A 100,930-nucleotide genomic window follows, 5' to 3' on the forward strand; every position below is an offset into this window, starting at 1 on the left:
ACAGCTAAGAGACTTGTCTTAAAGCCACTCCTGCATTGTCGTGACTGTCTCGCTGAAAGATGCTGCATCTTCCCACAGCACGACAACGTTGTGTTTGGATGTCTGCCCAAACAGGTCAAATTCTGAGAATGTTTTTTTTCCCTCAGAGTCAATTAAATGTAGTTTTTGAACTACAAGCTGGCTGTTGTTGTACTCTGGTTTGCCAGGAACAGCTAATTGAAGTGCTTCTGAGGATACCTGCGAACTTCTGAAGCTGCTGCTAGGCTGGATTCCCTCATGACAATGAAGGTTCCTTCTGTTAGTTTTTGAAAACATACTGAAAATGTGTGAATTGGTGGAAAAAAAGTTGTATTGATTGAAAATTACATTTACAACACTAAGGAGTCTAAATATAATCAAAGGTGATCAAAGTTTTAGTGCAATTGTTAGAAAAATGTTCCTGCTTTAAGAGCGTATGAATTTCTGTTAAAAACAGAAACAAAGAAAGTAGAAGTAGTCAACAAAAGTGATGAAAGAAAGGAAAGTGCCTGCTAAAGTACAAACACAGACATATTGACGTAATTAAAAGGCAGTTGGATGTCTCTGCTGTCGCTGCCAGCGATCCTCTGCAAGGCCACATTAGACATATCGAGCTCCATCCTTCTCTTTCAATACTGAAATACAGACTAAACACTGCAGTTTATGACACACACATATGTGATACAATAGTACACATACCGCCCACACTGTGTGTGTGTGTGTGTGTGTGTGTGTGTGTGTGTGTGTGTGTGTGTGTGTGTGTGTGTGTGTGTGTGTGTGTGTAAATCGACGATTAGTTATGACTTATGAATACTAATGCAAAAATGCTTCTCTGGGTAATTTATAAAAATTACTGCGGCAGAACGATGTTGAAGTTCAGCAAGGTGAAACCAGTCTAAATTAGCATCAGCAAAGCAAACCTGTCAACCTTTTAAATTTCTATCAGCTTTATATTAATAACTTAATATTGCCTTTGAAACAGCAGCAGAGAAAGATTGACTTATTGGGGGCTAATCATGTTTTTAGTTGTCAGTCAGGTCAGGCTGTGAAGTGGAAACTGTCAACATCAAAGGCTGCAATGCTGCTGCAAAACATCAGACGAACAGATAAGATGGATGGTCTCAGTTGACACTGTAATAAAATTGTCTTTGTATTGTGTCATCACACGACACAAACAGATTTGTACAGTATTGTTAGTATCATATGGGCAAATGCTGTTGGGGTGATGATACATGTACTATGAATGTCTGTTTTTCTTGGTAGCTTGTTTGTGCTCACTATCATTTAGAGTGTGTATAATTATTAGAGAATCTAGATCCTTAGCTTATTTCCTGATATTTTTAGGGGTCTGTTCATCCTTCTTTGTATTTGTAGGCATTTATTATGCCTTCATGCTGGCAACAACACTTATTGGCCATATTTAGGTTGCTAAAGGTCTGCAGGAGGCTGGTTGTAATTTAGCTCCAGACTCTTACCCAGGCTGTGGACTTGTTTTATTGTGTGCCTCATGAACAGCTGCAAACGTTACGTCACTGTACTCTGAGTTATAGCTAGGCATTATTACTTTGTAAGTTTTGGAAAAGGTGTGTTTTTTTTGGTGAAAACAGATCTTATATTGAACTTATTTCAGGAGAAGAAATGAATTCATCACTGTTGCATCACTGTTGCGACCTGCAATGGTGATAATTCCTGTACCAAACAGCACATTTGAGCACACCTGTGTGCACTTGGAAATATCAACGTCTGGTATTTCCAGGCTATTGTGCTTAAATATAGTGAATTACATCACATTGAGAGTTTTTAATTTCTGTGGCTCTTTAATGTTATAAACAGTAATTAGCATACAGATGGGGAGTGGGATTGTATAGTTTTTGTTGTGTTGTTTAGAAGCATTATGTCTTCCTGGGAGTTTTAATTAAAAGTTCTACCTACACATAGTAAACTATTGTTTTGCTTGCTGCATTAGTTTTATGAATTTAAAGAATTGTGCCTGTGTTTAACTTTTCACCTTCTGCTTGCTGGCTTACTGTCGTACAAAACATCTTTGTTATTTTTCAGTAATAAGGGATTAATGAATAATATAATATATAATATTCAACCCGATATTGTCTCTGCTGTAGCATCTTCCTGGGCTAGCAGTGCAAGACTTGGAGAGCTGCAAGCGACATATTATTGCATCTTTTAGTCTGCAATCACAGAAAGCTATGAGTTGCAGAAAAAGAAGCCCTGACAGTTCATTTGTGTGTGTGTTACAACGTTTGTCTGGGGACAGGAGACAGATGTCAATTTAGCATTTGTGTTCATTGTGAAGCATTTAAAAACTTTTAAGCATGCAGCTGGGCAAAAAAAACAACTTCTATTTGATAAAGATGCCCTGAAGAGGAAAAATGCTCTCTTCTTGGTAGGAAAGCATGTTGGGATTCATATAAAAGACCAATAAACCTCTCCGCAGAGGGAGAATGGGACAGTGGAGCAGACAGAATGCATAATGAGCAGCAGATGAAGCCACAAGGCTCCCAAACAGCAGCAAAACAGTAAAAAGAGATCAGCAGCATAAACATAATCAGGAAAAAAAACAGCGCCTGAAACAGCAGAGGAACATGACCACAAACAGAAATAACTTGAGAGGCCACTTGCACCTGAGGGGAAACATGTTTGTTTATGACAGATGGAGAGCAGCAGGAGCAAACACAACCAGGACACGATGAGAGAAACACAAAAGCGATGAAGCATTAATCACTAATTACACCTGTTCATTTGTAACAGTCCACAATAAATTAGCAGGATCTTGCAGGGTGTGCAGATGCTGTCTGGATAATGTGAATGTTTTTTGAACAGTGACAAATATATTTATTCCACCCACGAATCATATCTTTTTATTCCGCATATAACCACAAAAATGACTTTCCTCACTTCCACTGTTCAACTGTTTTCCATTGCTGCCCCTCATATGTCTCCCTCAACATGTTTTTGACAGAATGAAGGCAGATATGACACTCAAACACAACCTGTATTGGTTAATTGTACAGTAATGTGGGAATGTAAACGCTGCAGGTTAAAAAGAAGACAGAGGACTCCAGACCCCTTTCAAGATCTGGCTTATTGTTAAAATCAGAGCTGAGCGGAGATAGCGCAGCTGATAATTTATCTTTCTAATAGGGAACTACTGAAAAGTTTGGTAGACTCCCTGAGATAAACTACATATGTGGCCATTTCCTGAGGAGAAAATCTACATTATGAGGCATTGTGACTTTAATGATCCAGCCATTACATAAACATTCACTTGGAGTCAAGGAATATCTACGGTTTTGTTTGTCAAAGTTCTCAGATTATATGGGATTTGGCTAACAATGGGTTGCTTATGTGGCTAAAAGTTTATTAATGCTAAAAACATTTCTTTTTTATGTTTGCCGTTGCTGCATTAGGTCATTTTTGACCACACAACTTCAGTTGTAGATGTTAAGATTGTTTACGAATTCCAAACTTCAGTTTAACCATTCAGCATTGAGTCCTGTGAGACCTCATATGTTCTCATAATTAGTAGGTGTTTCTCCTCTGAAAACACTCCTTAAAGACATCCTAGAGAGGAAGTTTCAGTAAAGGGAATATGGTCAAAGCTCCCATTTATACATTTGACCAACTAATGTGCATTTACTTCTAGCTAATCAAGAATATACAATTATTCTGCCCAAGATTTCCCTTCGGGAAGCTTCGTTTCGACAAGTCCAGTTTCCTGATTCGAGCTCTTAAATCGACTCTCTTCCATTTGTGAGGCCACAGCATACTTACATAACAAAAGCTGCCATCTTAACGAAGTAAAGCAGATAGCAACCCCCTGTTGTCTTTGCATTAATTAATTGTACTAAATGTCAGTAGCTGCTGGCGAGGGTGCAGGCGATTAAAGGCAGTCATCATTTAACAGGTCATGATTTTGATAAGGGCAATTAGGCTGCAAGCTGCTGCAGAAAATCAATGGGCAAAGGAAGAGGCTGCCTCTCAGAAATTAGCAGGACTGAGTCTGCCAACGTTTGGAGAGGAGAAGGAGGCAGAGGAGGAGAAAGCATCACAACATCTGAACAGAACTGAGATAGATACAGGTGAAGCCCGAGGCATCATCATTTCCCAGCAGGCTTTGAAAAGATGGACAAAAAAGTGAATATTTATGCAAATGAGGCAACTGAGTTATGAAAAAACTCTGATGTATGATGAAGCTGAGATGTGAAAGCAGTAACTTTGCAGGTTTAATTCAGAGGAACTTACAATCCAACTTTTTATTTAATGAAAGCTCCAATTTTATTCAACTCTCCATTCAAAAATGTGCTTTTATTTGTTCCAAATCATCCAGCAGTGTCAGAGGCCATTATTCAAACACAATACAACCCTGCAAAAGCTCGATTTTGAAGCTCTCATTTCTTTCTTTAAATAAAAGTCGTTACTAGAAAACACTTGATGTGTCAATAAAAGGCTTTCCTCTCTCCTGTTCTTTGGACATTCATCTCTATTCCTCTGATTATGAGCCCTCTGGCAAGTTTGGTTCACATGCATATGAGTGATGCCAAGGGCAGGTAAACCATCCTGTGGTAATGAAATAGTCAGCTGACAAATAGCAGTCTTCACAGCTCTGGTTCTATTAGATTTAGCCCTCTTTAAATGTCTCCTCTGTGGCTTGAAGGAAATTTTACTTGGAGCTGTGAGGCACACACAGCACAGACAATGTTCTGGGGCATTAACTCTACTCATTCCTGGGGTATGACGGGCTGTTGGCTGTTTTCTCACAAGCAGAGGAAACAGGCTGTGTGTTCGTATTGAAAATGTTCTGTGACATTTACAGTCTACTATCCAGGGGCTGTCATATCGACAAGCCGCTTCTGACATGAGAATCTGTCAACTGTGACATACAGTGTTAAAACGATGATGGAAACGATTGTTTTTTTGTCAGCTACTGTATGTCAGCAGCCCTCCGGTCATGATTGGTCCCTTAAGACATAAGTGAACAGAAAAATGCTTGCTTGCAGACCCTGGCTGCTTAGTCCTAGTCCTCTATCAGAGGCCTGGGATGGAGGCTTGAGGGTCCAGTGTAGCATCTTAGCTGTGCCTAGTACTGCACCTTTTCTAAACTGAGATGTCAGTTGTTCCTGGGATTTGCTGGAGCCACTCTTACCATTTGGGGGTCGTTGCCCCTAGGTCGGTTTACAATGGGGACCATTTTTACCTTCAACTTCCACTTCTTCTTTTAGCTTTCAGTATTTATTGAGCTTTTCATGATCCTTCTTTTTTTTTATCCCGTTATCACTTTCGCTCAATCTACCACTACAACCTCTTTGTTCTTTACCCCGTTCATTGTCTTGGTGCTTTATTTGCCCACCTCCACCTAAGATAAGATATTTCTGGCCAAAGTCTAATGGATGTGTGGTCAGCGACAAGCCATAAAAGCAAATCTGGAGTGTCTGAACCAACCGTTGTCATGACCATAAGCAAACAACTACTGTCCTCAGTTAATTTCCATCATTAACCTGCGGACATTTGATGTTTAATACAGCTGATGACAGAAAGGACGATTTATGAAAAAAGAAAAAGACAATGTGGTTTATAAATGATATTTGATCTATTTATGAATCTACAATGATATTTTAATGCAAATTTTTAAGAAGATTTCTGGAATGTCTAGTCAGTGTGATGACTTTAGCGTAAGTTTAATTCATTCATCTGTCAGTCAGTAGATCATTACCTTAGCTGCCAATCAATCTGACAGGTTCATTCATTTAACATGCATAGAGGGCATACAGGAATATGCATCTCATTTGAGTTCTTTACAGCTTTGACAACATATGACCTCCCAACAGTTTGGAACTCTGAAATAGCCTGTCTATTTCATGCCTGTCTATATTTTCATCAGCCATGTAAACCACTACATGTAAACAACATAATTGTTTTTTAATAACAACAAAATGGCTTCATACCATTACAGATGTAGACACATTTTATAGCATATTAGAACATACTGTACCCCTTTTTTAAGTTACTAAGAAATATTGTAGGAGTGTAAGTCTGGCTGTTATGATCACCTCTCAGGGTATGAATGCACCTTGGGCTGCTGCTTGACATAACCAGGTGTTCTCTGCCTGTTTCGACAAAGGCTGAAAAGTACTGCAGTACAAATACAGTGGAACAATGTCTGAAAATGCTTGACTGAAAGAAAATACCTTGACAACACAAAACAGAATGTGAGGCTTTGGAGAATGTGTGGAGTAGAACCGGTTTTTACAGAAAAACAAATATTATTGGTGACTCACATTTTTCATATTTCTGTACATTTGTAGTTTAATAGATGGCTTGTTTAAGTAAAATGCTGCGCTGCTCGTCTTTGTTTATCTCTGCCATAAATTGATGGAGAGGTTAACACAGCCGTCTGTGTAAAGCCGTGGGAGGAGGATTGGGTCCCTGTGTTCTGTCATCGCCTGTTTGTCATGGCAACTTTTCCATTTAGGAACCTGTGATTGATTCATATTGTTGTTGTTGTTTTTTTCTTTTTATTTTACATAACAGTCATTTTATTATAATCACCTTTGTACACTTTGGGGAGACTAAGTGGAGTGGGGAGGGGGGTGTTTATGCGAGGCGAGGGGCAAACACTAACAAGGAATAATCACCCATTCGAAGGGATGAATGAAACGCAATGCATCAAGTGGCAAGCGGATATTGCAGAGGCCAAAGTGTCATATGATGAAGCCATTTCTGCAAATTAGATATTTACTCATCTTTGGGAGAAAAACAGAACAGAGCAGACAGGCAGGGGTTTGCTGTAACGTGGATTCACAAAGCACAGGAGACGGTGTTTATGTCTAAATACAGAACAGACCCCAGGGGTTTGGGTTGCACCAAAGAACTGTGTGTTTGTAGCATAAAACCCTATAATCATAACCAACAGATTACTGCCATTAATAAAAATAAACACTCAATTTTCTCAGTGTGTCGATTGGCACAACATGCAACTCCTGACTATGATCAAATCAGAACACAAAGCCCTGACTCCTCTATCTCTATCTTATTGCAGACATAAGTCACGGAGCGAATGATAGTGTTGTCACAAACCTAGAGTTTTAGATGCTTCAACGGCATATTACAGCCATCTAAATAAAATAAAAACAATGCGTTCACTTTATAGAGGACATTTGTGGAGCAGGTTTTATGTCGCTCTGGTGCAGCTGAATTAGCCCCGTGTACCTCTTTTGTTATAGTCTGACAGTGAGTTCACCCTGCAGACTCCTGTAAGCTTGTATTTGAAACCTTTGCTGAGTTTAAAGATTTGTGGAGGTAGATGTGGGAAAACCAGCTGTACACAAACAACTAAAAAAACTGTGCAAAATAAACTGAGCAACTCCAAGCAGGTGACCTACAGTTCAATACTGTGTAGGAGAGAAGTCTGAAATGGCTTTGTGCACCAACACTTTCCATAGAATATAATGTGGCTGTGTCACAGACATTTGCCCAAAAAGCTGCTTTGGATTCAGCAGTTAAATTCAGGTATTTTATTTTTAAATAACAGATTGTATTGTTTCCTGTCCCATTGATATGTAAATTCTTTATAGTTTTTCAGGACTGAAGTCTTAACTGTCCAAAGTTATAGTCGAGAACATTGTGTTAAGTCTTTCATTCGTCCCTCTACAATAACAAGAATTTCTCACACTCCTCTGTCAATGTGGTCACAGTGTGTTACAGCATTTATTAAAACATGTGTATGTCATATTTCACCCACACATTATGCCAAGAGTCACGTCTGGTTCACCTTCTGTGTCTGTGAGAGGAAGGTACTGTACATGTGTGCTGGAGAAGAGAAATTGCCGTCTTTTATGTGGCTGTCAAGTCAGTGTTTATGATAATTATAGTTAAAGTTCTGCTCACACAGCCCATTAATGCAGTGACATAGGATGCATTATGTGTGACCACCTCATCCTTAGTTCTCATTATTTTTAGTTTTATTATTTGCAAAATCTATCTATGTCTGAAATTGTGCACAAAAAGCAAAGATTACATTCTTTTTGATTCGCTCACCAAAAAAAAAAATTAATAAACAACATACTTCTGACTGCGTAATTTATCTAGGTAAGAGGCAGCCTTGCGAAAATCCAAACAGCTTGAAACTCCAAACAATGTCACATAACAAAATTAGATTTTCTCGCTTAGTCCTCCCTGTCCTGCTGATATACATGGGCTCACACAAAGATTTGGAAACAGCTTCCAAGAAAAACAAGCCATGCTAAATTTCCTTGTATCTGTTAGCATCAGAAAACAATCACAACAAAGGCACAACCAGTCACTGTTTGTTCTCAGGTTCTGGATGGTCCTGGATGGTCCCCATTGGTCATATCCTCCTGCAAAGCTAATTCAGCTATAGCCTCAGCCTCCCTACACTGCATTTTTTTCATAGCTGCATGCTTCAGATCAATATCCAATCTTACAGCCAATACACTATAAATAGTATCCTGGTCTATAACATTGTCTGCTCAAAAGTTGAAAACATTTGCAAGACTCAGAGGCAGTGCCATGTTCCCAGTAAAACAAGCTTCCGAGAACTGTTAATGTCACAACGTCTTTAAAAATTCTGCTATATTTGTCAATGATTCCCTTGAAAGCACACCTCTTAATGGCTTTCAGCTTCAGTGCAGGAACATTTTGTTTGAATTCAGTGCTTTGGCATTAGTGTTTAGTTTTTCTAACTTCACAGACTCATGGAAGGGCTAATAAAATTAGGCAAAAAGCTCACAGCTGAATAAAATAAGATACGAAAAAACCTTTTGAAGTAAAGCAATTAAGGTTAAAGGCACAGACACAAATGAGTGAAATAAGACAATTATATTATCTGTAAAAGCATGTTTTATAGAGGACTTCAGACTCTGGTTGACTTTGTAATATGATTGAGGTAAAAATAGAGGAAGAACAATATGGCAGAAAAAAACCTCACATGACTACACACATTCAATCAAATACATATCCACACAGGCATACTTTATACCACCAGTAATTGGGCTTGGTTTCTGTCCTTCACCCACTCACTCACTCAATTACCTTTGTTTTATGACGGACAGTCCTTCCTTGGAGTAAACACTGTAATCTCTTTCCAATCAAATATCACCGCAGGCTGTGTCCGAAGGAGATGCCTCCACACGCTTCCCAAAACTCCCTTGTCCAGCCAATATTATTTGTTTTCATTTATCCAGGTATTTCTAGTTATGTCGTCTTCACACAGCAAGACAAAACATTCATTTTCTGCTCACGCCTTGCCATTTGTAGCCACTCTTTAACGCCTGGGTCCACATAGCTATGATTGTTTTTTTCACTTGTGCAGATTTAGTTGGGTGAAATTCTGCAGTATTAATTATACGGTTTGCAAGTGTTCATGTTTGTATTGAGACTCCCTGATGTCGCATCAGAATGATAACTTCATCATCCCCTAGCAAAATAACAGTGTAATGGGAGGATGGATGGCTGAGCCTTTGGGAGGTCCCTGAAATTACGCCAAAGTTCTGCCATTGAATCCCCCCTCCCCCCCACTCCCTGGTATCATTCCTGTCCACCAAAACAGAGCCTGCAATTACTTGCCACACAGACTTAACACAGTGTTTGTGTGTGTGATGAGGTGAGACTCCAAAAAGTTAGTCAGGCAGTTTGTCTCTTATCTCCCGGCGGCAGTTACATCCTCTTGCCTTGTGTCTGGCTTGTTGTTTTCATATTTCTGCTACAAGTTCCCACTTAGTCAAATAGTCGCTGGGGAGGAGAGGTCACCAGATACAAGAGGAGGAAGAAGAGGAGGAGGAGGAGGAGGGAGAATGAGTAATGACAGGGAAGGAAAGGAGAGGAGATGAGGAAAGGAAAGGAAGACACGAGAAGAAAAAAGCAATGAAAAAGATTGAAGAGAGGATAAAAATTATGAGAAAATGGAGGAAAGAAAAATGAGAGGGAAGAGGAATGAAAGACAAGAAAGGAAATAAAGCAGTGACAAATAAGAGGAGAGGAGGGAAAGCGGGGGTGTGTAGTTCCAGAATAAGCTTGGCTGTTTATCGTTAAATCCCCTCAGGAAAGTTGAAATCTTGTGAGAACTGACTACTGTGGAACCCTGGACAGGCTCCATGTGGAGAGGGCAGAAGGCGCTACACACACACACACACACACACACACACACACACACACACACAGGGTGTTGAGGACTATTACACAGTATCTTGCCACCTGCTCAAAATCCATTTTGGCAGCTGAGATATTGATTGGATTTAATGTGTTTGGCAAGAAATAGATTTTCGTCGCTGTTGGGATGTTAATGATGAAGAACAGTAAATGATGCCAGAATGTAAACATCCGCTCAACAGGGCTTGATTAGCATCTAAAGACTTGAACAAAGGTGGTGAACTGGAGACATGCATGTTCAGTGCCACGCTCTCAAACATCTCAAAAACTCTTGACTGATACTGAACAACGTGTTGAGAGCACCGCTTTGATGTGTTTCTATTTCTCCTGCATGTTATGGGAGATTGATGTCTGTATTTCCCTCAGACAACTCCCCCATGGCCCGAGTAATTCCCTCAGAAACAAACAAGATTCCCTTAACAAAAATGTGACAAGGGAAGGATTGTGAGAGCACGCCAGATGTTGTTGGCCCTCATTTTCTTTTCCTCCTCCTCTCTGGGACTAACGCTGACTAGCTTTTTCATCCACAATCAAAATACAAATGATTACCCCATCAGTATTCACAGCCAGGCCCTCTCAATGTGGCTGTCTACTTACTCTGCTGCTCATGTGTAGCCATTTTTTTCCATCTCATTTTTTCCATCTGTATCTTTTTTTTTCCAGACCTCTTCCTCCCATGATAAAAAACCTTGATAAATTTTAAAAATAAACATAGTTCACCTAGGATGTTGTAAAGGGAAGAAAAGAGGCAGATGGATGAATGGTTAATGGGGAAACACAGTGAGGAGCATCTGGATAGCATAACTTTGCGACACTGAAATGTCGTGTGGTCTTGTTGCTGGCCATGTAGAGACGGACAAACACACACGCACCAGGATATGGCACTGTATTGATTAACACTGCCCTGTGAAACTGAGAGCTAATAATGTGGCTCCCTGCAGACCTGCGCTGAGAGCAATTTTAAGGCTGACCTTTGTTGGGGAGAGATACTATGAATTCATTGGCATAGTTTAAAAACCTGAGCTGAGATCAGTGAGCCAAGTCTTCACAGGGGACGATCACTTAGATATGCTTGTATCAACTGTTTGGAGGTAAGAAAACTGCTGTGTAATAAAAGCGCTGTGTGATTTTGCTTGGAATTGGTGTTGGGTAACTGGAACATTACATTATGGTGTCTTTCTCTGTTATTGATACAGTATAATGTAATCTAATGTGCCGCAACAAGCCTGTGTTATCGCCCCATTTGAAGGAACAATGTCGATACGGTAGCAAAGTCCAGCTGGAGCCTCCACTTTCCCCCGTCCGTCCGTCCAACAAAGGCATATTTATCTGCAAACTGATTTTTCTTGAGCAATTATGCTTCGTGTTTCACAGCTCAAATATTTACAAAGGGGCACTCTCAGGGGGGTATTAAACTCAATTTGTGGCTAAGCGCTCTTTAGGAGCCAGCGTGCTGCAGGAAAGAACAAAAGAATATTTCTATTTATTTTGTAGGAACACAACCTGAAGTGCTTTTATGGGAAAGAAGGGGAGTGAAGGCAGTCAGTCAAAAGTGAGAAAGCATGGATTTGTTTGGTGCTTGTTTTGACATATTAAAATATATGCAGAGGGGTATTTTTTCTTTTTTATAAAGACTTTTAGTCCATGGGCCAGATGAGATGTCGGTACCACTCGAGGTGGCAAAGGTTGCTTGTACTTTTTGAAAAACCAACATGTCTGTCGTAAACATTTTGGTATGATAACCCCATTGAAGTCACAGCTAAATTATTGTTATCAACTGTTAAAGTTACCCTCCCCCAATGAAAAAAACGCATTTTTGACACTGGTGCATATCTTATTTTAGGAAAGCAGACAATCACACTCTTGTTTTTATATATCTGATAGTAGTAGTCTATTTAGTCTGTATTAAGTACCGTACATTAATTGCACTGGCAATATTCTTGCAATACCACCCATTTGCACTAAAGCAGAGTGGACTTTTCCTGTTACAACAGGCTCATTAACAACTAAACAATACAAATATCCTGTTTTGAGCATTTTAAATCTATTTCAGGTAGTTGAACGTCTACTTCTATAATGTGAGCTATTGGTTTAGGGTTAAAATCAGGGTTAGGGTTAGGGTCAAAACACATTTTATTTTCTTTAGGAGAGGGTAACTAACAGCTCATAACAATAATTTAGCTGTGACTTTAATAAGGTTGTCATACCAAAATGTTACTACAGGCTTTTTAAAAAGTGTAAGCAACCTTTGCCACCTTGGGTGGTACCAACATCTGGTCTAGCCCATGGACTATTTTTCAATTTTGACCAACAGGTTTCACAGGTCCCACAGGTTTCAGACCCAGCTGCTCTAATCTTTAAAGTACACATCACTCCTCTGCTGCCTTCTGATTTGATGGGAATGTTCCAGAGAATACCAGTGGTTTTCGTCCATTTGTGTTTGCCAGCCACATAACCCAATTCACCCATAAATATGGGCTATCATGTCCATTTTCCATGCCTGGGCCTCAGACTAATTTACCACTGGCATTGATATGAAAGATGAGCCTTTTGTCTCAGGGAAATAGGATTATTCTCATTGATGGAGAGAGACAGAATCACATCTGCTTTGACAAAAAGAGGGTTGCGACATGAGAAGATGACAGTCAGAATACGGTTTGTGCAGCATGTAATATATACAGGGATCAGCAGGGGCAGAGCTTGTACTGTAGTGGTTTCAAGATCTTCTCATGCAAATTGGGCAGAAGGTTTTAGCATATAGATGAGACAGAATTTGTGCCTTTGTGCTCACTTCTCTCTCTTTCTTTCTGAAGTCTCTGTCAGTCTCTCCCCTTAACACAAGAGTGATTGAAGTTAGAAGGTCTTAATTTTAGAAAATATATAGCACATGTATTTTTCAACATAGTTCCCTCCCACATTTTTAAAACTTAATCCAGTGATCATCTCTTTGTTTCATGTCTGTGTCTTGCAACTCACGAGAGGGTCCACAGACCGGATGGTGTCATGACTGCCAAAATGGTGACTGCTGAGCTCCCTCGTCTTCTTGAAAAAGAAATAGTAGTTTGAGGATGCCAAATCAGGTCAAAAGTGTGGGTGCATGCGAGTTAAAATCCACAGTCCTGGAAGGCAGCCACTGTGGATTTGTGGGTTGGATCATTGCCCTGGTGAAATGCACTTGTTACTAACAGCATGCCCTTTCTGTCCTAGCCAGCAGAGACCTTTACCATTTCTGTGGACCTCATTGATTTGTCTTTTGTGCAAGCCTTAGACTGAGGTTTTCACTGCTCCAGTCATCATCTCTAGTAGGAAGTAGGGGATCCAAATATTATCCATGTTTACATATTGCTAGAGAAATCTCTCGGGATTTTACATGTGTGCCAGATCTGCTTCCCATAAGCCTCAAGAAGTTTCAGGACCCAATGAGTCGACACCTGGGTCATTCAACTGCAATGCACACAAGATGTGTCAAGATCATGGCATGGGTCTTGTCAGTGTTTTCCTGTGGTGACAGTGACCGGCCTTCCAGGAGCAGGGTCATCTTTCTGGGGCTCTATGCCATATATGAATTCAACAGCCCACTGCTGTGAGAAAGGACTGATGAACCCTTGAGGCTGTGGTAGCAGATCACTGTAAAAAGGCCAAAGTCCATATTCTCGGACACTGATAACTTGCAAGTTTTAAGTAGTTGAAGCACGAATACCACAAAATATTTACTTTTAGGTTTTTGCATAATGACTTAAAGAAACAAATTATGCATGCATATACGCATGCATATAATTTTACCTGAGGGCAACTCTGTATCAGCTGATGTTTGGTCAGCAAACACCCCAAAAACGCATTAGAGAAGCAGCACTGTTAAAATTACACAATATATCCAAAATCACCAATAAAGTAAATGAATGGCTTATTGAGAGTAGTCCTGCAGAGAACTGCTGAAAAAGTGCCAGTGTGATTTCTTAACTTTGTGTTCAGTGTTTCTGTGTGTAACCTAGTTTCTGTGGTTTGTTCCACTCCTACGTTTTCGTTCTTTCTTTCATCTACCTGACAACAGCCGCACTGTTTTCTGATCTGCTCTCCTGCTCCCATATCTGAGCTGAAATCTTAATTTGAGTGGCAGACTCCTGTAAAACTCCAAATTCTAACACTGTAATTATACACGCTCAGGAAAACAATTCAGCATGATGGTTTATGTCATGTACAGGTTAATTCCCCTTGTTCTTGTTCCATGATTCACCCACTGAGTGCTCAAGCAGTGTTCCTGCATAGGTGCCCATTATAAACATACAGTACAGGCAGTAGTAGTCCTATAAGTGCCTGGTGCATATGAATAATTCAGAAGCATTGTAGTTTGTGTGCAATTTAAACATTTCAGTGGAACTAAAAGCAGTACTGGAAGCCTGAAAATACCCATATTATAGGTAATTATGAGCATCGTTGTAGAAAATTGGCAGGGGTGTGCCAGTGAACATGAACCCAAATGGTGCAGATTATCTATTATGTGGGTGTTATCATACCTAGATTCTTTTTGTTTTATGGGAGAGGGGTAGATGGAGATGGCAGAAGAAATGTAATAAAGGAAGCAGACAGAAAAAAAAAGTGGCAAAGAAACTCCCAGGATGATCTGATAAACATTTCCTGAGAACAGAGCTTGTCTGTTATATTGATATGTTTCTGGCCTAAGGTGGAAGGAAGTGAGTTATTCAGCTCATCTAAGAAGGTCTCCGTTAGTACAGCAGGGAGAAAAGGTGGGCTGCTGAATTAAAACATGAGAGAGAGAGAGTCTGAAAGATAACCTTTGTCCTGGACCATCATAACAAGAACATTGACAGCATCAGTTATGGATGTGTATCTCTTCCTAACGATCATGTGATTTTACAAAACAGACCCAAAATCTGACTTAATCATGTCACAGTCACGCTTCTGCAAAAAACCATGTTACACTTCTCTCCCTGTGTCTTTAAAGCACACAAACACTTTTATGCCACACATGTCCAGCTGCTATTCACCAACCAGCTGCTTTCATTAAGTCATCGTCATTAAGGCAGCAGCGATAAAGCAGCAGCGGAGTGCTCAGGTATAATCTCCTTCAAACGCCCACCGGCCTGTCCATCAGTACATACTAGACAGTCATTACAGACACTACAGCTGCCCACTTCAGCTGCCCTCTCTGCCTCGCGCTCACTTTGCTGTTCCCATGTCACCGCACAGATATTCTTCTCTGCTGTCCGTCACTCGTGGAGAGACGAGGATTTCCAGCACAACGAGTTTAAATAATGGCAAGAGAGAGAGAGCTTAACTATTTGTAGCTTTTATCTGTGATAATTACCGTGTCACAGTGTTCTCGGGGCTAGAATGTGTTGTTGTTTTTTTAATCTTCCACCTCTGTTAAACACTTTTTTCATAATGCCTTTTGAACCGTCATACTTCTGCCATTGTGATTCATGAGCTGGCACACGTGTGATTGACGTGTGACAGGTGTGTGTGTGTGTTTGTGTGTGGGGGTGTGGTGTCTAATCAAGATAATTGGCTCTAGAGCAGGATGCTCTGGCTGGACAGATGGTATAAATTCATGCTGAGATGAATGTATTTACGAATTAAAAAAGATGTCCAATTAGAAGACAGAATATAAAGCAGTAGCTAATTTTCAAGTTTATTCTGATGTTTATTTTAATGTGAAGGTCCAGTATGCTTGTTGTTACTAGGCAGAAGAAGACTTTCTCATCTAACATGGGCATTCTATAACCAGCAGTGGTTTGGCTAACAAGGTCTAACATTGTGCGATGCCTACGACATCTTTGGTCATGCACTTGGAGGAGGTGTTCCATACATGTTAAATAGATTTTGTACCTATCTATCCATTCCAGCCATTTATATTTAATAGCTAGGTGGTCTCCAGTCCATTACAGATTACAGATTAAACACTGACAACTTTTCACATACAGATATTTTAAAGTCACCAACCTGTGTGCCTCTGGTATATAGGAGGAAGCTGGAGTAACACACACACTCTTCGATTTGTGTTTGTTTTACAAGGCGTCTACAGTTGATGCCCTCGTTGCTCGTTCCTCGTTGGCATCGGAAACACAACAGATTGGTGAGCATGTGGACATTTGACTTGTGTATGCCCTCTGATGGCAAAATTCACATTACAAAGTGAAACTGGTGTGGAATGTATAAAACAGTTAAATTTTCATCATTTCATCATTTAAAACCCAGTTAGATAAAATAATAATTATACAGATCTGCATACGATATACAGCATACGTTTCCGTATTAATTATTGTGCATCATGATGTATGTACTTTATTGTAACACCTTAGCTACATTACTGTTGATGGTTGAATATTACATTTTGTGATATGCAAATTTTATAACTAAACCATTGTAAAACATTGATCCTTTTTTTATAGTTGCTATTTAAAAAAAACATTTAAGGGGCTTGGTTAAAATACAACATAAAAAAAAATATTTTTCAAACAATTATTGGCCAAAAGTAGTGCTGAATCTAAGTAGGTTCCGCTTAGTTGGCTTATAAATGATTCAACATGCACACACATGCTGTTAAAACACGTGTAGAATCTTTTTTTCTTTTGCTTGTGTTTTTTTTTTAATCACTCTAAATCACACTTTTTTCCACCTTATCTGCATCTCCAAATTGCAGAAGAACATATTTATAAACAAATACAGAAATCTAGCTTCTGCTACTTAAACCCATAAATATATTTTTTTTTATGCAGGTCACTACAACATTGAACCCCTGCAGCTTTTCCTTTTTACAGCCAGAGCCGAATTACCCCACAGGTCTAATAATCACGTCGTATAATGCTGTGTGGTCCCTGGGACTATGGGAGCTGATTGCTCTCGATCATAATGAGCTCCTGAAAGATAGATTTGTCTAGACAAATTATTTCCCAGGGAAATATCCACTGCCCATCGTTGTTTTGTCTCTCCAGTCAGACCTAGAGGACTGGCAGCTAATCAGCCTGCCGTTAATGAGACTGGGACTCACACTTTAAAATGACAACACTCCCTCACTACAAATAAGGGCTGACAGCTAAGCAGGAGAGCAGACTGTTAAAAAATATGATCCAACTTCAGTAATATGTTCTTGGATAGTGTGAAGTATAACTTAGACGACAAGCACAGAGCTCCTGTGAAATCGCATTGATGGCAGGCAAATAAAAGTGGGAGAAAACAACAGTGTGAGTCATCGGCAGCACAGTGAATAATCATGTAAACTGCAGGCACCTCGAATAGGCGGATGTCACTCTGGGGAAAAAAAAATTTCACAGGTTGTACTATGTGGGAGCCTGTGCAAACATATATCGTCACTGTGACCTTTTCACCTCGGCCACCTACAGTACACACCCATCCTCCCACAGCCACTCATAAACACACCAACACACACACCACATGCTGTGAAATGGACTGTCATCTCAAATCCATGAGTCCAACTTTATCCTTAAAACGAAAAAAAATTGTACTTTATGATTTTTTTTTTGTGGCTGCTGACATTTTGTCCCTGTCTTTTTGAATAGTAGCTCCACTTAGCCACAATGCTTAGCCTTTTGGAGACGGATGTGCACTATAACCTGATGATCCATGCCCTGATTCCCAGGGGCTAAAGTGTGTGTGTGTGTGTGTGTGTGTGTGTGTAGCAAGAGAGAGCGTGAGGAGGGGGGGTGGTTGTTCTGGTGACTTCAACAGCTGGCTTCTTCCAATAGGCTGTCAGCAAGCACATCCGCCTAATGATATCACTGTTGATGTGAAAGGTGCAGAGAGGCAGACGGAGAGGAATAGGAGGACATGACACACATATATGCATCTTCTGACAACATCGTGGTTCCTTTTCGATGATTCAAAAACCCCTAACAAAGGAAAATATTAGAATACTGTAAATAGCTATAATAAGACAGACAGATGCAGTGGATAGAGGAGATATTTCCCTCAGGAGACGCAAGAGACAAAAACAGAGCAAGTGAATACTGCGCTTATGTTCACCATCTGTCCAGAAGAATGACTCCAAATGAATAATAATGCTGATCTGTAACTGCTGGATTTGTAAATCAGAAAACCCCTTAAATTAAACTATGCTTCAATTATTTTTGTACTGCAGATGGTGTGAGGCAGTCTGTGGTAGCAAGGGAACCTCATTCATGGGAGAGAGAAAAGTTTGCAAAGATTTATTTTATTAAGCAGCATTTATAGAACAGAAACACCTACAAACATCTGACTTTTGGAACTGGTACAGTTGACACTGGTTGCAGTTGATAAACAAGCTAATTTCTCAGTCAGTTAATTCTGTGGCTTTTCCCGCTGCTTTTGTCTCACAGTACAGACAACCTTGAATCAGAGTGGCTAACGTATAATTGCCTGCCATACCTTCTGCCATGTTCCAGCATGAGGTTGGAATGTCTCAGTTGAAATGAAGGACTTCAGACCTCTGCTGAGATGAAACCAAATTCGCCTTCACTGTTGAGGCTTCAGGATGATGGTCCGATTCATGTATACTGGTAGTCAAGGGTCAAGATCTTTCTTCATCCATTCATCTGAATGCAACTCTGAATTTGACACTACTAACACATACATTTCAGAAAACACATTACCGTTGATGTTGCCCTTTAGTTGATTGTTTTACAGTATTTTTGTGAAATACATTCCTCTACCTGGCCGACTGTGAGCAGAAAGGTTCTCCCTTATGAGCCTGGTCCTGCTCAAGGTTTCTTCCTGTTAAAAGGGAGTTTTTCATTGCCACTGTTGCTCCTAAGGGGGTTCAGGCTCTGGGTTTCTGTGAGGTGCCTTGAGACAATTCTGGTTGTAAAAAGTGCTATATAAATAAAACTGAACTGAACTTTATAAAACTTGGGGGTAAAAACAAACTAAAAAACAAACTACTGTCAAGTTCTTAAATTGGTAAAAGGATATTAAAGTAAACTCTTCAATAAAGTTTGAGGAGCAGCAGTATAATGTCTTTACATGGAAATACAGGGTCTGCTTGGGAGGTGCCTCATAAAGCATCGACCATGTGGTCAGCACTGCAGGAACTGGATGTATTCACAATATCAACAAAACAGTGACAAACAACCTGTAGACAAAAAGGAGGTGAACATAGCAGCTACACAAAATCAGCAATATAAAGTCTATGTAATGTCTGGTTCAACTGAATTTTATATACAGTGAGTCAAAATGTGTCAAAAACTGTCCCTAAAACACTGCATATAAGTGATTTGTTCATAAGCTGCTGGGTATAACAGACCAACACTTGCTGCTTTTTATATCTGTAATATTTTCAGTCTTTCTTATAAATATTTACACAATTTCACTTTTTATTTATTTGTTTCCATAGAACAAGTCCTGCTGCTTTTATCCCTCATCAATTACAGTGTTATGGATTAAATATGGAGAGGAGCGGCTGCACCGGCTGCACTGTAAATATGGGCATGTAAGTACTGTGTTAGAACATACTTGTTGCTGTGCAATCCTCAAATAATCCTCATTACTTTTAAGTTGTGGTTTAAACCACAACTGTCTGTGGTAAGATAGAAAATGCCTTCCCCTTACTGTTTTTACACTGTGGAGGGACCAGGATATAATGTTTATTCTCCCAAAAAGAGTTTCTGCTCAGGAAGAGTTCGGGAGACTCAGGATCTCTTTGGCATAGTTTATGAAAAGTGCACTAATTCTGCATTTTTAAAAACCTGTAGTACATAGTTTGTAGCTGGAAATAATCAGGACAAAGCAGCCCAAGAGATCCTTACAACAGCTGGACCAACCACTGCCTATATCAGGGTTGAGGCCCTGCAGTGGAAATGCATTTCACATTGTGATGGAGGAACTTGGGAAACTTTATTGAGCCACTATTCTCTCTTTAGTGGTGTTTTTTGTTTTTGTTTTAGTTCGACAGCATCCCCTCTGCGCCCCTCCGCTAATTCAAATTGAACGTGGAGCATCGGCACGACTACAAACTCGTCTGTCCAGTGGGAGCTCACCCCCTTGTTTATGTGTGCTGCAAATACACATGCACATTCTCACACATGTTCCCTTGCTCGCTCTGCGTCTCTCACAGGCCGCACCACGCTTACAGAGTTTGTAAACGTGCAGAGAAACACTCCACCAGCTGAATATGAGTATACATCAGGCTGTGCAGGATGAGGTGCTGGATTTTCTGTGAGAAAGGAAAAAAAATCCCACAAGAACTATTTAACTTTCTGAAGATGATGCTATTCATGTGCTTTCCTGACTGTCAAAAAGGATCTATTCAATACCTCCTCTCCGCTGGGGGACAGCCATATTCTCTGTATTCAATGCACAGATGACAGTTGTTCTTTTATTATATTCACCCATTCTTTTAGATTTAATAGTGGGACAGTGGAGAGAGAGGAGTCCAGTCAGTCAAGGACTGGTTTGACAGGCTTCGTGTCTTTACTCAATGACGCATACAGCGATAACACAAGACGCCAAATGAACTGTTACTTCTCCACTTCCCGTGCCTTGCATTACAACTGTATTTATCATGCAAAGCTGATTCATGAAATGACTCTGAAATCTGAAACACTAAGAAGAGGGAAAGATCAAAACTGTTAATTGATTTTTAAGGGGATTTGGCATCTCAGATGAAAGAGGCCCTCATCTTATCACAAACATGATTAATCCAGGGACCAAAAGAACATTTGCACATGTTTTGTTCAGGCTCATTAAGAGCTAAGCTCCTGGTTAATCTCCTGCAAAGGTCAAATTCAATAGTCCAGTGAATTTGCACTTTTCTGCTGGAGCTCTGTTGCGTAGTAGCCAGCAGGTAAAATATCTTTTGTATCACCATTCCCTCATCTTTATAGCCTAGTGTGTGTGTGTGTGTGTGTGTGTGTGTGTGTGTGTGTGTGTGTCCAAACAGGCTGATGATATGTCGTTAACCATCTCACGCCTGGAGACCATGTCAGGAAATGAGCTTTATTCATTCTTTTTGCCCACAAGTCATCATCTCCACCATCATCGTCATCATATCATACAAAACGGCACAATACTGTATTCATAACATCGAAAAATAGAGACAAATATTCAGACATGTTTTTACAACATAAGATACAGCAAATACATATCATGGACTTCACCGTGTGTGTATAAAAATAAAAATAGCAGGTACGATAAAATCACATTCTCACTGTGGTGTTCTGGACTTTAAACCTCAGTGGTGTTTTGATGCTGTGGGTGGAAGAGAAGATACTGCATGTAAAGCCTCACAAACCGATGGTCCATGCACGACAAGCGTGTTTCACATTTTATATACAATATAGATTTTGTTTTTTAAAAAAAGTATGTACATAAGGATGGAGTCCATCATACATATCTTCTGGTGTCCCTCCTGCACAATATCTTTTTGAACGACCTCCTGAAGTCATTGTTGAAGATGGTGTAAATGATGGGGTTCAGAGCACTGTTGCAGTAACCGAACCAGAAGAAGAACTTGAACAGGGTGTCGGGCACATTACAGTTCTCGCACAGTGTCTTCAGCATGTATGTGAAGAAAAAGGGAAACCAGCAGATGACAAACACTCCAATGACCACGGCCAGGACGAAGGTGAAGCGTTTCTCGCGGTTCTGACGGCCCTTCCAGCGGCTGCCCTTTGTGCTTGGCGCTCGCTTTGGGATGTCGTTGTCCCCTGGTTTGATTTGGCTCAGTTTGGTTTTCCCTTTGGTTGCTTTCTTTTTAATCGAGCATGGGTTGTTCACTTTATGGTCAGAGGAAGAAGACTCCTCCATGTCCACTCCGTTGACCTCACCTTTCTCCTCATCCCTCTCTCCTTTCAGACCCTCCTGTAGTTCGATGTCCCGTTCGCCATTCAGCTTCTCATGGCAGAGGTGACCCTCCGCGTCACGTACGCCATTCTCCTTCTGGTTGGCAGTAGTGATGGTGGCCATTTTTGGCTTCCGGGCTCCTGGTGGCGCCCGCGTCCTCTTTTTGGCAATTTGATAGATCCGCACATACACCAGCACCATGATGACGCAGGGCAGGAAGAAGGACCCAATGCACGATGAAATGACGTACCATTTGTCGTCGTTAATTTTACACACAGTGCCCTTCTCTGTGTTTTGTTTCTCCATGCTGATCAGAGGCGGGAAGGAGATAACTGCCGCAATGACCCAAACGATAAAGATGATACACTTGATGCGGCGCGGCGTCCTCTTAAGATTGTACTCGATGGCCTGCGTGATTGACCAGTAGCGATCTAAGCTGATAGCACAGAGGTGGGCAATGGAGGCCGTGCAGAAAAGAACATCAAGTGCAAGATAAATCTCACACCACACCTCCCCAAAGTACCAGTATCCCATGAGCTCATTGGCCAAAGAGAAGGGCATCACAAGGGTAGCCACCAAAATATCTGCTGATGCCAGAGACACCAAAAACAAGTTTTGCGGTGCCCGCAAGGCCCGGCTTGTAAACACAGCTATGACTACCAGCACATTACCAAACACTATGAGCAGGATCATGATCCCCACCAGCACAGTGAGCGGCAAGGAGATCTGGAGGCTGTAAGGAGCCATGTTAGAAGAAGTCTGATTGGTGTTGTTGTCAAACTCCATTGGAGCAGATTGGCCCGCTTCCTTTGTGTGTTCACCTGAGGTTAACAAATATCATCCACCAGGAAGGACGGAGCTTGTAGCTCACACAACGGCTGGGAGAGGAAGAGACTGATCACTCCTCTGAGGCTTTCTGGGATTTTTCTTTTTCATTGTGTGCTGCCTCCTCAAGGAGAAGCCCTCATTTCTCAGTCAGTTCATCTGAAAATGTGGGATAGAAAAAAAAATCAGATCCTTCACTTTTCAGTCATATATCTTTACACAATGATTCACCTAATTAGCTCCGACTTTGATTCAGCAGTTTAAAATGGGGAAAAGAGCAATAAAAGAGCAGTAATCTTACCTGACGCGCAAGCGGTGACACAACCTCTCCAGTGCCAGAGACGCGCGGGCATTAAAAAGCAGTCAGTGGGTAACTTCTTTACGCAGATCAATAGGAGGCAGAGAAGATCCATGTGGCGGATGAAGCGCTTCCTCCTCTGTGTCTCCTCTCTCTCCGCGCACAATGATCTCTGCACTGCATCTAGTATTGGACCCTAATAGAGCGCTAATCACGTTATCCCGGGCGCTGCCGTGCTCCTGTCTGCGTGTGGAGTTTCTCTCCTCAGTGTACACCAGTACGCGCCACTCCCTCTCTTTATAGCCCGCACGCTGCAAGAAGTGTCCCTCTCGTCGGGTCACTGTGCGCCCACAGAGTGCCAACACTGGCGCTCCGCCATGCAGTGTTTGTCTGGCAACATGTGACACAGCAGACACAAGCATCAGTTTGAAGGAAGGAAAGACGAGCCGGAGTAAAATGATATTAAAATGAAGTTAAAGTAGAGACATACATGAATATATACAGATTTACACTGTTTAGAAGCTGCATGTTCCCTCATCATCATAAGAATAAAATTGTACAACTTTAGGAGTTGAGGGAGAATTTATTTTAAGTTCAAATTTGTTTTTGAGGATTTTATTTTATTTTTTTTAGAAAAAGCTATTTTTTTATATTTACTTTTACAAAAAACCACACATTTAAAGAGGAAGCTGGCCTGTCAGGACAGACATTTTTTGCAGTGCAGCTGCTAGATTCTGTTGCTAAGCAGCAGCCAGAGCCACACCACGTGGATAACAGACACAGAGGCATTTTATTACTTTGTCCAAACTTAATTCATTTAGCCCTCTTCATATGGAACACGTTGAGGGAGTCCCCAAACTTTGTCAACAGCAGACCTCAGACTGATTTACAACTCCTGTAGCTACGCGTCCTGTTTGCCCCATGGACACGTCTGACAGCACACAGTGTTTAGAGAGTGGTTTGTAGACACAGCAGTGGTGTTTAACTAGACATGTATCCACTAAATGACACATACATCATGAGCATAAACACAACTTTCACCTTGGTGCATGAATGCAGGCGATCATGCAACATCCTCAAGGTGTTTGTTGAAGCACCACATCTTTTTAAAATTCTGTTTTTTTACTTACTGTCACTACAATTGTGCAGAACACTTGCTCAAACATGAATACCAGGGCTCTACAAAAATCATACATTCCTGTGGAGTCAAAGTAATTAGAATCCAAAAAAGCTTGTGAGGCTGAGGTAATAAAGACCCATGTGTGGATGATACATTCACCCAGGATGCTGGGGTTCTTCCCTCTGTCTTCCCTTTCACTTATGATTAGTTTTTCTTTTCCTTGCTGTGGTTATTTCATTTTGTTTGTGGTTTGGGTGCAGACAGAGCCTTTCACATTAAACAAGGCAGAATCTTTCCATCTGCTACAGGCCCCTCTTTCTCATTTTCCTGGCTACCATGATCAGGAGCATAATGAAGGTGTATCAAAGAGGAGAAATATCAAAATCAGCCAGCTATGCGGTGCTAAGTCATTTTATTTATAGTGGACTAGCCTTTGCAGTCAAATATATATTTAGTTTTTTTAATTCCCCACATCTAACTCCCAAAATCTTTCCCTAAAACACTCCAGGAGCAAACTGTGGGAGGACACAGTGTACACTGCTGCATCATCAGAGTGTGCTGGACACAGCCAGAGTCCCACACTGCTGGATGGAAGCATCTTAAACTCAGTTGTGATGTTATTGGAGCCCTACGATACAAGTTCTAACGTTTAACAGGGATTTGCTGGTCAAGCAGGTGTTTGTGCTCTTTTTGTGGATAAAATCCTCATTTTAGTTTTTCTACTTATTTAATTCTGTTTAATTAAGTATTTTTATTCAGACTTTAGTAGTTTATTTGTTAACATCAGTAATTTAAAAATATATTTCCAGCACATTTCCTGAAAAGTCATTTTTAATTATGTTAATATTATAAGGAAAATAAGGACATTGTTGAGTCTGTAAAGCTTTTTAATTAGACATTCAAGCGTGCTAAAGCTTGTCAGCAAGCGCAAATGAAGAGTAATGGATCTAATATTTTTCCAATAATTTGTGTTCATCAGTCCAGAAAACATATGTAGTGTGGGAGCTGCTCAGTGAACAGGAAGCAGGACAAGTACAACCTGAGCACGTCTGGCCTGAGTGACGTCACTCACACCTGTTCCCACGGAAACGGAAGTGACCTCTGTCCTCCGTCCTGCAGGACAAGACAAAAAAAGTGTCTTAATGGATTATTAGATATTCAGTTTGTGCGGTGGTGATTACAGTCTGTAAACCGCAAAGTCTCTGGAAGGCTTTTAGCTGGACGACAGTGAATATTCAAAGCGCCACCTGCGAGGCAGAGCCCAGGGCTCCTGTTTCAATGTGTGTGTGTGTGTGTGTGTGTGTGTGTGTGTGTGTGTGTGTGTGTGTACGTATACGCACTGGCTGTTTTTGGATAAACTAACCGCTGCGTCGTGGCGCTGGTTGATGCATGAGAGCGCAGACAAAGCGCAAGGATACAGTGACACCTGTCGTCCCCTTAAAGAGCCTCCCAGCTTTAGGAGGAAGGAGGAAAAAAAACATATTTATTTATGGAGGTCTGACAGCTCAGAGGATGAGGAGGTGGAACTCAGTACGTTCAAGGTTTTCTTGTGTTTGAATGTGAGTGATTTCTCGCGAATCTGCTCACAATTCAGTGAAAGTAGGCGATGATGGGAACAGTACATCTGTCAGAGTTTCAGATGCAGCGGCATAAAGGTCTCCGTGGCAGGAAAAGCTGTCAGTGTTATGTGTAGGTTGTTATCATTTATTGCAGAAATGTATGCCGCTGCTTCTACCTGTAGTAGAATATTATTTCGCCGGCAGGGGGCGCCGTTGCACTGGACAGACACACAGGCAGCTCCAGGCCACAAATATATAAGACATGTATTTAAGGTGAAATAGTGCGCTGATCACATCTATCAATACTTGATAAGCATTGATAGATGTGATCAGTGCCATGAATCATCTGCAAAACTGGTTCAGTTTCATGGGAATACATGTATTAAAATTAAAAACAAGAACTGTTGATTAGATGTAAGTGGGGTGAGCTTCAGTCTGTTTACTTGTGTGTTTCTCTGTATTGTTTGCAGGTTTTTTTTCTCTTCTGGAAGATAATCAGCTGTATCAACATTTCCAGGAGAAGCTGAGGAGAAGAAGAACAGGTTCAGCTCTAACACTAACACAGGTCAGTGACCACATACAGGATAAATAAGGAACACTTCTACACTTTAGGCCAGGATGACAAACAAAGAGGCCCAGAAGGCTGATCACAGTCTTAAGAGTTAAACAATAAAGGAAGACCTCCATTAGTAAATACTAATAATAATACTCAGTCTAAATAGAAAATGGGTGTTAAAAAATGTGTAAAAATTAAAAATAATAATAAAAAATATATTTTTATAATATTTTATTTACAAAGAAGAATGCTGTTAAAAAACCAGAGTTAACCCTAAAGGCTGATTTTATCTAATCTTGATGTTACTAATCAAACTGTCCCGCACATGATTCTATTTTAACTATTGTTTATTTAACAAAACACGATATTTGAAATATAAATAAAATATTCTTATATTCTAATATGCTTTTTTAGTAATAAAGTCATTTCTTAATAGGTTTCTGAAACATTCACACACAGTGTATTGTAAATATTGATCAGTTTATTACAGTTAAAAAATGTATGTACATACAGAACATCACCAAACATGGTCATTTTCACTCATTTTGCAAAGTAGCACTCTGCAGCTTGCAGATAACTGTAACTTACAATGGGGCGGCATTGATTAAGTTTATCATTTACAACCAAGCACATATATTATTGTATTCTTCCTATATTTTTTTTTCATTTGCCAGATAACAATGCGTTGTCAAGGCGTATATATCTGAAATATAATGGCAGGAGGAGGGCGCTTATCAAAACAAGCCGTTTGTCGAGCTGCTTGGTCCAAATCCAGAGCTCCTGCTCACACTTCTGACTGGCTCTTGATCTCTGTGATTAGCAATGAAGACTCACATAGAGGTAGTCACGTCTGCATCTGCTCATCCAGTCAAGAGACAGCTGACTCAAAAAACAAAAAAAAATGCTTTTTAGTCCAATCAATGTGAGGAGCTGGATCCCTCCACAGACACTAGAGAAAGAAATAAAGTAACATAATTTTCATGGGGATGAAATCAAAGTGGTCATAAAGGTTTAGCCCGGTGCACATAAATGTATGGAGATATTAGAGGGGCAAGTGGCTTCACATTAAAGGGCCATTCCACCAAACTTGACATGAAAAGTGGACTTTTATATGCCACTGTGACAAAATTCTTAGAATTCCAATATTTAAGTATTTAAATAAAGGAAAAAGGCAATTTTGAGCTTTAAGTCTGATTTTAAAGGGAAAAATTCTTTTTTTTTTCTTCTGTGAAAAAAAGACGTCATGGTCCTGAGAATTCTTATTTTTCTCAGAATCTTATTTAAATCTGAATTCTGTCTGCATAAAAAGTCATTTTTTTACAGTAATATTTATCTTTTCTGAGGATAATCAGTACTTCCTGTCCAGCTTATGTCTTGATATACATACAATTACTGATGTTGCATCATCATTGCCCAAGCTATGATATGACTTATAAGAAGATACATATAATAAACATTAAAAAAAGAAAGAAAGTAAAGATGGAGAAAAAGCTCTGCCTGCAAAATAACAATACAAGTCAGTTTTGGTGGAATTCCCCTTTAATGCCAGAGACAAGCGAGACGTCAGCTAATGCACATCCACTTGGTAGCATAATGGCATCATCTTCCATTGCACTCTTTGTCTTCTTGTAAAACTTGTCACATTACAGATTTTTGTAATACTGAGCCTACTGAAACGTCAGATTACTGTACAGAGTAAAAGGGAAAAGAAAGACAGAAGAAACTAGACCCAAATTTACAATGTACCGACCAGTTGCTCGTCATCAATTACAGTCAGTGGCCATAGACACAAGGAATAGCCAAACACATAAAAAAAGACCATTAAGGCTGCTTGTCAATGTAGATTAAGTAGGATAAGCATTGCCACACAATGCTTTGACACCCTTTGCAATATACAAAAAGGGAGCATTTGCAGAAACACCAAATAGCCACTAAATCGAAGTCTTCTATGAAAAAAAAACAAAAAAACGCCCAAATTCCGACCCAGACAAATCATGTAAAATATGTGTTCAACATGCTTGTTTCCTGTACAAAATAACCAGGCAAGAATGACACGTTGAATGATCCTGAACAAAAAGAGCAAAAAGGAGCAAAATGACTTTGATTCTGCGATGCTCTCCATGGCCTAAAAATCACAGACAATAGAAAAATAAACACAAATACTCCAACTGTTTTGGATGCACCGGTATGCAATACATAATTATCCCTAATCCAGCAACCTGAACGGGCCCTCTCCCTTCTCCCCTCCACCTCACCACATTTACACTACATTCTCCGATCTGATAAATGCTCTCCATTGATTAGCCCGGCTCAGTTGCCTCCTATCATCATCATCATCTGCGTTGTCACACACTGGCATTCTCAGTCTTGCTAAAATGGCACATGAAAAAGTCAAAACAGAGACAGAATGTAAAAATGGGTCACAGCACTCACGCTGCATACCTAATGCACATCTGACTTTTGAGTACTCGTTGAAGGCATTTTTCACACAATTGTTTACAGCTAAAAGTAAATACACACAGAAAAAAGAAACTTCCAAAGCTTTTATATAAAACCCAGGAATGCAATGCCTCCGGTGTGTTGTTGAGCGTGAACACAGAAAAGCCCTTTTTACAATATTTTGTGTCTTTTTCGACAGTCTTGTACTGTAACTGCGTTAAGCTCAAATATGCACCTTGTGTTGTCTCATCGTTGTGTCCCAAACGATTTGATCTGTGTGAAAACCACCGGGCCTGACACCAGATCAAAAAAAAAAAAAGGTCAGTGGATTTGTCCCTCTTCAGGGCTTTTTGTCCCCCCCCTCACGTGAAGTCTGTTATCAGTGTCGCGAATAGATCTCCTTCCAGCAACCTGCCCCTGCTCCCAGTTCCCTCCATCTTCCACAGCATGTGTTTAAATCCGTGAAAAGCAGCAACAGGTTCTGCTGGTAAATCAGAAGCAGCGTTTCTTGTTGCATCTCCTGCCCCAACCAAAACCCCTACCCAGACCCCTGAACCCCCAGAGGTGAGCTGTGCTCTCATCGCTCCCACTGAAACACACCAAGCTGCTGCAAAGAAAGTTAGATCCATACATGTCAATACAAAAACAGAATCATGGCTGAATATAGAGCTGGGATGCAAAACATCTTAAAAAAAAAAAAAAAGATTTACCTTTTGCTGGGATTTTTAATGTACAGTCATGTGGAAATAATACTAAATCAATACACTTTCATCATATAGAAAAAGAAAACATTCATTGTAAATCAATTTAAAATAAACAATCCTCATTTGAACTGCAATAAGCTGTTTGCAATGGAGAAAGCTGTTATATATATATATATATATATATATATATACATATATATATATACATATATATACATATATATATATACATATACATATATATACATATACATATATATACATATATATACATATACATATATATACATATATATACATATACATATATATACATATATATATATATATATACATATATATATATATACATATATATATATATATATATATATATATATATATATATATATACATATATATACATATATACACACACATATATATATATATATATATATATATATATATATACAGCTTTCTCCATTGTGAATTTTTAAAATGTCTCACTTTAACAGTTCAAGTGAACAAGCTCCTTTTATGATTGACAGGATAAAACTTCCCCAAAGAAAGTATATTCTGAGAAACATTTATATTTAAATTGATACAAATTTACATGATAAGCTGTTTAAAACAGAGAAAATACTCATGAAATAAAATGCCCCCATTACAAATAACCAATGAGAGGCTATTGTGTTTGTTTTAAGATAGAGGATGCCGATGGTTTAAAGAAAAAAAAAAGTGCATTAGAGCAGCAGCATTGCTGGGACAGTGTGGGACAAAAGATATAAAAAAATTAAATTACAAATCAAGGAAATATTTTTATGTTAAGATTCAAAGGAGACCCCATCAAAATTAAAGACTACAGAAAAAATTTTAAAAGGAACTGTTCAAGAAGTCATTGTTTTATTATCAAATGTTTTTTTTTTTGAAGCGCTGATACACTCAGAAAAATGTCTTTTAAAAACGCTTGATATGTTGGTCAGTGATCAACTGGATGACAGCTATGCAGCCCAACACTGAAGATAATATCAAACGAGTAAACGCAACTATAAAAAAAAAAAAAAAAAAAAAAAAAAAAAAATGCACTGAAGGCAACAACCAGGATTTGTATACATATAAAACATCTATCATTTATCCCATCACCTATGAAGTTTTTTTCAATACCTTTTTGTTGCACAAAATCAGTATGAATGTATGGGTGTGGGGGGGGCGTACTGCGCCGCACACTTGGGAGAAACGTCCAGGTTTTTCTTTTTCAAGCATGAATGATTGGCATTTCTCATGTGTGTACATTACTAGCTTAATGTTGAACATCTACTGCTGCTATTTCTTAAAATGAGCTCCAATCATTCTATTTTTTTTTACAGCTGATATCGCTTGCTTTAACAGATTAATGCAACACAAATGCTAAAAAAAAGTAAAAACAGCAGTAATAAAAAAAAATTACTGAAATAATTTATATATCTTTGTATTTTCTTGGACAATTGTGTTTAGAAATGAACCACAGGGTCACTCTAAACATAGGCACAGTTTTTTAAAAAAAAAAACAAACAAAAAAACAACATAAGGTTAAAAAATGGAAAAGAAAGTATAAGCACACCATCATTAGACCTTTGTTCACTATGGTCAAGAAGCAATCAATATGTCATGGGAAGATGATGTTAAAAAAAGGAATATCAAAAGAAAGTATAACAAGATGACAAAGTTAAAATTACAGCAGCAGTAAATGAGATTTTTTTTGTTTGTTTTTGCATACAGTTGTATCCTTGCTCACATAATAGATGCTTGTAATTACTGTAAATACATTGGCAATGGGAGCACAGTTTATATGGTTGAAAGACTTGCCACTTAGCTCACAGTTACTCAATATATATAACTTTATATATCTTCAGTTTTGGCAAATAGATGGAAATATTTTCCTCTCGTATGATTCGGAATGAAAGATGAGGAGGGAGGGAAGGTTGGGGAGTGTGGGGGGAGCGCTGGGGGTCCTAAAATGGCCGTGATAAACAACGGAACAACACACAAGTCAAGTCTCCAAAAATTCGCTCGTTTCTGCCCAAGATGGATGGTGAAAGAAACATTTTATTTCCTCGTCGACCTCCTCTTTGTTGCCCTCCCCCCCCCCCACCAACACTGATTGTGGTGAGTCTGTTTTCTTTACAGTGTATGATACACAGAATGGAGGGGGGGTGGGCAGGCGAAAGGTTGCAGAGCAAGTGGAGGGTTTTGGAGTTAAGCAGGACTGGCTATGAGCTGCTCTCAACTCAGACCATGGCACGATATGGTCCCTGCATCTTGAGGAACTGGATGATGAAGGAGGGGCCTCCTGCAACTATCTGGGGCGGCAGATGGGTGAGGGGACAGTTTTCGATGCTCATAATGGACAGCTTGCTGCAAAGGGCCAGCTCGAATGGGAGGCTGTGCAGATTGGGGTTGTCGTTGAGGTACAGTTCCTCCAAGTTCTCCAGTGTGCCTGAGGAAAGACACCAGAGAGGCTCGTCATCACATTTTAGGCAGTGATTAATACTATTAGCTTTGGAGAATTCATCTTGAATATTGTTAATAATAACAACAGAATACAGAACAGGCGTGCTATTAGCATTGATGGTTATTCAGCTACATGAAGCATAAAAACGAACTTAATAGGTATATATTATAACAACAGTTATTCAGATAACTAGCAAATAGAACACAAGAAGAACACAAGAACACAACAAAACAAGTTTATCAAACTCTCGATCTCACTCCAAATCTATTGAATTCTTCATCCTCAGTGTCACATCTGAACAACTTCGCCAACTCCGGAGGTAGACAAGTCAGTTTGAAAATAACAAACATGTGAAGTCGCACCTGAGTATAAGTCGTAAACTCAGCCAAAGGATGGAAAAAAGTGCAACTTGTAGTCCAGAAAATACGGTACTTAATTTTCTGAGTGATGTCGTATGGTGTGTAGTTGAAGATACTCGGTGAGCTTATACAGCCGCATGTGATTTCCAGATAAAACCACAACCTGAGCTTTCAGAGTTCACACTTTTAAAGCTGTTGAAATTCACCATTTTGTGTGTATTGCAAACTACACAGTACTGGCAAAAGGCCCACACTGCAGCTGTGTTAGCCCTCTAACAGAATGCAGCCAGCGGTGGTTATCCCAAAACTGAGCCGAACAGAAACTTTTACTGAACATTCGCTGCCAAGAATTTCAGCCTGAGGTGTTTTGTTGGACTGTGCTACTAATACCAGCCCAGTGTCAGCCTGTGTGAGTGACAGTCCCCCATAACGTAGAAATCATAGACAGGGAGAGTTTCTAGGTAATCATTGATTCTTGTAGGATGATGACTGTTTTATAAAGGCCACAGCTACATCTACTGTAATTCTCTGACCAGTCTGAATACTCTAAAAATACATTCACCTTTCAGCGTCTCACTGCACCCATTTTAATCTCTGACTAAACTCTTTAACCTCAGCATACTGCTGGGTTGGACCAATCACTGAAGAAAGGTCAGAGGTGGGACATAACGGTGACACTTAAGCTCTTCGTAAACCTTCCTGAAGGTTAATTTTAGGCGTTATGAGAAAGAGTGTTTGAATTGGTTTCTTGTAACAGGAGGTTTTCTGGTCTGCTTGTTCAGCACAAATTGTACCTGAAAGCCATGTTTCCACCCCTGAACAGAGAACATGAATGTATCATTGATCTGTAGCTGGCTGTATTAGAGATGAACGTACCGATTTCCTCAGGAAGGTGTTGCAGCAGGTTCTCCCCCAGCCCCAGATGAGTCAGATTGGTGAGGTGGCCAATCCCCCGGGGTAACGTGGTCAGCTGATTATTCGTCAACACCAGTTTCTAACAAGGATTCAAAGTGTAAGAATTAATGCATTTTGTAGATGTTGTGTTTACTGTGTAGGTACCAACTACAATGTCAAGTCTTCTTGGTAGAGTCTCCACAAGTTCTGTGAACTGGGATTTGAGCAGTCTATCCCATTCCATCCCATTTAACACTTAGGTCTCTTGACATGTATTCCACTGCAGGGTTTGAGTGGTGGGACTAGTGCTCCCCTCGTATAGTGCTAGGAGACCTGCCCAAAGATTTATCACACCAGACAGTTTTTTTTCTGTCTCACGGCTTTCAATGAAGTTCTCTGAAGCTTTGTTAACGTGATGGCTAAGTTAAGCGGTCCAAACTCTACCATGATTTGACTGAATTATGAATTATGAACACAGACTGGATGCTTCTAAACCAAGCAAAAACAGGACGGTCCCACCCTAAAATAGAAAGGGTGTTTACTAATAAACCAAAGTGAGCAGAGGACAAAGTTTGACTGGTGCATCGTCAATCCAACAAGTACATTAAGCGCTGTTTGGGAATGTTTAGTAAGAGACTTCATTGGAGTTGTCACACTGTTTGGTTCTGTATACTGTAGGTCATATTATACTGCTGTGGATAACTGTGGATAACTCGCTACTCACTTATGATTGGTCTGTGATGTATGTATATTAACACTATATTGAGCCACTGCAATGACATTATTGTTTCATATAAACTGACTGTACATCTGAATGAAAATAAAGTCTGTCTAAGAGTTCACGTCTTGGCTTTCATGTTCACCACTCTTTTCATGAAATAGATTTCCAACACATAATTCAAGGCTGGTATGTCAAATGAGAATATTGACATGTTATATAAATGTACAGTTGTATGAAGTGTTTATTATTATTATTATTTTAGGGTGACCATCATCTGTCCAGGGCCTGCAGATGAAAAATACAGCTAAAGGCCAACTCTGGTGCATTTACAGAATTGTTAATGAATGTACATTGTCCCCGTCAAATAAACTTAATAAATAAAAATAAACTAAACTGTCTTGGCATTACATTTTTTTGCATATTGTGTATTCACTCTGCACCACAATGACAAACATAAAACATACACTCAGAGTCATAAAAGACCATCTTCAGCGACAAGAAGAACATGGAGTTCTGCAGCAGATGGCCTGACCCCCCACAGAGCTCTGAGCTCCACACATGCCAGCTATCTTTAAAACTGCATGCATCCACATCACTGTGTATTCTCTTTGCAGCATTTAATGTGAGGTTAACTGATAAAAGTACACCACAAAAATGTCCAAAATTTGAGATGTTTTAACACAGTACACCGCATTTTACATTCCTCCAACTGTGGAGACCAACTGTGGATGATTATCTAATGAGTGGACAGCATGTCCAGTAATCTGTTGCTTTAAGCTAAAAAAATGTTTTCTAGATGGTGAAGGATTGGTATCGCCTAGAAAAGGCAAACCTCCAGAGTTACAGCAAAACAAGTATCATGCAGAAAAACCTACCTGTAAATCTTTAAGATAAGCGATTTCATTAGGTAGACATTCCAACTTGTTTTCCTCCAAGTCCAGCTCCCGCAACTTTCTCAAATTCCCAATACCATGTGGTAACTTCTTGAGAAGATTATTGGACAATATTAACACCTGTGTAGACATTTTAATATAAACATTAATACATATTTTCCCCAGCAATCATTTAGGTATAAAAAACGCTATAAAAACTACAAATATATAACATAATGTCAAGGGTTGTTAAACTGTGTACTGACTTGTCTGTTGATTACATAAGCCACTAAAGGTGTCTATAGAATAACTGGTCCTACTGTGTATGTATACATGACTCACCTCCAGAGAGACAAGACCGCACACGTCCTCAGGGATCTTCGTCAACTGATTGGTAGCCAGGTTAAGTTCAACCATGCTAGTCCATGTGCCAAAATCCAGCGGCAAAGAGGTTAACTGGTTGTCCTAAGGAAGACAATGGAAGACATAACTTTATTAGTGCTACAATGGACAATGACATGTCAGTGAATTAATACGAAGACGGCTCTGTCCAAGACATGGCTGACATGTTACCTGGCACCAAGATGAAATGTTTTCACAGGACACAGAAGTCCAAACACACCAAAAGCAAGTTAAGGTTAATGAATACCTGTACATGTCCCACTCAAGGCCAGTGTTAACACACCATTCAGACAGCCTTCACTCCTAAGTTAAATATGACTCAACAGATTTTTTTTTTTAAGTCTGGAGCCCCCTTTAAGAACAGCCTATCTGAAGAGTATATCAAACATGGTCAGGTTTAGATGATAACGGCTAAATCACCAGACCATGTTCGGTTGTATCCACTCTTACAGCTCCAGTTAAATGTAAAACAGCCAAGACAACTGTTCAATGCTGATCATCACAGACACTAACACACATTTTAACACTGTGTCACCATGTAAAACAAATGTAACAATGATGTTTAAATTCCATTCAGCTGCTCCTTTTTCAGCTTCCCAGTACTGCACACAACTTATAAACATGTAAATATACCTTCATGTTAAGCTTGCTCAACACCTTGGCCCTGGAGAAGATGCCAAAGGGGATCTTGTTGATACGGTTGTGCTCCATGTTGAGGGAGTAGATGGTGGAGAACTGGGACGGTCCACCCACAGGGTACGACTGGAAGCAGTTCCTTGCCAGTGTTAAACTTGTCAGGTTGACCAAACTAGACAGCAGGCCCTGACCAAGCACATCAACAGCAACATGAGAGAAATCATTCAGTGTGAAGTGGCTGCACAAGCAGACCCCCAAAGCAGATCATCATGACAGTGCAACAACTAAAGGGCTAGCTATTTTAATACACACGGGCACAGTGGGATCTATGTTGACATTGTCAATTTTGCATTTAAACAAAATAAAAGTCAAGTCTTCAACTAATTATGGTTTTAATTGTATACTTAGACAGGGGATTAAATCTCAGGCTTTACTTACCTCTGGCAGCACTGAAATGTTGTTGTTTTCAAGGTTTAACTCCTCCAGTTCTCGACATTTGGCTAATGATCTGGGAATGGCTGACAATCGATTATATCTCAGACCTAAGCGATTTATGCTCGCCAGATTGCCTGTAACAACAATAAAAAATGTATTTAGTAAAAACAAAATGCATAAAAGCAACATGCACAAACACAAAATAATGTGGATACCTATAGTCTCTGGGAGGTCCAAGAGCTCGTTGTGCTGCAGGTCGAGGTTGGTTATTTGTGTGCAATTTCCAATCTCCTTCGGTAGGTGTTCCAACTGATTATGGGCAACATCCAGGGTGATAAGGTTGCATAGCTCCCCTACAGAAAGATGTGTGATGAATTCAGTTATTAATTACAGATTCCAGGTTGTGTTAATGCCACCAACCACTTTTGGGTGACAATTAACAGTGGGGTCTAGACAGTTGCAAGATATACAGAATGAATATAATATGTAAAGTAAATGATATGCATATGATGGCCAACATTCTGAAAAGAACACCACCTAAATGTTTTAAATGACATGCAAATTAATGCTATTGTATCTTTATATGTTGGTCTAACTCACCTATCTCTGCAGGCAGCTGTTTAATCTTGTTCTCGCGGATGCTGAGCATGGTGAGCTTGGATAGGTTTCGGATGTCCTCCTCCACCGCTGTGATGCGATTAAAGCGCAGGTATAGCGTGGCCAGAGACGTCAGGCGGTACACAACAGGCGGTATCTCTCTCAGCTTGTTGTGCCGGAGGTCAAGCATTCGAAGCTTTTTCAGGGAGTCGAGGGAGTCGGGCAAACTGGTCAGGGAGTTTTCGCTGAGGGCCAATGTGACCAAGCCTGATAGGCAACCTACCTCAGCTGGCAGGCTCTGCAGCTTGTTGCTGTACAAATAGAGTTCAGCCAGCTGCGTCAACTCCTTAATGGAGGTTGGTAGCATGTGAATGGACCGTTTAGACAGGTCCAGTCTCATCGAGTTCTCCTCCCGACACTTGTTAAGCTCTTTGATCACCTCGGCGTTGGACTTCTTACGTGTACCTAGTGCTGGGTTTGGCCGCTTTATCGTATTGTCAACATGGAAGGCAACACCCGGTGTTGAGCTGCTGGTGTCCTTCTTTCCTTCTTTGGCATCTTTCCCTTTGGTCTTCGTTTCCTTGCCTCCATCCTTGACCAAGCTGGCCAAAGCCTTGGCCTCCTTTTCCCTTTCTTTACCAGCTGGACCACCTTTGGGGTCTTTTTCTTTTGAATCTTTTTCTTTGCCTAAAGTACTACTCATGTTGACGTGATCAGGCCTCCTGCAGAGTTGCTCATGAGAGTCTCTCTTGTGAGGTTACTTGTTCAGAAAAAAGGGACACAGATAGCCAAGGAGGCTTTTAAAGAAAACATCCCTGTGCAGGTCCACACATTCTGATTACCCTTGAAATAAAGGCTGTGTGATCCAAAGGTTTTTGGATACTTCTGACACTTTGTTCCTTTGTTATAATGCCATGGGAGAAAAAATCCTTTGAAGTAGCTGGATCATGACATCCATAGGCCACATGCTTAAGTGATGGAACAGCACACAATCCCAGGACCATCAGACAGAAGTTCTTTCAGGCTGCAAACGTCATCAAAGTTGATTTTAAACCTCTGTCAGGATATCTGCTGTCAGGACAAGAAGAAGAGAAAATGTGTTCACAATTCAAATTTCATTTTCAGGAATTTAACATTTTTCATGTGAATAAAGGTTTCTGATTGTAATATCAGGCACCTGTTGCTATATTTTTTCATTTTGTTATAGTTTCTAGATAAAGAGATGACCTTTATCCAGATGTTATGTGTCAGTGGATTAAGTAACCTTAATAGCCTGACAGCATTCTTCCTTGACCAAAACAAAACACACTCCACAAGGTTAGCTGGGCTCAGTTTGTCATGTCTTTACATGACAAACTGAGCCTGCATGTCTGTTGCTGTTGCACCTTGGCGACTACGTAAAGCTCTCCAGCACTAGTACAAGCTAAGCCGGGGCAAAAAGAGAGGCAGGTTTGGCTCAGGATCAGAGCTAAGTGAAAAGGTTAGCACTGCTGAGAGTAATCTTTAGAAGTGGCCTTCAAAGAATGAAGTCCCCACAACAACAGGTCATATGACCTTTCGGTAAAAGAACTATTCGGTCAATAGCAGCATCCCTTACATGATAGAATGCCATACAGTGCGTTTTGTGCAGGGCTCCACGCTGCTCTTTTTGCCCTTCTTAAATAAGCAGACGCACATCAGACACCGGCTGTAACAGACATACCTGTATACTTAATGTTTCTTAACATAAAATGAGAATAGCCAGGCCAGCCCAGTGGCTGGGGCCATGTAAACCAAACTGTGCAAGCAACTTCCTTTTATGGTTGCACTCTCAGCCCCTGTCCTTACAGCATTCTGGTTGTAACAAACTGCACATAAACATCATCTGTATAGATTTATCTCTGTATTTAAAGCATGCTTTTCTCTTCTGAAGAAATCCAAAGAGACCTAAAGTTAAAGATTCAGTTCAGCAAATTATTTTAAATTATTTGCACAGTATTGATTATCATATGTCTACTGCTAATTTTAACAAAAAAATCAGCCCATGACCGTGCAGGAAGTCTGTTAATTTTGATGACTATGGTTAAAAAGACGCATTGGTTTCTTACTGAAACCTTGGTTACTTCTAAGAGTAAAAAAAATAGGGTGTAATAGTTAACATGGAATACCACAGAACCACAGATTCATGATACACTCTGTCTTTACCACCACAGACATGGTTTTGTTTTGGCCACTTTTGCAGGAATCTGATGACTGGACACAAACATATAGACATGGACTGCTAATAAAGCAGCAACAGCTTTCAGTGAGGCAGTACAAATATTGCAATCAAGTATATTTAAATAGATAATAAAACAAATACCCTAACAATAAACTTTCCCCAAAAGAACAAATTGGTTCAAAGTGGTTTGGCATGTTCTGAGAACAGTAGTACTGAAAATACCATGGCATTGAGTGTACCAAGAAAATCTGTTAATGTACTAAGCATAACCACACACACCAACTTACTGCTGCTAAACAAACATGACCGAGTGGGTGTTGACATTACTGTAATCCTACAGCCCCACCTATGCCATGCACTCAGCTAGTTAGCCATACCCTACATAATCTATATCAGAGTAAGTACTTGTAAGAATGGTGCACACAAAAGCAAAGGAATATTCAGAAATATGTGGTTTATAAAATAAAGGAAAACATCATTATTGATACGTGCTCTGTGTCTGTGCTGCTGCTTGTGGGTTTACATCTAACAATGCTCAATCAACAGGCAAGAGAATCAGCAATGACAAAGCTTCCAATCTCTTTGAGAACTACAGTTAGTGCTACTCAGATTATGTAAATATGAGCCTCAAATGTACAGCTTCACAGGAAAAGCTAATGTGTGTCCATCAACACTACCACAGCACCACCATAAAGTGCTACTTGGACTTCCCACATACAGGCTAATGAAGTTTCCATTAAGGATATCTTGGGCCCATCTGCTAATGCCAGTGCATTTAAGCCTGGGCAGAACTGGCTCCACTGTTTTTCTTCGTTTACTCAGGATCAAATAAGATATGCACGATTCAACAGTGTGAAAAGCAAACAAACTGATGTGGCAAAAAAGGACCAAACAGCTACTAGCACCTGTGTTGTCGCTTGACAGTCCCTCGCGAAGAAGAAATCACAACTCAGAAATGATCTGGCCTGTTAGTTAATGTGATGATCAGTGAGATACTGGGGGCCAAATTACAAAACAGAGGTGAGGTGGCAGCTATGGCTACAACACAGAACTCCACATGACCCAGCTAGCTTGATGGCTACGTGTGCCAATGACAAATTCTTGGAAGCAGATTACCCACGAAAACAGTATCTAACAGAATAGGAAGCTAAGTCGTCTTTCCGGATGGATGAATGTATATAATGTATAACAATTCAATGTTGGCGCCACTGCATAGGAATTTGTGTGACAGTAATACCTAAACGTGAACAGTAACGCGGTCCGCTGTGACTGTTGACTGCTGACATCAACTAGCAAAGTAATTTTTGTTAGCTAACCCGCGAAGGCTAAAAAATGTCTTTAGTTAGCAAAACCAGCTACTGATCTGACCGGGAGCTGCATCTATAATGTGTAGCTGTAGAGTCAAGTCTTTAAATAAGAGAAAAACACAATTACCAAATCTCACAAAACGACTGACAACAAGGCAGGAAATAAAAACAGCTAAGCTAAACGTCAACAGCAAACGTCAGATATGCCAGACTGCTAAATTGCTAACGCCAGCTAGCAACTTAGCCTAGAAGCTAACAGTAACGATTTTGTCAGACGAGGAAGCGTACCCTCGTTCACCATGACACACTAAATCAAACGGCTCTCACTCTACGTGTTGGGTATCGAGGTTGTCCTTAACAAATTAACTGCTCACAGCCACTGATTAGCTTTATCTCAGCCGGAGCAGTGAGTGTAACGTAGGCCCGAGCAGAGCAAGAACTGAGCGGCTGACGGACGTAGACCGACCCGTCCGCCGTGAGTTCTACCGAGAGAGGAAATCTCTGCTGCAGCCAGCTGAGTCGGGCAGCAGACACCCAAGAAGACCAGCCGGCGGAGGCAGCTGATATCCACAAGCCGTGCAGCCACGGAACACGTACACTGGGTACGCGCTAACTGTAACACGGCATCTCAGCGCCGTTCTTGTATTGAATATTAGCCGAGGAAAAAAAGAAAACAGTCTGAAAAACAGCGGCCATTCCGAAGCTGAACAAAAGAGTGCGTTCCTACAAGCCACCGCAAAATGACATTTTAGCGTTACACGCAGCTTAACAGCAGCCCGGGGGACGCGTTAGCTCCTGGATGCTGTGATACTGTGCTGCGGGGGGTTAAACGCCCTCGGTTAATGTGATAAAATAACTGTTTTACCTTTAGAGGTGTGACTCCGCCATCCTTGCTGCTTCCTCCTCTTTTCCTACACTGCTGCTCCGCTCCCCTCCCTCCCCGCACACCAAACTGCGTCATTCGCACGCCTAACCAATGTTATCACGAGACTTTGAAATGCAATCAAATATTCATTATTTCACAAACATTTGTATCTCACGCAGGTATTAAATGTATTTATTGTATCAGCGATGCCACGGAATTCTTATAATAATAATAACTGCACGTGGCAATACTATATGTTATGTACATTACTGCATTCTTCAAATAAAGAAAAATAACTTTTTTATCTGGCTTATTCCTCATTTAAAATTCTGGGTTGGAATATCTGAGCAAATCAGTGCAAATTTCAATTAATCAGAATCAGAATCAGAAATACTTTATGGATCCCAGGGGGAAATTGCTTGCATTCCAGGTGCTTCATGTATACTAGAAAACAGGTTAGAAATATAAAATAAGGTAAAATAGTAAGAGTAGAATAAAAATAAAACCTAACAGAATTCTGAACATTAATAAACATTTAAGTTAAATCCAGGCAAGTGAAAACCGAGTACCCAGTTATATATAATACAACTTATACTGTGTGCAGTAAAATATTGTCTACAATAAATCCAATATGGATATAATTAATAAGACAGTGTGTTAGATCAGACTGTGTGATCTCAGAGGGAGGAGTTGTACAGTTTGATGGCCACAGGAAGGAATGACCATGACCATTAAGATAGAAAGAATACAGGTTAAATGTTAAAAAAAATCACAAAGTAGTGTAGAGTGAGAAAAATACGTTTATAACTTCTTTAACATCATCATCTATTATTATTCACCATGTTTAGTTCTAACACTTGGGACGATCTATAGCCCATGTTCATGTATGTCAGAGATGTATGTGGGTGTTTTTACAAGTTTTAAAATCAATTCTCTGACTGACAGGGAGCCAGTGTTGAGAGTCATGTGGTTGTACTTTTCAATTTAGCTTAATTCTACTTGTATAGAGTCTGTTGGCATCAAAATTGTCTCTAGGTGTTATACAAAATAGCAGGGCCTGGCAACTGAGCACGCAGTCACAGCAACAATGGCAAAAAGAAAAACTCCCACCCTGAGCAGGTGTGGGGCTGGGACTATCAGGTTGACATACACATGTGGAGCTAGAGACACCCATCAGAATGGTTTTGATTAGGACCACCACAGCAGCATTCTGTGTTGAAGTTGTTGCTCTGCTTGTTTTGAGCAGTCACATCCTTCATTTGTAAGTACATATGCACATACATTCAACTTAAAGGCGAAAATAATAAATAAAAAGTAGAAACACTCAAGATCGATGCAGAAGTAGTTTAATAAATTAGTTTTTAATGAGTTTAAATGGGTTTTTTTTCTGAAGCTTCCTAGTTGAGTAGATGCACTTATTTCTTATATTGACAGAATAAACCTCTACAGATGACGCTGACAGCAGGAAGAAGCATGTTTTTTTAATCACGGTTATATAAATCATCACGGTTGCTTATAAATGTGATTAACTTAAAACTATTAGTGATGATTCCTGTGGATAGAAGCAACATGTTTGAGTTTTGCCGTTTGGAGAGCTGCCTGCAGGTGTCAGTAGAGAGGTGCGAAATACAGCGAAGAAGAAGGTCACGTGTTGCGGAAGTGTTGGCTTGACAACTGCTGTAATCTTTACCTGCAGCTAAAGGTAGGTTCGACAACAAGAGTAGATTTAACCCTTTTATTCTTAAGACGACGGAAATATATTATTTGCAGTTTTATTGAGATATAGTAGATATAATTACTAGATGTTGCTTTGGTCCCAGTGTCGTTTAAATTCTAAACTCACCTAGCATCTCGCTAGCTACTAGCTTATGTGGTTAACAGTAGCATACGGCAGATATCTTCGAATGTCACCCATATAAAAATGGAAACGCGAAATTAAATTGCAAAATTTAAACTTTACTAATACACACCACGGGACAGGAACTGTGAAATATTTGTTTTGTAGTTAATAATATTCTGTTGTTGTTTCGTGCTTCGTATTACACATTCATGTCAGTCCTAGCGTGTTGTTGAATGAAAACCTGCATCGCAAGTTCTTTTTAAATGCAGGCACTCCCAGTTTGTTAACGCAGTCATGGGTCAGTACCACCGACATGCCCACTATTAGCAGCACTTATCTTAATGACAGTCGAAGGTTGAATTCACTGATAAAAAGTACAGTCACTGCCCTCAGTACTTACCTCTTACAAATCCAACGCAATGAACTAATGTGCTTATCTTTCAGTCAGGACTCAGAAGACACAATGCCAGAGGTCAAGTCAATATTCAGAGAAGTTCTGCCTAAACAAGGTTTGTACCGCAGCAGTGAGCCGTGTGGACTGCAGGAGTTACAAAAACTGGTTTGTTGTGCTCCATACAACACGTAAACAACTGTTTAAAACATTTGCAGAAGCCTGCAGAATAAGTCAAGGCATCTTCTGTGCTCCCTTCTTGTAGCTTATAGTAGAAATATAAATAATTTTGTCTTTCAGGTCAGCAGCATTTTAAGAGTAAAACGTTGTAACACTTAATGCCCGTGAGAGGAAGACTGACAGACATGTAAAATGTCTCATGCTGATGGACAGATGGTGGATACTTGAGGAGTAGTAGTTTAGACTTGGTGGTGATTCTGTAGCACCAAGTCTCTCAGTGTCTTTGCCTTTTAAGTCAAGACTAGTTGTGGAAATGATAATGACTGCTGATGGTTTTTACCTCTTTCCTTTTGACAACAACCACAGGACAGCTTTCCATGGAGGACGTTCCCACCATGGTTCTGTGTAAACCAAAGCTGCTTCCACTTAAATCGGTCACCCTAGAGAAACTGGAGAAGATGCAGATGGAAGCTCAGGAGGCCGTCAAACAACAAGAACTGGCAATGAAGGAGCAGTAGTTACCCAGGAGGATTTTGTAAATGTATGATTACTTTGAATTTTGTAGTGTGCTCATCATGTGCTTTATACTTGTACTAGTAATTTAATGTTACCGCACTGCAAGCCGTTGGAGCAATGAATGTGCTTCAACATGTATGTACTATGTGTTAACATTGTCACTCAACAGGGCCATAGATTGAGTGATTAAATGAACAGTGAGTGTGCCATAGTGCGTTTCATGCACTAGCCCTCCTAAATGCTAAAATAAACACTCTTAAACACACATTTTGTGAGGCTACCCAGTTTGCACTGTACTCACAATACCTTCAATGATGACATCTCTGTGGGATTTAAAGGGTTAAAAAGAATTAAGTCAAGCACAGCACTGAGTCAGCAGCTAGTTAGGGAGATAGTGTAGCATTGAACCAACACGCTCCCTTTTATTTTTATTTTTTTTTTTACACTTTTATAAAGCTTTTGACACAAACCAGTCATGTCTGTACAAACACTGCTTTCTAGAAAACACAAAAGGAGTGGCAGTGAAATCAAGAAAATACTGTACAAAACAACATGGAATGACTGACACTGAGAGGTGTGGCACTTTAAGGGCTAGCTTATGTAAATGTTTATATTGAAACACCCAGGAAAAGGTGAGATACTTCAGTTTCAATCAAAAGTGCAGTTTTGTTTTTTTTTCTACCCCACCTCAATTTCAGAAATGTACATTCTTTTGACAGAAGGGAGAAAACTATACTCAGCTATTTTGAAAAATATGTAAAAAAGTAGCTTTGTCCTCATCTTTGCAGGAAATCTGGCACATAAAAAGGTCTCAGTAGCTTTCAAGTTTCACAACACCGCCATCTCCCTCGCTGACAAACCTCTTTCGGCCCCTGATGAGAGACAGATCACAACAACATGACTAACAAACACAGGGAAGCACGTCTCCAGAGATAAATGTGTCTGAGAAAACCAGCACACTCACCGACAGGGACACAGGTCTCTTATCTTTACATCGATGATTCCCACGCTGAAGCTGTTGTCAACAAATTGCTCCAGGATAAAATAAGCACGAGGTACATCGATGTTGATCTCAGCGATGTCCATGTAAACTCTTTTATAACCCTATACAGGAACGAAGGTCAATTTATCAAAAAAAACCCTCTAAAGTCACATGCAGTGCGCAATTTAACCACCAGGTGGCATCCTACCCTTCTCATTTGGTCCATGGTGATGATGGAGGACACAGAGAGGGACTTGAGAAGCTGTAGAACCATTTTGAATGTTTTTTCTCCTTTGGATTCCAGCACCATCACTATAGCCTGAGATAAACACCAGAAACAGCCGAGCATTAGGAAGGCTGAATTTTACCTCAACAAACCTTACAGCTCAGTTTTTATGTTTCACTTGGAAGCATTAGGAGTGTTTTTTACTATGTTGATACATCAAATACAGCTATGTGTTTACCTCATAAACAAATTCATGGTGGAAATGCGGAACCTCCAGATCTTTCAGGCATCTCTCCGCCTCTTTGCTGTCTCCAGACAAGACGTACTCTTTCAGCAGCAGGTTCATCTGGCAGGGCAGAGGGTACACCATGATAATAATTAACCTGTGCTTACAGCAGTAAAAGCTTGTAAAAGTGATCATCAGCAATAATAGCAGGACATTTTTGGACCTGCCTGGGGCTTAGCACAAACAAAGTGCTGCTGGTGTAATACAGGTCTGTCTTACCTCTTTAACCAGCTGTATGACAGGTTGCTGGCCACCCCCTGACCCCCACTGGTTGTCTATGCGAAGCCCACCCATACTCATCCTTAGTAGCACGGCTGCCCGGTCTAGTGCAGCCCTGTAGAAAAAAAACACATTCGAGGGGTGAAGTGACGTTCTCTTGTAGTGTAGTATTCGGACATGTGTAAAATGTTTAAAAGACTTGTTCACTTCCTGAAACACACTTGATTTTTAATGTACCATCTACACACACACATAACACTTCCTGAAACAACTTTCAAGATAAGCTAAACTGAGGTGAGACAAATTAGTAGATAAGTTATATTTTTCAAACCTTGAGTTTTGCAGCTTTGTTCTAAAGCAAGAAGAAAAGTTATGGACTGACACCGACTAAAATATGGATGTATATCTCTTGGTTAATAACTACTCAGTGAAGCCAGAGAATTAATTAATTAGAAGAGGGCACTTTAAATGGGTCAGATTTAGCAGCAAATCCATCTGAATTTTTTTTCCTGCACTGTATAAGTCTACTTATTCACACACACAAGCGTGATTCTCTTTATTTAGCAGCAAAAAAACCCTGAAATATTTATAGGTGAGATTTGCAGGCAGAGCAGCCTCATCACGTACCTTGTGTATTCACAATCAACTTTGCCTTTGTAGCCCTCGATGTAGCTCTTGGATAATATTCGGTCACTAACAGCTCGTGCAATGAACTGGCCAACCAACTGTACAAGGGACACAAAAGTGGAAACATGTAAAACAATAACTGACAGATGACATAGCACCATGCTGTGCACAATCCAGATCTGTTATTGTTTCTCCTAAGTCAAAAGATGACTGTTGATGATGTCAGTAGCCTGCTGGTACAAAATTCTTCTAGTGTGACAGTTTCAGTTCTATAGAAACACTGACAGGATGGCTGATTTACAGTGTTCTCAGGGGCACATGTGTCTCTGTTTACAGTAGTGTGAGGGCACGATTTAGGGAAGTGAAAGAGCTGGCTTTGCTCTTCTGGCCTCCACAAAGCCTGCGCTCATTGTGGTTCATTGTTCCCATACAAACAAGAGGCAACTACATCTCAACTGAAGCAGTCACTGTGGCTAGACTGAAAGACATATGAAGCTAAAATGAGTGTGTGTGTGTGAGAGAGAGAATCACAGAGAGATTGAAAAAGCAGAGGCAAGACAGTGGGGGCAGGGCAAAATCATAATGCCCCTTTAAACCCATGGAGAACTGAGAGAGTGGGACAGACATGACCAGTGTGACTGTGAAGGGGGGGGGGCTTTGAGCGTCCTTTGCTGAGCTTGTGTTTTGTGAGCGCAGACAGACAATAGCCAGAGATCTCATGTCTGTGCTGGCTGAAAAGGAGAGAGCTCAAATTCACACAGCACACACTGAGTCTCTCACACAGCACTGCATCAAACCACAGTGTTTGTTCCACCACAGGATGTGTTAAAACTCCCCTAACTGTAACATAACTTTTAGCTGACAAGTGTGCAAAAGTGTTGTGCAATTTCTGTAATAGGACTGACTGAGCTAATGTTTGCAGATCTGTTTGTTAACCCTCCTTTCAGGACCAAAATCACACAGTTGCTCAAAAGCCAGAAATATGGATCAGGTGAAAAAGAAGTCACAATATCATACAGCTCTAAAACACACACACACAACAACAACACTGTTATCACAGGAGTCTCACCTGAGGGGCCCCGGGTGTATCCAGGACCAGATCTGGCAGGTCTCTGAGCAGTTTGTCAAAGGACTTTTCCATGTCGCTGTGGGAGAGAACAGACCCGCACAGATCAGCCATCAGTCTAGAAGTGAGCTCCCGATGGCTGGCTTTGGCTTCCAGAGCCAAAGACACAGCCAGTGATGGCACCTCGGTCCTCATGGGCCCAAGGTTCAGCTCTGCAAGCAGCTCCTGGAAAGACAAAGGGACGTTAACTTTGATTCCATTCATGATTGCTTTCTACACAGAATCACACTTTTCGCACTTACAGCTACTTCGTTTGTGTCTCCGTGTTCAAAGTACTCTTGCACTATGGGGGTGACTGTCTTTTCAAAGTCCCTCTCATCCAGCGGGGGAACAACAGTCTCATACACACAGTTTTCCTGTCAAAACACAATGTACACTTTCTGTCATTTGCACTTCAACACAATGCAATGTAAATGCACCTAACTTGTTGTATAGCCAATTATTTTGCATGAGCTTGTTCAAACACTACATACAAAGTGCAGCTGCATACTATTAATACATTACCTGATCTTCATCATAGTTGGGGTCCTTCGCATCTACCTCCTCTGGTCCATAAACTTCACCAGATCTTCCCCACACACCCTTTCCTCCAGCCCCACCTGTGTACAAAGGTCATGACAATGTTTGAGACATAATGACAACATGAAAATCACAAAAACCAAAAGCTTGCTATAAAAAACAATTGAGAAACAACTTTACCATGATGTGAGACAGACACAGTAAGATGTGATGTCATGCTTCAAAATGCCAAAGGAAAATATAAGAACAACAGCAGGTGGTGACATTCATTATTCTGACTGGCCTATCAGCCAAATCATGGCTTTTGGTTCTGTTGTGATTCAGTATGCTTTCTCAAAAGGAACACCACAACAGAGTTGGCTGTATGATAGACAGGGGGTCTCATTTTAGTTGTTTGAGTCCACATGTGAGTTTAACTAATGTGTTCATATTGACCAAGAAGCAAAATGAAGTTTTTAAATTTTGATTCAAAAGAACTACAGCACACAGTGAACACACACACACTGTATTTCTTATGATTAGGCAAGACACTACACTTGTTCTATGATGGTAACAACTGCAGTGTTGCAGTGACATATCTGGCGTTAGCCTTAGTGTAGAACCGGTTTTCCTGGCAAATGGGTGGTTCTTGGACTTTAAAATTCAAAAAACTGTTTCGTGATTAGACATTTGCTCCAAAAGGAGTTCCTTACCATCAATAATTCTGTAAAACCTCATCTGAGTCATCCACATTTTGACAAATGTGCAGGTATTTTCCTTACAGTCAATGTCAACTTCTTAAACTTGAACCTCACACTGAGTAAACTCATTTATGTACTGCATGAGCTCTGAGCCTCCCCAAAAAACCCAAAACAAACAGCTCCACTTCTCTAACTGACTTTCATGTCTCAAGAGCTGTCCCAGCACCAGCTGATAATGTGTTTCACTTCTTGTCCAGTGCTAAAAAAACAGGATAATACTTCTGTTGACATTTTCTTATGTTAAATTAATCGTTATCCATCTGTGTGTAATCTGTACCAATCACAAGCTCCATTATTAATCCAAGGACAAAATCACTGTGTTATAATCCCTTTTTATGGCTATGCCACCATATGTGTTGCAGTATGTAAACAATTAACCGACCATGTAACTCCTGCACAAACACAACCTTTCACAAATGTACAACCCTGCACTTTACACACATAACAGTGATTTTAAGGGTCTGAGCTCCTCCATATGCAGGTGACCCAGAGCTCACCTTGTGTGCATATGCACACAGATCACTTAACATGGTGTAAAATACAGCTCAGACAATATCTTCTGTGTAGACAACAAACATCTGCTGAGTCTGAGATCAGGGCCAGCAGATTGCAGACAGTTTAAGAGGGTGAATACCAAAGCAGCTTGTGTGTGACATGCCTTAAAACCTCCATTAGTCCAACCCAGTATGTGGCATATGACATGTCTACTATATTTAGCTCAGCCCACTTTGGTTTCCTCAAGTCACTTCAGCATTACAACATTGTGCATGGTAGTTTTTTACTCACTAGAGACTCTGTACATCTACTGCCTTTCCAAATGTTAAAGCATGAAGTTTTAATGGAGGAAAGCTCAGAGATAAAATTACAGGGCTCCACTGATGTAGCAGTTCAGTTATGTAACCAGAAAAACGTACAGACTCTGTGCCAACACAGCAGGCTCCAGTTTTAAGTGGGCACTGTATGCTTACATCACTGATGAGAAAGTGCAGAGCGAGAAAGAGAGAGCAGCTGAAACATGGGAAAATTACACTAAATTCTGATCCACCTAATATGTGTAATATTAAAACAAGAAGCTTACTTTTACTTAAATTGCAAATGGAATCACAGTTTGTCATAATGCCACATTCTCTCCTGAATGCCTGTCTCCAACATCAGTACTGTTACACAGAAAAAACAGCATTTATCTGTAGTTAACACAAATGAGATGCTCCACAAAACTTATTATTATTATATTTAATCTGATATGGAAGCTTCCTGAAACACTAATGTTGGTTAGAGTACATTTAAATAGGTGTGAGCAACTCACAACCACCAACAAGCCAATTGGTTTATGGTTTAGAGCTACAAATCCAACAGGCAATAAAACAGCAGGAAAGCTCCAGCTCCTTGAAGCATGTGAATGTGATAAGACCCTTGGCTCTTTCTTCCACTTTCACTCACCTATGACAACTACCAGCAAAAGGTTACCATTTGGCAAAGAGGTGCAACTGACACATTGGATCTCTTTGGTGTTAAAATATCTCCTTACCTTTCTTTGGCAGGCCTCTGCCCTTCCCAAGCCGGGACTTTCTGTCCAGCAGTTTGCTTTTTGGACTTGTAGGTGCCACCAATGTTCCCCGAACCATGTCTCCATTGTCACTGAGGGAGTCCCCCCTGCCCGAGTCCCTGGAGGAGTTCTTTCTCAGCCTCCTTTTGGCCTTTGCTTTGAGACGTGCCTCATGGATGCTGTTGCTGGATGCAGACAACCAGTTGCCATTGATCTCGTTGTTGATATTTTTGTTAGAGACAACCAGTCCTCCATTGTCTTCCTCTCCAGATAGGAAGGAATCACTCAAGTCCTCAGCTGCTGTAGAATTACAAGAAATAAAAGAGATGAGACAGTGTCTCTTTTGTGTGTTACGGTTTTAATAAGGACTAGCTGCAAAGGATGCTATGAACACAGTTTAGTCTGCAATCACCCACAAGGTTGGAAGAGCAGAAGAATTAAGTCACTAAACCCACAGGCAGTAAAAGAAAACAAGCAGTAAGCCACTTCCGCATTAAAAAGTCCCAGTGCCCCACATCGCATCCAGCTGATAAGGCATTTAAATGCCTGTGTGTGTGTGTGTGTGTGTGTGTGTGTGTGTGTGTGTGTGTGTGTGTCGCACACTTACCAACGGGGTTTGCGTTCAGCCAGGCCTCGCAGTCAGTTGCCATGTTTTACAGTAGAGAACAGATTTCGCAGCAGAACAGTGCAGAAACAGAACTCCAAACGGTACCTAATCATTAAAGGACAGACGCAACATGCATTGATAACATGCCCAGACATGCTGCAATGCAACAGTCACCCTCCCCCTATCCATTCAAAGTGTTGATAAACAATGGCTAACGTTACGCTGGCTGGAATGTGAACTAACATATTCTGGCTTTAAAATACTCCCCCTCATCCTTATTATCGCGCAAATCAACGCCTACTACTTCAACATAAAATCAATACATCCAGTGTGTGCAGTTTATGTAGCTGTTTAGATGCTAACTCACAGTTATCAAAGCCCGAACGTCAATAAAAGATTGAAGACTGTTAATGTCCGCTAGCTCGATACACATCAAAACAGTTAAATTACATTAACAACACTTTTATATAAAGAATGTAACTCTGCTGTGACGATAAATTAAATCACTGACCGTCTGTTGTATCCAAGCTTAAAACTCTGACACGAACGCTACGTTGTTTTTGTTTTACCTACCCAGCAACTCAGGCACGTAGGCCAGTGTTTTCCTCCTCTGATTGGCTGGAGGGGCGAGGGGTTTTTAAAAGCGAGAACCAATGAAAATGCAACACGGGATTTTTCTTCTCGCAAGTTCTTTGAGGTGAGCGGGGGTCTTGTACAGTGCTGCCCCCTATGTGTGGTGCAGCGGTACTGCGTTTTCTATTTTGCTTTATCAGCCGCTAAATTCAGTTTCACAGAAATGAAACTGATTTAACATTAACAATAATTGATTGGGCCTGTCGAAAAAATAATTAATAATAAAAGAATGCTAAAAAAAAATGTTAAATGTTAAAATAAAATGTTAATAGTTAAATAGGTATTATATTATATACATAATAATTATATATATAATACACACACAGACATGCTACAAATAAATGTGTTGCTGCATAAAATAGTCTATTTAAACCACTGGCCTCTTCCAAAATGTATTTATTAGTATATATATATATATATATATATATATATATATATATATATATATATATATTTGTAGCACCTACATGCATTATTTTGCCTAAACACTTGGGGGAGCTCTTTCACTACAGTCCCATCTAAGTTGGTTGCTGTATTTGACCATCTTCAAGTGCTTTAACCAAAACTCGTACCTAGAGTCAAGATAAATCAATAAGGCAGAAATATTTATAATGTTTATTCAAGTTTTTTTTTCATCAAAAACCATATGAAAAGTTCATCAAAGAACAAAAAAAAACACTATCACAGGATCAGAATTCACAGTTTACAAAAAGAAGAGTCTGGCTTGATAATCCTTGCATTCACTGTAACATGACAGCGCTTTATGTTTAACTGATAAATTAAACACATGGTCCAGTTTCTTTGAGTTTAAGGCATTGAATATATTAGCAAATATGACTGGATTGGTTGCATTTGCATGAATCCAAATGGTTTTACCTGATAGATGTGGTAGTAGTGCAACAACAAACATGCACAGGATAAAAGAAAATGTAAAATAAAAATGTATCTATATACTGACATCTGTTCAACAAGTACAACAAACCTGAGAATCTGCCTCAGTGTTTTTAACTGAGAGAAACTGAAAACACAGCAGTCCTGAGAGCTTAATGTGCTGCAACAAAACATGATCACAAATTCAACAGTGTCTGTACTTAATTTAAAAAAAAAGAGAAAATAAACATGTGTTTTCCGGTGTTTTGCAGCTCATTGAGCTCTCAGGCTGATTGTAAAAAATCCTCAACACACATTCAAGTTATCTTGCAGCTGTTAATGTATTGTTGTTCTTTAAATACTGTACAGACACAATTCTAAAATTACACCCGACAAATAATCATAACTACTGTAAAAGATCATCTTCTCACGAATGTGACATATTTGTAAATTCATTCATTAAATTCTGATAAAATAACAAATTATCTAACAAATCTTATTTCACACAAACCCATTTAATAAAACTGTAAGAAAAAAAAGAATAATTAAATAGCCTCATTATACATTTTTACTAAAGGTATGTATGTACACATCTTAGAACATCCATAGCTGAGGTTGTGAGTGCTGTTCATGGCCTCCACATTATCCACGCTGTTGTTGTCCATATTGTTGCACATAAATCTGGAGGTGAGCGATGGAGCCGACGTCACTGTGCAGCTGAGGGTTCAGCAAGTGCACCCGACAGACTGTCCTCTGCCAGCTGAGACAGGTACTTCTGTAAAAACAGCAAATAATAATAAACATATATATATATATATATATAATACAACACACACACACTGCGAGGAGTCACTGTGTCCTAATGTGCAGCTCCGGCCCGGATTCTATAAAGTAGGATGTCTGTGTGGTATCTGACACCAGGACATTAGCAGGAGATCTGTTAAGTCCTGTAAGTTGCATGTTGGAGATCTTGTGAATCAGACTCCAAGCCCCGTCACTTATTCAGACCTCCTGCTGACTGGGAACACCTCTCATTTTCAGTCTTCAGGGTGGCAGAGATGCTGTCTCAGCTCCAACATCACTAAGGGAACTGGGACTGGAAGTGTTTTATAAACTGGAATTTCCACCTCATGATTAAATGGCTCTACCACCCAGTCAAACTCTAAGTTCAGATTCCTAAAATGAAGTTAATGTTTGACCATTTGGATTCAAAATACCACAACGTTATCCTGTTTAAGAACAGTATACTTCTGTATAGTGCCACTATCAAGACATAGCTATGGTGTTTATAGTCAAAACACATGCCTACCAGCCTTCCTACACATCCTTTCACACAGGAGCGGTGACAGGAAGAATGCTTCACCAAACCTCTTTTAATCTCACTGTACTTGTGTATAGTGACAATAAAAGGCATTCGATTCTATTCTATCCTATTCTATATTCACACAGCACAGAAAGATGGAAAAAAGTGAGGAATGACAGAGGCCGTGTGTTTACTCCGCACATTTTTTAGAAGTTTACTTTTGAGTCTATAACATAATTAAACATTTGTTCTGATTTCAACACTCACCTTCAAAAAGCCACAAATACCTGAGCCTGGCTCGGTACTGTGACTGTTTTTATTTAATATTGTGTATAAATTTGCTGTGTTGTGAGACACCTGGTAGATGAGTGAAATACAGCATAATTAAAAAGTCAAAATCTAATGTAAAACAAACTTTTAAACAGCAGAGCAAACACATGAATGCAGAGGGAGAGCTTTGACAGACAGCACAACTGGTTAAATCTGTTTTTTTCCTCCTGGAATGTAATCCATCAAATGTTAAGGAATCACGCTCGTCTGGCTTGCTTCAGCTGTGCTGCTGCAGATGAGAGAAATGCAAGAAGGCTCAGTGCTGACTGGCCGATAACCAGAAACCTAATACAGCTGCAAGGTTACATGCAATGTGTGTGTTCATGTGGATGTAACACACACATGGGTTGTTTCTTTGTTTGACTTATCTGATACTTCTTAAAATTTAAATGTTCTTTGAATATATATATTTAACAGGTAGAAAATCGTTTCATGACATGCCTCTATAATGTTTTTTCTTTCTCTTTTTATTACAAACACATAAAATATCAAGTAGATGAGAAACAGTTTCTTTTAATTTCTCAACAAAATTCTCAAATTCTCATTAGTAAATATTTTAAAACAGCCAATAATCATCAATAATCTAATATAGACTGATTTAGTGATTATTTAAAAATTATACAATTTTAGAGCTTTTGCCTCATTTTTTGACTGCAAAATGTTACTCAAGGTGTTTATAGAATGCTATATTTAATAAAAACTGTTAAAATCAGATGAATCCCCACTGGAATATAATGAAAAAAGGTGAACATACAGTGATACGTCTGTGCCACAATCAAACAAAGAGATTACTCACCAGCCCGACAACAGGTGGTGTAATCTCAAGAATCTTTCTACCAGCCCACACTAACAGCTGCACCCTCAGACACACCTGTATAATGTGCAGACATGTTCGCTCATATGTGGCGGCGTGAACCGCAGAAATGCGTCAGTGTTAGAAGAGAGTGTAAACATATACATGTGTGTGTATACCTGCAGGTTCCTGTAGTGCACGGTGCTGCGGCAGTGTGAGGTCTTTGCAGTTTCCTCACTGGTGTAGAACAGTCCGCAGAGTTCACAGTAGTAGCCGGTCCTCGGCACAATGAACTCCACTCCTGACAGACACAGAAAGTTACTCTCATTAATTCAACCACAAAAGTATGTGACACTACACCAAAAATGTCATAGACTGCAGCTGAAATGGCTCATTTTAAGATACTACTAATGTTTGTTTTTAACTTTCAGACATTTGTAACTTAAAGGTAGGGTAGGAGATTTTGAAAACTCAATGAGTCAGCCAGATTTGGAAAGTAAACACATGCCCCTTTCTCTCGGAGCTCACCCCGAAGCCACGCCTCCCAATCACATGGACACGCAACTAATTGGTTGTTATCGGATTGTAAAGAGAAGTTACACTAATTTAACAAAAAGTGTATCAGAATGAAATCTCCTACTCTACCTTTAAGGTATAAAGTTGTTTATATTTCATTATGTAGAATGAAGACAATGCTTTCCAAAAAAACATCGATCTCTGAGGATTTCACACAGCAACAGCAAGTTAACTCATCCATGTTTGTCTCAGATAAATTGTACTATCAACACACACACACACACACACACACACACACACACACACACCCTATTGGAGAATCACAACAGAAATAGCCTCATGTCTCATGGCACACATTGCTGCGGCGTCTGTACTATTGTTACACAGCACCAGGACTTACGTAAGTCTGCATGCAGCAGGCCAACCGCTGGCCATGTGCTCGGCCGTGTCATGCTAACTCTAATGACAATATAAATACTCCTCTCTCAAGGGTGCATTTCACAACCCGTTCACAGAAATAGGTCACCAAGTGGCCAAGCAATTCCAGTCAATTAGAGTGTTAATGCAACAGGCTGTCAGTGTGCTTATTAATAATGTACAAGATAATGCTTTATCATTGGGCCTAAGACTACAAGCTCAAGACTCCACCAGCCTGTGTCTGTGATTAAATATAGCTGAGAGCAGCGATAAGCAGGTTCCGAGCACATTGTTTTGACATATATGGATTAAACAACTTTCACAGCATCAGACAGAAATACGATGACGCACATGTTTCAGTCTGATGACCTTACAGTCACCATGTCCTAGACCACAAGATACAACTTTCAACAATTTGTGATGTACAACGGTGAGACCGATGTTATCTGTCCAGCTCATAAATAGCTTGTCTGTTGGAATAAGTTCTTGAATTTCCAACACTTCTTGTGCACACAAACTACACCATGGGAACAAATTACTCAAAACATGGATGGTTACAATTTGTAACTTGAGCACACATATTAGCATTCCAAGCACTCAGTGTGAAATTATGCATTTTTTCTGTATTGTAGCAAATGTTTTAACTATTTTACTGCCAAGTTGCTCGTAGAAGACTGACTGAGGATTTATTTGTTTAAACTACAGTTGTTAATTAACTTTTTTATTGCAGAAAAAATCATATATTTGTAGTATAGCAGTCATAACAATATATGTTGTACTCACCTAAAGGGATGCTGTGTTCACTGACAGCTTTGTCTTGATCACAAGATGCTGACGACACCTCCCTCTCTATGCAAAGCATAAAAATGATCAGAGGCAGAAAAATTACAGAAACTTTTCAGCCATTCCTCCAAGCAGTATTCCCACATTTTGTCCTGTACTAATAATAACTTTTAGTTGTAGGTCATTTTTGAGAAGTACCTTTTCTGAGAAGGCCATCCTTGTGTTGCACTCCATTATTAATTGGTTCCATGAATTGCCGTACTTCCTGAGCTCTGTTGTCCTCTGCTTCGCTAATGTGATTTTCCATTGGCTGCTCCTGTGGTCCGGTTTTGGCTTCTTTACCGTCCTCCAAGCACGTCTCCTCCAGTGCAGCCTTGAACTCCGCACTGGGGAACTCGCTGAGGTCAGCGATCTGCTGCTCAGGAGCTGCTGTGTTTGTTTTCGGGTCTTCGAAGGTGATTGAAACATGTTCAGCTTTCTCAATCACAGGTGCAGCAGCCTGGTTTTCATCCTCTCCAACTGTCTCTTCCTGCATAGATTTTTCTTTGGATGCCTCCTGCACCTCCACAGAGGAGGCTGGTGGTGTTGTGTGCTCCTCTACGGACTCCTGCACTGCAGACTCTTTGGGGCAGGATGCAAACTCCTCCAGCTCAGAAAGGTCTGGCTCAATAATGGAATCATCTTCTCCTCCTACTTCATCCACAGTGACCAGCTCCTCCATGTTCTTAGGATACCAACACTCCTCATCACTGTTTTCACCACTTTCCCACCCCTTCTCCTAAATCAATGGATCAAGAAAAGAGCTGTTACACTGAGGCCCCCATAGCCTACAGCTTTCCAGATACAACAAGCATGTTTGAAAGCATGTTATTTTAGGAGCTTACCGTGTCTTTGTCTTTCTTACATTCAGTCGTCTCTTTTGGCTTAATGTTTTGCTGAGGTGAAACAGATTTTTCTTTTGACTGGCAATCCTGAAAAAGAAAATTCTCAGTTGATGGAAGAAAGTAAGGAATGTAAGGAAAGAACATGTACATTAATAAATACTTACAGTGTTTTCAATAGTATTTTCTCTGTCGTGCTTTTCTGCAGCTGTGTACCTCCTGCTTGTCTTTTTGCTCCGACCCCTGCCAGGTGAACTCTGCCTTTTGTCTTCTTCAGTCATCTCAAACTCAGAGTGCCTTGACCTAACGTGATAGTCACCTCCATCCCTCCTCTTCGGCTTCGTATCATGCCGCTGGTATGGAAGCCTGAGCGACTTGTCAGATTTGTACACTTGATCCATGTAGAAATCGTCATCCATGTTCCTGTAGGAGCTGAAGGACGAGCCTTGAGGGCTCCCTCGTTGGTGCCAGTCTCTCATCCGTTCACCTCCTCCTCGCTCGTCTGAAGATCTCAAGCTAAGATGATCCAATGGTTTCAGGTAGGACTTTCGACGGTCAGGTGCCCGACCATTAGGTCGATCATCATCTATGCCTGCCCCATTCCTCCAAGGGTCATCTCTGTCCCTTTCATCCTCACCCCTTCTTAAGTGTGATGACCAATCCCAAGAACCTCTGTGGGGGCCCAAGCCATTGCTGCCTCTCTCTGGACCCCTGCACGGGGCTCCTGGGGGGCTGTGGGCTGAGCTACATGATGTAAAACTGGGGCTGTGGGAATGAGGACTCAGAGAGCGGCTGACAGGGCTGCGGGAGCGTGCTCTCTCTGGCATGTAGCTAGTGGGAGAGAATAAGAAAGATCACATTGAGAGAAAAGTTGTACTTGGTGTTTTGAAAATGAAGAATATTGCAACGATTCAGCTGAATTAGAAATGTGTAAGATTTTTCCAACATAGAATATCCTGACTTCAGAATAATTTGAAAACAGTGTTTTCTTGCCTGGCCAGAGGACCAGTTCATCCAACAAGCCCAGCTGTGCAATAAAGTTAATTATAAAGAGTCTACAAACAGAGGTGAAGATGTAGATGGTGGCTGTAACGTTGTTTCAGGCTGTACGATGTGTATAATTTTGTGAAAAGACATGTTGCAAAAAAACAAGCATGAAAAAGAGTCGTCTTACTGTTCAAGTTCTTGCATCTCGTCCCTTTCACGCTGTGATGTAATATCCTGGATGATGGTTTGAACATCTTTACCTGGTTTCTGCACAGAATACATAATCAAGTTTGGTCATTTTTTTGAACACAGCCTACAACCTGCTGTTTCTCTTGTTGTTCAGTTTTACCTTGAGTTGCAGCTCCTTGTACCTCTTAGAAATTCTTATGAGAAGTTTCTGGTTGTTAATCATAGCTGGAGTCAGCTGGTAGTACTGAACCATAGCCAGCGCTGCCTCAATGTACGCCATCTCCAGAAAGGCCTGAGGGAAAAACAGAAAGCTGCTCTGAAAAAAAAAATCTCATTCTGGAGAGACAGAGGTTCTTTCTGTCAGAGCTGCTCTGCTTGAAAAATATTTTACATGGCAGAAGAATCTTTGAAAATCATCATCACCGGGTCTAAGATTTCATTACTGTAATAAATCAGCAAAAGTGTCACTTCAGTCTTTGCAACCAATACAGAGATTTCAGCATGAATGCTTTAAATTTGATAGGGGTGACATTAGTGTTGCAGGTCTGTTAAATGAAACCTTGGAAGATAAGTGAGCTGTCAAGTACTGGTAGTTAAACAGCCAGTAAGTTATGACAAAGTACATGATATCACATAACAGCTGCAGTGAAGAAAAGATGCCATTCATAAAACTGATAAATTGGAATTCATATTTGTCTTACTTGTTCCAAGCACAGGTTATATGTAATTAAACACACTGCCGTTGACATTAGTAACAGTGTTGTATGTTTGACAAGCATCTGTACTACAGTCACCATTAGGAAGGGTAACAACTGTGGTATTTCTGTTTCAGGTATTTCAATATGGCTATGTCCTTCTCAAGGGCTTATCACTCAGGGAGGTCCATGAGGGCACAGCAGGAACTCTGGCAGCAGGTGATGCTTCTTACAGCACAGTAAAGGTGTGGACTTCTACATTCAGTCAAATTTTAGTTTATCTAACATCCTAAACATGTTCATTAGCCTTTTGCTTGTCAGGTCCATCTGTTTTGAGAAGCAGTGTGTTTCTGTTTTAAGTATTTGCAGCAGATATGATGTCAAATAATGAAAATATTTTTGTAATTAATTTGCTTTTTTGCCCTGCTCTCTTGCACAGTGTACCTTCTGCTTTAAGCCACAAACTCCTAAATCCTCCAGCAACTGTGGACATTGCTTATTGTAATGCTGGATCTATTTGTATTAATGCAGACCAGTGTGCTGGCCATGGATACAACAAGCAGTGTAGCTGTAAGATTGTACCTGATGAGTGGACCGCATCAGAATGTAGTTGGTGACTTTGCCGAAGGGTAGTCCCAGGTTGATGACATCATTCTCTGTGCAGCTACCTTCAGGAAGGTTGCAGATGTGCACGACCCGGCTGGCGGAGGCTTTTCTGGGTGGAAATGTCTATAAATAAAAACATTTAAAAAAGCAATATTTGAGCAACCGTATGGCTTTAAAAAATACACATCAACAGAATCGACAACCTTCACAACAGCAGTATTTAGACGTTCAAACATACACCACTCCAAATTTACCTCCATCCTGTTTACAATTCTATAAACACCATGTGCAGTATACTGCGAGCTGTTGTTAACTTTAGAGTGCAAACCTGTCAGCCTCGTAATCAGCACAGAACATCTGAGCTGGAGCATGCAGCCAACTAACACAACTCAAGGTAAAACATCCTGCAACCAGAACTGAAACTGCTTTTAATCAACATAATTTTAATGACAACAAAACACATCCCTGGAAGTGTCAGGAGTCTGTCTAATGTCAGTGCAACACTATCACACAGGGCGCCATGTCATTTTTCTGTCCTTGATACAGCCCACGTCGCTGCACTTATTATTAGCTCTTTGGCAGTGGTGTAGCAGTGATAATGAAAGTTTTCTTGTTTGGATTTAGAGACTTGTCAGCTGACTGCCCCCAGACATTTCACACATTTGACACAAATCCCTCCAGGCAGCCAAATATAGTGACCTGCAATGCTCAACATCGCCCAACATAGCCCCTTCTTCTCTTTTATCCATCTAGAGGGTTGCTAAATGAACTGTATGCATACTGTTCTGAAAGACAAAGGTAATAGTATTTGTTTTTTGATTTGATTGCAGAAGTTGAGCAGATTTTGTGTCCTGTTATGGTCAGTCTTTGTAGCTTTTATAAAACACCTCAAAACACACTACTACACTGCTTCACAAACAAAATGTTAAACAAGCCTCTTTATCATTTTCTAGCCTCAATTCACATACTGTCATTTCACCCTAATGTTCAAAACACTACTTGCTTGCGGGGCTGAACAGGCTGAACTTTACTGCTCTGGTGAGCTCCATACGCCCTCTGTGTGTTCTGTCAGTTCCTCTACTACATAATTTAACTTTACAAGCTGCAGCGGCCACATTCATTATCAAACTAGCCTGTACACATGCTGCTCAATGCCTTGTTATAGCTTGTTATATCACAGAGTCTCATTTCTGCAACCATTGTGCTGCCGCTGCAGTTTTTCCAGTGCCCTCCTCCTCCTCCTCCTCCTGCTGACAGTCCTGACAGACAGGTCCATGTGTGGGGACAGAGAGGGGTTCTGATTCCACTTCAGACCAGCACATAGCAGGGTTTCAGTTTTTACAGGGAATTTGTCTCAGAAAAGCCCAACAATAACAAAGACTTTAGGGAATGTGTCAAGGGTAGGAGGCAAGTTCTATAATGTCAAATTTACCTAGCTGTGTGTCTAACAAAATATGAGGGAAGAGCATCATTATTTAAAACAAAAACACGAAGTTCTCGTCACAATTGGTCCACAAGTCGCACATGAAGGAATCCCATGAAAATCTGGTCGATGATTTGAGACTGAAAAAGAGAACCATAAGATGAGCTGATTGAGCCATATTCGTAAGCCACATCTTAATGGTTTCTGCCAAGCAAACGGACATTAACAACTTCAGATGCAAGTGTGATAATTCTATTAACAGCTCCATACCGATGCTGCAGTCACCCACCAGAATACACAAAGGTCAGTGCAGGTTGGGCCCAATAAACAGATCCAGGAATAGGCTGTTTATGTCCTTGGAATATTAGAGAGAACAAGAGACTTGGTCGCAGCTCTCTAACCTGTAAAATGCTGTCTGCGTCCAAGCCCAGAAACTTTGACCACAGCATTGATATTGACACTGTCAAGGTTGGCTCAGGCTTTGAACAGTAGCTGTTTGTGTTGCAAATCAGAAGCTAAGTAATGCTAAGCCATTATAAGGAGGCACATGCCACAGACTATGGACATGTGGAAGAACATGAATCATTTTTGGAGTACAAATAGTAGAAATCGAAGTGTGTTAGTAAACACAAGTAAGTGTAAATCTAAGATAAGATAAGATAAGATAAGATAAAACTTTATTAATCCCGAAGGAAATTCTTGTGCCAAAGGGTATCAAGTTACATTAAATGCAGTTAAGTACAGAGTATAAGAGTGTCACTATAATCCAAATCAGAGTACAGTATGCAGTATGAGCAGCTGTCTACAGCTGTCTTTCAGATTTAACCCAAAACCATGTAACTGGTTTTTATTCATTTTAAAGACATGTACACCTAGCAAAACTTTTTATTGCCAATATGTCCATGGATTGTTGAATAGTTTACAAATTAAGACCCACTTGTGATGTATTTTCCAGATAAAACCCAAATAATGTGGCATTTATAACTGTTCCTAAGTGAATTCTTCTGTGTACAATACAAGCTATTGTTAGCTTGCTATCTACTTAGTAGCATCAAATTCATCCAAAAAACCTGAGACTCATCTGGCCACTCAATTAGTGACCCTGTAGTTTGCAATTTACTTTACATAGCTTATATTACATTAAGCCAACCAACACCAAAATCATAGAGCAGCACTGGAATCTCTCCTCAGGACTTGTCTGTTTATTTGTACAAAGCAGGATCTATGTCGGGAGAATCCAGGGAGATGGTCAATTTGGTTTCACAGTTTCTCCACACGTTCCTGCTCAGTGCTCACACGCCAATCCCTCGGATCACTTTACTGGTCTCTCACCAGTTTGAAACTTTACACCGCTGCCTGGGAGTGTGACCCGGGGGTCGTTAGGTCTGTGTAGTTAGCTGTAATCCTGTGTTTATCTCTGTTCAAGTTCTGTCGCAAGAAGCTACTGTGTGACTTAAAGCTGCACTGCTGGACACTGCATGTGCTGGTCTGTTTCCAGACGTGATAGCTTCTATGTCAAAGCTTTAAACACTGCCTTTCTTTACACTGCCCACAGCATCCTATTTGTTTAATCCTATTTTTCTTTAGTTTACAAAAGAAATTCACACATTTAAAGTATATTAAACTGTGTGTGTGTACATTCGGGTCCCCTTTGTTCCACACAGGGCTTAAAAAGCAGTAAAACCCCACATGTTATGCTTAGACAGGTGTGTGTTTATAGCAACTAACATTAGCCCATGTCGCACAGCCCATAAATATTTCCGCTATGATACAATAAAACCCTTTGTCAATAACTAACCAATGAAGCATATGACATTTCACATCACTTCAAGTTCAGGCTCCTGTTAAACAGATTCCCCTGGCAATGAAGAAAAGAGCAAATGGCTGCTACAGAGAGCAAAGTCACGCACAGTGACAGCGCACACCCACAGCGGCTTTACAGCAGTAACTTAGTCAAGTCCGCCTGTCACAAAACAATTTTAATTATGTATTTTCATCTTAAATTTCAGGACGAAATATATCTAACAATTCAGAAAGATGCTTTTTTGTCTTGCAGCAGTAATAATTATTTCTTTTGAGTAAACACACATTGCACAATGATGTAGACACCCGATGACTGGCTGTATCTGCAACAACACAGTGGCTTTAAAGATATGAGATAGCTTCATGAAGAAATTATTGCAGCTGAGCTCAATTTTATTTCTCTCAAAGTTTTAAAGGATCGTGTCAAATAAGTTTGTTACAATAATTATTGACTTTTTATCACAGAGGTTGTGCCAGCAGATCCAGGTACCCATAATGCAATGCTGTGTGTACAAAAGGCTTTAAAATGAAATGGATAAAAGTTTCAAAGCTAAATGTGAAGATTATGTGTGTGTATTCTCCACGCTGGCTGTTGAAAGCTGCGTGCTAGGCATCAGCAGAGCTTTCCACAGTTTTGCTGATGTTAATTTCGGGTATCTTTCACCTCACTTATCATCTGTGCTGTGCTTTTCAAGACACCTGCCGCCATGATGGATGCCTATCAACAGCTGCTGTTTCTCAGCTCTTTGTCAGCGGGAACACTGTATTGATATGCCGCAAAAAAGATTCTTAATGAATCAGGCCAGTGTTGAAATTCATACCTTTGATTCCCATTCTGTAAACATCTACTGCAATCTTGTTAAATTTGATCATTTTTTCCAAAACGAATACTTAAAAATAGTCGTTAATTTAACGCTATGAAATAAGCTGCGAAACTGTATACGCACTTTGAATATTGTGTAATAATAGACTTGTGTTAAATGCCTCTGTATTTCTCTGATGAGTTGAAAAAAAAAGACTTTTCTCTGCAAATAAACACATGCTGTGTGTCTGTAGTGTATTCAGGCCTCCAACAGGGTGTGTGCAGACAGCTGCTTTTTTTAACGTGAAACTGTTTTTGTTCTGAAGGGCACGCTTCAATTAAAGACAGAGCCGAGTAGTCCCTGCTCTGAACCCATTCCTACCACATCAACACATTTAAAAGTATCCGCATCAGATAAAAGAATTCATATAATGAAGCAAACAACACGTTGTAAAATCCAAAAAGTATGAACACTTTTGAATGGAGAAAACGAGAACACTTTGCAAACTCATGTGGTTTTTCTAGGGATCATATAATTACTGATATAATCTGATATAGTCTTGACTGGATAAAACTGCCTTATGGTCCGCAGCAGCTGCAAACAAGGAGATCTGGGTCCATTCTTTACAATAAAAACATTTAGGTAATTATGCTCTCCAATCCTCATGGAAACATGAAGAAATGCAATAAGAAACCATGAGAAAACCAAAGCACCAATATCCAGTTCCCGCTGCGAATACGGCTGTAAATAAATCAAATATTAATAATAATAATAAGATGCAATCAAGCACTCATGTTCTCCATTAACAGCTGTTCTTCATCACACAGATTCCTTATAATCTGTCACAACACTGATAATCCTGTGAGAAAAAAAGAAACATTGGTCTGACCTTTGACTCCTGTGGGTGTGAGGCAAATCCTGTGTCCGACATGGAATAAGTCTTCATGGCTGTAACTGGCAAGTACGATGTTCCCGAGGTTACATCTGCAGAAACAATTTGAAAAGTAGATTTGAAGACTGCCCTTAAACAGTGTACAAAATAAGGGAAACTGCATTGACTGTAGCTAAATTCCCAGTATTGTTTTTAACTTTTAATAGGTTTTTTCTTTATTAATGGGATTTAAAATCAGTGCAGTGGCTGAAAAAAAAGTTTAAAACATCTGGAAAACGATGATACTTGCAGGTTGTCAGTTAGTTTCTTAGTTTGTTCCAACTGTAGTAAGGTGTTTACATTAGAGCAATTCAATTGGGGTGCCATAAAGTTTCAAATATTGTCCTAAAAAGCCAGAATCTGCTGTATGTACTGTAATTGTAGCGGGATGGTGTCAAAATTTCGGCGAAATGGTGCGCGGTAATGGCTCATGTATCTGAGGTGGCTCCACCAGATATGGGACAATGAGACGATGAAATGTTTCGTGTGTTTTCGGAGTGAAATTAAATCTGTCTGACTTAAGAGTCTTTAAAGGGCTGTCACGAAAACTTTAACGGTGAAGTTTAGACGCAGGTGGTTTGCTACTTATACATAAACGAACACAGCAGAGAGGTTTTATTTTAAAATGATCTGGAACAAGCAGTCTGTTTGTTTACACCCCACCGAGGTCTGCTGCAAAACCCCAACAAGTATAAAATAGGATCTGGGTTAATGTTGTGTTTTAAGACACTTTATTCTAACAGCATACATCAATATCAAAATACAATGTGTCAAGATATAAAGGTGCGCGTCCTCTCATGTAACTCTAAAAATACTCATATTCCTTCAGAAAAGCATCACTGTCACGCCACTTTGGTTTGATGTCGGTGGTCAGGAGTGGATTATCCTACCTTGACTCGCAGCAGAACAAATCATAGGGTTTGTTCCTCCGGGGTTTAGACCTCCATCAGAAGGCCTGCCGATGGCATAGTGAACAGCTCCAGCTGATACCACCGCTGAGCTGCAACAATCATAAGAGGCTGATTTTAGCTGCCTCTCCCCTGCCTTGCTCACTCATATCTTGTGACAGAGCTCATATTCATAGAAAGATTAAGACAGCTGAATATAGAGCAAGGAAAAGGAAAATAACAAACGTCCGAGCCTCAGGAGAGGTCTGCTCTGGACTGCTCAATGTAGTGTTTAACAAATAAAAATGTGGGAAAGTGAAACATGATACGGTAACAAATCAAACACATGAAATGGTTTAATTATAAAATGGATATGTGACTCTACCGATAAAATGATTGGAGGGTGTATTTTCTCATCACAGCATACATTACATTCTTAAAAATTTTGAGTTGCAAATAACTCACCTTTCGTTTTTGTACAAAGTTCGATTCTGCAGGTGTAGTTTTCCCTTCACGTGCTGGTCCCAGTCCTAAAACACACACACAGACACACACTTACTCACACACTGTCCAAACATAGACTCAACTAGCACAGACACAGTGGAAGCTAACAGCGTGTCCTCCCTTAAATACTCTTTGTGTAAGGTCATGGCTGGGAGCCTCACAAATCAAAAAATGTTCAGAAATCAAAATGTTATTTTTAAGCAGAAATACAGATTTTTTTCTAATTTATTTTCTCATCTTGTGACCTCTGAAATGTAAAACCAAAACTTACCAAACATATTGAGTTACTACATTATTTTCCATTTTCTAATATGTTAAAGCAATAGAACCTTTGCATATAAAACAAACATGATGTTGAATAAGCTTATAAGCACCATGTAAATCTGTGTGGGAGAACAACGATGAGTCTAAAAAAACTCAGCAACCGCAAGCCCAGAGACAAGTCAGCTACAGAGACTAGGAGTACGGTAAAGTTTCTAGGAGTATAAGCATCCAAGTTTTTCATGCTCTAATGAAAGGCTAGTGTTCGCAAATAATATCAAACTCACATAGACATTTCTACTGCTGCAAGATAACAATCGATTATTTCAGTAAAAACTACTACATAGCCAATTTCAGATATGACACCTATGATTTTGTGTTGAGTTCGTGCTGCAGTTGGACATTAAGGTGTTCCTAGAGTCCCACATTCAAGACAGTGAATTAGTGTGTTCAATTTCCCTGTTTCTCAGATCAATAAGAAACAGGCTTGATTTCAGTCTCTTCGGTCCAAGATGTATTGCTTAAGTCTTATCTTTAGATGGATATCCTGTGAATCACCAAGGCCATGTTTATCTCTCTATACATCAATATGTGTTTGATAGTGTAGTTCTCTCACTGACAGTAAAGGTACATGCAAACGTTCCTCACTATACCTTTGAATAATTAACATGTTTCTATTTTGACTGGTGTGTTCACTCACCTTGAGGTTATAGACCTTCTTGTCACAGATGCTACACTGGTGTGGCAGCTGAGTGGGTGTGACAGCATGGTAATCATTGACTTGATAAGGCTGAAGTGTCCTGGTACCTGAAGATAAAGCTTCTTCACTTCCATGCAGGGTTTGGTATGCTCCAAACCCTTGTGTACCACTTGAACCAAAAGAGGAAATCCCAGCGCTGCAGTTTAACTTAGGGTCAGAGGTTGGCTCCTCTGGGTTGTATAGTTCCGTTCTGGACCGGATCGGCTGCCCAGCTGCTGTCCACACTGTCGGAGGATTAGAAACTATATCCACCTTCCCAGTGTGGCCTTTCGACTGCTCCTTATGCCCAGATGAGTTATACACATTCATTTTCTGCTCATTAGCACTGAACCCAGCTTGTTGTCCCTGCATGTCCTGCCCATAGAAATCTCTCTGAAGGCTGGTCATGTTTTTTGCCTGGGTGTTAATAACTGTGTACTGTCCATCACCAGCAGATGCTGATGTTGCAGATGTCCCTCCAGGTATGTTGTACTGAAGACGTCTGTCAGTGTCAGAGGGGTAAGTCACCTTATTACCAAACTCTCCAACCTGTTGTGTGCCCCCACCACAAGGATGGTTCAGTCTCACATTCCCTGGGCTTTGGCTATATCCTCCACCCACCAAGGCTCCCAAGGCTGAATTTGAAGAGGGAAAGCCCAGTACCCCAGAGGAGAAGGCTCCCTGTGGATTCCCAACCATCGTTGACGCCCGTAACTGATTGAACAGAGGCTGGGACATTGTGACATTGGAAAGAACCTGGTTGAGCACAGAGGCAGCAGCAGCGGAATTGCCTCCCTGAGCCAATTTGAGGCGATGGAGGGTGAGCTGAGCCTGGAGCTGTGCGAGCTGGAGGCTGGCTGGTGTCAAGAGAAGTTGCTGGTTCTGTTGCTGAGGGCCTGTCTGTACACTGCTGGGCAGCTGGACACCCACCTGGAGGCCTTTCTTCTCAGCACCGTCCAAAGTTGCTGAGGCGATGCTGCAGAAGATAAACATCACAATTCACATATTGTGAAAGTATATGTTTGTGGTGTGGCAGAGTTGATAGCGTCACGTGAAGAAAAAAAAAACGATATATCAATCTAGAGACAATACAGATAGACTCAAAGCAAACAGTACAATATGTTGGCTACAGACAGGCACTACTGCAGCAGTAGTAGCAGCAGTAATAGTAGAACTCCTTTCTTCTTACAGCTCTGCTTGCAGTCTGCTGGCCTGTGCGGGTGGATTATGTTCCTGCCGTACATCTCAGTAAAGCACATAATGTTACACTGATATTCCAGCTGGGACTTGGTGCACCAAGCTTGCCCATTTTATTCACTTCAGGGACCTTGCATTCCCTATTATGATCGGATGAAGAAATTGATTAAACTTCCTTCCTCGCTCCGTTTTTTTCCCGCAGTTCTGCATCCTCAGGGCCTCCTCATCAAATGAGAATGTGGGGCCTTTTACACTTCTAGAAAAAAACACAGATTCTGCTGGCCTTTCAACAAGAAAAATGCACAAAAAGCATCACAAAGTAGAAGAAAAGTCTCTCCAGGTGCACAGTATATATATTAAAGTGAAAATGCTGAGTAGCAAAAGTACTAAGCTCAGTCCAGACATCCAGACTTGTTCCCTTTTCCCTACTGCTACACTCTACTTTCCAACAGCTACAAACTCCTGTGACATGAAGCCACCTAGAACAATGTCGCCCACCAGTGCTGTAACCCTGTTTGATGGGTCTGCCTTTTCGATTTCTGATAAATGTGCTCACAGGCTGTCTAAACTTAGTCTACTCAGCTACTCATCACTTTATCTATGTTCAGCGGCTGAGACTGCTCTGTCTAGCCAGAATGCTCCAATCTCAGTGCGCTCAGTGTCTCAGACAAGGTGTCAGCCAAAGCATTTTGCACATAGACATCAAAAGGTTTTGAACTTGTAGTTATTTGTTTGCATGCTCATCCTCAAGTCAACGTATTAAATCCACATGGACATTTTCAAATATTAATTTATTCCAAGAAAAACTTGTTAGGGATTATCACCTCTAGGTTTGTCTTCCTGCTAGCTTCTTTGGTTGTGATAAGTGTCTTGTGATTACATCGCCACATCATAAACTGATCATATCACAAACCACCATCACTCATACTCCCACTGAGCTATAAACTAGACGTGTGGGCCTGAAATCAAACCCCTGAGCTTTTGTCCCTTAACCCCACAATACAGCAGTGATGGCTGACATCTAAGAACAGCATGTAAAAGCATGTTATGTTGCATTGTAATGTTTACTGCTCAGAAAAGTTGTAAACACAAATCGTAGTTATTCTTATTTGGTTTAGTCTTTCATCTACACAAACACAATTACACACTCTCATCATTTGTCACACTTTTGCCATCGTCAGATATTTCATATAATTCACCTATACATTGGACAATTGTCAGCTCCCAATGCCTCTGCCGATTGTACACACTGTTAAGTGAACAAGCATGCTGATGGAGAGATACACTTACACCATTCCAGCTTATGACTCAAAGCTATAAATACTAGAGCTGCCATCCCGATACACAGTGTCCTTAATAGACTAATATGGACTCTTAGGCAGCTGGCACAGTGTGCAGGACACTTCAGACCAATCTTGTGATGACGATGGGGAATATAGGTGTCAAATAAGCTTCAACCAGGTGTGGAAGGGAAGGGTCTAAACAAATAACACAGGAATTACTGTAAAAGGGCTTTATCATGTTATGTATTCATTCATAGAAAAAACTGTTTTGTTGAATCCTGAAGAGAAAAGCTCAGTATGTGTTCTTTGTGGTTTTATGTGATAATGTAATAAGTCCAGTGGTTTAGAAATGGAGTGAACTCTCATTCTCTTATTCAACCAAACACTAATTTTCTCTGTGACTTTGTGGAATGTAGACATTCAAGGCTGCTATGAGACTTTCTGGAGCACACACACACATTTGCATGCTACATGTGCCAGAGGTTTTTTTTATGTGTTAAAATATGCTCACGCAAGACAACATTAACAAAAAAAAAAAACTCTTTTATTATAGATGCAGACAGTACTGCTGTGCCTGTGGCTAATAGCTTTTTCTTGGTCATTTAAAAATAAGTGCTCATTAACAGTTGTTAATGTACAATGTAATGCTGGATTTTTTTTATAGGTACACTTTTAAAAATGTATATATAATATATTGTTAGAATGAGCAGTAGAGTATTTCTTCTATTGAAAGGCAGATTTATTAGTGCACATTTAAAGAAAAAGAAAAGGCTCACATAGTTTCAAAATAAGTAGATTATTGTTTTCCATTTTGGCTTTAATCCCTGGACGCTGAGTGTAACATGAATCTCTCTGCTTGAGACATTTTATTTGAGATACTATGCAGAAGTGTGAACTGTTATATAACCAATAATGTCAACTTCTGCGCTATAATTCTGATCAATTTATAAAGAAAACAACACAAACATTAATTCATTTTTAACCTTTAGAAAACCATGCCGCTATATTCTAAACTCAAATTATAGATCAGCTGGAAGCACAAAGCCTCACAACTGTAAACAATTTCAAGTGGATATTTACAGTTTCTTTAGAAACTTGGCTGCTGTTTCTAGGGTGAATGTTAACAAGTTTTAAGTGTATGATGAAATATCTGACGCTTGCGTCCTTGTTATCCAGAAAAAAGTAGCAATTCTTTTTCTGCAGTGTTATAAGCATGTCCAGCTATCTCTCCACACTGTTAAGATTTGATTTGTCACACTGATTTTTCTTTCCACAGCACACTCATCACACACACAGGGGAAAAAAGATGATCCCAATCCAATCAAAAACTGTAATAAACTAAACTAAAATAAAACTAAAATAATACCACCGGTCAGAAAACAACACAAATGGCTGCAAATACAACAAAACAACACTTATGACAGAATCAAATCAGACAATATTGTTAAGTGGTAAATATTTACACATTTAAAATCACATCCAAATTCAGCATAATTTTCTGAGATACATTCCAACATAATTATTCAAATGTCACATATTTCCTGCTTGAAATTCAAGCCAGTGCCCTTGCTAAATACACACACACTTTCACAAAGATCAGCAACCACTCTGTAGTCAAAACAAAAGCCACATGGACCATATCAGTCCACGTAGAGCCTCATCGGAGGAAGTAACACATTAGAGAGAGGATTCAGGTCCAGTTCAGCTACAGCACAGCCTTCTGCTGAATCCAATGACACATCAAGCAAATTACTTCATACGGTATGAAACACACACACACACTGCAGCTCCATGAATTAGGCTTACAATAAATAAACACATCTGGACAGATTAAAGGAAACACACACAAACCTTTAAAAGTTGCTAAACTCTACACTGCTCCTCCATTGTCTGACTGCTGCCCAGCATGGTGACACACTGACGGACACCTCTGCCATCCAACATGTCGACTAATGCCAGCACATGTACACTAGCATAACATGCCTGCTAGTGGTCTTTACCCTAATGTGAGTGACGCTGCTTCCCTGTGTTAACAGGCAGAAACGCATGTGATAAAAAGTCACAAGTGGTCAGCGTGTGTGTGTGTGTGTGTGTGTGTGTGCGTGCGTGTGTGTGTGCGTGCGTGAGAGAGAGAGAGAGAGAGAGAGAGAGAGGAGGACTAGGAGTAGACCAATATACAGAAAGGAAGGTAACAGAGAAGGCCTTTGGCTAACACTGTGCAATCCTGAATGTGCGGTGGAGCTTCATGTGGAGTCCACTGTCAGGTTCAAAGTGGAAAAAAAATTCTGTATTGTATCAGACATTGCATAAGACATTAAATCAAATATTCCATCTTGAAGCTGTGGAAAATGCATTCTCCTTTACACCAAACAATATGGTGCCTTTTTTATTCTGTAAGGGAAAATGGGTTTGATAGACTCTTTCCTGGCAGTGTGTCTGCTAATGGACACACACAGAGCAATGTAATGTCTACAGCTGCCTCAGTAAAACCAACTAGTAATAACAAGGTTACCCGCAATGGATTGTGAAAGCTTATATACTAAATATAGGTCTCTCTATGCTGTCACGAGCAATATAAACAACAGTAAGTATACTTACTAGCAACAAAGAGTTATATGCAATAATGAATTAACATTAAATTAACCCTTCAGGCATAATTTCTTAACTGTTATACAATTATCAAATTATTTTTATTTATTTTTTGTTTAAAGGACTGTTGAACAAAAACAGCTGATCAGAAAATCAGTTTACCCGACATTTATACAATTGTTAATGGGATCGAAACTTTCTGTTAAAATAGTGAACATTTATATTAATATACAGAATGGAGAATGATTCATTTACTTTTTTGAATTTACACCTTTGTCCATAAAGTGGGAATAAAATATTTTCACCTCTTTTCATGAAATGATTGTGACAATGTAGTTTATTCTTGATACATTAAGTGTAGCTGTAAACATGCAATTTTTACATAAGCATTCTGTTCATAGGGACGCTTCACCCTGACAGATTTACAGTCACTCCATCTGTTAGCATCACACCCAGACTGCAAAGAGAGAACAAGCAGCCTTTAATCCACTGCCACTATGGTACAGGCGTGAGATGTAGCTATAAAAACAATTTAATGCTAAATGCCATGAGGTATTACTTCTCCTTGCACTCCAAGTGTGTTAATAAAACTGCATTTAATCACTCGATGTACGATTCTGTTTTTAATTTTTGAGAAAAGGTATTAACGTGTTTGCAGCTGAGCAACATGGTAATGCTTTGGGCTCCTTGTGCTGCCTTGTTGCAAATGTGTGTAGGAGGTGTGTGTGTGTGTGTGTGAGCTTTCGTTTCCAAACTACAGCTGGAAATGGAAGGAGAGCTCAAACTCTTAGAGGCTGAAGTGTTGCTGGTATTTACCCTAAATCTCCCTTTGCTCTTTGCTGACTTAATTCTGTGAAGCAGCAGAAATTGTGCATATTTGTTGTGTTTTTTTTGTCACTTGTAACTGTTTATTTAATATAGTCTTATTTTCTTTACAAGTCACACACATACACTGTAGAAGTTTTTTTCTAAACACTTCCTCAGTGATCCACTAGGTGGTGCCATATATTGCCAGCACTGGGTCCCAGGAGGTCCAACAAGGATGTCTCAAGCTGCCGTATGAGGGCACTGTACTCATTTTAATCAGCAGTCCAAGTGTTTACATTTGCAGGCAGTGATTTACATAGTGTGACTCATAATGAAATGTCACATAGCTCCCAATTGGAAAAGGTGCTCTTTCAATCCAGCTGCACATCACACAGAATGTGGATATTAAAACGTCACAATAGGTGACTCGAGACGCTCGAGAACAGCTTATGCAGCTTTTGCCTTCCCAATAAGGCATAAACAGTTACTGACATTCCAGAGCCTTAATTTAACTTTTCAACAAATGAGACACACAGCCACGGCCTGCATAGTCGACACATTGCCACCATCGAGCCATGACAGACGGTTGCATGGGGCGAGGTATGAGTGAGGAAGCAGGCTCAGCTTGCCTTGCTCCACATTTGGCACAGTTGCAAGGGGGGTGGTTCCTGATTTATGGCGCCCAAGCAATGGGTGAGGTATCTTAGCTGCAGAGACACGGGGTCTGGCCCCTCACGACCCCCATAAGGCCCGACCCGTCCGCACTAATGCTTTGATTCTCTCATGCTGCTTGTAAAAAGGTCAGATTTATGCTGGGGATCAGTCACAGCGTTTATTAAAAGGTAAAGTAAAATTTGTGAGGCAAATAAAATCAAATGTATCATGCCCATCTAGTTCTCATGAAGGACATTCAAGTCACTGTCACTCACAAACGCATGGTACACCCAGAGACATGCAACTAAGCCTTGAGGGGCTTATGCTGTAGAAACATTTTTCTCCACTTCTCACATGTACATGGTAGCTGTACATGATCTTGTTTCAGCCATTAGGAAGGTGTAACACAGGATATTGGGGTCACAGAAAAACACGGAGGTCAAACGCAACCCTCTGACGTAACAGCTGCAAACGTTTAAGAGCATTCCAACAAATATGTCTGTGCCAGCAGGAAAACACCAATTAGCCTTTAAAGCTTTGCTGACATTGTGCTTACACCTGTTTGAGGTATACCTGGACACTTGATAATTCACAAAGAAACTTTCCACACCTAGACCTGACAAAATGTGCTCACTTGGCACTGACGTAAGCTAGCAAAGCTTTCAAACGTAAACCATAAATTCTAACACCACAGTTTTCTGTCAGTTTATCAACACTTGTGTCGCTTTTCTGGCCTATCGGGTGTTCTGTGGTCAGTTTTGACGCAAGAGTGCTGACAGGGTTAAATAAAGCTCGTCCAGTTACCTGGGATCTGCTGACATTGAGTGTCAAACTGGGTGCTGAGAGCTGGGAGCCAGGTGACTGAATCTTCGAACAGCTTGCTTGGACTTGGGACAGAGCGACATCAGAGATCTGCAGGGCTTGTCAGACCTGCTGCTGGCAAAGATAAGGATGGCACCCTCACAGGGGAAAGTCTAAACTTTGTAAACAGCAAGAGGAAAAAAAGAGGGATGCTGAACCCCAAAACAAGCTAATGTTCTCTAAACTGTATCACAGACATATTTGTAAGGTGGAATTTCAAGCACAGGAACTGTCACAAGACTCAGAGGTGAAGTAATATGAGGAGTGGGGGGAGGATTGTGTTGGCTTTGACAACTGAGCTGGACCAGCCATTTTTCCTGCTGCTCTGAAATAGTTATTTATAGCCGCCCGGGTATAGACAATATTTTTTTTTTTTCCTCTGGCAGATATTTCTATGCACATTTTTCAAAAGAAACTCCACATTTCCAAATAAGAACATTTAAAAAAAGACCACTACATTTTACACATGCTAACAGACTAGTTCTGTTGTAGGCTACTGTGCAGTGAGCACCTGATTGGTCTTCCCTGCATGTGGACAGCAACATCAGAGCTATATTAGTGTACAAGGTGACGTGATTCCCCCAACTCCTCCTCCTTCAATCCTTCCCTTCTCCCCCCCCCCCCCCCCCCCGGTCTTACCTCACTCCCACTCTCCTCCATCTCTGTCCAAAGCAAGCATTGCATTTTACCATCTGTCACTGGTGCCGCGCTTACAAATACCAATCACACCCAGCTGTGCCGTCGACTTGCTGACTTCATGTAGCCAATGGCAGTGCAGTACGCTTCTCGCCTCCCATCATTTCTATAAAATTATTACTTCCCTGCCACTGAGCAACACAGGAAATGTGTAAAACTGCTTTCAAAGAAAACCATAGCATCCACAAACTGTGCAAAAGTAATCAGCCACAGCCCAGCGCCACAGTGACAGGTGGTTACGCACAGCTGCCGAGTGAAGCCGTATGGATCGAGACACAAACGATTTGCTCATTGCATCTTTGTTCAAAGACATGAGTGTTAAAGATTCCCTACATGAAGAAGCTTACACACAAAAAAGCAAAAATGACTCAGACAGGCTTCTCTCCATTTCTTCTCTCTTTTTTTAACCGTATATCAGCATTAGTTTACCTTAAAGCATTAAGCTCATGCAGACACATGCTGGCTGACTGTTGCCAAACTTGCCATATCATCACCTTTATCCTATCAGGTCTCTGTGTATTTAAAAATATTTAGATGCTACTCATTGCCCATGTAACTGAAGATGGTGCAAATCTGTGTGATACATTAAGTCAGTCTTTGAAATACGGCATTAATTTTATGTGACTGCACCGCTGTGTCCGCTGACTTTATGAAACAGGCTCTATGTTACAGAGATAATACACCACTGTGGCTGCAGTATCAGTTGAAGAATGTATGTGAATTTACCTAAACCTAAAGATAACGCTAGACACTGTTGTATAAAATGATAAAATACATTTTTATTGTTTCTTATTTATGAGTGTGTATAATTTCAATGACCAAGCTCGACAGAGAAATCCCTTGATGGTCATTACTGCAGGGCATAGCCAACCCATTCTGTCCACTGGCTTTGAGGGGGATTTCTTACTCAAAGTGGGCTGTTGCTGAATGACTTTTTCTTCTTCCCCCATTAGTTCATTTGACGTTTTAGGGATTCTACCGAGCAGCTGTTGGAGAACTTGCTGAGTTCACTTGCTTTCATTGTTTTGGCTAATTTGTACTAATGGCTATTTGAGCAGGCTGCGAAGCCAGCAGCTTCCTGAAACGAGACATGCTCGGCCATGTGGTTGCAATACCCTCCCAGTCACTGTCTGCCCTGTGTGTGTAAATTGGTGTGTGTGTGAGAGAGAAAGAGAGAGAGAGGGATTGGTTGTTTTGCCCCAAATGTTTTATCCATCTGCTGTCCTCACTTTAAACAAGCCTAATGTCCGTATGGCCTGTGCCTGGGCTGCATTTCACTATATCAGGACATCAGAGACAACCATATCCATCAATTTTCAAAGCGATGACTGAACTGTTACTCAACACAGTTTGGGTGGAATCCATCTTAACTTAAATAGTTTTTTAAAAGGGAAAGGCCCAACCCGTCCAATGAATCATATGAGACTATTTCAGAAAAAAGGCCTCACAGATCCCACAAAGAACAGGACAAAATGCTGTAAAACACAGGGAAATGTAAGCAGAAAAATACACCACCTCTCTTGCCTCCTAACAGATTTTCTGATCGTCTTTGAATGACTTTGTGTGGCTCAAATGTTGTACTGATGGCAAAAGGGCACCTGCGCCATTATAATACAAGGTAAAGGGTGTCTGGTGAAGCTACCATATGTGCTGGGACCAGCTTTTGCTGTTTAGCTAGCCAAATGGAGAAACAAGCTTAGGATTCTTATTGTTAACACCAGGGCAGAAGTCAAAGAACATAAAAGAGGATAAAAGACAAAAAAGAGAGAGAGAGAGAACAATGAAGAGGCTGGACGAGGTAAACTCAGACTGGCTTTTAGTTATTGGCAAAGAACTTTGGAAAGACAGACGAGCTGGCCTTCTTGCTTTTGCCCTAAGATTAGCTCACTTGGCATGTTGTTGCACCTTTACTCACCTCAATGAAAAGAAATAGCATCTACTAAATTTAGTTGGTATTACTGGGTAATACAACTTCTAACCACGTATTTGTGTTAAGGTGGCAGTTTTTAGTGGCAATTACATTTTTTCAATGCTGTTTATGGCCATGTTTCAATAGTTCAATGGTGTCAATTTTATTGAGCTGTATTAAGCCTTTGGATATGCATAGTAAAATTTGCTGTGTTTGCTTGTTTGTATTGAGACACTGTTGTTTAAAATAATCAAATGATTTGAAGATTATAAAACCAGCCTGCCCCCATATAATCATCCTGACACCCGAGAATGTACATGCTGAAATTTGTCAGCAGATGATCAGATAAATAATAGTTTAACATACACCATGTATACACTGATGCATGTGAACCAAGTTTTTTTCTGAAAGGCTACAGAACGAACAAGCTTTAACAGTGTGAGATAGAAAGTCTTATCTGCAGCTCACTGTCTGCGGGGGGAAACCAGCAAATCCCTACACCGCAGGGAGGGAGGAAGGTTACTGCCCTGCTATCTTCACACTGATGAGTCACTGACAGCTGTATCTGAGCTGTTCCAGACCCACACACACACACACACAATCATTTGTTTACTGCTTGCACACTTTTCCGTCAGTTGACAATCTGGAGCAACTCATCACACAGAGAAATGCAAAAAATCGAGAGAACTGATTCAAATCGGAGGTGCTATAATGACCAACTGCATAATGACAGCTATCTCTGAGGGGAAAACCAGTCAGAGCCCACCACCTGTGCCCTATCACCTCCCTGTGGTGCAATTGATAAGCTGTGAGGTAAATTGACAGGAAGCTCTTTGGCATGGATTTTGACCTTGTGATGACAAACAGAAACCCTCCAGGCTTCGTTCCTCATCACACTGGATATTTTGGGTGGCCCATTAGCATGCCTGATTTCTAATCTGCTCCTCAAACTGCTGGGCATGACAGCAAAGCTCTGTAATATTCTCCTTCTGTCTGTGCATGCATCTTCTACACTCCTCCTCTCCTTGGAGTCACAGACAACTCTTCATCATCCATTTCTGACACTTGATGATAGTGTGTGTAGAGTGGCTGATAGCAAAAGCCAGGAATAGGAGGTTGATGTATGATTGTCTTTCCTATGGGGCCAGCACTGTCAGCAAGTGCTGTCTACCAGTTAGAGCAACAATCTATGTCTATGGAAAATCACGTATTTATATTTTTCTGTAGCATAAAGAATAAAAACTTACCTAAACGATCTGGAAAAATAAATAGAAATATGTCATGATCCACAGTTTGTTTCGCATCATTTAATTTTATGATAAAATGAACAAATCTGTGATTTTCTTAGTTTATTTAGTATTCTGGTGTTTTGTGAACAGTTTTGTTGGATTTCCTGTTTTATTTACTGTTGATCATGTGTTCTGCTGATCTTTCTTTCTTTCATTCTTCCTGGTTATTTTAGAATATTTGCATTTTCATAGTTTTTATTTCTGGTCTTGGGTACCCCTGTGTGTTTGTGGTTGTGTTTTGTGTTTCCTGTTTTATTTTGGAAAGCCATATTACCTTGTGTGTTTGACTTCCTCCTTCTCAAACTGTGGATCACGGCAATATTTGATTTTAGCGTCTTTGTGAGTTTTATCCTTCAGGTTTTAATTTGCTTTGCAGTTTTGCAGCTCTCACCCTCAGCAGCATCAGCTGCACTGGGTGATCACACTTTGCCTTTTTTAGTATGACCACTCGTCATGACAACTCTACCGTCCTTCCCTGGTGTTCGAAGGACTGAAATAATCGCTCTCTTCACACTTTCCTTAATGCAAATGCAAAAACGCAGTCACATCCTGTCAACCTTTATGATGAGGGATGGATCAAAGAACAGGTGTGATCACACCTCTGCACATTCATAAAAGACAGTGTGGGTGAGTATTTGTGCACACACATTATGCACACGACAGTTCATACATGCGAGGGAAATGAGAGGAAAATGTGCCAATGGTAGAAATGTGTACTTATGTAAGATTAAAATAAAGAGAATCCCTTTGCTCTTATTCATTCTTTTGTCATTAAGTGAGCTGCAAAGACAATGATAAACTTGCTGTTCAAGCATACTAACAAAAACACAACCTACAGCAAAAAAAAGACAGATTTGTTGCATCCACACGATGATGTGTGACCTGACCTAGTTTCCAAAGTAACAGTTTAGTGTTATGTAAGGTTTGTGCTGACAGACAGAGCAGTGACTCATTCCAGACCCACAAACCTTTACATAACTCATCACTACATCCAAAATATTCTCAATTCTGAACCCCTGCTGCTCCACACTTTTGGGACTTTCATCACAGATCAGACTCAACTTCAACTGTAGAATAATGCTTTTAGATTTACTGTATACACTTGCATCATTATAGAAAAGCCTCTCAGAGTGATGCAGCTGAATTGATTTTCACTTCCTGCGAAAAGTGAAAAAATAGGTTCCTGCCTAAAAATATAGCAGAACAAATCTGCACAGAAAATAGCACCTTGGTGTCCAGGTGACAGAGGAGTCATTGAAGCTATGAAGAAGGTTATGACCTCTGCCATGTTGGCAGCATCATTAACTCCAAATACAGACAAAGAGACAGAGCAGAAGTGGAGCTGAGACGGGTCAGCAGGAAGCTCACACTGTGAGTCAGCACAGAAAAATTTGAGCTGCAGAAATATCAACAAAACACAAAAAAATCAAACATTACTGTTATCGCAGGTAAAAAAGGTCTGTTTGTTTAACATAACATGTTTCTATACATGACTGTAGAGGGTTTTACTACTACTCTCAGAGAGTTTAGCACATGGATATGATTTCATGAAAGATAATAAGTAATAAAATGGGTTTGTTGACAGACTGAGTGGTTCTCACTGGTGGCAATGTCATCTCAGGAGAGTCATTCTTCCCACTGCTATCCTGCTCAGCCTCATCTAACTCTAATCCCTGAATGTAATGTACTCCAGCATTCCATGAGGTCCTACTGAGGTAAAAACTAAAGATTAATTGGTAAATGGTTTTAGGAAGATTATTTGGTAACTGTAGCCGAGCTTCACTCTTTACAGGACCCAGGGGAAGGAAGTTAAATTTGACCACCAGCATACTGAAGCAATCATTTTTAGTTTTATTATTAAGTGAGAACAAGAAATATATATATATATGCATTCTATATATATTTTGCTTATGTTCAGGAGTGAAATGTGTGTGTGTGAGATGAGGGGATGGTGTGAGGAGTTCTGCACACAGGTTTCTCGTGAAGTATAAAAAGTCCAGGCCAATTCTCTTCCCTGGGTTGGGAATATGGCATGTCTGATAATTTATATGTAACACACCTGGTGCGTTCCAGGTTCTGAATGTAACAGCTTCAGATGAGCTTCCTCTCACCCCTCAGATGGGTTAAAACAAATAGCAATAGATCAAAGATGTAATGTGAACCAACCCTATTAGATGTCATGCTGTATCGTAATACCACCACAAATCATCATAGGTCTCTGGGCTGCCACTCAATGCCACATATGGTCAAAACTGTAAAGAAGCATGACAACTGGCTTACCTTTGCCACTATAAATGAGACGTATGTCCCCAATGATGAAAATGAACTTGCATGCCACTGCTAACCTCAGACCCATAAATCTGCAAGACGATACATAAGCTAGTTTTAGACCCTACACATGTTGCTTTACAAGCCAAACAACAAACAAGTTTGGTACTGCTTCAAATACAAATAATAATCATCTGCAAACTGTTAGTGATTACAGTGAAGAATCACTGTTCAGCTCACTCAATACCAAAGATACAAAACTGATTCAGAAATACTTTATTAATCCCAGGGGGAAATTGATTACATTCCAGGTGCTCCATGCATGCCCAGAAACAGGTTAGAAGTATAAAATAAGGTAAAATAGCAAGTAATAATATAAATAATTCTAAACAATAATAAACATTCTAGTCAAAATTCCAATCCAAGTCATTCAGTAGTCATTCCCGTGAGTAAACTGTCCAGATTAATTTCTCCTGTGACTAAATGGAGGTGCTTGTGTAGGGCACACAACTTACAGTCATACCAAACACTACACATGCTGTTAACCTTTCAAAAAAAACCACAACAGATCACTCCCATGCCAGCTGAAGACACAATCCCTCCAGCAGGTCATGGTGGCATCCAGGGGGCATCTCCACCACCTAAACCACCTCAGCTGGCACTTCTTAATATGGACGAGTAGTTGTTATTATTATGTTTGACCCAGAACCACAAATCATTTTCTTAACATAACCATGGTTTGTTGCTATATCTGTGAGAAAGCAACAGGCTGATACCTCTTATATTCCAACACATAGGTAACACGGCAGGTTTCATTGTCTTTAATATTTTGTGTTCATATCAGATTTGATCTGATGAATAAATAGTTTGGTGACATTTATTTGCCAAAGATTCTTTATTAAGTTTCCAAATGTTTGTGGCTGAAATGTCAAATACCAATGTTTATCACCTTCACCCCTGGGCCACACCTTCCCTCAACATACATGCCAACTTAAAACAAATAGACAACTCACTCACCTAACACAAAAGGAGGGACCTAATACTGCTGCTTAAGTGTTGATCATTACAGAGTTTGTCTGTATATCACACTGGAGTTGTTAATGACTTAGGTCCTGCAGCCCTCCTCTTCTTAATGGTACCATATGGTGTGTATCAGCACATTTATCAGTAGTATGATTTATGGAGGCACACAGCCATGTCACTGAACTGCATCCAAGTTCTGAGCACATGGTACATCACACTTACACTGCGTCAAACACATGCTCAACCATCTTAACACTTGATAAAAGTTATGAGCAGACTTGACATATTAACTATTTAATACAGCTATGGGGTACACAAGCTGTTTTTTTATGTAGTCGCTTTACAGTTAACAAAAACAAAAAAATGCAGCCTATTCAGGTCATGATCATAATCACCAGAATATCTAGTTATATATAGCTAATTATCACCTAAACCTGCCAGCCTACTTGCCTAGTGTTTCCTGCTAAGCAGCCTCTCTGTTGTGGTGAGGTTCCAGCCTGGCATTATTGCTTTTAGTAACTTATACATAGATACACAATAATACTGATAGAAGTCCTGGTTTGATCATCAGCGACAGCCCAGCTCTTTAAAATGATCAAATCAGGTAATATCAACATCTAAGTGTCAGCCATGCTGACTCCCTAACATTGCTTGTACTACATCTATTCTGCTGTCTGCCTTTTTCCATCCATCCATAATCCATTAACCCGCTTCGTCCTGCAGTGCAGGTCACCAGTCAACATATAGATAACCATACACACTCATACTCACACCTACAGTCAATTTAGAGTGACCAATTGACCTAACAAGCACGTCTTATGTGGGAGGAAGCCAGAGCACCCGGAGAAAACCCACGCAGGCACAGGAAGAACGTGCAAACTCCACACAGGAAGGCCCCAGTCAAAATCGAACCGGGAATTGACTGTACAAACCACTGCACCACCGTGCCTTTTCCAAGATAAAAATGATGAGAGATCAACAGTCACGATGCAGTAACATAGCTTCATTGGTGGCAATGTGTTGTGTCAGATTATTGTGTTACAGTGTGTTATACTATACTATACTACTAATACTGACCACGAGATATACAAAAAGCTACCGGTAAAAATTGCAGTTCCTCTAATGGCCACCGGAAGCTGGCTCCATAGGTAAGTCAATCTCTGGAATCATAGATCATGAGTTGGCTACTTGGGTGTCATTTGTCCACCTCAGCTCACATCCACCTCTTCGCCCAGGTGAAGCCAGGCACTATCAAGGTGGTGATGGCTGAAGTTAGCACTGTTCTTCAGCATAGACTATTCTTTGTCACTGCTGCTTCTCCCGTTTCTATTCTAATAATCCATTTGCCTGTGTTGTTGTAACCAAATGGTCTCTAGTCCCAGCCCCTAGCCATCTCTTCTCTTCAGCCTCTTTGTTTTCACCTCATTCTGGTCATCAAGGTTGTCTCAGCCAGGGCCAGGGGTTCTTGCCTCAATGTCCAACTTTTACCTGTATCTGGGATTAAATGTAGCTTTTTTTACCACCAGATGAACTAAAATCAAATTGTTTGGCTGGAACAGGAAAAGTAAATATGTGTATTTGTGATTGTAATAGCAGCCAAATGATGTTATAAAAATATCTCTCTGTGATGTTTAATATATTGTATGAGGGGGCCAAACCTCCTCTGAGGTTTAGATGTTGTAGTTGTGGCTTGTGAGTCACTGTAGATGATTCAAAGCTTTGAAATGGACAACACAAAGGATCAAGCCTACACAGTGCAAGCTGTGTGGAAAAGGCCACACTTCGCTTTGTAGGGCTTATGGCTATAAATGTAACAGTAACGAAACAATAATGAATTGTGTGGAGAAGAGTTTTTTAAAAAGCTGGACCAGAAAAAGGTGGAAAAAAGTTGTTCCATGTTCAAGTCACTTTAATATGTCATTTTGAAGCTTAATTTCTGACCTTTCTAGACATGTCTGAGCTCCACCTGTGTGTTGGACGGAGGTACAGTAAATTTGATTTCCTGTATGCTGGTCCTCTCACCATGCGGATGAAAGAAGGATGCCTTTGGGGTGAGCACACGTGCTACAATCTACCCTTGCCTCAGCTGTTGGTGCCGGCCTAACAGAGCAGAGCAGGGTGACTGTGTTGGACTTAAATAAGGGGGTGGGTTTATGTGTCATTTAGACACCCGTACTCTCCTACTGTTAAACCTGCAGAGCAACATGCATTCAGTACATTCTCCGAATTCATGGCTGAGATGCTTCATTGAACTGTTTGATGTGTGACCTTGTCCTGATGCCTGACATAGCTGTATGATCAAAACAAAGATATTATGTTTTTGTTTTTAAATCAGGGAGATTAATGAACCAGTGCTGACATATAATACTACCATGATCTATCTAACTATTTTATATCAGAAAAAGTTTCCAAACAAGCTGCTACATAATGCTGTTTGAAATCCAGGAGCAGAGAGCAATAAGTGGACGCATTTGTCCAGTCGGATGGAGACAGGACAAATTAGCACTAGGGTGATGCACCCTGTAGGATATCCTTGTTGGTCAGTGTCAATAAATGGTAATACGTTCTTCAAGTGTGCAATACTCAGAAGTGACACTCCCTAAAACATCCAGCATTCTGTCATACGGATAAAAACAGGCCACTTAAGTTAATTTCATTTGTCCACTCAGCTTAGTGCCAACATTACCCTAAATAGGTGAAAGGTTCCCACCTCCAGAAGTAAACCTTATGAGACTCATAAAAACTTTTTTAAATTATAGAAATCAGCCTTTAATCCTCCCTCTTGCCTCCCTTTACTATATCTTCAACAAACACCTCTCAACAGGCTGACTGACAACAGGGAGCAGAGGCCTCCTACTCATGTTAGCCATGTCAGAAGAAAATAGCACAGCAGCAGCTATGACAACTTCTTAAAACAGTATCTGACTCACTCGTGACTCATGGAACCAAACTCGGGATTAATTATGCAGAATTCGAGCGAAAGTGCCCACGTACCCAAGCTTACCTACATAACACTACCTACACACAACCTAATCAACAGAACAATGGAAAAAAAAAAACAAGTGGACATTTTCCATCTCATAATCAACTCCCCCCTTTATTGTCAAAACGTTATTTACATTTGTGATTTTTAAAGTTTGACTTGTGTGTCTTGGATTTAAAATATTGTTTAAATGCAGCACAGCAGAAGCACGAAACAGACAGTCCTGGTAAAGAAATATAAGAGGAGAACATCACATACTAAGGAAACTCCTGACCTTGGACCCAGCTTTGATTTCAGAAATGTAGCCATATCATTCAAGAAATAATATACTGTGAAGAATATACAGAGTTACATTCTAACCATGTGATTGCTGTCACTGACACCAGATGCACAACTTGCTCCACTATTTTGGGGAACATTTCTTCTGGGTGTAACATCCACTGCAGAAGTACTTGTACTTCCTGATAGAAATGGATGAAACCTCCACAGCAACATGGAGGAAACCCAAGTCATTTTGACTCAAGAGGCTGACACTGGTTGTGAACACAAGGGGGTGAATGCACCCTCAGCTGTTACTGCTCAGGAACAAGCTGTACCTTTGCTGCTGGTTCACTGCTGCTAAGGCTGACGTGATGTGTAGCCACAGTTATTTAGGATTGTAGCCATAGGATGACATAGCTGTCACTGTCATTGTAGTCCTAGGCGTTGGTTGTTGTGACAACATTTTGTAATGGTCGTAACAATAAGTACATGCATCAGTGCAGTGTTTGAGCTAGCGTGTAGTATTGAAACCACCTGAACTCCAGTAGTATACAGGTAGCATATCTGACAAATCTGAAAAAAGCACTGCAGGCTCAAGCAGTCATAGTATAGCTCCATAGCACCATAGATTTACCACCACAACTGCAGCCAAAGCAGAGTCCGGCTGAGCAGCTGCAGCTGTGCTTACAGCATTTGGCTATATTGTTGAAAAAAGAAGAGGAACAGTAAATGTACCATGTGTTTCATCTTCCCTCTCTGCACTATACAGCAGCTCTTCATGTTTATCAGAGGCACAAAATTGGTGAGAAATACAAAAAAAGCAAGAGAATGCAAACGTTTTCCAGAAAAAAAATGTATGCTGTCCTACCACTGCCTGTGATTTATCCTCTCTTGGACTGAATTAAATCTGGTCTCCATTATTCTTTGTGTGAAGTTTAGGATGCTGAAGAATACCTATGCCACAAGGTTTGAGCACACCTTTGTATTTAAAGCTAAGTAAACACTGACAAGTTCAAAGCAGAGGAATTAAGCAAACTTGTTTTTTGTTTTGGCCTTAAGATTTCAAATAAATACGTCCAAAGGTTGTCATATTAAAGTTGGTAATGATCTCGGCTGTAAATTTCCAATGGGCTGTGCACTTCATTAACATCACATGAACAGCCCTTTAAATTTAGATTGTGTTTACACCAAGACCTTTAAACTCTGCCAGCTCATATATTTAAGCATTAAGGACTGGAAAAGTAGTGATGAGGAGCTCACCCCAAAGGACCTGAATGATTGTCTCCTGTAATTTGAAGGTCAACAGCTAGCAAGATTATCATGAATTCAAAATGTAATATATTTGCACTTTATTCAAGATGCTTCTAATTTTTCATGAGAAGTTTCTAGTTTTTAAGGATGATCTGTCTACAGTCTTTGTCAGTCTGAAAATGGAAACATTATGCTGAATTACAATAAATAACAAACAACCCTGGTTATTGGCTATCAAACTGTAACAATATGAGTACTGTAATGATCTTTCTTCATAATCCTACATATCTTTATCAGTTTTGTGGGCACAGAGTGGAGGGACAGACCAAGAGTTACAGTTGAAAGTCTTAGGAGCAGCAGTGCGTGTGATACACAGTAATGTGTAGTTGATACTGTGTTACTGATGACTCCAGGCAGCTGCAATCAAACCACACAAATACAGCTTCACGTTTAATTAATATTGTATAAGCTGGCATTTTTTTCAGCGTCATATCAGAGCACCATTACGCCAACTGAGTCACATTACAGCTTCATTTATAGAGGCACCAGAACAGTGATGATTTCAGGATTAACTGCTGTATCCCTCTCAAGCCTGACCGAGTTATGTGCAAATCTCATCTGTAAATATATACAGATGGAAATGTCTGACAACGCTCTTTTCTCATTACTATCTTTTAATGTTGATACAACATATATAGACGTTTAAGCCTCTTTAACTCCGTCCACTCCCATTGTTCCAGATAGTTAGCCCTGCTAAGTCTACCAACTCAACGCCTGTGAACACTAAGACACAACCTGTGCTACAGCACAGACTAAAATCTACAGTATGCACACCGATGAAAACTGACAGCACAAGCTTACACAGGCAACCAAACAAAAAAACACAAAACTGAACTTTGATTGTTTGATATGTGCAATAAAACGGCAAACCAAGAAACAAATCTAAACTAATCTAAATGAATGAATTCAGCAAGCAAAGGAAGAGATGACCATAGTATTCTGCTTGTGGTTTGCTGCACTAATGCTGAAGAAGAGATATCATCTAGTCCCTGAGGACTCCTTTAAGCCTGATGGCATTTTAAACAACATTTTGTAGGGCACATTGCTTATATGTTGCCTTAACTTTTTTATCTGTGAACTATGAACCACACAAACACTGCAGCCGTCCCTGAAACAACAAAATAAAAATACTTGGCATTTATTTTGTTCAGCCTTGTTCAAACAAATTCCTTGAATTTCAAAGGGATAGCCCCACTGTCGCAGAGCCGTAAAGCCACCTCGCTAATCAATGGCCGCATCTAAGTCCAGACAAGCATTAAAGCCGAGCCTTATGAGGTGGAGGAAAGCCCACCAGATTAGCTCCTGTTAATAATCGGAGGGGGTAAAGGACTGAAACTCTTAGGTTACGTACAGAGATTTGTTGTAATATTTTTGAAAGATTTACCACACATGCACACAGAGTAAAATAAACAGAGATGAAAAGTCAGTTAGGAAAACAAAACAAACAAAAAAGCTCATGAAATCACACCTCCGCCCTCAGGTGGAAAGTCCTTTCCATTGTTAACTTACAAATACTACAGTCATCTTACAAGACTACAAGTCTAAAACATGTTTTCATGTTTTCATCTTTCTTTGCTTTTTTATGACCAGCCACAAAAATAAAAAGATAATAAAAGAGGATCGTTCTCCACAACTGAAGTAACCCTTTAAAATGTGAAGCGCAAGAGAGCCCGTTTAACAGCATTTGGTGCCTTTACGTCAGCTCATGAAACAAAATGTGGATTGCAGCATGAGAAGCTTCACTAAAGACAGATGTCTGGTGGAATTCACCTTTCCTGCTGCATTGTCAGCGTGCTGATGAGGAGCTGCCGGGACTGGAGGCGCTTTCAGTCTTTCCCTCCTGTGACATACTGGAGTGATTTAGAGCCAGCAGGTGGGATCGAGTGGTTAGATAAGGAAAGTGAAATAGAAAAAGAGGGAAGGTATGAAAGCTAATGTGAAAACATGTTAATCATGCTTAACTAATCTCTTTGACCTACAACAATATAATCCATCACACACTACTCATCACTGAAATAATACGACGCGCCTGAACACAACCACCTGGTGCCACATGCACCTCAGAATAGAATTTACCTTTGCCTGTCTGGGTATAGACTAATCACTAGCCTGTGTTTTTGTTCTGAACTTTACAACTTTCATTGTTTACACTGCAGACGTTTACATGGGGGCGCATGTACTCAGCTGTCACAGCAAGTCAGCAGAACCATTTACATGGACATGCTAAACCCAGCCACAACTTCCAAGAAATGTATGTTAAAAAATCAGTTCATTGGAGCCCTCAGTTTACCATTTGACAGCTTGTTTAGAGAATGACAACAAAGAACAGGTTTTATAGTACTGCAGAAAAAGAAAAAGAAAAGACCCCAACAGATGTTAAACCTAAACTATGACTACACACGACACCTCTGTCTTACACCCCTCTGATTTTGAAAGTTAATAATTTGTTAAAATTGCTTACTTTAAACTTCACTTCGCTTCAACTTTTAAAGCATTTAGTCCCAGCCCTTCATAGGAAAAGACTGAGTGTAAGTAAGTGTAAATAATTAAAATAAGAGAGAGAAAGAGAGAAGAGAGAAAATCCAATTTGATCCAAATCTTTCATTTCCTTTCTGTGCATTGCACTCACTACCTTTGGACCCTGATTTTATTACTTTATTACACTAGCCCTGTTCCAATGTAATCTAAGTTTTTTTCTTTCTTTTTTTTTTTTAGACCTCACTTGTCTTTATGTTCATATTTTTTGTGTTTCTTTCATGGTCTTTTTTGACCACCAATATTGAGGTTTTACTTAAGTGAAGTCCTTAAACAGATTTTACAATTTATTGTATTTAATTCCTACTTAGTACACACTGCTCTCAGGTCAGAGTCACTGCAGTTTGTCCACATTATAACATACAGTATCCACACATGCTGGAAGATGTAATTTATGCATTGAAAGGATTTCATCAGATGAAATCTTATTGGCTAACACAAACTCTTAAAAAAGCCTCTGATGGGTATCAGGTACAGAAACACATCCTTAATTTGCTGAGGATCTAAAATAAGCAGCAGACATTAAAACCATGCACACTCTGCTGCACAATTATATTTTGTTGAACAGAAAGTGACCAACGTTAACTTGGTGTTAATATTACTAACAAACAAAATACATGATCACAGTTTAACTTATTGTCACCACTGGACAGATCTGGTGGGCACTAGCTGTTGACGAACTGATGTTCACTTCTTAAGATAAATTCTTTCTACTAATTTAAACCACTCAGCCATCATATAATGGACAAAGAAACATTCTACAAAACATCTGCAGAAAGAAATTACAAAGCAGAACTGCTAAAGGAAGTACCGGTATTTAATATCATTTAGATATTAAATGTTCTTGGAGTGCAGTTAAGCTGCTATGTAAAAAGTTTTATAACTTCATGCAAAGCTGCTCAGAAACACTGAAACTCAATATATGGCCTTTTCCCAGCAAGAGGCCGAAGTTAAATGACTTAACCAGACACAATTTAGCTCACAGACAACTTCTGAGAATTCACCGTTTCAACATTGTTCCAACGTTTATACATGACATACGGTGTGTTAAATATATTAATTTAAATATTAATATATTAATTTAAACATGAGTAGCATCACTATTCATGTTTAACACTAAAAAGTGTGGTATGTTTAGTCAATGCATTTATTCCAGGTAATATGAACGATAGTATTTTTAACAGAACCACATTATAAATACACATACATGTATTTCAACCATTATATGTGGTCTTTATGCGCCCAACTAAACAGTTTAAATATTACTCAACTCATTCACTTGTAACTTGTGTGAGATTTACACAAATTTGTATGAATTCACTAAGAAATGAACATATTCATTTGCCCAAATAAATTTACTTACTTTCTTATTTCTATTATTGTACTTTGATAGACAACTGATTATATTATTAGAATGCTTTCTAATATTGTAGGTATATGACAAAAACTTTTTGGTTGCAAGGCTGTAAAAGTGCATACTAATATTTATTACAATTTACAGGCATATGTATTTACATATATAATATAAATCTCTACTGTTTCCAGTCTTTACTTTGACACATATCAATATAATGTGTCTCCTTTTAAGAATAGGCATTCAGAAATAGGAAAACAATACTTTAAAAAATGCCTTTTTTTTAATTTTTGTAGGCACTTTTCTTCATATTTGTTTTTGTGATTGAAAAAGACTGTGTACACCACTGTGTAGTTATTGCACTAAATACTACCTTAAATTAAATACTGCAGTAGTACTATAGTATGGTCATCATATTCACCGTAGCACACTGAGAAAAGAAATTTCATGCAGACACACATTCCAGCTCACACTTTTAGAAACATTTCCAGCTAGTTTTTTAAAAAAGTGTGTATTCACGATCGCCATCACGCAAATCTCGTGTGGATTTTTGGTGCGCACCACCAGCAGATTTCACATAATTGAGTCTTACCTGTGCAAAGGTTCACTGGTTGTCTCTGGGAGGTATCCGCCACTTTGTCCTTTTCCCAGCATTTTTAGGTGGCCCTGTTTCACACTCTCAATGCCACTTATCCAATCCCACGCTTGCTGCATGGAGAACAAACTCCCTATAGCACCACCTGCAGCCTTCACACCCCTAACCACCCCCTTGCAAAAATAACTACCACAGTCCAAAGACAGCAAATCCTGATGAGGCAACTTTCTCTGGTCAGTTTTTCTTTCCGCTTATAATGAAAAGACAGATGACAGAGACACCAGCACTTCCACCCAGCTGCTCCTGATCGACAGCAGCAGCAAAGGCAGCAAAACCCCCCTTTAGCCTTGTCCCTCCAGCTCGATTTCCCTGTAATTTGTTCTACATACACTTTTAAGCCTTTCCCTTTACTTCCTGTGTTGTCTCCAGTGTCAAGAGATGGACAAGTCAGAGTACAGCCTCTTCAAAGGGAAACAGGAGGTTGACTGAGTGAAGTTTAAGAGGGAATAACAGAAGAGGTGGGCTCAGGGGATGGTAGGAGGGGGGTTGGTGGTGAGTTGAAAGGGACCAAATGGGAGTCCCTGCCCAGGACAGCTCCACGCGGCACAACAACAGGGACAAGAAAGTCCCTCCAGCCACCGCTGATTATCACCTCTACAGTTCCACACACAAACACTCACACCAACACACACACTCTCACATAGTCTGGCCAATAAAGGGGTGCACTGGGGTTCTGGGAATGCCATCAGTCACTCAGTAGGTGTCGGGATCAATTTAGCTGCTGAATCATTGGAGAGGTTCAGTCTCCAGCTCTGGAACACCGTGTAGGATTATTCACATTTTCTAATGGTCTGCCCGTCTGAGGTTTCACATCTGTGAGCCAAAAGGCAGGGTGTGTTTAGTAATAAATCAGCACTAAGGGAAGAACAGTACTGAGTGAGAGCACATGAGCAAACCTCAATACGCACAGAGACTAGATCTAGCTTGTGTTGCATGGTTGGGTTTTTAATCATTTATTTTGGCTGGACAGGAAACTGTAATTTGATTGTGAGATTAATGTTAACTGTGGGAATGTAGACTCATGTTTCCTCGTTTCCACACTACTTTAGCGAACTTAAAGAGAATCAAAAGAGTGGACAAACCTTCTGTGGTGTCACCTTTAAGTTACTGAAGAACAGCTTTGAAGCTTTACGTGGTTGCTCTGACCCTCCTTATCTTGGCAGCACCTCAGTCTGCAGAGCTCCTGCAAAAATGGCATGAGTGGAGCTGATGCATGTAGGTGATTGTCTGGATAGATATAGAAACACCTGTCAATTTTAAGTAAGAACACTATTTAAATTGGTCAGTTCTATTCACATTTCTGTAACCCTTAGAGGATTAGAGGATCATAGAGGTTAATGGTAAACTTGATGAATGAATGAAAGTCACTTGAACACCACCACAGGTTTTTAGCCAGGGTATCGTATCAGTGTTTCATCCACATGGATCTGGTGTTGTGGGAGCCTGAATATGCTAACTTTTGAAACCGGGTCCCAGAGTAGATAGATTTCAGAAGCCTGTATCCATGTTTCCATGTTTATGCCCAATACGCAACTTTTCGGAAACAATGACACTATAGCTCCACCTCTTCCCTAAACCGCATGCGCTCACGCCAACAACAAACTACAAATCCTTCTGCTCCTCTACTACTGCTGCAAGCAGGAAGTGGACATGGAAATCAACATACAGCAGGTTTTACACAAAATATAAAATCATTGCTGATGCTGTTGCTTGGTGAATTTAGAAGTTTAGTCTAGTCTGCGACGACTCACAAACCCATACGAGCTTAGGCCAACCTAAAAAGAAAAACATCTGGGCCCCTCCGAGCTGATTACTACAAGGAAACAATCTCTATGCATTGTGTGTGTTCGAGCGTGTGTATATATTCATGTGACAACTCTACAGAACAATCCCCCACACTTATTTTTGGCCCTGCGAGAAAGCAGATACCACTGTAGCATGAAGTGCCTTCTATAATGGTGCATGCCTGGATGACTCGGTGTTAGGCGTCGCTGTAACTGAAGAGAATTACATTTAAACTGTTTGTCCAATGATTTGTTTTAACTTAACAACACAAGTTAGGACCTCCTCAAGTGATCTGAGAGGAGGACTCCTGAACACCCAACGTGACTTTATCCTACAGGGCACTGATCTACGGATAAAATCAGCAAATAGGGACATGCATTTTCAGAATATTAGATGTTGTGGCACTTACAAAAGATGAAACACTTTAAAAGATTCAAACACAAAAATGAACATGTTTACAATCCACTTTTAAATGAAAAGTGCCATTACACCTGAACCTTAAGGAACTGAAAACCAATTTTGAAAACTAATACTCACATCACTGCTGCTAATCCACCCTTAAAAAAAATGATCACAGTGACAACCACTTCATGATCACGAATCCAACTGTGTGTCCAGTTCACCACCATGGTACTTGTAGTGTAACAGACTGCCCGCCTGGCCTCAGCGCCACTCTACATGTGTGCAATCAAACCACATTTCCCAAAACACACCGGCGCAGCCTCAGCGGCTAACATTAGTTCAGCCGCGTGACCTGAGAAGACGGTGAGAAGTGATCTGTCATTTCCAGCGTAGCTAGCTGTGACTGAAAAGCCAAGTGATGAAAAGTCATTTCTGATAAGTCTAGATTGGCAGCAGCAGAACAAACCAGTGATTAAGTGGTAAAGTCACAACTTGTCAGGAATCAAAAAGAAAACAGGTCTCACATGACAGAAGAAACGATCTGTAATTTATGGTCTGAAACATAAATATCAGTGGGAATATGTTTCAGCAAATAAACACACAGATCTCTGCAAGGCTTTAAAGATGAAGTCATACCTTTATATGTATGGAAGTGTGGTTAAGCTTGCAGTATGTACACTACCATTCAAAAGTTTAGGTTCACCAAGCCAGTTCTATAGTTTCTCTGATCAGCATAACAGTTCAGCTGTGCTAACATAATTTCACAGGAGTTTTCTAAGCTTCAATTAGCCTTTTTAACACAATTAGCTAACACAATGTAGCATTAGAACACAGGAGTGATGGTTGCTGGAAAAGGCTCTGTATACCTTTGTATATATTCCATTAAAAATCAGCCTTTTTTAACTAGAATAGTCATTTACCACATTAACAATGTCTAAACGGTATGTCTGATTACTTTAATGTTATCATCACTGAAAAAAATACAAGACATTTCCAAGTGACCCCAAACTTTTGAACAGGAGGTGTATATGTGCGGATTTGAGAGCAGTACAGTATATCTCACATGCAATCATTGTTAGAAAATTACGAGTGTTTTTATTTTTACTGGGTTAAAGGAAACAGGGAGATGGTTTTCGTGCTAATCTCATTGGAGGAATAAGTAACAACACCACAGCCTCTACATATCAATATCACCATCACTTTATCGGACATTATAATTCATTGAAAGACAGCCATAACAATCCATACCATTTGTGAAATGCTGAATTAAGACCCTGCTAAGTAAGAAGCAATTCCCTTTCCTAGCGATCAGTTTTCAGAAAATTCTCCCGCTGCAGCTGAGAATGCCTCTCTCTGGAGCTGAGCCGTTCCATGAAGAGGGGGATGCTTATTTCTGCAGAGGATTTAAGCAGACATGTGCGAAGCCATTAGGTTGACTTAGTCTGTTAATTAAAGCCATTATTGTACCTTTGGCCTCATTACAGTGAGACCTCTGTGCTGAGAGCTGAGCTGAGCAGCGGATATGTGATAAGTAAACGCTCACAGATTCACCCACCCACCAACATGTGACACACGCACATGCACACTGAAGGTCAAACGCGGTTATGGCTGTTGCATGTGAAGATGGTATTTCAGCAGGCCGCTCTGGCTCTATTGACAAATACAAACATACAGGGCATACGTGCTAATCAGGTTCAGATGAATCAAATGATCATTTCACAACAACAAATTTAAAAACTTATTTATCACTGAAGCTTTATATGGTTCTTGTTGGCCGATCTGTCCCACCCAAGCGCGTTCACACGGCCGCAAAAACACACAGACGAACATGAAGCCTTCAATACTCTCCTCTGAAAGACACATTGACAAATTCACAGCTTAGAAACCGGTGCCCTTGTGGCTACAAGTTATAGTCATCAGCATTTGGCCAAAGACCCAGAGAACATATGACCTCATAAAACAAGCTTAAAAAAGGAATGAGGCAGCAGCAATCACCCACAACAACAGCCTGTAAATTCCACTGTTCACAAACACAGCAGCAGTTGCATTATTTTATTGTGGAACTAAAATTACCCAGTGACATACAGCCTCGCCATGGCCGTGCAGAATAGCTACCATCCAATCATATTATACAGGTTTAATGGAGCACAAAATGTCTGCTTTTAAAAAAGCCAAAATTAGAAGCGAGCTTATAAACTCTTAACAAGTTTTATAGGCCTGAATGACGCTAACACCAGCAGCAGAGGCTGCATCAGATCCTGTGTGAATGGATTACGTCCCAAACCTGAGAAGCTTTAAACAGCTGTGATTAGGGGAGTTTGTTAACACGTCGACATTTTATAGACTCAAAGGGCCCCGACATGAGCACTACAAGTGGCAAGTCCTATAAACTTCCTGTGGTTACAATATTAACTTCTACACAAAATGACAAAATTAGGCTGTGAGTGCACAATGTCACTTAACTTAAATACAAAAAACACCTTAAAACTTAATCACCAAACACAAAAAGGCCTTGTTTTCATAGTTAACTGTAGTATTTCTAAATCCTTTTATATTTAAATCTACAGTGTGGGTCTTTAGATGTATTGTAAATGAATGTCAGTTCACACAGAGTGGATTAAGTCTATTCCCCGGTCGAAAAACCTAGAATGTGTCCAAAAACATTTAAAGAACTAATTACATGCTTAAAAATAACACAGCAGAACACCACTGGCTCTTTTAAGTGCCAGTTCAAGATCACTATGGTAACATCCTTGTCTGCTGTCACTCATTTTCTTCTTTTAACTCCCTGCTTTGAAGAAAGGCCTTGTTTCTCTAAGTCACCCCCCTAAGCATAGGTCAAGGCTGCGTTAGCTCATCACACGGGCTGACGTATCTGGCTGTTGCATCACACTCTGAGTTTACTTAAACACATCATGTGCACATTAACAGTGCGTAATTGAGTTTTATCAAAGAAGACCTTGCTAAATTAAACATCTAACATCAAGTTGAAGAAATCACAGAGTGGGTTATTAAAACCGCATGACTCCATCTAAAGCCTGTTGCTCATACCTCAGGCCAGGACAATGGGTCGGCTTGATGACCTTGGTTCCACAGAGTCTAAGCCAAGTCCTCCTGCAGGGCTTCAGCAGTTAAAACAGCAGGATTGCAGGGGTTAATGTATGTCTGCCTGTCAGGCAAATTGGTGTCAGCTGAGTAAACATTAGGCCACGCTAGGGAGAAAAACAAATATTGCTTTTTAATTCAAATTTTACTCAGTGTAATTACAGATATGTTACTGAAGTTAAGCTGCATGCTAAATTGACAAGATGTTGACAGATCTATACTAAGGTCTGAAGTTTAGCCATGTCAGCTTAGGCTAGTATAGCTGTCTAGCTAACCAAAGATAGTTAGAAACAAGTCCTTATGCTTATTAGCAAACCTATGCATACAATCCTTTGTAAAAGTTCATTACTTATACATTGGCTTATCTAAAACTATTTTAGCAGGTCATTGTCATAGCTAACTCTGTAACTAACTTACTGTAAGACGCTAGCTTTGTATGCTAACTGTCTAGCAGAATCACTTACCAAGATAATAGTTTACAGGTAAACTACTAAGTTTTAAAAAAGGTTAAAAAAAAGACTCCTACAAGAAGTATACCTGTACAAATAAACAAATAAATAAAATAATGTGTTAAGTCATTAGCTTTTTCAAGGCTATTTTGGCCTATCGATTTTAAGCTAGCTTTCTGTCGTAGCATAATAAGGCTAACTAGGTTTGCTAACGTACCTACAAACAAAAAAACATCACATTAAATTCAATAAAAAAAATAATTCCTCATGTACAAGTGAATATCTGCTCCACCTTCAAACTCCACAGTGACACAACCTTGCTTATTTAAATGTCTCTCACCTGTCACATCTGTTCTAACCAGCACCACCGAATGAAAGCTCAACTCCAAACACAACACAAACCAACAGGTATAACTGTCAAATAAAATCAAAAGTTCTTTAAGTTTATAGATTAGGAAAAAAAGATGGATTATTATTTTACTGCTTAGACATGCCTCATTCATTAATAAATTCTGAAATTCAAACAGGTTTTGTTAAACTATTAGATATACAGATATCTTTGTTCACTTTGGCCTCAGTAGTTTTGTATGTGCATGTACTAACACCCACAAAACCACAGAAACCACTGATTTATAACTCTATTAGTCAGAAATGTGCAGCATTTACTGAGATTCAACTTAACACATGAGATTTTTTTCCTTCCATCTCATCTCTATGACATTCAGGCCTTGGGCTGAGGCTTTGGATAAGTTGCATGTTTATACAGGAAGTTTAACAAAGACTAGAATCACATAAACCTGATATTGAAAAACAGAAAGACCAGCAGACAGATGACAGACTGACTGATCAGCTGACAGGCACCTAAAACAGACAGATGACTTTGGAGCAGCCGGAATAAGCAGTCAGCCTGCATGGCAGATGGACCACCATGAAGTGCAAGGACAGGAGCGGGCTTTCCACAGAGCTGCCTCCTCCTCCTCACTCTCTCTCCACTGCAGTCGATAAGCACCTGTTGGACAACAAATTAACTTGTTGACTGTGGAAAACACAGACAGCTTTATGCCTTTTTTTATGACAACAAGCTTGATTATGAGAGCTGGTATTATCTGTCCATTACTGTACGCCACATTCTGATACCAGACGACCAAAGATATGGCGTTAACTGTTTGACAATTGAGAGAGGTGGGACAGGCCAGCTGTGAAAGCAAACAGGGAATGAGACGGATTCATTAAAAGAGGAAATATAGAATAAAGGAGAAGACATTAACAAGTTGATTGATAAATAAATGCAGTATAAAGTTGGGGAGTCAGGGTCAATAACTTTAGACCTAAAACCTTTCACTTCTATAGAAACTACATCTGTAGTTTACCACTGTGTGAATGAATAATGCATCTCAATGTAAAGTGCTCTGAGTGGAAGCAGGAAAGAGCTATATAAGACCAATGCATTATTATTATTATCTAGGTTCACATATCACTTGCAAAAACGTATACTGGTAACGATAGTCGACTAGTTCGCCCACAGTGTGTCTCTGTGTGAAATCTATTTAACGTCCACAGGTGTCTCTGTGTACAAGCATTCTTACATTTAGAACCTCTGTTCTGTTCATTGTATGTCTGTAATGTCATGTGTGAATTTATAGCCTTATTTTTAGATTACTTTACTTTATCTTATTTTATTTTTAAGCCATGCATGCTTCTTATTACATGTTAATTGTTATTAATTTTATGTATGCACTAATCACTAAGGCAAATTCCCAGTAATGTGAAACCTCTTCACTTACATGGCAATAAAGACAGTTCTGATGCTGATTAATAAGCTAGCCATATATTACTGTTACACTGGGATAGAGCAGAACCACTGTTCTGTATGGGGAAGCTGTACTTCAAGCATGTATGTTGTTATGTATTGGAATACATGACATTCAGAATCAATGATCATCTTGAAACGAAGACACCAGTATATTAAAAAAAAAAAGAAAAAACTTAACTTTGTTCAAACTTTACGCCTGTGTGACAGGGAATGTGGTTTTATACACTGATGCACAGAAGGAAATAGAAATCTGTGGGATCTGACTTTGAGGATATGACACATCAGGTAGGTAGTGATATGGAGGATATAGGTGATACCTCCTGATGTACATAAGGCGTGCAGGGTTTTTAATATCTGCAAGGCAGAACAAACGGATCTGCAAGATACAAGGGAGGGAGAGAGAGAGGAATGAGGTAAATATAATAATAATAATAATGCATTGGTCTTATATAGCACTTTCCTGCTGGGCACTCAGAGAACTTTACATTGAGATGCATTATTCATTCACACCACATTCACACAGTGGCAGTGGTAAACTACAGGACACACAGCAATGACTAGGGAGGAGCTGGGGTCGAACCACCAACCTTCTGGTTATTATAAAAAAACTAGGTAGCTGTCAATTTTTCTATGTCCACTAACATACATATATGAATCCAGAATGCGTCTGGATTAAGATAATTGTATTATACAGTATAAATAAACATGTTCATTGACATTTTTCCACACCCCTTGAGGTTAGAAAGGAAATAAAATGCTAGAATAATGTAAAATACCAGAGGAATAACAGCCAGCGTATCAGTGGGATGAAGGGCTGTTATTTTGGTTTTTCACTTCAGGAGTGTGGATTCGCTGTTGAGAGACAGAGAGCGAGAGAGAGCAGTTCAGCAGCAGTTCCTAAAATAAAGTGTCTGGAGTAAAATATCTCTGAAACAAACTCAATCTGTTACGTCTCTCTTCTCATCAGTCGTCCTACATAAACACCATGCCAACAAATATATTGGTTTTAAATGACGACTAACAACAGGAGTGCTGTCATGAGTTTGGAGTACAAACCCCGTCATTAGGGACTCTGCTTAAAGCTCTGACGTCAGGTACCATTGCAGATTCTGGCGACCATCTCTGGTGCAGAGATGCTCTGAAGATCTGCGGTATTACAGCATGGATCTACAACCGCATCAGAGGAGGTCGTGACCTTTCAGATACGCTGCCAGTGCATGTGTGACATGTGGGATCTCCCCTGGCACACTGTAATTGAACTGGATCATAGGTATCAAACACAGAATGTAACACAGGTGTAAGGGCCAGATCCTGACCTTGGTGCCGGAGCTGCTGACCACATGTCCCGCTGTGCCCTGTCGCTGAATGTGAAGCTGCTGGGGATGAAGTTTCCTTCCACTAGTTCAATTCATTTAGTGGCATAAAAAACATGAAACATGAAATTACAAATATATGACAGATGACAAGCAGAGATTGGAAGATTAATCTGACATTTTTACAATTTATACATACTGACATTTAGTTTAAATGGTGTCTAGTTGTTTTTAAGAATTAAATATTTTCTAACTGGTTTATATGATAAAAATTTAAAAAAAAATTACTCTGCTAAAAAACACGTAAAATTTCTTCCTTACCCCTCCTTGTTGAAATGCAGCATGAGGATGTCAATGACACAGCACCACCTAGTGGTCTCAGTGAGTGAGATGTAACATCAGTATCATTCAATTTATTTGTAATTCTTTTATTTTTTTGCGTTTTCTAATTACATAAAAAGCAACAAATACATTTAAAAAGTCGATTTGGAACTAGGTACAACGTGTGAGGAGTTCAACGCCAAACAACGTCTCCATATAAACCTAACATACAGCTGTAGTAGTGAGTCATTTCAGTCACGACTCAGTTCTTTCAAAATGAGGAGACAGGAGCCTGTGGTGATTTCCACGATGGAGAAAAAAAACACCCCTGCTGTTTAGGAATAATGACCTAAAGACGAGACGTTACACAACACAGTAACAACCATGAAAAGAAACCACAACTTTTAAACGTGTCGCTTTCATGACGTGAGCTTACATATTAGCAGTGTATGAGTATAAAGAGCATACATTACAAAGTAAAAAGGAACTTCTGTAGAATTCTTAGTCAAAGGTGACAACAAAAACAAACAGATCAGCTAAAGACCTCAACAAAGCTTCAACATCTTCATTTAAGTAATATCAAAAATGAATCAACTGTACACGAGAGGATTCGTTTTCCGTTAGGAAGTTACCTCAGAGAGCATCGTTGTATT

At 40.0% G+C, this 100,930-nt stretch overlaps 5 protein-coding genes across 12 annotated transcripts; 1 reads left to right on the plus strand and 4 right to left on the minus strand.

The window, feature by feature from the left end:
- Positions 1–21,133: 21,133 nt before the first annotated feature.
- adra2a (adrenoceptor alpha 2A) lies at positions 21,134–23,372 on the minus strand. Its single transcript, XM_028401210.1, has 2 exons — positions 23,120–23,372; positions 21,134–22,977 (listed from the first exon to the last, which is right to left on the minus strand). Exon 2 carries the CDS (start codon positions 22,777–22,779, stop codon positions 21,535–21,537), a length of 1,245 nt encoding a protein of 414 aa, XP_028257011.1. The 5' UTR covers positions 22,780–22,977; positions 23,120–23,372; the 3' UTR covers positions 21,134–21,534.
- Positions 23,373–29,966: 6,594 nt separating this feature from the next.
- Positions 29,967–41,311, minus strand: shoc2 (SHOC2 leucine rich repeat scaffold protein). Of its 3 annotated transcripts, none has more exons than XM_028401032.1 (9): positions 41,256–41,311; positions 36,887–37,954; positions 36,502–36,639; positions 36,290–36,420; positions 35,849–36,037; positions 35,156–35,278; positions 34,817–34,954; positions 33,203–33,320; positions 29,967–31,952 (listed from the first exon to the last, which is right to left on the minus strand). In XM_028401032.1, the coding sequence occupies exons 2-9, from the start codon at positions 37,584–37,586 to the stop codon at positions 31,744–31,746; spliced, it is 1,746 nt and encodes a 581-aa protein (XP_028256833.1). In that variant the 5' UTR covers positions 37,587–37,954; positions 41,256–41,311; the 3' UTR covers positions 29,967–31,743. The 3 variants fall into 3 exon arrangements, with proteins under 3 accessions (XP_028256833.1, XP_028256842.1, XP_028256850.1); XM_028401041.1 differs by having other exon boundaries at positions 36,887–37,951; positions 41,256–41,309; XM_028401049.1 differs by lacking the exon at positions 41,256–41,311 and adding an exon at positions 39,989–40,708 and having other exon boundaries at positions 36,887–37,951.
- Positions 41,312–42,881: 1,570 nt separating this feature from the next.
- Positions 42,882–44,447, plus strand: bbip1 (BBSome interacting protein 1). Of its 2 annotated transcripts, none has more exons than XM_028401611.1 (3): positions 42,882–42,957; positions 43,540–43,604; positions 44,033–44,447. In XM_028401611.1, exons 2-3 carry the CDS (start codon positions 43,559–43,561, stop codon positions 44,182–44,184), a joined length of 198 nt encoding a protein of 65 aa, XP_028257412.1. In that variant the 5' UTR covers positions 42,882–42,957; positions 43,540–43,558; the 3' UTR covers positions 44,185–44,447. The 2 variants fall into 2 exon arrangements, with proteins under 2 accessions (XP_028257412.1, XP_028257421.1); XM_028401620.1 differs by having other exon boundaries at positions 42,904–42,957; positions 43,544–43,604.
- A 107-nt stretch (positions 44,448–44,554) lies between these two features.
- On the minus strand, positions 44,555–51,677 carry pdcd4b (programmed cell death 4b). 3 transcript variants are annotated; one of them, XM_028401188.1, is made up of 12 exons: positions 51,634–51,677; positions 51,061–51,165; positions 50,436–50,753; positions 48,153–48,247; positions 47,891–48,004; positions 47,592–47,813; positions 46,523–46,620; positions 45,896–46,010; positions 45,629–45,736; positions 45,373–45,483; positions 45,147–45,286; positions 44,555–45,054 (listed from the first exon to the last, which is right to left on the minus strand). In XM_028401188.1, exons 2-12 carry the CDS (start codon positions 51,101–51,103, stop codon positions 44,994–44,996), a joined length of 1,425 nt encoding a protein of 474 aa, XP_028256989.1. In that variant the 5' UTR covers positions 51,104–51,165; positions 51,634–51,677; the 3' UTR covers positions 44,555–44,993. The 3 variants fall into 3 exon arrangements, with proteins under 3 accessions (XP_028256989.1, XP_028256999.1, XP_028256980.1); XM_028401198.1 differs by having other exon boundaries at positions 50,436–50,750; positions 51,572–51,666; XM_028401179.1 differs by having other exon boundaries at positions 51,572–51,666.
- A 617-nt stretch (positions 51,678–52,294) lies between these two features.
- rbm20 (RNA binding motif protein 20) lies at positions 52,295–91,652 on the minus strand. Of its 3 annotated transcripts, none has more exons than XM_028400835.1 (15): positions 91,027–91,652; positions 67,376–68,390; positions 66,376–66,440; positions 65,914–66,023; positions 64,982–65,076; positions 60,040–60,186; positions 58,923–59,054; positions 58,761–58,840; positions 57,754–58,417; positions 57,590–57,676; positions 56,904–57,483; positions 56,706–56,771; positions 55,169–55,290; positions 54,993–55,067; positions 52,295–53,338 (listed from the first exon to the last, which is right to left on the minus strand). In XM_028400835.1, the coding sequence occupies exons 1-15, from the start codon at positions 91,146–91,148 to the stop codon at positions 53,270–53,272; spliced, it is 3,429 nt and encodes a 1,142-aa protein (XP_028256636.1). In that variant the 5' UTR covers positions 91,149–91,652; the 3' UTR covers positions 52,295–53,269. The 3 variants fall into 3 exon arrangements, with proteins under 3 accessions (XP_028256636.1, XP_028256654.1, XP_028256646.1); XM_028400853.1 differs by lacking the exon at positions 91,027–91,652 and adding an exon at positions 71,746–71,972; XM_028400845.1 differs by lacking the exon at positions 54,993–55,067 and having other exon boundaries at positions 91,027–91,649.
- Positions 91,653–100,930: the final 9,278 nt, after the last annotated feature.

Source organism: Parambassis ranga, chromosome 1, assembly GCF_900634625.1.
Source record: "Parambassis ranga chromosome 1, fParRan2.1, whole genome shotgun sequence".
Taxonomy (NCBI): domain Eukaryota; kingdom Metazoa; phylum Chordata; class Actinopteri; family Ambassidae; genus Parambassis; species Parambassis ranga.

What these genes read in the sequence shown, in the direction of transcription:
- adra2a (XM_028401210.1), bottom strand. Translation starts at nt 22,779, where the DNA reads ATGGAGTTTGACAACAACACCAATCAGACTTCTTCTAACATGGCTCCT.
- shoc2 (XM_028401032.1), bottom strand. Translation starts at nt 37,586, where the DNA reads ATGAGTAGTACTTTAGGCAAAGAAAAAGATTCAAAAGAAAAAGACCCC. An exon ending in GGACCTCCCAGAGACTATAG is followed by an intron (nt 36,421 to 36,501) that starts GTATCCACATTA and finishes TTGTTGTTACAG; the next exon opens with GCAATCTGGCGAGCATAAAT. An exon ending in ACACCTTCCTGAGGAAATCG is followed by an intron (nt 31,953 to 33,202) that starts GTACGTTCATCT and finishes GTCTTTCCTCAG; the next exon opens with GCACACTGGAGAACTTGGAG.
- bbip1 (XM_028401611.1), top strand. Translation starts at nt 43,559, where the DNA reads ATGCCAGAGGTCAAGTCAATATTCAGAGAAGTTCTGCCTAAACAAG. An exon ending in AGAAGTTCTGCCTAAACAAG is followed by an intron (nt 43,605 to 44,032) that starts GTTTGTACCGCA and finishes CAACAACCACAG; the next exon opens with GACAGCTTTCCATGGAGGAC.
- pdcd4b (XM_028401188.1), bottom strand. Translation starts at nt 51,103, where the DNA reads ATGGCAACTGACTGCGAGGCCTGGCTGAACGCAAACCCCGTTG. An exon ending in GTTGATTGTGAATACACAAG is followed by an intron (nt 46,011 to 46,522) that starts GTACGTGATGAG and finishes TTTTTTCTACAG; the next exon opens with GGCTGCACTAGACCGGGCAG. An exon ending in TCATACAGCTGGTTAAAGAG is followed by an intron (nt 45,737 to 45,895) that starts GTAAGACAGACC and finishes CTGCCCTGCCAG; the next exon opens with ATGAACCTGCTGCTGAAAGA.
- rbm20 (XM_028400835.1), bottom strand. Translation starts at nt 91,148, where the DNA reads ATGCAGCAAGCGTGGGATTGGATAAGTGGCATTGAGAGTGTGAAACAG. An exon ending in TTGTTCTGCTGCGAGTCAAG is followed by an intron (nt 65,077 to 65,913) that starts GTAGGATAATCC and finishes TTGTTTCTGCAG; the next exon opens with ATGTAACCTCGGGAACATCG. An exon ending in GAGATGCAAGAACTTGAACA is followed by an intron (nt 58,418 to 58,760) that starts GTAAGACGACTC and finishes CTCTCCCACTAG; the next exon opens with CTACATGCCAGAGAGAGCAC.